General features: G+C 54.9%; 7 protein-coding genes and 1 long non-coding RNA gene across 14 annotated transcripts; 7 read left to right on the plus strand and 1 right to left on the minus strand.

Annotated features, from left to right (window-relative positions):
- Positions 1-11,711: 11,711 nt before the first annotated feature.
- Positions 11,712-17,323, plus strand: RNF215 (ring finger protein 215). 2 transcript variants are annotated; one of them, XM_027124318.1, is made up of 9 exons: positions 11,712-12,067; positions 12,324-12,467; positions 12,949-13,020; positions 13,101-13,186; positions 13,609-13,765; positions 15,722-15,841; positions 15,934-16,062; positions 16,305-16,407; positions 16,497-17,323. In XM_027124318.1, exons 1-9 carry the CDS (start codon positions 11,783-11,785, stop codon positions 16,517-16,519), a joined length of 1,119 nt encoding a protein of 372 aa, XP_026980119.1. In that variant the 5' UTR covers positions 11,712-11,782; the 3' UTR covers positions 16,520-17,323. The 2 variants fall into 2 exon arrangements, with proteins under 2 accessions (XP_026980119.1, XP_026980118.1); XM_027124317.1 differs by having other exon boundaries at positions 11,713-12,067; positions 15,919-16,062.
- A 1,997-nt stretch (positions 17,324-19,320) lies between these two features.
- CCDC157 (coiled-coil domain containing 157) lies at positions 19,321-33,257 on the minus strand. The gene is made up of 11 exons (XM_027124319.1): positions 32,994-33,257; positions 27,360-27,618; positions 25,044-25,215; positions 23,698-24,343; positions 22,929-23,006; positions 22,385-22,575; positions 21,882-22,058; positions 21,545-21,713; positions 20,310-20,449; positions 19,771-19,859; positions 19,321-19,681 (listed from the first exon to the last, which is right to left on the minus strand). Exons 1-11 carry the CDS (start codon positions 33,226-33,228, stop codon positions 19,432-19,434), a joined length of 2,406 nt encoding a protein of 801 aa, XP_026980120.1. The 5' UTR covers positions 33,229-33,257; the 3' UTR covers positions 19,321-19,431.
- Positions 33,214-53,218, plus strand: SF3A1 (splicing factor 3a subunit 1). The gene is made up of 16 exons (XM_027124320.1): positions 33,214-33,388; positions 36,121-36,242; positions 41,318-41,525; positions 42,697-42,954; positions 45,032-45,106; positions 45,824-45,974; positions 46,343-46,536; positions 47,518-47,635; positions 47,901-48,086; positions 48,810-48,931; positions 49,033-49,278; positions 49,837-50,044; positions 50,529-50,683; positions 51,693-51,794; positions 51,908-51,979; positions 52,719-53,218. The coding sequence occupies exons 1-16, from the start codon at positions 33,326-33,328 to the stop codon at positions 52,818-52,820; spliced, it is 2,382 nt and encodes a 793-aa protein (XP_026980121.1). The 5' UTR covers positions 33,214-33,325; the 3' UTR covers positions 52,821-53,218.
- Positions 53,219-53,842: 624 nt separating this feature from the next.
- Positions 53,843-55,736, plus strand: LOC113629691 (uncharacterized). Its single transcript, XR_003436659.1, has 2 exons — positions 53,843-54,530; positions 54,953-55,736. It is a non-coding gene; the product is annotated as an uncharacterized LOC113629691 (long non-coding RNA).
- A 4,606-nt stretch (positions 55,737-60,342) lies between these two features.
- TBC1D10A (TBC1 domain family member 10A) lies at positions 60,343-90,533 on the plus strand. 2 transcript variants are annotated; one of them, XM_027124322.1, is made up of 10 exons: positions 60,398-60,649; positions 79,539-79,638; positions 83,217-83,324; positions 86,740-86,846; positions 87,530-87,644; positions 87,727-87,792; positions 88,492-88,681; positions 88,800-88,954; positions 89,686-89,764; positions 89,879-90,527. In XM_027124322.1, exons 1-10 carry the CDS (start codon positions 60,441-60,443, stop codon positions 90,154-90,156), a joined length of 1,407 nt encoding a protein of 468 aa, XP_026980123.1. In that variant the 5' UTR covers positions 60,398-60,440; the 3' UTR covers positions 90,157-90,527. The 2 variants fall into 2 exon arrangements, with proteins under 2 accessions (XP_026980122.1, XP_026980123.1); XM_027124321.1 differs by having other exon boundaries at positions 60,343-60,649; positions 89,686-90,533.
- A 121-nt stretch (positions 90,534-90,654) lies between these two features.
- On the plus strand, positions 90,655-97,501 carry CASTOR1 (cytosolic arginine sensor for mTORC1 subunit 1). Of its 4 annotated transcripts, none has more exons than XM_027124323.1 (10): positions 90,655-93,164; positions 93,425-93,547; positions 93,759-93,829; positions 95,012-95,199; positions 95,285-95,417; positions 95,692-95,815; positions 96,274-96,387; positions 96,555-96,637; positions 96,733-96,827; positions 96,955-97,501. In XM_027124323.1, the coding sequence occupies exons 1-10, from the start codon at positions 93,052-93,054 to the stop codon at positions 97,021-97,023; spliced, it is 1,113 nt and encodes a 370-aa protein (XP_026980124.1). In that variant the 5' UTR covers positions 90,655-93,051; the 3' UTR covers positions 97,024-97,501. The 4 variants fall into 4 exon arrangements, with proteins under 4 accessions (XP_026980124.1, XP_026980125.1, XP_026980127.1 ...); XM_027124324.1 differs by having other exon boundaries at positions 93,434-93,547; XM_027124326.1 differs by lacking the exon at positions 93,425-93,547.
- Positions 97,502-109,760: 12,259 nt separating this feature from the next.
- Positions 109,761-114,694, plus strand: OSM (oncostatin M). Its single transcript, XM_027125255.1, has 3 exons — positions 109,761-110,732; positions 112,373-112,506; positions 113,119-114,694. The coding sequence occupies exons 1-3, from the start codon at positions 110,699-110,701 to the stop codon at positions 113,695-113,697; spliced, it is 747 nt and encodes a 248-aa protein (XP_026981056.1). The 5' UTR covers positions 109,761-110,698; the 3' UTR covers positions 113,698-114,694.
- A 4,474-nt stretch (positions 114,695-119,168) lies between these two features.
- On the plus strand, positions 119,169-135,153 carry LIF (LIF interleukin 6 family cytokine). 2 transcript variants are annotated; one of them, XM_027124329.1, is made up of 4 exons: positions 119,169-119,272; positions 129,527-129,647; positions 131,361-131,539; positions 132,254-135,153. In XM_027124329.1, exons 2-4 carry the CDS (start codon positions 129,629-129,631, stop codon positions 132,662-132,664), a joined length of 609 nt encoding a protein of 202 aa, XP_026980130.1. In that variant the 5' UTR covers positions 119,169-119,272; positions 129,527-129,628; the 3' UTR covers positions 132,665-135,153. The 2 variants fall into 2 exon arrangements, with proteins under 2 accessions (XP_026980130.1, XP_026980129.1); XM_027124328.1 differs by lacking the exon at positions 119,169-119,272 and having other exon boundaries at positions 129,427-129,647.
- Positions 135,154-135,859: the final 706 nt, after the last annotated feature.

Raw genomic sequence — 135,859 nt, forward strand, 5'->3', positions numbered from 1 at the left:
TAGAATACAAGGACGAGATAAATGTCCCAAAGAGAGCCGGCAAGTACCTGGGAGCTTAAGGGGGGAAAATTTGCTTTGGGTTGGAATAATCCTAGAAGGCTTCATGGAGGGAACAAAATTGGACTGGGCCCTAAACATCTGGGATGGGAAGGAAATGGAAAGGAGATTCATTCATTCCATGCTGGCACAAAGGCACGAGCAAAGTTCTGGTGGTAGGTAGGAAGCATGGCTACAACCAGAGAGGAGGGGAGAGAAGGATTGCGCCAGGAGGACCAGCAGGACCTTGATGTGGCCCTGCTTAGGAGCATCTGCCCGGCTAGACCATGAGGTCCTTGGGCACAGGACCCTGTTTACTCACCCCTGAATCCCCACAAGCCCCTCCCCCCACCACAGCATCCTGCACTCAGGGGCTGTTCAATAAATGAATGCCGAATGAATGAATGAATGTAAGAAACACTCCCATAGGCACAGAGCTAGGTCCTGGGGGAGCCCTGGGAAAGAGACTCAAACATAGATCATTCAGGGATCAAGCAGCTCACCTCACTTAACAGCCGTGGAAACAGGCCCAAAGAGGCCATGGCCTGCCTAAAGTTGTTAGTGGCGTGACAGATGTGGAGAGCTTCGTGGGGTGCCTGGCCCATGGAAGGTGCTGAGTCGCGCCCTCCTCTTACTGCCTGGAATTCATGCAGAGCGAGGCCTAGGAGCCTGTGAGCATCACACCTCCCGGAGCAAAACCCCTGCCACCTCTGTACTCTGCACTCCAGGAGAGTGGAAAGCAGACCGCCCCTGGCTCTCTGGGTTAGAAGGCAGAGGCAGGCTACAGCAGGCCCATTAAAGACACTTGGGAGGACTTCGCTCTGCACCTGGCGAGGCCTCCACCATGGAGGTCTGCAGCCAGGCACAGAGTGAGGGTCTTGGGTCCAGCCTGGTGTCTGAGAGGCCCCCGCTCCACCCCTGTGAAGCATTTTCAGGCAGTCCTAGCAGTCCTGCCCTGGTTACAGACTCATCAGCTTTGGCTCAGGGCAGGGCACAGCCAACTTCCTTGCATGCCTGGCTGAGATCTTTCTTTTAGACCCTTCCAGGGGCAAGATGTTCTTTTCAGTGAAGGACCTACTCAAAGGAAAATAGAACAACTGCTTAGGTTGGTTCAGCACTTTACAGTCTACAAGACACTTTCAGACCTAGCTTGTCATTTAAGACCACGGTGACCCCCTAAGGTAGGTAGGTCAGGTGACTTCTTGAGGAATCTGAGGGAGGGAGGCAGTCATGTGAGAGTGCCTGCAGTTGTGACTTGAACCCAAGTCTCGGGCTTCTAGGCCAAATGCTCCCAGGTGCCCACGGGCTGGGGTTTGGACTAGCCTGGGAACTGCCTAAAGAGGCTTCCCAGGAAAGCACAAGGAAAACATTCACCCAACAGGAAACAGTCCCCAGCCCCAAACAAGCCCCCTCTCCCAAGAAATCTGGATTTACCCACTATAAAGGCCTAAATGAAGTACCCTTCCTCCAGTCTGCCCTTCCCAGGCCCTGGGGCTGCCTGCTTCTCCTTTGGCCACTGAAACTTACCTATCTCCAGCCCACTATGGAGCGGCTAATCTGATCAAATAAATCCTAGAATCAAAATCTGGATTATATATTTATTTATTTATTATATATTTATTATCTATAATTAAACTCCTCCAGGCTGGTTACTAAGAGAACTCCCTCCTCCACATCCCCACCTTTTCTCTATCCCCCCAGTCCTGGTCTGGCAATTCTCCCTCCCTGTTAGGTATGTTGCTCCCCTACTCAAGAATCTGCAATGACTCCCTAGTTCCTTCAGGAGTCAGCCCAACCTTACTGACTTGCATTCAAGGCCCACCCCGAGCTCATCCCAGCATCCCTTGTGGCCTTGACTGCCACTTCTCCCCACTGCACACTTTAATTTCAGTCACAGAAGCTCCAAGCTGCTCCTCAGATGCACTTCTGCCCTCCTGCCTCTTCAGAGCTGCTTCCCTCTCCTGTTTCCTCCTGCCAGATCCTCCCTGGCCTTCAAAGCCTGATCCAGGGATGTTTCCAGGAACTTCTCCCTGATCCACCCAACCCAGCATGACCTCTGCCAACCAGTAGCCCCTCTGTCTTGGCCTTGACACTGACTGCTTTGTGTTGTAGTGGTGACTGTCAGGCAACGGCCTGACCCAGGAGAAAGAGCCCAGCCTCACAGATCAGGCAGGCCAGAGGCGAGATCCAGGCCCTGCCACTTGCCAGCTCTGTGATGGGTGTGCTGTTCTGAGTATACCCTGCCGGGCATGGCACGTGGACAGCTGAAAGAAGACTGCTGGAACCCAGAGATTTAGGAGGCATATTGGGTAACAGTTCTAGTCTTGGGAGGTAGTGCCCAGGGCTTGAGATTTCTCTGGGAGGCGGCTCTGAACACAGGCAGGAGTGCTGGACTGGGAGTCCAGAGCCTGGGCTTTAGACCACATTCTTTTTTTTTTTTTTTTAACTATTTATTCATTTGTTTGTTTATTTATTTTCTCTGCACCGGGTCCTAGTTGTGGAACACAGGATCTTCGTTGTGGCATGCAGGATCCTTTGTTGCAGCACGCATGTGGGATCTAGTTCCCCGACCAGGGATCGAACCGGGGCCCCCTGCATTAGGACTGCAGAGTCTTACCCACCAGACCACCAGGGAAGTCCCTAGACCATGTTCTTCAGTGAATGTGCTGCAGTGACTATTCAGCAGGGGGCCTCCTTGGGGCCATCTGCCCTTGACCTGGGCCTTGGATGACTCTTCTCTAAAACAAGGGCATTGACCAGGAGGTTGGAGGCCCCTGGGTGCCCTGCCTTCTGATTCTGTGGTGCCAACGGGGAAGGGGTGGTGCGGAGATTGGCACAGGGATTTGAGAGTCAGAGAGAACAGTCCTTTAAACCCTTCAACAAATATTTGTGGAACACTCTACTTCCAGGAGGCTGGGGTAGCTGGAACTCTCTGGAAAGCCCTTGTACTTGTGGGTGGCCATGCAGAAAGGCCCTGACTCTGAGCCTCCTCCCAGCCCTGCCCACGTGCTGCCTCAAGTCTTTTTCCAGCAAAGTGGGGAAGGAATAAAGAAATCTGCACCACCCAGGACTACACGGCCTGGACAGTGGAGGTGACAGCAGCAGAATGAGGAAGCAGTGGTGAGGGACCCACTCCTGTGCCTGCCCCTCCCCCCCACCCAGGCAACCCAGGCTTCGGCTCCTGAGTGGAGCTTGAAGCTAGAGCACCTTTCATGCCTTTGCTCCACCAGCACTTATGCAGCGGGCATGGGGCCAGGCATGGGGACACCTCAGAGGATGTGTCCTGCCCTCCAGGAGTTCCTGGTCCACAGGGGGACAGCCAAGGCCAAAGACCATTCGGTACAGAGTGGCCAGTGCCGCCATAGCGGGTGCAGAGGGGAGGGGACGGGATCATCCTTGGTTTCCCAGAGACCTGATAGCTGAGCAGGGTTCTGCCAGATTGGAGGAAGCAGGAGGCCTGGGGACCATTCATTCATTTATTCAAATGTTCATTCATTCATTCATACATTTGTTCATTCATTCGGCACTTATTTAACTGAGCGCTGTGCTAATCATGGAGTCAAAAACTATGCCTGGGGAAATTACAGTATTGATGGGGGGCATGCCCAGACTGAGATCAGGCTGTGGAGAAGTGAGGGGGCAGTGGGGGCCAGATAATGAGTCAGGGCGTGGGGGGATGTGGCTGTAGGAGGGCCGGGCGTCAGGAAGGACCTCTGAGTGGTGGGGAGGGCCTAGTCTGAGATGTTTGAGCAAGGTGGGTGGTCTTTCTTCTTCTCGTGACTGGGCATCCTTGATGTTGAACAAGAATAGAAAATCCACCAGGGTAAGTTCAGACTGTGGATGAGAGTGCCTTTGTAGGTTGAAGGGACACACGTGGATCTCTCTTGGGGAGAGGGTTATATCTAGGGGAGGGGGCAGGATAAGGAGCCTTCTTTGCAGGCCCCTCGGGTTCCAGCTGCAGCCCTGCCTAGTTGCCCAGAATACAGGATGGCAACCTGTCTATTACCTTACGGTTTTTTCTCCCTCCTGCTTCCCCCACTGACCCTCCACCCCCCACCCCCAAATAAGGAGGCCAGAAGTGTTCAGGCACTTCCGTCTAGGAGGTGGCAGCCTGAGTTCCCGATGACTTCTGCTGCAGCTTCTTGATCCCCTGCTCTTGCCTCTCCCCCTGCACTGATGTTGTGAAAGCAGAGGCAGCAGACCTGGACCTGGAGCCAGGAGACCTGCAGCCAAACCCTAGCTCCTCCGGTGGCAAAGTCACCTACCTGCCTTCTCTGGGTGCCTGTCACCTGGGGAGAAAAATAATCCTTGCCTCTCTCCCAGGGCTGCTGTGAGATTTCCAAGCGAAATAATGGCTGGAAAAGTGGTGGGTGCACAAATGGGAGGGATTATCAGTACTATAATCTATTATGTGTTATTTCTGAAGGCACAACAGAACATGAGAAACCAAGCCTGCCTGGCTCCTCCCCAGGAGCCCACTTCCTCCTCACTTCCGCAGTCTACCCTGGCTTTGCAAAGACACAAATCCTCTCCCTGCCCCACTTCCCACACCCGAACCCCCCTAATTAAGTCCTTTACCTTCCCGGGTATCATTGTCTAATCCCTAAGCCCTTTCTCACCAGTCTCCAGTTCTCTCCAGGAGTCAAATCCCTTTAGAGTGAGGTGGCCCACTTAGCTGTGAACCAAGAGGCTGGGGGCAGGGAGCAGGCATTTCAGGGCTCCTGGAGGGGAGGGGTGAGGAGGAGAAGGGAGGGGAGGGCAGGAGGGGTGCTGGAGACTCTGCCCTGGCTCTGCCACTAACTGGCACAAGCCTGGAGGCTTCCCCTGGGAGGAGTGGGTTGTCATTTCTACCCACACCCAAGACAGAATCCAGATTCTACAGCCAGACTTTTCATTCCCGGCCAGTGCCTTTGAGAAGCAGGACAGCTCAGGGTGAGCCCACTGACTCTGCAGCCAGACCACCTGCATTCAGGTCCAGGGTCCATCACTTACTGGGGTTACTTGACCTCCGTGCCTCAATTTCCCTTCCATCAGATGGCAATGACAATCTGACTACCTCATGTGGTGGTGATGGGATTAAATGAGCTAGTTCAAGCAATTCGCTTGAACAGTACCTGGAACATAGTACATGTATCAGCTGTTTTACTTGAACTTCCTGCTTCTTCCTCCAGATATTTTTGCCATTCAGGTCTTAAACCTCACTACACTGCTCTTGGACAGTCCTTCTTTCCCTGGCACTGAAGCTGAAGCAGCCCCCAGCCGTGGTCACTCTCTAATGCTATTTTTATCTCCTTCAGGTGGCACTTACCATGGTCTGAAATACATGGTTATGGTTGACCATCTATTCTCAAGGGCAGGAGCCATTGCTGGTCATAGTCATGGCTACATGCCCAGTGCCTAGAACCCCGCAGGTGGTCAACATCCATTTGTGGGCATGACCCAACACTCACTCTGTCCCCTTAGGACTGGATCCTGACCACCCTGACACACCTTCTACTCTGAAGCCCCTCCCCTTGCCACACCACATTTACATTCCTTACCTGCACCTGCCCTGTATGATCTCAGGTGGGTCAGCACCCCTCGCTGGGCGTCTGGGTGAGTAGAGGGAGGTGATGATGAAACCAGGCAACCAAGGGACAGTCTAAGATTTTTCTAAGATGATTTCTTATGTGTTCTGGGGCTTGTGCCTATAAGGTGAAGAGATCTCAGGGACCTCTGAGTTCTGAAAATACAGTCCTCCCACCAGCCTAGCCCTCTGTTGCTACAACTGGGCTTGAAGCCCCTGTCAACTGAAAAAAAAAAGCACAATCTACAAATTATGTTTTATTCGGTGGCCAAATCTGAGGACTTAAACCCGGGACACATCATCTCAGATAATTCTGAGAAACTGTTCCGAAGAGGAAGGTGGGGAAGCAAGGATACGTAGGAGTTTTTGCAACAAAGACCAGGTAGTCAGAACATCAAAAGATTCCCGTTAAGATAAGAAAATCAGATATCTTAAGTTAAGGAATGTGGCACTTTTCTGTGTACGGGAAGAGTCTGGGCTCACTGAAATCATTTCTTTGATATGCACCTCAGCTACATGGGGCCAGCATCCTTTGTTTTCTCATCCTGAGTTCCCTCAGGGCTCACTGGTGGAGTGGCTATAATGTGGTAGCTTGATGGCTGCGACATCCTTTGTTTACTGATATGGCAGGCAGCCTTTTTAGTTCACACCCCCATGGGTGGTACATTCCTGTGAGCAAGGCATTGCCTTCCTCAAGGCCCCTTTGTAAAAACAGCAGAGACCAACATTGGGCCCCAGTGTGGCCCCATTCCCTGGGGACTAGCCTGCCACCTGGTGGCAGCTCAATCACATCGGCGCTCCTCCATCACAGGGGCCGAGGTTCGTGCTCACTGGAGCAGACCTGTATTCTGAACATGGATTTGCCTTCCCTGCCCTTCATCCTTCTGCCAGCACCACCATCCACGGACTCATGGGATGCTTGACCATTTTATGCACAGCCTGGAATCACAATGAAGAATTAGTTTCACAGCAGAGGAAGAGCAGCCCTGGGCTCGTGCCAGCCTCACCACGTATCACGTTCCTGGTACCAAGTCTAAACCATTTCCCTGCCCCTGCCCCATTAGTGCTTGGGGTAAGGCACACCATGTCTCACACTTTCATTAACGGCTTCATTTCTTTCTCTGTCCCCTTGCAACTTTAGGGGGGATGAGGAAAGATGGGGGATGGGGGGCCTCCTCCACACAGTTCACAGCCCAGCCCAGAGCCAGGAAACCTTGTATTCCAAGACACAAGCCACTTGGGATCACAGCATGCCTGGTGAAAAGACCCACCCCCCAAACTTTTAGTCCAACTCCCAGTTGCGGACACAGGCCAAGAAAAGGGAAGCGGCTTGCCTGGAGGCACAGGCTGAGAAACTGATGGCTCTGTCCCTACCAGCTCCCTACCCTGCCCCAGAAGTGAAGCAAGCCAGGATTTGGGGGTTTGGCTCCTCTGGAGGGGTCTGCAGGGCTGAGCATCCTGTCCATCCATCCCTGAGAGTAGAGTGGCCTGAGGGTCAGCACCAGGCCCCGTGACCCACCTCCTCCCCCAGCTGGGATCCCTTCTGGGATCCCTTCCTTCCCTGTGGTCTCTTGTCTTTATTTTTTAATTTATTAATTTTTAATAAATTTATTTATCTATTTTTGGCTGCATTGGGTCTTTGTTGCTGCATGCAGGCTTTCTCTAGTTGCAGTGAGCAGGGGCTACTCTTCGTTGTGGTGCACGGGCTTCTCATTTAGGTGGCTTCTCTTGTTGAGGAGCACAGGCTCTAGGCACGTGGCCTTCAGTAGTTGTAGCATGCGGACTCAGTAGTTGTGGCTCGCACGCTCTAGAGTGCAGGGTCAGTAGTTGCGGCGCACAGGGAAAGCCCGCATGTGGCAACAAAGACCCAACGCAGCCAAAAATAAAAATAAAAAATAATAATAAATTTAAAAAAAAAAGAAATGGAAAAAAATTGTGATGATAACTCTTAGGATTTACTCTGAACAACTTTCATATATAATATTCAACAGTGTTAATTCTATTTATCATGTTGTACATTATATCCCTAGTACTTATTTATCTTATAACTGGAAGGGTTTTTTTGTTTATTTTTTTGCGGTACGCGGGCCTCTCACTTCTGTGGCCTCTCCCACTGCGGAGCACAGGCTCTGGACGCGCAGGCTCAGCAGCCATGGCTCACAGGCCCAGCCACTCTGCGGCATGTGGGACGCGGGATCCTCCTGGACCGGGGCATGAACCCCTGTCCCCTGCATCGGCAGGCGGATTCCCAACCACTGCACCACCAAGGAAGCCCTATAACTGGAAGTTTGTAGTATCTTTTGACTGCCTTTATCCAATTCCCTCTCCCCCAGGAGAGATTTCTTACTACATAAAAGCAGATTATAAAGGAAAATATTTTAAAAAATTCATCCACAATAAAAAATGAAAAACTCTGTTAACCCAAACATTGTAATAAAGCGGCAGGGAAAGCCACCAAATGAGAAAAGGTATTTGCAACCAAATGATTCATATGCAGAATATACAAATACATAGATATAGGCACAAGATACAAATAGGCATTTGCCAAAAGAGGAAACAAGAATGGTCAATAAATATGAAAAGATGCTCAACCTAATCATTAATCAGAGAGATACAAATTAAGGTCTTATGAGAGATCAACTGGCAAAAATTTGAAGTCTGACAATGCCAAGTGCTGGTAGGAATGTGGACCTATACACTGCTGATGGGCGTACAGCCTGGTTGTGCTGGTACAGGACAGCCACGCTGGTAATAATTGTACATCAAATAAAACTGAAGATGCATACTCTCAGGAATTCCACTCCTGGGTATACTGTGCACTCTAGAATAGTGGTTCTCAACACAGACTGAACATTAGAATCATTTAAGGATCTTCTAAAAACTACTGATGCCCAACCTCTACTCCAAATCAACTGAATTGTTACCTCTGGAGGTGGGGCCTTTGTTGTTGGAAATGCTAAAAAGCTTGCACACCAGGTGACACTGCTGGCTGAGAACCATTCCCTGGGCATGTGCAGAACATCCCTATTTGAATAGTAAAAGACTGAAAACAGCCCGACTCACAATCACTAAAGAGATAAATCGTGATATCTTCATGTGTAGCATACAATGCAATAGAGAAAAATGAATGGACTAGGTATGTGTATCACCATGGATAATTCTAACAGAATGCTTAGCTCAAAAAGCAAGTCTCCAAATAATACATGCTATTTAAGTTCAAAAAAATCGACTTTAGGTCAACATACAAAAATCAGTTGTGTTTCCATACACCAGCAATGAATAATCCTAAAAGGAAATTAAGACAACAATTCTATTTACAATAGTATTCAAAAGAATAAAAATATCTGGGAGAGACTTCCCTGGCAGTCCAGTGGTCAAGACGCTGGGCATGGGTTCTATCCCAGGTTGGGGAACTAAGATTCCTGCGTGCTGCGCAGCGCAGCCAAAACAAAAAGAATTACCATCTGATCCACTTCTGGGTATATCCAAAAGAATTGAAGGCAGGGACTCAAACAAGTGTTTGTACACCAGCATTCATAGCAGCATTATTCACAATAGCCAAAATATGAAAACAACTGTTACTGAACCAGGTTCGTTTTGCCCGTTGCACAAGCCGAAACGCTGGGACACTGAGGTTTGCAGCAAAGAAAGGGTTTATTCATAAGACAGCCAAGTGAGGAGATAGGAGTCTGCCTCCCTGAAGGCAAGGGGCTCCGGGGTATTTATGGGATGAAGATAAAGCAAGCAGGGCGGTCTGAGGCATGGGGAGTGTGGGGAGTGTAGGGAAAGGCGATTGGAAAAAAGGGGTGGTAATCTTCATTCTGCACAGGCGTAACTGAACTACAGGTCTCTGCACGTTCACAGCACAATCTGAGGGTGGAATTTTGGCCCTCTGACATCAAAAGGTCACCAAGCAGGCACTCGAGCATGCCCAGTTGGAGGGTCAGTGGTCCTATCCAGTCTTAACCAGCTCACCTCGAACTAGGCACAGCTGACTCTAAGTTTCTGGAAAACAACTCGGGCAAATCTTATTGTTTAGGCCACTGCTGCTTGGAGAACATGCATCTTAAAATGACCTTGATTAGTGAAGGCAGGTGAAATGGATTTGACTCATTACCCACAGTTTTGCAACCAAAATGTCCATCAGTGGATAAATGGGTAAACAAATTTTGATATGTCCATAAGCTGGAATATTATTTCGTCATAAATAGGAATGAGGTGCCGACATCCATGACAACATGGATGAATCTTGAAAACATTATGCTAAGTGAAAGTAGCCATACACAAAAGGCCATGTATTATTGTATGATGTGTCCAGAATAGGTAAATCCATAGAGATGGAAAGCAGATCGGTGGCTGAGGAGAAGGGGAAATAACAAATGACTGCTTCACAGGTACGGGGTTTCCTTCTGGGGTGACGAAAATGTTTGGGAACTGGATAGAGGTGCTGGTTGCCCAGCGTTGTGAATGTACTCAATACCACTGATTTTCTGACTTTAAAATGATTCATTTTATGTTGTGTGAAACTCATCTCAATAGCAAAAGAAACCGGAGGACTGTCTGTACTTTTAATGAATGCATTCACTTGTAACAAAACTCTAAAAATATCAGGCAAATGAGAAACACAAAGTTCAGTTCACCAGTGTGGGATGTAATTGGGGAGGGACACCCTCCCTAGCGGTCTCGGCAGATTCTTAACCACTATGCCACCAGGGAAGTCCTCCATTTCTTTAATTTTGTATCTATCTGAGACGATGGATGTTCACTAAACTTATGATAATTTCATAATGTACGTAAGTCAAATCATGATGCTGTAGCCCTTTAAACTTATACAGTGCTGTATGTCAATTATATCTCCATAAAGTTGTAAGAAAAAAAAATCTCTCTTGACCTTGAAGTAACCAAGATATTCTCCTATGTTTTTTTTCTAAAAATGTTTAGGGTATTACTTTTCATATTTAGGTCTTTAATCCACATGGAATTGATTGTGTATGATGTGCAGTAGGAGTCTAATACCATTTATTTTCCTTATGGTAACCCATTCCCTTAGCACAATTTATCAAACAGTCCATCCTACTGCCTCCTCCCCTCTCCTCAAATGCAACGCTTCTTCGTACACAGCCATGCTTTTGTGTGCGGGTCAGTTTCTGGCTTCTGCGTTTGATGCCCTATTTGTCTGACTTCAGGCTGGTATCAGACTGTCTTATTCTCTCCATCTTATTCTTCAGGAGCATCTTGATAGTTCAACGTTGGTGGTTATACAAGTGTTCCCTGTAAAATTCTTTCCATTTTTATGCATGCTTGAAATTTTTCATAATAAAATATTGGGGGAAAGAGTGTCATGGCTCCTCAGGCCTTTGCCCTTTTATCACGATACAACTTTTTTTTAAGTTTTCAGACTGAGCCAGCTCCCAGCAGCAGCAACCCCTGGGAGAGAAGGATGAATTTTAGGACCGTCCATGGAACTTTCACATTCCGGTGGGCATCAGACATGACTTGTTGGGGGTGAGGCAGTGCTGGTCTTCTATCATGCCCGTTTCAAGGCCTGAAGACCCAGCCTCTGGGCCCCACTGTGGAACTGTGTTAGCTGGGGGTCCCTGGCCCCTCTCTCTGCCCCTCCAGGACCCTTGCCTCAATCTCGCCCCTCCCCACCCCCGGAACACCTGTCAGGCCAGTCTCTGGAGTTCAGTCTGGTGGAGAAATGGAGAACCAGGCCAACCGTGTGACCATCAGGCGGCTCCAGAGCAAGGGCTAGCGTCCAGACCCCCAGAAGTTCCTCGTTGCTGCCCTTCTGGGGCCCCGATCGTGCCTCCGGCTCCCCAGGTCGCCAACTATCTTCCAACTATCTCCGTCGGTCTCCCTTCCTCTGGTCTCCGCCGTCTGACAACCAAAAGCTGGGAGCGCCTCCTCTGACTTCCCACCTCTGCTAGTTGACCTGGGCTCCGCCCGGCTGCAGCCCCGCTGACCGCCGGCGCCTGTGTTCTCCACGGCCACCAGGGGGCGCGCGCGGCCGGGTCTGGGCGCGGGAGCCGCCGCGAGCCCACCCCGCCTCCCGGCGCTCCTCCCCGTCCGGCCACGCCCCCGCCCCCGCCCCTCCCGGCGTCCCGCCCCGTCCGGCTGCGGCCTGGCTCCCTCCGCTTCCCCACGCTCCCAGGACCCCCGGCGCTCCTGTGTCCGGCCATGGGCCCCGCTGCTCGCCCCACGCCGAGGTCGCCGCCGCCGCCTCCTCCGCCGCCGCCGTCGCCACTGCTGCTGCTGTTGCCCCTGCTGCCATTCTGGCTGGGCCTGGCGGGGCCCGGGGCCGCGGCGGACGGCAGCGAGCCCACTGCTAGGGCGGGGCGGGGGGCGGCCCGCGCCGTGCGGGTGGACGTGAGGCTGCCGCGGGAGGACGCTCTGTTGCTGGAGGGCGTCAGGATTGGCCCCGAGGCCGACCCGGCGCTCCCTCTAGGTGGCCGTCTGCTGCTGGTGAGCGCCGCTGAGCCATATGGCCCCCGCCCCGCCGTAGACCCTGCACCCAGATCCAGCCTTCATCCTGGACCAAGCCCTGTCAGCCCAGCGCCCCTTCCCCAGGCTGCCCAGGTCCCCAGCATTCCGGCTTCCAGAACCTGAGATCAGATGCCCTCCCCTCCAGACTCATTCCCAAACCCTGGCCTTGCATCGCTTGTGTGACCGATCCCCCTTCCTCCCCCTCCTCCTTCTACCATGGCCCCTTGCCCCACAGATGGACATCGTGGATGCTGAGCAGGAGGTGCCCGTAGAAGGCTGGATTGCAGTGGCATACGTGGGCAAGGAGCAGGAGGCCCAGGTTCACCAGGAGAGTCAGGACAGCGGCCCACAGGCCTATCCTAAGGCTCTGGTTCAGCAGGTGCAGGGGGTGTATGTGGAAAGGGGGCTGGAGGAAGGGTTTTCAAGGCAACTGCTAGAGCCAGACTACCAGGTGGGCCCCTAAGGAGCTTCCAGAGAAGCCCTGGGCCTGGCTGGGGCAAGGGACCCCAGGGGTAGACTGGAGTCAGTGTGGTTGGCAGCAGAGAGGTGGGAGGAGGCTAGAGAGAGTCAGGAAGCTCAACCAGACTGAGAGTATACAGTGGGGAGTTCCTGCTGGGGGTCGGTGGGCAAGCCTACCCTGCTTGGACCAGGGAAAGCACAGTATTATTTGGGTCCCACAGAGCATCTGGGGGTAAGGTGAGAGGAATAAGGGTTTTTGCCCTTGATCTCAGGGAGCTTATAGCTGATCTGTCCAGAGGAAATGCTAACCGCAGAGCCAGGAGCTGAGAACAACTATGACCACAGGTGGTGAGACAGGTGTGTGGGCAGGGTGTGTGCTAGCCTCTGCCTCTGTCCTGCAGATGCGGAGGGCGCTCTTCCTGGGAGCCTCTGCCTTGCTTCTCCTCATCTTGAACCACAACGTGGTCCGAGAGGTAAACCGGATCAGGCTTTTGGGGCACATAGGCTGGGGAATGGGTGACCCGGCCTGGCTGACCTCCCTGTCCCCCTACAGCTGGACATATCCCAACTTCTGCTCAGGCCAGTGATTGTCCTCCATTATTCTTCCAATGTCACCAAGCTGTTGGAGGCACTGCTGCAGTGAGTTGGGGTTTGGGCTCAAAGGACTGGGCTTGGGTGCTAGGGTCCTTGGCTTTGTCGTGGGCTCAGGGGTCCTGGGACCACGGCCTTCCCTGTTAGTCTGAGACTGTAGCCTCCTAGTCTGAAAAACGGGTGAGAGGACTAGAAGGAGATGATTCTATGGGCTCTATAGGTGGAGGTGATTGGCTCCAGCAAGGAGGAAGCCAGATTCCTGATTGACTCTTCCCTGTGCTTGAGAGCCTCCTTGGCCGGCTGTTATGAGAACTAGAAAAACCACTGGCTGGGAAAGGCGTGGGGGCCAAAGCAGAAGGGCTGTGGGGTGATACTCAGGGGTATCCTTTTCCCACAAGGCTGGGGTGAGTGGGTCCGGGCCTCTCCTCGCAAGAGCCCTTCTGTCTGGCCCCTTTGGCCTCCCCTCTCAGGAGGACCCAGGCCACAGCTGAGATCACCAGCGGAGAGTCCCTGTCGGCCAACATCGAGTGGAAGCTGACCCTGTGGACCACCTGTGGCCTCTCCAAGGACAGCTACGGAGGATGGCAGGACTTGGTGTGCCTGGGAGGCAGTCGGGCCCAGGAGCAGGTGAGTGCCTGGAGAGAGGAGCGCTCCAGGCCAGCCACACCCTCGGCCCACCCAGAACTCACTGGCCGCTCCAAAGCACAGAGCTCCAGGTTCTGCCCCAGAGAGCTTACAGTGTAAAGGTCGTGCGAGTCCTGCCACATGTCAGCCTGGCTCAGCATGGCAGGGGGTATGAGGACAGGGCAGCTCCAGCCCTGGGCTCATGCGGCCCTATCAGGGGAGGAACTAGGCCAGAGACACTGTCACCTGTTGGGGTGATTACTGAGCTGGTGAGGGGCATGGCCCTCCAGGCATGGTGAAGGCGCCTGAGCTCAGCCTAGGGGCTTCGGGAGAGCTTCCTGAGCAGGTGTCACCATCCCTCCATGGACGAAAGGGGACGCGGACACAAGCCAGGGGGCGAGGGTGGGACAGAGTGTGAAGCTGGGGCTCACAGACCCCTCTTGGCAGTGGCCCCCAGAGTGCTTCCACCCTGAACCAAAGCAACATCTTATGACCCTAACAACACCCAACCTTGCCCATCAAATCATTTCTCAGCCCCTCTCCCACCACGTGTTGGCAGTTGAACTTCAGCATTGGCTGGGGAAGAACATGGTGGCAGAAAAGTTTTGTTTTTTTTTTTTTTTGCTGTACGCGGGCCTCTCACTGTTGTGGCCTCTCCCGTTGCGGAGCACAGGCTCCGGACGCGCAGGCCCAGCGGCCGTGGCTCACGGGCCCAGCCGCTCTGCGGCACGTGGGATCTTCCCGGACCGGGGCACGAACCCATGTCCCCTGCATCGGCAGGCGGACTCTCAACCACTGCGCCTCCAGGGAAGCCCAAGGCAGAAAACTTTTAAACGAATGCATTTATTAGTTGTGACACGTCCGCAGGCCCGTGTGCTGGTGGGTTAGCGGCTGGGTCTTGTTTCCTCCGCTGTGTCACCTCCTGAGCCAGCTCTTGAGTGGTCACAGCCTGTCTGCCGCACTGGATTTGGTGGCAGTTCAGTCTAGGTCAGTGTGTCCCCCTGGGGGCCTCTCAAAGGCGAAGTGAGGTACCTCAGACGTGGTTCCCTCCCACCAGCGGGAGCTGGAGGACCGCTGAGGGCAGAGTGGGTATGAGGAGGGTGGCAGAGGAGGTGAGGGGGGAACATTTGCCTGGCAGGGTTGGTCAGGGAGAGCTTCCAGAGCAAGAGGTGTCCAAAGCCATAAGCCAAGGGAGGGAGCGTGGAAGAGCATTAGTTCCCAAGACCTGGAACAGTGTGGAAAGGCACAGACGTGGGAGGGGCAAGGAGCATGGGATGGGGGAGGGGGGAGGGGTGGAGATCAAGGGCCTTGAGGGCCCCCTGGTAGAAGAGTTTGGGTTTCCTCCTGAGGATGGGGAATGCGGAGGAGGTGGGAGGGGAGCATCAGAGGGAAGGGTCAAGTAGGGGTGCTGTGTAATCGGGTTTGCAGGTGAGATCCCTGTGACTGTGGGTGGGACCTGGGCGGGTGAGGCCTGAGCAGGGCACCTGAAGAGCAGCAGAGTGGGGAGGAGAGGAGGGGCGTGCGGGGCCTCTAGGGAGTGAGGAGACAGGGCCTAGGGACTAGCGCCCTCTCAGGCTGTGAATGCTCAGCCTGGATGGGCGTGGGTGGGTGGGTGATGGCAGCCAGGAAAGCAGACCAGGAGGAGTGCTGGGTAGGGATGGGGGTCCTGGGCTGGGGAGTCTGTGAGGCTGCCAGTAAGTAGATGCTTCTGTGAGTGCACAAACACCAGGTTTGTTGCCCAGGATTGGCCTGGGCTGAGCACTGATGTAGGGTGAATCTGGGGCAGCCCCTGAGAGAGCACGGGGCAGGGGCGGGGAACAGCAGCTTCAGAAGAGGAAGCCTGGCGCCTCCGGGGTCATGGTGCCCATGGACCTCATCTGCCTGGTCCTTGGGGTGGATTTACTGGGTAAAGAGGGTGGGGTGGCTCCAGTGCCCCTGACACCCTGCTCTTCTCCCCAGAAGCCCCTGCAACAGCTGTGGAACACCATCCTGCTGGTGGCCATGCTCCTGTGCACAGGCCTCATGGTCCAAGCTCAGCGGCAGGCATCCCGGCAGAGCCAGCGGGAGCCCCGAGGCCAGGTGGGAGCCAGCCCTCGGGGGCCCTCGGGAGCCCTGGTGTCCCCAGCCCTCGGGAACTGTGTGCCCTTACCCCACAGGTGGACCTGCTCAAGCGCCAGGTGGTGCAGAGGCTGGCATCCCTCAAGACCCGGCGTTGCCGGCTGGGCCGGGCGGCACTGGACCCCCCGGAGCCTGGTGCTGAGACCTGCGCCGTGTGTCTGGACTATTTCTGCAACAAGCAAGTTAGTGCCCTGGGCAGAGGCCAGCCTTTGGCTGACACGTGATGCCCCCTACCCTGCTCCCAAGAGACCTGAGAAGTACCCCAACCAGGCCTTCACCCAGCCCCACCAGAGCTATGGAAAGCAGCATGGGGGTGGGGCAGGTCACAGGGGTTTCAGTTCCCCAGCTCAGGTGTGGGCGTGGGGCCTGCTACCCCCACTGGAGGCCTATGCCTGTGGCCTGAGCCATCTCCCCGACCCTGCAGTGGCTCCGGGTGCTGCCCTGTAAGCATGAGTTTCACCGAGACTGTGTGGACCCCTGGCTGATGATCCAGCAGACCTGCCCGCTGTGCAAATTCAACGTCCTGGGTGAGCACCAAGGGTGGGGGCCCTTGACCATCTCCACCTGGTTCCCACCTGACACCTCCCTCCCTGATATTTTTTCTCCTCTCCTGCAGGGAACCGCTACTCAGATGATTAGCTGCCCCAGCTGGATCTCTGCATGTGGGATCTCTGCATCCCTCCATCTGCATCCTGGCCCTGGGCCCTGGGTGCCTGAAACAAGACGGCAGGGGGAACAGGACAGAAAACCCTATGGGTGGAAGGAGGGATAGGGGCCTCCCCTGCTGAGGGGCAAGGTGCCCACCACATCCACACTGGGATGGAGGGACCACAGCCCCCAGGCTGAGGATGCAGGGCCCAGACCCAGCAGGAAGAGATGCTGCTTTGGGGCCTTTCTCTGCCATCCTGGGGTGTGCCTGCCTTCCACTCAGACAGCTCCCAGGACTCTGGCCAGGGACCTGGGGAAGAAGGTGTGGGCAGTGCTGCTGTTCCCAGGGCTCTGGGAGCTCTCTGACCTGCCTGTCAGGGCATCCCTGGGGCCTGAGGCTGCAGTGGCCAGGTTTTGTGCTTATTTATTGGGGGTGGGTTGGGAGAGGAGCTATCTGGCCTTGGGGGCACTCTAACCTGACCATGTTCCATGACACATCTTGAAGGCTATGATGTTAAACCTAGCGGCCCTTCCATTGCCTGCTAACCCTCGGTCCTTGGGTACCGGCAGCTGCAGGTCCCATGGCCTGTCCAGCTGGGCTCCCTTCTGGGGCCTGGCTGGGACCAGAGGCCTTAGAAACCATCTAGTCCTGTGCTTCTCCGTGGGGTTACAGGTTGCTGACCAGGATACTTGAAGCCACAGGATAAATGTGGTACATCTTACAGGGGCATCCGTTTTTTTAGATTTGGGGTACGGGAGATTTAATATTAAACATGGATATATTTTAACATAAGATGTAAAATTTGTGTGGATGTTTTAAGATAAACAAGTTGCCCTGGAGTCTACTGCCCATGGGAGGCAGATTCTAAAATGGCCCCCAACATTCCCCCAGCCCTCATGGACATGCCTTATGTGATCCTGGCACTATGACGCTGATGGATTTTACTCCCATGATTAGGTTGCTTTATGGCACAGTTGACCTTAATATGGGAAAGCATCCAAGTGGGCCTGACCTAACCACGTGAGCCCATTAAAAGTAGAGTTTTCTCCAGCTGGTGGAAGGAGAGGAATTCAGAAATTTGAACCATGGAGGGGATTCAATGCCTGAGAAATTCTCTGTTGCCGACTTGAAGATGGAGGGGCCATGTGGCAAGAAGCTGGATGGCCTCTCAGAGCCCAGAGTAGCCCCGACAGCGACCAGCAAGGAAATGGACATCAGTTCGACAGCTGCAAGAACCAGAATTCTGCCCACAATCAGAATGAGCCTGGATTCTGCCCCACACCCTTGCAAAAGAAAGGCAGATGCTTTTTTTATTTTATTTATTTTTTATTTTTGGCTGCGTTGGGTCTTTGTTGCTGTGCGTGGGCTTTCTGTAATTGCGGCGAGCGGGGGCTACTCTTGGTTGTGGTGCGCGGGCTCCTCACTGCGGTGGCTTCTCGTTGTGGAGCACGGGCTCTAGGTGTGCAGGCTTCAGTAGTTGTGGCATGCAGGATCAGTAGTTATGGCTCTTGGGCTCCAGAGCACAGGCTCAGTAGTTGTGGCACACGGGCTTAGTTGCTCCACGGCATGTGGGATCTTCCCGGACCAGGGCTCGAACCCGTGTCCTCTGCATTGGCAGGCGGATTCTTAACCACTGCGCCACCAGGGAAGCCCCTGGCAGATGCTTTGATTTCAGCCTTGTAAGGCCCTGAGCAGAGAAACCACCCACACAGGGCCCGGACGTCTGACCTACAGACCTGTGAGCTACTGAATGGATGCAGAGAGGAGCCAGGCTGTGACAGGTCCTCCCCCTGCACTTGGGCCTGGGCCCCCTGCCTCAGGGAGCACACCTGAGGGCTGGCTCTCACCTGGGAGGGGCCCAGTCCAGACAGCCCAGGCTCCCTCAGCGAGCCCCCGGGCTCCACAGAAGCAAGAGTTGGGCAGCCTGTGGCCATGCCAGTTCAGCTACGTACACAGCTCTTCTTGACTTTTCTCTGTAAACTGAGGTGCTCTACTTGTTGGCCTCCTGACCAGGGAAAACTGTCATAGAAAGCCGAGAGTATCCCCCATCCCACCCCCACACCCAGAACTCCTCAGCAAGGTCTTAGTGCCTGTCCTTCACAGGCGGGGTAGCTCAGGACAGGCTGGAGGCTTCGTGAGGAAAACTGGACTACTGCAGGCCTGGTGTGCCTGGCGGCATCAGTGCCCTGACCCCAAGGGACAGGCCTGGGAAAGCCAGGGCTGGCTTGGGGTGTCCCGCTCTCTGGCTGGGTGAAGCCTTGCCCTGCCTTCAGTGGCCTGGGGGTCCAGCCTCCTGGATTTAGAGAAACCCTTTCTGACTTGTGTTTCCTGAAGGTGAGGCGTTCCGCAGTGAAAGGGGGGCTGATTTTCTTGGATCCTTAATGTCCCCATGCCCAGGTTCACAGCTGGGTGGTCCCTGCCTGCCTTTGTGAGCTTGAGCCAGAACCCTGGCCTCTGACTCCTTCCTTGCCTCAGGTGTCCTCACTGGGCCCACCGTGGCGGCTGCTCTCCTTCCCCTGCGCACCCCCTACCCTGACCCTGCTCTTTATTGGTGGGGGTCACTGAGTCCATGTTACCCCTTAGTCTTTGCAGTGAGGATCAAAAGACTGCCTTTCACATCGCCCAGGTGCTAGAAGCTTCTTTCTGCCCTCAGTGTGTCCTCTTCCTCCACTGTCCCTGTCAGGAGGGAGGCAGGAAGCTCCCATTTACTGAGGGTGCACAGTGTGCCAGACCTCTGCTGGCCAATGACCCACATGGCTGGGGACTCAGGACAGGGAAGGAAGGACTCTTGCTCTGCTGAGCCAGTGTGGTGAGGCCAAGGTCGCTGTGAGCAGATGGCCTGGGCTTTATTACATGGGGTGGGTTGCCAGCTTCCCGCCCTCCAGCCCCACCCCACTGCAGGCTACGTGGGCCGCTCCTGGGGCTGGTATGCAGGGCTGGCCTGGCCCCGGCTTGGTGACAGTCTCCTTCTCAGCCTGGCCAAGGCCCGGATGGGGTTCTGGGCACAGGTGGTCGAGTGGGTCACATCCTCTAGGGAGGACTTGCTGGGTCGACTGCAGGGCTGCTGAGGCGGGGAGGCCTGGGGCTGGCCCGGTGGGGTCCTGCCCGCACTGGCCGTCCTGCTGCCAGGTGAGTGCTGCCTGCCCAGGGGCCTGAGGGAGGATCAGACGGCAAGATCCCCTGTGAGCGAGGGGGACCACCCCACCCCCACATGCCCCACCTCTGACAAAGCCTCACTCACCCTGGAGATGCTCTCTGGGCCTGGGCTGGGGGCGCTGCTCTGTGGATTCCCTTGCTGGGAGGGGCCCAGAGCTGGTCCTGTGGGATCAGCTGCAAAGAAAACCAAGCTCAGAAAGGCCCAGGATCCCCTCTGCAGCGAACAGAGAGGGTGTCATAGAGGAGGCGGGAGGGCCTGAACCTGTCGCCATGGCCCCTTCCTCTGAGGGGCAGAGTTTGGAAAGCCTTCCAGGACCTGTCCTTAGCCGTGGTAAGGGTGGGAAGGTTTGCTTTCTCATAAGGCTCCTGGTGCACTTGAAATAAAGGTTCAAAGGGCTAGAGGGGGGATTTGGAGCTAAAGGCACGGTAACATCCTCATGCCTTCCTGAATCGTGGCAGATGGTTCACAAAAGCACAGCTTAAAGCCACCTGAGAGCCCCATGTGCAATGAGCTGGGCTGATGGCAGAGTCCCTGGGGGAAGCTGAAGACCTCTCCTGGGTTGGGGGCCTCTTCCAAGTCCCCAAGGGCCGGCCCCTTTCAGGTGGGGGAGCCATGCTGCCCACCTTGAGGGCCCCCTGCTGGGCCACCTCCCGGATCTTAGACAGCATGGATCGCAGCCGCCTGTTCTCCTCCTGTAGGACCCGGATACGGATGTCGTTGGCCTGCACCTGCCTCTCCATGTCGTCCGTGACGTTGCCAGAGCCTGTGGAGACCCACTTTCTGGCACCCCACCCCATCAGGTCTGCCTCTTGTGCCCAACGAGACAGGACCTCAGAGGGCAGACACGCCAGCCGGTACATGCCTAGGGTCCCCGTGCCTAGGGTCCCCTGCCGGTGGCCCTGCAGGTTGGTGGGGTCAGCATACTGGACCTCCCACCTCATCTTTTTTCTCCTGAGGCCTTGTTCCCCCCCTCCCCCTGCACTCCCTACTCCCCTGCCTGCTGGGAGGTGACCAAAGCCTTGCAGAATTTGAGAGCTGAGGGGGACCTGGAGCTCACCAAAAATTTAGCACATAGGTAAGAAAGTGAAGCTCTTCCAAGGCCACCTGTTTCCGGAGGGCCTGGGAGACAGTGACTCGTTCAAAGCCACAGCCGGCTCTTGGATATGAGTCTCAGGAATTCAGCAAGGATGTTCTTTCCCACTGCTGGGGGGACAGATGCTCCCCCTGACTCTGAACCCAGGCAAGGTGCTGCCTGCTCTGGTTATCAGTTTCCTGGTTTCTCACAAGCGGCTGCTACCTGCCTCGCGGGGCGGTTGACAGGGTGACACAAGGGCCCAGCACTCACAAGTGATGACTTATCATGACAAGCTAGATTGCAGTGGATCATCCCAACAGCTCTGCACGGGGATTCACCCCAGAGCTTCAGGGGACTGGAGGGGTTGGGACGAGAACCCAGGCCGCCGGGCAGTCAGTCTTCCACTGAGATGGGTCCCTAGCACTCCCATGGATACTGGACAGTTGGGGCTGTTTCCCTGGAGCTGGCCCCATGGTGTAGTTTGGGGAGATGCCAGGACAGGGGACATGGAAGCTGAGCAAGGACTGGCCTGTGACGTGGTAAAGAGCACAGGCTACACAGGTAGCCAGACCTGGGTCTGGATTTGGCTGGGTGACCCTGAGCAGTCAGCTCCCCACTGGGCCTCTGTGTCCCCATCCACACAGAGGAGTGGGTAACACGCAGAGCACCTGTGTGTGTGGGGGCTCTGCCACCCTTGCTGTGGACCCATGTCCTGCCCTGATGAGCCCTCAGCTGCCCACCCCCAGCCCCAGCGTGCCCTCTGCACCAACCCCGGGCCCCTACTTTGGATCTGGGCTTCCACAGGCCTGTGCAGGTCCGGAAAGGCCACCAGCAGCCTCTCCCGCTCCCTCAACTCCACGAGCTCACGTTCTCGCTCCGAGATGGTCAGCTGCAGATCCGCTGTTGCCTGCTCCAGGCCTTGCTTCTCTCGCTGCAGGCTCTGCAGCAGCTCCTGGGGCAGGGGAGGCTCAGAGCTGAGGACCGGCTCCCAGCCTGCTGGGGACACCCCATCACCTCCACTCCCCAGGCACGGGGCAGGCCCGCAGGTGCTTAGCTGGCTGCAGGTTCCTCCAGAGAAAGGGAAGTACCGCCCCTGCCCCCTCGCCCTGCCTGCTCACACCTGCTGGGCCCGGAGCTGGCACTGCCCCTGCTCCCTCTCGCTCTGCACATGCTGCAGTTGCTTCTCCACGTGGACCCGCTGGGCCTCGGCCTCAGCCAAACTGCCCCTCAGCTCCTCACGCTCCTGGTCCAGGGTGTCCAGCTGCTGTAGCAGGGCTCGCTGTTTGGCCTGCAGGGACTGAGCCGGGATGGGCAGGAGGGAGGCCATGAGGCCCATGGGGCCAGGCCCAGACACGCAGGACAAAGGAGGCAGCTGTATCCAAGCCCACCCCGTTGTGCTACATCTGTCTGTGCACATGTGTGCAGTAGAAGGGGTGGACGGAAGAAGGGAGCAGACCCCAACCCTGGCAAGGCCAGGACCCCCAAGCTTGGAGACCTCGCCCCCACTTCTTTCCAGTCACAGTCGCCACTCAGGAATTCTCCTTAGGTCTCCAGTGTCTCCCCCCTGTCAGTGGGGAGCCCTTTCTCTCCCCTTCGTTGCAGGAGACCAGGCGCTGACCTCACCTCCTGGTGGCGGACCATGCTATCGACACGGACCTTCTCCTTGTCCAGCTCTGTGCTGGCCCAGCGGATCTGCTGGCTGGCTCCGTCCAGCCGCCCTGCCAGCAGCTGCACCTGCTCTTCCAGCTGCTGCACCTGCCTCTCAGCCTCCGCCCTGTGCTCAGCCTCCTCTTGCAGCTCCTGGGCCTTCGCCTCTGCAGGATTGAGCGGGCGGGGGAGGGGGTAGAGCGGGGGAGCCCTGGGGAGTTCTTGCACTGCCTCTGACCCAGGACAAGACCTGGGAAGGGGGGCAGTGGTCACAGCACATCTCTGGGCCTCAGTGTCCTCAGCCACAAAATGGGGCTCTGAACCCTGCCTGAGGTGGGTTCTGAAAACAGTAGGTACTCTCTGGGTGGGAGGTGGCATCACCCAACAGTGTGGCCTCTCAGACCCAGCTTCCTCTGTGGTTCCCTTTAGCTTTGCCCCCAAAGCTCAGGAGACAGAGAGTGCTGGTCCAGCCACCGAGCACATGGCACACAGTACAGGGCTCCATGGCAGGGCTCCTCACCCACGGCCCGCGTAGACTCCCGCTGCTGCTTCAGCTCCCCCTCCAGGGTGGACACCTTTGTCTTGAGGTCACTTGTTTCTATGGCAGCCGAGAGAGACGCCCTTCAGAGGCTCCCTTGGGCCTGGCTTGCAGCCTTAACGCCCGGTGCACCCCACAGCATGGTGGCAGCCCTAGCCAGGGTGGAGGAGTGCCTGGGCTTGTGGGAGGAGTTCTGGGGAGGTGCCAGGAGGCCTGGGTCCCTGTCCCCTCTGCTTCCTGTCGGCTGGCTGACTCTCTGGGCTTCAGTGTCCTCCATGGGGGTGACTTGCCCAACTCCCTCAGGCCTCACAACTTCAGCAGGAGCTGGCCCACTGTGAGTGCAATAGCTGCATCTCTGCCTGACGGCTTCTACTGAAGCCAAAGAGGGGCCTCAGCTGGCTGGAGCTACCTGGGGGATGAACTTCCCAGGAGTCCCCTTCGATGACCGACAGGAGTGAGTGTATGAATCCGCCGCTCCCTCACCCCTCTCGTGGGACGACTCGGACTTTTACACAGGCTCCTGCGTTCCCCAGTGGGATTAAGCTCCAGTTGCCCACAGTGTAACCGGCTTGATGAGCACACCCCTTTTCCCCTGCCTCCCCTTCCCTGCGTCTGCTGCCCACTCCCAGTCCAGGTTTCTTCCACACCAACTCCCAGCACCCACAGCCCTGTTGCGGGGTCTGCTCCCGGGGGAGCCCATGCTCAGGCTGTGGCAGAGCCTGGCACTGAGGGTCCGGCCTCAGGCACAGACCTGCAAGCAGCTGCCGCCTGTCGCGCTCCCACTGGGCCAGGCGCTGCTCGGCCTCGTCCGCCTGCCGCCGCTGTGCCCCCTGCTCCTGCTGCAGGGCCTGCTCCAGCTCACCCACTTGCTTCCTCAGTCTGTCCTTCTGCCCCTTAGCCTCCTCCAGCTGGGCCCTGAGGGGCCCCATGAGCTGAGTGAGGGCCCCCATGTGCTTGCTGAGGCGTGCCAGGTCTTTGCTCTGCTCGGCCGCCCAGTGGCCCATGGTGGTGGCCGGCAGCGGCCTGAGCCCCATGCTGTCCTGCACCAGATGCTGGAACTGGCCTAAGGATGAGGGCAAGTTCTGGCTCTGACACAGGCTGATGACCATCTTGCCCACCTCCTGCAGGCTGCCCTGGACGCTGGTGCATGCATCACAGGGCACCAGGGCTGTCTCCATGGTCTGGGAGTGGACACTCCTGGTGTTTTCGGCCGTTCTGGCTGGACACTGCAGGGAAACGCTGACAGGGAGTCTGTCCAGCTCTTGGCAGGTCTGGGGCAACCCTGGCATTGGTGAGGTGGGCTTGATGAGCTTGGCGGTCACAAATTCAGGGCTCCTGGCTGGCTCGCCCTTGGCTGTGGGCTTGGAGGTGGGGGTCTCCCCTTGGTTTGCCCTTTTCTGTAGTCAGGAAGAGAAAGGGAAAGCAGGTGAGGGAGATGGGCCCTGGAGGTGACCAGCTCTCTGGGGATTTCTCTGACAGCAGCCACTCCTGATGCTCAGACCTTCAGATGATATCTGATACCAAGGTGAGTGAGAGAGCATGCCTTCTCCTTTCTGCTGCCTCAGCTTACCAAGCCCAGGCTCCATGCTGTTACATGCATGGCACTGGGAGGGTAATACAGTGACAGACACAGCTGCCGGGTACTGGGCCCTTGCTTAGTGGACTTGTCTGCTCTTGTGTTGCTGAAGCCACTGTCAGTTTCAGTTTCCTTCCCATTATGGTGACAGTGGTCCTGCCCACCAGGTGGTTGTGAGGGTTACGGAATAACCCATAACAAATGGGGTCGATACAAACACCATTCCCCAACAATGCCCTGGGAGGTAGGGACTGTTATCACCCCCACTGCACAGATGAACAAACTGAGGTTCAGACTAGGTAGGATTTTTCCAAAGCCCCACAGTGTAAACTGCAGAACCAGATGGCCCACACATGACCCCCAAGGCCTGCATTGTGAACTGCCAGGCTGCATGGGCCTTGAGTGGGGGCTCCGGAGTGGAGCCAGCGACAGATGAGGTGCACATGTGGTGTGTGAGGAGCCTGGGGCAGGTGGACTGATGTGAGGGTGACTGCATTTGGGGAAGCGGGTGGCTGACCCACCTGGGGGGCCACCTGCCGAATGAGCATGACCAGCCTCAGCAGGCTGTTCCAGAAGCGCCGCACCGTGAGCCCCACAGACATGCAGGGCCTGGAAGCCCTGGCGGGGGGCACCGTCTGCTCCACGCTGAGGTTCTCCAAGTAGCTCGCACAGCTCTGAAGCAGCAGCAGGAGCCTGTGGGCAGAGATGGCAAGGTTGGCTGGGGCAGAGCCCAGCACCAGTGTGCCCTCACACCACACGACCGGCAGCCTCCTGCTCTGGGAACCGGCCCGGGCGTCAGGGACTCGGAGCGTCTCAGAATACGCTCTGCCTGACCCAAGAGCCACTTCTTCCAGGAAGCCCTCCCTGAAGGCTAAGCTTGGGGCCCCTTCGGGACCTCCTGGGTGGCAGCACTTCTGCCTGGCTGCTCCCCACTGGACTAGGAGGCTCTGGGAGGCTGGGCCTTGCCTTGGTTGTGTCCAGAGTCCTCAGAAAGTGCTGGGTAAGTGGCTGCCTTCCACCGTGTGGCTCAGAGCCTTCACCTTGCAGAGGACCCAGCTGAGACCCCCAAAGCGGAGGAGGCTGCACACGGCCTCAGGGTGAGTGTGCAGGGCAGTGTGCCCTGCGGTTTCCTGATTCTAGTTGGGGGTGGGGGTTCTCCTGTGGGATGAGCTGCTTCTGCCACAACGGAGACTAGAGTGAGAGAGCCAGGTCCCTATCCTACCCTGAGTCAGGGGCTAATTGTAAGGAAAAGGGGTGTTGGGAAGAGAAGTAGGTATTTGCATGGGAATCAGGCTGTTTTATTTGTTCTTTTTTTTTTTTTTCGGTACGCGGGCCTCTCACTGCTGTGGCCTCTCCCGCTGCGGAGCACAGGCTCCGGACGCGCAGGCTCAGCGGCCATGGCTCACGGGCCCAGCCGCTCCGCGGCATGTGGGATCTTCCCGGACCCGGGCATGAACCCGCATCCCCTGCATCGGCAGGCGGATTCTCAACCACTGCGCCACCAGGGAAGCCCTCAGGCTGTTTTAAAAGAAGAGATACTGTGTTTACAAAACATATGGGCAGATAAGTGACCTCAACTTGTTGCAGGTGCAGGAGGGTCATCCCAAACCAACTGTGCCCTTGGGCAGAGAGGGCCTGGGGGAGGGTTGCTGACCGCTCCAGGCCATACCCCTCTCTAGGCCAAGGTGTTCTCCTCTGTGAATGGGGACAATGAATGAGCAGCACTGGAGGGTGGAGAGTGACCTGGACAGACGGGCCAGGCGAGGGGTGGGAAGGCGGGTCAGCTCCAGCTTTCTAGAAGGCGGATTGTTGATCTGGGCCCTGACGGGCTCGGCCAGCACAGGGACGAGTAGGCGGGGCACTCCTAGCAGAGGGCACAGCAAGGAAGGAAGGTGTGTTCTGGGCTCACACATGTTCAGCCCCCTACAGGGTCCAGGTAGTGCTTTCACACCGTCGGCTCCTCCAGGACTCTGAGTGGTTACCCTGGCTTCTAATTGTCTCCAGGCAGGTCATCCCCAAACTGCTGGGGACCCTGCCTGTCTGGCCCCCGTGACTTCATTAGCATGCAGGGTTTGGAGCACATGGAGCCTGGGCTGTGGTCCCCAGGGAGTGGAGGCTGACAACCATGCTAATGTGAAAGACAGTGTAGAAGTGGTGGGGCTACAGGGGAATCCACTGGCCTCCTTCCCAGCAGGGCCAGGATTTGGAAAAGCACATCCCGTGTCTGGCCCTGTGACACATGGAAGGGACAGGAAAAACAGCCTGGGATGGAAAGTCTGAGCAGCATCTGTAGTGTCCTCGACACACAGAAACCCTAAGGAAGCAGCTGGCGGTGGCTGGAGAAGTAGCCGTCAGAGCTGTGCTGTCACAGAGACCAACAGGGTGGCCAGCAACTCCCTGAAGGTGGACTATAAGACACACGGCACAGGGGCTTCCCTGATGGCGCAGTGGTTGAGAGTCCGCCTGCCAATGCAGGGGACGCGGGTTCGTGCCCCGGTCCGGGAAGATCCCACATGCCGTGGAGCGGCTGGGCCCGTGAGCCGTGGCTGCTGAGCCTGTGCGTCCGGAGCCTCTGCTCCGCAGAGGGAGAGGCCGCAACAGTGAGAGGCCCGCATACTGCAAAAAAAAAAAAAAAAAAAAGAGACACACAGCACAGCGTGACACAGATGAGATCGCTATGAGGGCCCTGAACCAAGCTGGCCCCCGACAGTATTCAGTCAAAGGTGATTGTTGTCATCAATGTCATCACCCCGCCAGAAGCGGATCCTGTGGCTGCTACTGGTTTATGGGGTGGGTGCCAGCATCTTGAGATGACCAGGTTTGGTCCAGGTTCTCACCTGTCGATGACCAGCTCCAGCAGCACAGCGTGGGACAGCTGTGTGAACTCGGGGTCACCTGGCACGTGGTCGTAGTGCTCTAGCAGGGCCACCATGTCCAGGTCACAGGCCATGCGGTCAGGGAACTTCCAGGAGGGGAAGTGCACGGGCCCGGCACGCGAGAACACGTCCACGATGGTGCCCTGAAGGTCGGTGAGGTCCCTGCGCAGGCTGTCCATGCAGGCCTGGCTGCCCAGCAGGTGTGCCATCCTCGTGGCTCCTGGGGTGGACAGAGAGGATCCCCGTTAGCCAGAGCCACGTGGCTGCTGCTGGAGGAAGCTTCTGAAAACCCCAGAAAACCTGCTGAAATCCAACCTCGACCCTGGGGAGAAGTCGGTTCCCTGGCCCCTTTGGGACCTGTTTGTGGGTGACCTCACCAGCCTCCCTCTCATCCACCCTACCCCACGCCCACACTACTGATTTCCTCGGTCCACAAGTCCCTCTGAGGACCTGTGTGTGCCTGGCCCCTGCTGAGTGCTGGGTGGATACAGCTGTGTATGAGGTTGTACTTGCTGTCCTTCCCTCCCTGAGCAAAGCACTGGACCGGCTACTGACAACAAAAAGACAGTTGTAGCTACAGTATGACGGGGAGCACTGGACCACCCCTGGCCACTCTCGTCTCCTGCCTGGACTGCAGCAGCAGTTCCAGCTGGGCCACAGGCCTGCCCACTGGAATCTGATCCACTTCTGCTATGGAGACCTGGGCCAAGCCTATCTGACCACATCACACTGGCCAACAACCCCTCAGGACTCACTTTGGCCCTTGGGAGAAAGGCTACCTCCAGGCACACCCCTCCCCTTGTCCTCTCTCGTCACCTCCCCTCCCCTCCCCTCTCCTCCACTCCACATACCATCAGCTACAAGCAGCAGCTCCTGTGCAGGCACTCGTTTCTGAATCCATGCCCATCTGTCTCTTCCATCTGAGTCATGCTTCCCCCATCCAATTCCCATCACCTGCCTAACTCCTCTCATCCTTCAGGGTTCCCGGACATCACCTCCTCCAGGAAGCCTTCCCTGAGCACCCTCCAGGCTGGCTTAGATACTCCCTCTGGGCTTTCCCCATCTTGGCCCTGATTGCTCTCTGCAGGAACGGCCTCTGCTCTCTAGGACAGGTCCTCACCGCACCTCAGTCACTGTGGTATCCCCAGTATGGCAGCCTGGGGCCTGGCCTATTGCAGATGCTCACTGACAAATGAACGACTAGTAATTGAACGGAGAAAAGAAAAAGAATCCACAAAGAAAATTTAAAATACCTTGACTTTGGGAGGAAAACAAGTCCTGAAGTGTAAGAGAGGAACACCTGAAAATTTGTATGGATAGCTATCCTAATCATTCTAGTGACGGGGGTCCATTATATGTTGATACAGGGGTCCCAGTCCTGCCCCTTTCTGGCTGTGTGGTCATGGGCAAGTCACCACACCCCTCTGAGCTCCAGCTGTCTCACTTGTAAGATGGGGACACCATCCCCCATCAGGCCAGGTGGTATCTGCAAGTAACGTGCTTGGTCCAGGACTTCCCTGGTGGTGCAGTGGTTAAGAATCCACCTGCCAATGCAGGGGACACAGGTTGGTTCCCTGGTCTGGGAAGATCCCACATGCTGCGCAGCAACAAAGCCCGTGTGCCACAACTACTGAGCCTGCACTCTAGAGCCCGTGAGCCACAACTACTGAGCCCTCGTGCCACAACTACTGAAGCCCATGCGCCACAACAAGAGAAGCCACCACAATGAGAAGCCCGCGCACCACAACAAAGAGTAGCCCCTGCTCACCACAACTAGAGAAAGCCCGCAGGCAGCGATGAAGACCCAACACAGCAAAAAACAAAAAAAAATAAAAAAGTGCTCGGTCCAGGGCAAGGCACCAGTAAAAGTTCTGCAGCCATAGTAACTATTATTACTGTGATTACTATTACTAGCAGTAACAACAGCAAAGACCATCCTTGTCTGGAGCTGCTGTCTACCTTCCATATTTCCTTTTCTCCCCTGCGGCCCGCACAGATTGCTTCCCTTCCATCTTTGCCGTGTGTGGACATCTGAAGACAGTGATTTGGATGAACCATCCCTGGCCCTTGACTCAGAAGGTCTGGCCCCTCCCGTGGCTCTTCGCAGGCCTCTGACAGCAGGTGTCAGAGCCAGCAGCCCTGTGGATGCTGAGCCCTGGTCCCTCCCCACCCTGCAGTGGGGGCCCCTTGTCCTTTGTGGTTTTCTCAGCAGCAGAAAGTTCCTTGCACCAAAGCCCCACCCTGCAGTAGGGGCTGCTTGGGCAGGATTTAGGCCCCCAGGAAGTCCAGGCCTGGCAGGGAAACCTCTCTTCCTCCAACCTGTTTCCATCTCCCAACCTTCCTCATTGCAGAAAATGGCACCCTCACTGGAAGCACCTGGGCACTTCCTCGAATCCCTTTCCTTTATCCCCACATCCAGGCACCCAGTGCTGCTAGCTCCACATCCCACCCACTCTGAGAACCCGCCACCTCTGTCCATCAACACTGCTCCACACCCCCCACCTCCCCCAGACCACTGCCCGAGCCTTCCTGAGGGTCGCCCTCTCCCCTCCCCAGCACCCCCTCGCACCTCGGCGTCTCACCCCCGTAGAATATGCTTCCTCCCCATACTCTGTCTAAATAAGATGCCTCCCGCAGATCCCCGGGCTGGTGAGGTCCCCTGTTACACATTCTCAAAGCAGCCTGTGCTTTTCCCTCCCAGTACACACCACAGTGGCATGGAATCATTGAGTCATTATTTGCAGTTGGGAATCTGTCTCCCTGCGAGCACGTAGACCATTTTTTAGTTCACTGCGGTATGACCTGGCCACCTGGGCTGGGACCCGAGGGCCTGCCTGTGCCCACAGGTGCAGGGAAACCCAGAGGTCCCAGGGTGGTTCCTGAGGGCAAGCCAGCCTCTCCGGCCTCCCAGAGGACTGGGCCCTGTCCTCACCTCTGCACAGGTGCCTGTCCGTGGAGCTGGATGTCTGAGTGCCCCCAGCTCTTGGACTTGCCTGCGGGCTTTCGGGCTCAGGGTCAGAAGCTCAGCCAGGTGCCTGGCTTCCCGTGTCCAGCTCTGCAGTCCCTGGGACTGGATGTAGGGAGAGTGAGGGAGTGGGCACTCAGGGAGGGCTTCCTGGGAGTGGGGGGCAGGGAGGAGGCTGTCCCAGAAGAAGGGGGTTGTTTCAGGCTGGAGGATGGGGCGAGGGAAAGGGCAGGTGGGGTTGCCAGCCTTGAGCCTGAGCACCGCTGGCTCTGACTAGAGGACCTACTGTCGGCCACTTTCCAAATCCACCTTCTTTATTTATTTATTTTTATTTTTTGGCTGCACCACGCGGCACGTGGGATCTTAGTTCCCTGACCAGGGATTGAACTCGCACCCCCTGCATTGGAAGCGCAGAGTCCTAACCACTAGACCCCCAGGGAAGTCCCCAAGTCCACCTCCTTTAAACAGATGAGGAAACTGAGGCTTTGGGAAGTTAGGGGGCTAGCCTAAGATCACTCAGGGAGCTGAGACTCTTGAGTCCTACATCTTCAGGCCATACTACTTCAGGCCAGCACTGGACAAAAGAAATATAATGCAAGCCATGTATGGGTTTTAAAATTTTATACTTGCCACATTAAAAAAACTAAAAAGAAAGAGGTAAATTAATTTTAATAACGTATTACTTAACTTAATATACCCAAAATATCTCTTCAATGTTAAATCAATATAAAATATTAAGTCTATTTTTTTGCATTAAGTCTCAAAATCCAATGTCTATTTGACACTTATAGCACATCCCAATTTGGACCAGCCACCATTTTCATATACAGCACCACATGGGCTGGTGGCTATTATATTGGACAGTGCAGGGGTAGGGGGTCAGATCCTGTGTTCATTAAGCAGATGGTGACTGAGTATCTTCTACATGTTGGGCATTGTGTCAGGGATAGGGACAGAGCAGGGCACACAGAGCACTGTCCCCCAGGAAGCACCATCTATGTCTGAGGGTCTCTGCAGGGGGCAAGTCTTGGTGTGTCAGCTCTACAGTTCCACCCACAGGTGGGGTGATGAGTCCCCACAATACACACACACACACACACACACACACACACACACACAGGTCCACTTCCCACATACAAATGTTGCCTCAGTGATGGCCTCTCATAAGATATTGCCACCCATGAGGTGTTATGTCCCCAAAGAATGAGGCAGAAACAAACAGAAAAACCGACTGAAACATTCTGAAACACAACATTGAAAAACATCCGAGGTTACCCTACGTCGTTTCTTCTGAACAGTGGGGATTTGCAGATACAAGCCTGTTTTGAGAAACACGTGTGTGTGTGTGTCAAGTGAAGGAACATTTGACACAGGCTTTCTCTGTAATTCCTGGGTCCTGAGTAGAACCCTCTCCCTGAAGCTGCCAGCCCCGCACTGTTCCTGAAATCACACAAGTGCTGGCACTAATTGAGCCACCACTACCCTGGTGTGGGAGCAGCAGGTAACTCTGCCTCTCCTCAGGCCCCTCAGCCCAAGGTGGACTTTTAACTCGCAGAGAAGTGAAGGAGCCTTTCTTGCACTCCCGTTTAACATTCGAGTCCTTTCCCTCTCTTCTCCCGCTTCTCTCTCGAGACCGCTGGGACCCTACCCCTCAGGTAAAGATTATGCCTCCCTCCTGGCCAGTGCACCCATGGAAACACTTTAGAAACTCTAAAACCATCTAAATGGCAGTGTCAGTCTCTGACTCAGGAGTGCTAATTGCCTGGATCCTTGGGGACACTGAAGGAATCCAGTGAAGACAAAGGAGTAAGTAACTGCACTAATAGAGAAGAATGGGCTGGGTTTGGATTCTCACTCCACCATGTGAACTGAGGATGTGAACCTCTCTGTCCTCACCTGTAAGTAAGTTGCTATATGAAATAAATGATGGAATGCATGTAGTGTTTGGCACATGGTCTGGTTCATGGTACGTGTTCAATAAATCCTAACTATCATTATAATTCAACAATAATAATAAGAATGACATAAACCAGCTATGGTGTGTATGTGAGGAAGAGAGACGGGGAGGAGACTTGGGAGGGCATCTTTTCCTATCCCCCCTCCCCCACCCCCCATTTCACAGGTGAAGAAATTGAAGTCCAGGCCAGGGTTCAGGAGTTGGGAGAGAGGGGAAAGGGAGGAGAGGATCTCAGGAGGTGAAGCGAAAAGGGCGGGATTCGAGGTGTGCTGCGGTGCGGGAAAGTGGTCCGCAGGGACCAACCTGCGGGCGTGAGGGGTGGAGCCTAAAGAGGAAGCCTTGATTTGAGTTGGTCTACGGGGTTTGAGGGGGGGACTATGAAAGCCAGGGGTGGAACTGGAAAAGGCAGGCCCGTGGGAAAAGGGACCCGTGGGAATTAGGGATTGAGATTTGGGAAGGGGGTCTGAAAGAGGTGGGCCTGAAAGCAAAAGAGGGGGCTGGGGGAATAGGGAGGCGGGGCTTTGGCCAAAGTGGGAGGCCAATGGGAGAGAGCGGGGGCCTTGGAAGGCGGGGGTCGGAGAGAGAGAGGAATCTTCTGGTGGAGTAAAGGGTAGGGGGGCCGGGGCCGTGGGGTGCGTGCGAGGGCGTCGGCGGGAGATGTAAAACGTCTCACCAGTCTCCGGCGTCGCAGCCTCAGCCACTGTGTCTGGTCGGCTCATGAAACTGCCCCTAGGCGCGCCTGCCACTCCTGGGATCCCCGGCAAAACGCATCCCGGCTCCCCGACCGCTGCCACGGCAACGGCGTCTATCGAGAGGGAGGGGCGGGAATTTACGTCACGGAGAAGGGGCGGCCCCGGAAGTGCGTCAGCCTCGCCCCCCTCGACGACGACTCGCTCGGCCGCCGCCATCTTGCGAGCTTGTTGTACTGTTGGAGCGGGGAAGCCGCTTTGACGCCACACCGTTCACCTATACAGAGGCGGACTGGCAGCCCTGAGCATCGCAGTCATGCCGGCCGGACCCGTGCAGGCGGTGCCCCCGCCGCCGCCCGCGGCCACCGAGCCCAAACAGGTACCACGACCCCCGCACCTCGACCTGGGCCTTCCCCTCGGGCGCGGGCCCTCTTTACTGGTGCAGGAAGAAACGGCGATTTGCGAGGGCTTGGAGGGACTCCAGGTCCCAGGAGGCAGCGCGCTTCCCGCCTACCTTCTGGTAGCGAAGCAAGCTTGTTAGAACAGGAGTTCTCAAAGTGTGGTCCGCGGACCGGCTAGCATCACCTGGGAGTTTATTAGAAATTCTGAGTTTCCACCCTAGACCTTTTAAATCAGAATCTGCATTTTAACAGGCTCCCAAGGTGATTCATTAAAATTTGAGAAGCACTGATCCAGCGCATCCACCGGTCTTCTGTGTTAATTGGGCCCACCGGCCCCCAGTTTTTGCCCAGGAGTCCCTAATTTCCCAGCCTGCACGGTGCATCTTGGAACGTTAATTCTCAGCATCTGTGTAGTGCTTACTCTAAGCCAGACACTGTGCCAGGCTCTGACGGAATGAATGAAGCGCAGTTCCTGCTTTATTTAGGGAGCTCACACACTAGTGGGGAGACAGATATAAGTGAATACTCAATAAATGTTTATTGCCTCGGTTACCATAAATGATACAGTTTCAGCCAGCCCTTCAAAAGATCTCAGTCAGCTAAGGAGGAAAGACGTGGGTCAGTAATTGCAGTGTGATATAAGTATCAAGTACAAAGGAGACAGGAATTCTAATCAACATTGCTTTGGTGGGATATAGGGGAGATTAAGGTAGGTGAAGCCCACCGGCGTGAAAGGTAAATTGCGTTTAGAAGAATGAATCAGTAGTTCACCAGATAGGTGATTGGGAAGGGAAATACCATTCTTTATTCATTTAGAAAAACTTTATTGAGCACATCCTGTATGCTGACCACTGCAAATACCTATGTATCCCTGGCATTTTCCCAGTATCTTGGGGAAAAATAACCAAGGTAATACCAGATAAGTGCCAAGATACCAAGGTGGGAATCAGATGGTGCCTCTTGTCAAGAGTAAAGAAGGTTAAAGCATAGGGTTGGGAAAGTGGTGGTTAAGAGGTGTATTTCTGGGGATTTGAAGTTTTCGTAGCAGGCTATTGGGAGAAAAGGAAGGGATGTAAGCCGGATAGTGACATATTTGTGTTTCAGAAATTCAGGTAAACAGTGATGGGGAGAATTGCTAGGAGGACAGGTTAGTCATGTTATTCAAAAGATGTTGAGAGCCTGGCCTAGATTGTGGCTGGGGCATGGGACAGAGGGGATTGGCAAGCTCAGATCACAAAAGGGCTGTGGTGCAGGCTCTCCCTCCAAAGTGATGCATTCGAATCCTGGTTCTGCCATTGGGCCAGTTAAGGTCTCCATTCCTCAGTTTGTCCATCTGTAAAATGACAAGACAATAATATAATAATAAGAGTACTTAATCTCTTAGAGCTCTGTAAGGGTTATAGATCTAATGTGCTTAAAGTGCTTAGGAAAGTATATGGAACCTACTCTATGTTTGATAAATGTTCTTATCATTGAATGTGTAGGCTGAGGAAGGGAGAAGAGACTCACGTTTCTGCCCGGGATGACTGGAGGCATGGTTGGCCGTTCATGAGGAAAGCGGTTAGAGATGAAAGTGCCCAGAACTGCTGGATCTAAAGCTTTGTGGCACATAAGAGTGATGTGGGACGTTGACGGGGGTAGAATGGTTCAGCCTATAGGTGCTAGGGGAAGTGGAGGACGTTTTGTAAGTGCCTGACTGAGGACAGTGTGTATAGTGTGAAGAGAACCAAGAACAGAATTTTGGGGACCCCCTAACACTATAGGGCAGGAGGTGAAACAGGAGCCAGGAGAGAAACTTGGATGGAATGGTGAGCAAGAAGGAAATACAGGTGAGAACGGGACCTGGGAGTTGAGAGTTTTGTGAAGGAGCGGTCACTGGTCACACGGCCAGATAACTGATGTAGCTGGCTGTAGGCCGTCATTTTTGACTTTGGCATGAGCACTTGAAATGAAGGGGGATCAAATGGGAGCTGAGCAAGTGGGAACGGCAAGGCTGAGAGAACTCAGGCTGTTTAGCTACCAGAGGAAGGCGGGGAGAAGGCAGTAGCAGAAAGGAGCATGAGGACAGAGGAGAAACTTTGTTTCTCCAAAATGAGAGACTTGAACCTTTGTTTACTAAGGGGAAGAAGCTGGTGAGGAAAGAATATTGGAATTTATGGGGCAGTTAATGTTGAGTATTCCAGTGGAGTTTCACGAAACATTTGAACATTAAGTGACGGTTTAGACTACGGAATGGATGCAGAGGGAAAGGGCATTCAAGGCAGAAGAAGTGGCCAGCAAGGAGTTTCCCATTTCTTTACTCAGCAGACAATTCTTACATATCCCGTATCAGGCACATCCAAGGGTGGGGATACAGGCATGGCCTTCTGGATTCGGGAATGTGGTTTCTCAGAACGTGGTTAGATTTCCCCCCTCCATCTGAATCACATGGACACTTGGTAAAAATGCAGATTCCCAGTGTCACAGAGATGCTCTAGCTGGAAGGGAGCCAGAGAGGCTGCTCTTTTCATTGGTTCCCTGGGGAAGTCCCATGCAAGCACAGAGCAGTTGAGAGAGTGGCTCTTCTGGAGCAGAGGTTCCTGACTCAAGGAAAGTCTCGATGAATTGGGCGGGAGAGCCTGTATTCTCAATAATATCCTAGAGGAGTTTAATGGTGGGCATCTGGCACCAAGCCAGGAACTTTAAGACCTTCCTTTTCCTGTTTTCACAGCCCACAGAAGAGGAAGCATCTTCAAAGGAGGATTCTACCCCTTCCAAGCCAGTGGTGGGTATTATTTACCCTCCTCCAGAGGTCAGGAATATCGTTGACAAGACTGCCAGCTTCGTGGCCAGGTAACATAGCTACTCCTGCTTGTGTGGGTCACGGGTAGATTTTAGCATCAAGAGCTCCTGAATTTGCACAAGGGTAACACTTGGGTTTTTAGAGTGGTATTGTTGGCTTAGGCCTGTCAGTTTATCTAAAACCACAGCATGGTGTGAGGTAGGCAGTGGGCAGGACTGGCATCGCTAACATGGTATGGTGGTGGCAGAGTACAAGGCACACCCAGCTCCAGAGTCACCAAGAACCTGTGCTTCCAAACCGAGCCTGAGGAAATACGTGGAACGCTGCTTTGTCATGGATAATGTGTGTCTGTATCTGAGCTGCAGGCCTTAGGAAGACAAAAGGGAGTTGATGATTCTCATCGTGCAAGGACTGCATTTCCTTTGACCCATCTGCAAAACAGAATAAAATAACACCTAGAATTGTTGTGAGGCAGGGGTGAGGGGACTGAGTGCAGTTCGGGTACATCATGTAGCTGTTACCTCAGATGGCATGAAAATCCGCTTGATTTACTCTTGTTCCTCCCCATTACACTTCCTCAGATGGAATCTTCTTGATGGCCACTTGACTCCAAAGGTCAACCATCCCCTAGTTTAGGGCATTTCAAGTATTCCTTTGGCAGCCAGCAGGCCGCATCCAGCCTACAGATCTTTTTGTTCATTCTCAACAATATATAATTTTTTAACTTTTGAATTAGTTGTCACTGTTTAAAAATGAGATTGCACAGTAAATCTGGATTTCTGGCTTCTCTTGATGAATTGGACGGCTCCTTGCGTGGAAGCAGTAGCTGGCCTTGAGCAGACTGCTGCCCTCAGTCAGGGCATATGCTCTCCAGGGAGCCACACCTTGACCCTGAGGCAGCATCCCCATCACGATACATCATTTAACAGATGGGTCCTTCCTTTCTCAACCTCTTTTTAAAATGAAACATAGAAAGAGGTTACTCTGGTTGATGTCTTTCACTGTGTCAGACTACATGCGGGTGAACCTTTCACATTTCAACAGCTTTGACCAACCTGGATATTGGGTTAAAACAGCTCTGTGCTTGATTGAACATTATTAGGCCATGTCAGATTTAGGGCAGCAGGTGTTGTGTTTATAAGTTTAATATTTCATAGCAACGCTTATTCTTCCCCTTGTCCCCTGATTTTTTTTTTTTTAATTAATTTACTTTTGGCTGCATTGGGTCTTCGTTGCTGCGTGCAGGCTTTCTCTAGTTGCGGCGAGCAGGGGCTACTCTTTGTTGCGGTGCACGGGCTTCTCATTGTGGTGGCTTCTCTTGTGGCAGAGCACGGGCTCTAGGCATGTGGGCTTCAGCAGTTGTGGCACATGGGCTCAGTAGTTGTGGCTCGAGGACTCTAGAGCACAGGCTCAGTATTTGTGGTGTGTGGGCTTAGGTGCTCCGCAATATGTGGAATCTTCCCAGACTGGGGCTCAAACCTGTGTCCCCTGCATTGGCGGGCGGATTCTTAACCACTGCGCCACCAGGGAAGTCCACCTCCTGATATGTTTTCCTATTTAAAACAATAAATAGGAAAAGAGTGTAAGAGGAAGAATCACCACAGTCTCACGACCAGAATAGCTTCTACTAGCTGTTTTCACTTTTTCCTGTTTCCTTCTGGCCCTTGGCATCCTTTTTTAGATTCTTGTAATACTAGTAGAGATACTTTCATATCCTGCTTTTTCCATTTGCACTGTGTTGTGAGCATTTTCCTGTGTTGCTCCATGGTCTCCTGGTGCTGCGTGGTCCTCTCTGGAAAGGATGCACCATGTTAAGGTGATGGGCCTTCCTTGACTTGGCTGACTCCTCTGTATTTTCCTTTGAAGTTGTTTCCAACATTTCAGTTTGGCAAATGAAGCTATGGGGAAGTCTCTGAGCATTTTCTTTCCCTTTTAGATTGTTTTCCTAGAAGAAAATTCTGTGTGGCACATTACTGGCTAAAAGAGCATTTTTAAATATTTCTTATTTTGCCAAGTAGCTTTCCAATAATTTTGTGCCAGCCCCAAAAATAAGAATATCTCCAACTTCCCTTAATAATAAATCTATATGTCCACATCTCTAGATCTATTTTTGACTATGATGATTGCCTTATAGGCATTTCTGAAATCTGTGGACTTGCTTTTGTTTATGTTGCCGTGAAGGGACAGAGCAGCATCTCACTCTGGGTTAAAAGCAGACATGCAGGACCCTCTGCTTTACTTCTGTTGGGTTCACATGTATTGATTGATTGAGCATAGAGTAAAAAATCATCAACCCAGTGTGGTTTTCCAAAAGGAGTTTTTTCTCTCTAGGTTTGGTCTTCTCTTCCCTGTATTTTACTGTCAAGAAACTAAGGGAAATTACTCTTAAAAAGTCCCACCAGCTAGGTTGAGTCAGAATCATGTCTTTTTCTGCTGAAATCTATTCCTTGTGTTAGAGAATATAATTCTAAAATTAACATTAAGCTAATTTAAAGCAACAGAGTAGCTTGGAATGAACATGCCTGCGTTCTCGTATTATATTTCAGATTGTTCCCAGATGTGAGGTTATGGCTTAGGAGGCGGTGGTAGAGGAGACAACCAGAGCCCCCTTTTCTAGCAGCCCTTTGTATGGTGGCCTAGTTTAGCCATATTTAAATGCACATTTACCCTCGTCCTTGTGTGGCTTGCATTATTTAAGGGGGTGGAAGAATGCTTCTTCCTCAGGCATGGGGTTTCAGCTGGACTAATGCATTGTCACATCCAGACCTCATGGTGTTAGTCACGCTGCAGAGTGTGACCAGAACTTGTGGAGGAGCTAGCCAGGGTGCTGATGACCACTGCCATGGTGGCTAAACTGGGGCACAGCGTCACCTGCACCCTGTCTCCTGCCCTGTCTTCAACTGACAGGGCCAGGGTATGAAAGTGGAGTGACCCAGGTGCCACCAGCCTCTGGAGCTGTCCCTTGGTGTATTTGGGGCACCTCTGAGTGCAGGGCTCTGGTCAAAGGAGTGATGGAAGTCCCCCAGATCATCTCTCATCTTTATAGGACAGCCCCTTCTAGCCTTCATAGGAGTAACAGTCCGTGGCATTTGCAGGCCACTGTATGATTCAAAAAGACTTTGGCATCTCATTAACTAATTCGATTTTCTCTGAATTTCAAAGTAGAGAGAGAAGGTGGTTTTTGCCATATTTTACACATGGGAGATTGAGTCAAAGAGAAGTTTGGTAACTTGGTGAGTCAGTAGTGAACCCAAAACTTGAATGTGTCCACATCTTGTGTCTTTAAGGTTAGTGCATTTCCACAGATGTTGTGGGTGTGTGACACCTTGAAATATTACTGTTGGGATTCTTTAAAAAAAATAAGCGTTTCCTACACATCATGAGAGAGACATTTTTCATTCTGAGTGTTTAAAGGCATACAAATTGGGGGACTTCCCTGGTGGCGCAGTGGTTAAGAATCTGCCTGCCAATGCAGGGGACACGGGTTTGTGCCCTGGTCTGGGAAGATTCCACATGCCGCGGAGCAACTAAGCCCGTGCGCCACAACTACTGAGCCTGCGCTCTAGAGCCCGCAACCCACAGCTACTGAAGCCCGTGCTCCTAGAGCCCGTGCTCCGCAACATGAGAAGCCACTGCAATGAGAAACCCGCGAGCCACGATGAAGAGTAGCCCCCACTCGCCACAACTAGAGAAAGCCCGTGTGTAGCAACGAAGACCCAATGCAACCAAAAATAAAAAATAAATTAATTTTTTTAAAAATGCATACAAATTGGGGACATAGGGTGTATGTGGGAAACTATTCCAGATACAGAGAGAGATGGGGACCTCCCTGCCGTTCTCATCACTCCCCTGTCATCTGAATGCACCTTATGCAGCAGCACAGATGTGGTCCTTGGAGAACAGTGTTTCCTATATGAGCCTCACCCAGTAGTAAATGAGGTGATTTTAGCCAATATTTGGACAAGGCATTAAATCCCATTAAATTTTCATATTTTTTTTTTCTTGTTACCCAAAAGACAAAGTCTCAGTTTGGTGCTAGCATATCTTTTAATACCTCCCCAGCACTCAGTCATCCCATTTTTAACTAAGAGAACTGGCCTCAGTCTCAGCAAACTTCAGGTAAACTTTAACCATGTTACTTTGTTTTCATTGTATTGAATTTTATGACTGCCTTTTGTTAGTAAAGCCATAATGATTTTTTTTTTTTTTTTTGCGGTACGCGGGCCTCTCACTGCTGTGGCCTCTCCCATTGCAGAGCACAGGCTCCGGACGCGCAGGCTCAACAGCCATGGCTCACGGGCCCAGCCGCTCTGCGGCATGTGGGATCTTCCTGGACCAGGGCAAGAACCCCTGTCCCCTGCTTTGGCAGGCGGACTCTCAACCACTGCGCCACCAGGGAAGCCCAGCCATAATGATTTTTATCTGAAGTAGTAATACATGCCTTCCCACCCCACCTCAGCTGTGCCATGGCTTGTGGGATTTTAGTTCCCCAACCAGGGATTGAACCCAGGCCCTCAGCAGTGAGAGCACGGAGTCCTAACCACTGGACCCCAGGGAATTCCCGTGCCTTCTTAGGTACATTTTTTTTTTTTTTTTTTTTTTTTTGCGGTACGCGGGCCTCTCACTGCTGCGGCCTCTCCCATTGCGGAGCACAGGCTCCGGACGCGCAGGCTCAGTGGCCATGGCTCACGGTCCTAGCCGCTCCACAGCATGTGGGATCCTCCCGGACTGGGGCACGAACCCATGTCCCCTGCATTGGCGGGCGGACTCTCAACCACTGCGCCACCAGGGAAGCCCAGGTACATTTTTTTTTTAAGTAAATAAATTTTATTAAAAGAAAAAAGAAATAGTCCAGATGGTTTTGGAAATGGCAAGACTGGCAGAGGAGCTGCAGGAATGATGGAGGTCTGGAGACCCTGTGGTAGAGGAGGCCTGCGCAGGCCGAAGGAGGCAGGGGGCACTGGCCGCTGATGCCAGGAGTCTCGAAGAGGACCTCTGCTGTGTTGAGGGATGGGCTAGTTTGAGTGATGGGTGGTGGCAAGAATGGGGCTTGCATGGGCAGTGTTCTGGTCTGAGCAGCTGCAAGGGTTGTGGTATTAGTGCTTCTCTTTTTTCCTTTTTCTAGAAACGGACCTGAATTTGAAGCTAGGATACGACAGAACGAGATCAACAACCCCAAGTTCAACTTCCTGAATCCCAATGACCCTTACCATGCCTACTACCGCCACAAGGTCAGCGAGTTCAAGGAGGGGAAAGCCCAGGAGCCCTCGGCTGCCATCCCCAAGGTCATGCAGCAGCAGCAGCAAGCCACCCAGCAGCAGCTGCCCCAGAAGGTTGGAGCCAGCCCCTCCCTTCGCTTCCCCAGGGCTAAGGGAGGCTGGGACAGGGAGGGGAAGATAATGAACTCTGCTGTCCAGACCTCACTGCCACCCAGAGAGAAACTTGAGGTCTTTATCCCCATCTTACAGAGGCAGATGCTGAGACTCACACAGCAAAGTGTTGCTGACAGTTGGCATTTGCTGAATGCTGCCCTTCACGCTCTGTGCTCAGTGCTTTGGGAGCCTTGTCTCATTGGTGCCTCACAGTGGCTACATGAGGAGGCCAGTAAAGTGACCATTTTTCAGATGAGGAATCTGAGGCTTAGGGAAGCACAGTTTACCCAAGGCTGCAGAGTCAGGACCCTAAAGTCCATGCTCTCAGTTCCTACTCTTTTCCTTGACCGTGGCGTGAGGGCAGTGCTGCAGTGTGGCTTGTGGACCCCTTCTTGGGCATCCCTCTACTGTCTCACCTTCCCAGGGCCCCTCTTTCTGGCCTGCCCTAATACCCCCTTAGCACTAGGGACGATTAGGGCTGTCAGTGAGGACAGGAGGGGCCCACACATTTTGCCTCCTGTGTAGACTTGGACTAGTCCTTTCTCTTTGCTTCACTCCTGAGCCATGGTGGCAAAGGTTACCCCTTGTTTTACAGTGGGAAGTAAAGTTGGAATAGGTTCTGAGACCTTGTGTTGCAATTTACTACTCCTAGGGCCTCAGGTGACCTCAGTTTCCTCATCTATAAAAAGAATTCACAGTACTTGTTCTGTCCACCTCGTGGTTCCTGTAGTGGCCAGATGAGGTAACAAACGTGGAAGTCTTCTGGCCAGTGGGGTCTTCTGCACACATGTAGAGCTTACCACATCCTCTCTCTCCCTTGGGCGGGGTTTCATAAGCTATGTTCCTGTTAGATCTTCTGCCACCCAGTTTTGGTGCTCAGTTTCAGGGCAGCAGCAGCGATACAGAGGGACTCGGTTCTCATTCAGAAAGCCATTTAGCGAGTCGAGGCTACAGTTGGCCAAGAAATCGGTGCCCTTGTGAGTTAGGATTCTCTCACACCACGTGCCAATGGCGTGTTCGTGATCAGCAGAAGTATAGAGGTCTGTGCCGTCTGCCGGGGGTGCGTCCCCGCCACCCCTCTGGAGTCCCACCACCCCTGTGCCTCTTGCCTCACATTCCCTTTGCATCTTAGGTTCAAGCCCAAGTGATCCAAGAGACCATCGTGCCCAAAGAGCCCCCTCCCGAGTTCGAGTTCATTGCAGACCCCCCCTCTATCTCAGCCTTCGACCTGGACGTGGTGAAGCTGACGGCTCAGTTTGTGGCCAGGAATGGGCGCCAGTTTCTGACCCAGCTGATGCAGAAAGAGCAGCGCAACTACCAATTTGACTTCCTTCGCCCGCAACACAGCCTTTTCAACTACTTCACGAAGCTGGTGGAACAGTATACCAAGGTGCCTGGGCAGGGCGGGCTCCGGGGTGCTGGGCCCAGGGAAGGAAGGCATCTTACCATCAGCACTCTATCCACTCACTGTCTGCAAGGACCCCACTCCTGTGTGGGGCCCCCAAGCAGATGTTAAATATCCCAGTTCAGTATAAAATCTTGATTTCTATTCAGTTTTCCTAGTAAATGCAACGTAGACCGCTGTTTCTAAAGAGAAAGGAAACGCGTGATTGATAACTCATTAGGTGAGTGCCTGCTGCGTGATAAGGCCAAGTGATGCTAGTTGCTTTTATGTACATTTAAATTAAATTTCAGTTGCCTCAGTAGGGCTTGAGAAGAAGCAAGCTCTTAATAGTTGCCTCCTATTATTACCTAATTTTATCCTCACAAGAATCCATAAGGTAAGTGTTTTCCTTCCTATTTCAGAAAGCTCAGAGAGGTGAAGTACTTACTTGTGGTCTCTCAGCTAGTAAGTAGCTGCAGAGATTTAACCAACATTTGACTCTGAAACCTCTGTTGTTTTCCACCCTAAAAAGTACCTTGAATTAGAAGTATCATTTAAATAGGCATTGGGAATCAATTTAAAATAAATAAGTGTAGCCAGTATTGAGTATTTATATTATGTAGTATCTTCTCATTTAATCCCTAATAACCTATAAGGTAGCCACTGTTATTATATTTATTTTACAGAAGAGGAAACTGAGGTACAGAGAAGTTAACTTGACCAGGGTTGCACAGCTAGGGGGTTGCAGAGCAGAGACTTGAGTGCTGACATTTTTATTCCAGACCCTAAGATCTTAATTATCATGCTGCGTTGTTGCAATCAAGAATACAGACAAGTCAATACTGGTATTTAAAATAATCAGATCGCTAATTTATTAAAAAGTACACTGGTATAGATATGCCTGTGGAACATTTTTCTTGCTACACACATAATGGAGGTTGTCTTTCCTTTTTAGTGGCATGGTTTGCACATCTGTTTTTGATATCTAGAAACAATATGTTAAAGATCTGACTTGAAAGGTTATGTAATGACTTTCTCTAACTTCATTCACGTTAAGTATATAACTAGAAAGAATGACAAAAATGTTTGTGTTTAGGAAGTCCAGAAGCTAGGAGAGTAGCTGAAATAACAATCATTCAAGTCATAAGACCCAAGGGTTATTGTAACTACACAGTGTCAATTTTAAGTGAGCCCTGGGTTAATTTCTCTCAGTGGACTGCTTCCAGAGTTAAAGGTCCGCAGATTCCTTTTTATTCTGTTAACTTTCTTATTCCTTCTCCCTCAGAATTTGGGTATTGACATTCATTACTCTAATCTGAGGGCACCGGTGTGTCTCTAGGCCTGGGAACTCTAGGAGCAGATCAATTCCTGAGGAAGAAGGACAGAGAGGATGGAGAGGGGCTGAGCTGCTTTTCCAGTGAGAGTGGATACGCTTGGGGCAGTTGGAAAGACTGACTGTTTTAAACAAAGCCAGCATTTGTTCTCAGCAAATATGCTTTGAGTGTCAGACACTGTTCTAGGTGCTGGATAGGTAGCAGTGAGCCGAAGACAGGGAAACCCCTGTCTTTGTGGAGACTGGTCTAGTGAAGGGGCAATAAGCAAGTGCAACGTAAGTGTATGTCGGATGGTGATAAATACTATGGAGAAAATGGTAAACAGAAAGCAGGGGATAGAAGTCTAGGGAGGTGGAGCCTGTGGGCTGTAGTCTTCAATAAAGTCATCAGGGGGCCTGTTGGCATGTGCAGAAGGGTAAAGGGCAGATCCGCCCCCTGAGAGCAGTCATCACATGCTGACTGTATGCTCAGCCATCTGGTGGTGGTTTTGCATACTTTCCTGCTACCCTTGGCAACCTTTTAAGTTGATGATGCGAACTTTAAGTGGCAGTGTCACCATTTTGTAGAAGAAAACCAAGTTACAGAGGTTGAGTAACTTGCCCAAAGTTTCACAGGCAAGTGGAGCTGAGATTGGATCCCAGCATCCCATGCTTTCCTTTCTCCTGTGCCTTTCCACAGGCCCAGGAAGGCCACTTCTTTGTCCCGTGTTGTGCTGCACTGATAGTTGCTTTAAATCTTATGTGTTTCAGATCTTGATTCCACCCAAAGGCTTATTTACCAAACTCAAGAAAGAGGCAGAGAACCCCCGGGAAGTTTTGGACCAGGTAAACTAAATTTCTTATAACCAGTTACTGACGGCACTAACGTTACATTGTGTAGGTTCTGTTGTGTGTTTGGAAGTAGTCTCCGAACCAGTACCTTGTTATGGTCCAGGCACAGTCGTGGTGGGAGGAAAGGCCTTGAGTCTACAAAGACCAAGAAACCTGGATTCTCTGCTCTCCAACTTTCTGCTCTACTGTCTACTTCAGTCTCTTCTTTTTTTCTGTTGCTAGAAGCCAGCTTTTGAACGAGTTCTCTGGTGACAACTGCCTTTTGAAGTCCCAGGTTTTCAGAGTCGAAGAGAGAGGGCATATTGGTGCTGGCTGTTCTGGGTGACTTCTGTTTTGCAGGCTTTCAGACTGCTGCTGCTTTTGTGGGCACTTGGTTGTCATGCAAACTTCTGGGAGGGAGTTTGCTAGCCACTCGCCAACTCAAGCAGAAAACTTTGAGGTTATAACAAACAGCTACCCAGACAGAAGGTCTCTGTGGGCCCCAGACAGAAGGTCTCTGTGGTATTTCATATTTTCATCCTGTCCAAACTCTGGGCCTGGCTGAAACCAGATACAAATACCATAGTCTGCCCCAGGAAGTTCCCCTTTATGGGCAGATCAGCTTCCTGTACTGAAGGAGACGTTGGCTTTGGTGAAGGCCTTGGAGATGATAGCCTCCTCAGGAGCAGACCCTGATTCAGCTCAGCACCACGCTGTTTCCCATCCCTTCAGGTATGTTACCGAGTGGAGTGGGCCAAGTTTCAGGAGCGTGAGAGGAAGAAGGAAGAGGAGGAGAAGGAAAAGGAACGGGTGGCCTATGCTCAGATTGACTGGCATGATTTTGTGGTGGTGGAAACAGTGGACTTCCAACCCAATGAGCAAGGTAGGTCTATGAGGAAGGTAGGTCTGTGACTCCAGTTAGGGGAGCCAGGAGCTTGGAGCCATCCTGGGAGATCTCTTCCAGCTGTCCCCAGGGAGCAGCAGAATCCCTCAGAGGGTTCTATGGGTATCTGTTTCTTTTCTGCTTCTGGAAGACTTCACTTCTACCCCATTGCCCCAGTTAAACCCAATTGAACAAATATTATCGTGCCTGACAATAATGGCCCAACGGGTGGGCCTCTGGAGATAGGAGAGAAATCAGACAGTCCCAGCCCTCAGAGAGCTAACAGTGTAGAGAGAGCAGATAGATGGGCCTTTGATAAGGAGCGTCTGTGTGAACCCTGCCTTTGACTCTGGCTCACCCTTTGCCAGGGAACTTCCCTCCCCCCACCACCCCAGAGGAGCTGGGGGCCCGAATCCTCATTCAGGAGCGCTACGAGAAGTTTGGGGAGAGTGAGGAGGTTGAGATGGAGGTCGAGTCTGATGAGGAGGACGAGAAACAGGAGAAGGCGGAGGAGCCTCCGTCCCAGCTGGACCAGGACACCCAAGTGCAAGACATGGATGAGGTATGCTCCTGGAGCCCAGGGAGATGGGGGTGCTCTCCTCCAGAGAAGTCCAGCTCCCTTGTGAATCTTGAAAGGGAGTGTGGGTTCCTGAAGAAGGAGTCCTGGCTGAGTAGCTGCCCAAGCCCAGGCAGCACAGAGCCTCTTTCCAGCTCAGGCAACAAAGATTCATTCATAGGCAAGGATCTGAAAGCTGTGCTGGCCGTGTTCTGTGACCTTCCTCCTTTGCCCAGGGGCCTTGCTCACTGCCGACCCCAGGCTGGCTCTCAGTTAGGGAAACCTCTATACCATGTACTTTGACGCTTTTGCGCTGAGGCCCAAATGATCAGCAGTTTCCAGAGCTTTTCTTTTTTTCTGGGTTGGGGCGCACACCATGTGGCTCGTGGGATCCTAGTTCCCTGACCAGGGATTGAACCCATGCCCCCTGCAGTGGAAGCACGGAGTCCTAACCACTGGACCGCCAGGGAAGTCCTCCAGAGCTTTGCTTAAGTGGCTTTTGGCCTTGTCTACCCCCATCGAGGCAGGCCCTCCAAACAGGCATAGAGTCTGCAGAGCCAAACTGCTTTCCTCCTCTCGGAAAGAATTTGTGTGCAGCCTGAGAATAAAGATGCACGTGTCTGGGAATTGACTTTTTCTCTCCCTCCCAGCATTGCTTCTTGAGCAGCTACCATTGAACGCTGACTTGTTCCCCGCACCCCTCTCCAGCACGTTAAGTGCCCTTGGCCTCCTGTGACTGCCTGGTGCCAGCTGCTGGAAATGCCTGGGCAGAGTGTTAGCACCACAGCCCCCAGCACTCCCATTCATGCTGTGAGGAAGCAGCTTGGCCAGCTGCCGGCTGGCCTCGGCTGCCCTGGGAGGCTTAGCACATGGATGCTGACTGGCAGGGGCCTAGGCTCTTTGCCACCCTGAGAGCCACCAGGGCTCAGCTGCAGGGAGGTGTCTTCTCAGCCCCTCTCTGAGTCCTGCCACTACTTTGCTTTTCAGGGTTCAGATGATGAAGAAGAAGGGCAGAAAGTGCCCCCACCTCCAGAGACACCCATGCCACCGCCTCTGCCCCCAACTCCAGACCAGGTCATTGTCCGGAAGGACTATGACCCAAAAGGTTGGTTCTGCTCTTCTGCCCTCATGTTCCTCAGACATGTCCATTTTTAGGAGGGCTCGAGGTGGCTTGTCATAAAGGCATTGATAGCTTCTCTGTCATAGGCCTCACAATGGGGAATGGGACTTCGTCATCTCTGGTGCTCTGGTGCAATGCATAGTGCCAGGTGCAGCGTGGCACTGAATGGATATTGCACGAATGAAATAGCACCCTTTTAACCTGGGCTGCCACCCAGTATTCTCACTCAAGGATCTCTTTTGCTTTTTAGCTTCCAAGCCCCTGCCTCCAGCCCCTGCTCCAGATGAATATCTCGTGTCCCCCATAACTGGGGAGAAGATCCCTGCCAGCAAAATGCAGGAACACATGCGCATTGGGCTTCTTGACCCCCGTTGGCTGGAGCAGCGAGATCGCTCCCTTCGTGAGAAGCAGAGTGATGATGAGGTGTACGCACCAGGTGAGGTTGGGGGGCATCCCCCACTCTGTCCACACCCCTTCTTTGACTCAGCCCCATCTCACTTTGGCCCATGGGGAATCTCTGATCAACTTTATGCTTTAATCAAACATAGAAGGTAACAACTGAGGTCAATAAAAGCTTTTGAGGATAGATGTAGCTTATGACACTACAAAATAACTTCCTGTTTTCTAGAAGAACTCTTCATAGGGATTCTTCCAAAGGCAGGCACCTGATGTGGATAGCATGTGTCCATTGACATCCTAGTGCAAGATCTCACTACAGCTGGGAGAGGTGCTCACTCTCAGGGCTGTCTTAGAATGAAGGCTCTGATGGCTGGAGTACACTGAGCACCTTGAAATGAGACACGGTGCCTTGACTGTGTGTGAGAAGCAGCATGATACGGAGGGAGGAAACTGTCCCGGAGGCAGGAGACCAGGCTTTTATTCCTGACTCTGCTACTTGCCATGCCACTCACGTGACCCTGTCTTCTCAGTTGCCTTTTGTAAGTCAAGGAGTTGGACAAGCCCTGGTTTACAGGCTTAGTGCTCATTGGGCAGCCTTCCCTAGGCTCAGAGGACAGGCGTGCTGCATTGGGACCCACAGATAGCCTTGTCCCATGAGAACAGCCTTCACCCTGCACCAGTAGAGCTGCTGTGTTGTCAGAAGGGCATCTGGTTTAGTTTCCCTTTCTGTCCCCTGCCTCCGTTCTGTGACTATATCCAGGTCTGGATATTGAGAGCAGCTTGAAACAGCTGGCTGAGCGGCGTACCGACATCTTTGGTGTAGAGGAAACGGCCATTGGTAAGAAGATTGGCGAGGAGGAGATCCAGAAGCCAGAGGAAAAGGTGCAGCTCGGATGACTCTTAGTGCCTTCCCCGCCGTCAGACTCACACTTGGGCTCAGTTCCAGGAGCCCTGACAAGCTGTGGCTTTGCTTTCCCATGCAGGTGACCTGGGATGGCCATTCCGGCAGCATGGCCCGGACCCAGCAGGCTGCCCAGGCCAATATCACCCTCCAGGAGCAGATCGAGGCCATCCACAAGGCTAAGGGCTTGGTGCCAGAAGATGATACCAAAGAGAAGATTGGCCCCAGCAAGCCCAATGAAATCCCCCAGCAGCCACCACCTCCGTCTTCAGCCACCAACATCCCCAGCTCAGCCCCACCCATTACCTCGGTGCCCCGGCCACCTGCGGTTAGCCAGCAGCCACCCTGTGACTGGTCTTTCAGAGCTGGGTTCTTGGGGTTAGACATTGCAGGCTGAGAAGGGCAGCTATCTCACAGTGGGCCCAAGCGCTGAGTGGGTCAAGTCGAGAGAAAAAGAACCCTTTAGTTAGGAGTGGGAACCTCCAGCCTGATCTTCTATCTGTGTGGGAGGCTTGGAACAGGGAGGGAGGCGAGTGGCAAATGTGAGAAGTAGGCTTGGGTCAGGGATGGGCTGGAGGGCTTAATGGGTCTTGGAGGACTGCTGGCCTGACTCCAGGGGGCTAAATGGAGGTCAGTGTCTTCAGTGGCTCTCTCAGTGTTTGCCAAGAGCAGCTGGTTGAGTCCCAAGTGGAAAGAGGGTTGCCCTGGGCCTCTCTCAGCATAGTTCCTGTCAGGGCCCAGTGTGAGGCTGCACTCACAGCCCCAGGGGGCTGAGTCGAAGCTATCCAGCCCCATCCTCAAAGCTGCAGGTGGGGAGTTGCCAGCTGTGTGTGCCCTTAGAGTGCAGCCTTGGCATCCTGTGACCTGTGGGTCTTCACCCCCACAGATGCCACCTCCCGTCCGTACCACAGTTGTGTCTGCAGTACCCGTCATGCCCCGGCCCCCGATGGCATCAGTGGTCCGACTGCCTCCCGGTTCAGTGATCGCCCCCATGCCACCGATCATCCATGCGCCCAGGATCAACGTGGTGCCCATGCCTCCCTCGGCCCCTCCTATCATGGCACCCCGCCCACCACCCATGATTGTGCCGACAGGTCAGTGGGTCAGGACTACAGGCCAAGCCCTGAGCAGAGCAGTGGCTGATGGTATTGCCAGCTGTTCCAGCTGGTGGTCTAGCCCAAAGGAGAGCCCTGAGTTCACCATGTGAGAGATCCCTGAGCTGGGAGCCAGGAACTTACGGCTCCTGGGGGAGATAGGCTGATATGGCAGAGCTGGGGTCTGTGCACCCAGAGGGGTCAGCCTGGACAGGCACAGAGGCCTGATGATGCTTGCTGTTGGCTGCCACCTGTTCCATCCATCGGTCCTGCCCTTCCTTCAGTTTCCTGCTACCCAATCTGGGCAGTCTCCCAGGTCCCCCTGCCAGGTAACTTACTGGCTGCCAGATTCAGTAAGGAGTGGTCCTTCACACCTCTGACTGGGAGAAATGGGAAACCTTTGCAATCCCCTTTTCACTCTCACCAGCCCTGAGTCCTGGGCCCTTCCTCCCACTCACGTGGCTGCTTATTCCTGTTCTTGCAGCTTTCGTGCCAGCACCACCTGTGGCACCCGTCCCAGCTCCAGCCCCTATGCCGCCTGTCCACCCACCACCTCCCATGGAAGATGAGCCTGCCTCCAAGAAACTGAAGACTGAGGACAGCCTCATGCCAGAAGAGGAGTTTCTACGCAGAAACAAGGTATGCATCTCAGAGTGCTGCCCACAGCCTGGAGTGTCTAGATGGGGCGAGGGGGTTGTCCAGTCCTGCTCCAGTCACACGCTCCCTGGCCCACCCTATTCTTCCATGGTTTTGGCTTCTGGGACCTGGGCCAGCCATTGGAGGCCCGTGAAACTTCTGAGCACACACTAGATGGGGGGGTCAGCAGCCAGAACAGACAGCTGTCAGTAGTCCCCCTGGTGTGAGCTGTCGCAGAGGCCAGCAGGGAGACCCAGCTGCACAGGCAGTAGGACTCAGGTGTGAAAGGGGTTCTGGACACTGGAGGGAATCCTGGGTGCGATTCTTAATTTCTTTGTGGCCTTTGCCTCCAGGTCCAGCCCTTAGAAGGTGGTGTGTTGTGGGGATCCTGTGGGGGTACTAGAAATAAGAGCTGGGAATCTTGGCACTGCTGGTGCCTGGGGAAGCTCCAGTGAGGAGGCAGAAACGTTCTGCCCCGCCCAGTGCATTTGACCAAAGCTTTTTTCTTTTTTCCTTTTTGATGGTAGTTTCCATTTCTTGAGTACCTACTCAAGTGTTGGGGCAGAGCCACACATTTTACAGGTACTTGGTCTGTTGAATGCTCACAACATCACCATCCAGCAGTTGTGATCAACTGCTTTACAGACATGGCGTTGAGGCTCAGAGAGACCTAGTTAGCAGGGAAGCTGAGTTGGGAACCCAGGTCTTCTGACCTCGCAATTCATATTCTTTTCTCCTGTGGTACTTCTTGAGGCTTGCAGAGCACTTTCATGTCTCTTCTTCAGCTCCAGCCTTACCAGTAGGCAGGGATTTTTCTAAAGAAGGGAAACCAATTCTTGAAAAGGGGGAGTGATTTGTTCTGTGTCACAAGTGGTGTCAGTAGTGAAACAGGCCAGAGTCCAGGAGCCCTGATGGACAGGTGACATTGTCTCGACTGGCCCAGGAATAGGAGAGCGTAGTTGCTGATTGACTCAGGCCTCCCCAGGCATAATGGCCACCTCCTGTTTTGCAGGGTCCAGTGTCCATCAAAGTCCAGGTGCCCAACATGCAGGATAAGACGGAATGGAAGCTGAACGGACAGGTGCTGGTCTTCACCCTCCCACTCACAGACCAGGTATGAGTTGCTCTCCCTAAGTGGTATCAGGTACAGGGGAACCAAAGAGTCAGGGGGAAGCTTCCTGCAGCTGACCTTAGCAAGAGGTGACTGACCTCTCCTCGGTCCCGTAGGTCTCTGTCATCAAGGTGAAGATTCACGAAGCCACGGGCATGCCGGCAGGGAAACAGAAGCTGCAGTATGAGGTGAGTTGGGTGTCTGTAGTCCTTGCCCCCTCTGTTGTCCGAGAAGCTAATAAATCCCTTGTGGAATCAGAGGAGTGGGGAGACACCTGGGTGTGGTCATTTGAGTCCATCCTGGAAGTGATGATGCTGGTGGGGGGTGCTGGGACAGGTTAGTCTGACAGGGTGAGGCTCTGGCGGGGTCACAGCACAGTCTTGTATGGGGTTTGAATGCCTCATTGACATCTGGGAACCAGACTTTAGAGTGCTCTGGTAGGTTTCTGTCCCAGTGGTAGAGCCATCCCAGTCAGTGTGGTCTCAGGTAGCCTGGCTTTGTGCTTGGACACAAAGGTGATAGTCCAGCTCACCTTGGTGCCTGCCAGGTCACAGAGGACTGCTGTGTTCTCCCTTTTTGGACTTAGACAAATCCCCATTCTGGGCCTCAGTTTCCTCCTCTGTAAAGTGAGGCTGTTGAACTAGTTGATCTCTAAAGGTCTTATGATTTGAGAGTCAAAATTCCATGGGGTTGGTCAGGGCCAGATTTTTGGGGTCTTGACAGCATGGCTTGGTCGGAAGGAAGGAAAAGCAAAGCATTCTGGGAGGAAGCAGAGACCTTCGTTCCTGCCCTGTGCCACTCCCTTTCCCACCCCACCTTCCTTCAAGCCCTTGTATTTGCTAAGTTCAGAGTGTTGGGACTTGTGAGGCTGCTCTCTGAGTTCAAGGCCAGATTGCCCTGGGCTGAGGCACTACATCTGTTTTCTAGGGCATTTTCATCAAGGATTCCAACTCGCTGGCTTACTATAACATGGCTAACGGTGCCATCATCCACCTGGCGCTCAAGGAGAGAGGCGGGAGGAAGAAGTAGAAGAGAGAAACCTGCTCTCAGGTCCCAACTACTGCCGTTTTGCCTCTCCTGTTCCCTACCCCTGTCCCAGACCCAGGAGACCCTGCCTTGCACATTTGTTTCCCTCTTACTAAGTTTGGAAATCCAAATTGTCCTGCAGAGTTTCCCTCCCCACATTGATCAGAGAGGGCTTTCTCAGGCATTCTCCTCCCCAGTGGCCCCTGGAATCCCTTTGTGTTTGGGTCTTGATTTGAGGGGTCATTTCTTCAGGTAGCCCATTAGGGAAAGTGAAACCAGGGATGTCCTATAGGATGTTATCATAATGCCAAGTGACACTTGGCTGATAGAATATGGTTGTTATCATTAATCATTTTGTATCTTGCCATGGGCTAATAAACCTCTCCGACCCTTCTCGTGAAGTTAATGTCATGAGACTTGTCTCCTGGCCACCTGTGCCCTGCCCAGACCTAGGAGCATGGCACAGTGCCTTGTGGCTCCTCTTCTGCTCTGAGGAATGCTGGGCTTTTAACTACATTCTTGCTGCCATCAAGTCTTCTATGACTCTTTCTTCGATATATTTTTATTGCCTTTTTGAAACACATGGATCCCCCAAAGGCATAGCCCTGTACCTATAACAGACTAATACATATAACATGCCTTCCACATGCCAGGACCACAAAAGAACACAGACAGATGGGATGTAGTTCCTAGGTCAGTGGGCAGCATGCAGATGAGACTAGAGGGTGGCAGTTTCCTGCAGGCCAGGGATCACTCATCATCATCTGATAAGTGACCTTGGGCAGGTTGCTTATCCTGAGTGAGCACAAGTATATGATGAGGTTTTTTGTTTGTTTGTTTCTTTTTTTTTGCTCTACACGGGCCTCTCACTGTTGTGGCCTCTCCCGCTGTGGAGCACAGGCTCCAGACGCGCAGGCTCAGCGGCCATGGCTCACGGGCCCAGCCGCTCCGCGGCATGTGGGATCTTCCCAGACTGGGGCATGAACCCGTGTCCCCTGTGTCGGCAGGCAGACTCTCAACCACTGCGCCACCAGGGAAGCCCTGTGATGAGGGTTTTTTTAAAAAATGTGTTTATTTTAAAAATACTTCATTGTGCCAAGGCCATGAACTATTTTAAGAACTTTATAAAATTTAGCCAACTACTCCTTATTGTTTTAAGCACTTTATCAATTTTAACTCATGTAAATTTTTAAAATTTTTTTTGGTTGCACTATGTGGCTTACAGGAGCTCAGTTCCCTGACCAGGGATTAAACCCAGGCCATGGCAGTGAAAGCCTGAAATCCTAACCACTAGGCCACCAGGGAACTCCCTAACTCATGTAATCCTGAGGTGGGTGTTCCTGTTTTACACTTGAGTAAACTGAGGCACAGAGATTCTGAATCACATGCCCACTGTCACACAGTAAGAAGATAAAAGGAGAATGTGTGCAAAACACTTGTCAGTCCTTGCCCCCTAGTAAGGGCCAGACACAGGCTGTTATTTTTGGAGTTGTGCTGTCACAGGGAGTAGGTGCTGCTGTGGGTGGGTGTTCACAGGGAGGAAGGTGAGAGCCTGTTGATAACCATTTCCTGGTTTTAAACTTAAAGTTGATTTCATTCTGAAGATCTCATGTGTTTATCCCCTGAGACTTCCTAGTGCCTTTTCTTTGCAGTCCTTCCATTTCATCCTGTGCAGTCATCTCCCAGGCTCAGAGGGGTGAAGCCATTCCCAAGGTAACAGTATTCTAGTCACCATCCCCTCCACCCCCTCACCAAGCTCAAAGCTTCCAACTCTAGACCTAGGGCTCAAGTGGCCCTTCTGCAGTGCCAGTTATGTGGCTCCTTTACAAACTGCTCACATTTTAAACTTGGTCAGTGGGATGTTATTCCTCACTCTGACATTTGCTTCCCGCCTGGTAGCTAGAAGTTTCCCCTAGGGGCCAGGGCTGAAATTTGGCTTCCTGAAGCTCCAAGGTTTGGGTGCCTGAAGTGAGCCCACTGCTGGTTGCTTTTCCCCAGCTAACACCAGAAATCCCCTGAACACCCCCTGGGTCTTGTTCCAAGAGGGAAAGGGGTCAGTAGAGCTGGGGGAGTCCCGTACTCCAAGCTCTTCTTTCTTCCTAGGATTGGCTCTGGGGCCAATCTCTCCTTCACAGGTTGGCAGATCTCACCGGCCTTCCATGACTGAGGCTGCGACTGGAGGCCAGGAATGCTGCTGGGTGGAATGTGAGTGAATGGGTCCTTGAAGCTGCTCTCTGGGGCCCAATCTCAGCTTCCTGGAGTTCCTGAATGAACATCTGTCCTGGCTCACTCAGTTGCAGAAGACCCATTGACCAAACCAGCTTTGCAATCGTCAGTGGCTGCAGGCCCAGCGTGCAGCCCAGTGCTCTGCACTTCTTGTTTAGAACCCGCAGCGTGTAGGCATCGCCTTGCTTGCACAGTTTTTCTGATTCTCATTGCATTCCTCTGAGGATTATCTGGCCCATTTTTTTAGATAAGGTGGATACCCAAGTCCAGTGAGGGCTCTGGAAGGCCAGAGCAGCTCTTCTATTCCTGGTGACCACACTGTCCTCACCACTTTGCCAGACCAGACTGTGAAATGGGGAGAAATGCTCCTGTTGTGAGATTGCTGGGAAAACCGGGCATGTCTTGGTGCTTTCAGGCTCACTGTAATTTTAAAGACTTGCATGAAGAGGGCTCTAGGAGGAGTAGACATTAAGAAATTTCACTTTCAGTTCCACCAGCTGCTTGAAATGAGCACTTATTACCATGTAGCCCAGAGGAGGCTACTAATGATTAGACCCATTTCACGTTTTAAAATTACATATTGTATTAAGAGAATGTGTACAAAAGTTATATTAGGATACTTGAAATATGTGATATACTGTAATTATAGCAATCTTTACAGATAATATTTCATTTATCCTTATAATGCAAAAATCAAAAAGGTAAAAAAGTACAATATAGCTCATGTTTAAAAATGTATGAGGGGCTTCCCTAGTGGCGCAGTGGTTAAAGAATCCGCCTGCCAGTGCAGGGGACACGGGTTTGAGCCCTGGTCTGCGAAGATCCCACGTGCCGCGGAACAGCTAAGCCCGTGCACCACAACTAGTGAGCCTGCGTTCTAGAGCGCATGAGCCACAACTACTGAGCCCACGTGCCACAACTACTGAAGCCCGTACGCCTAGAGCCTGTACTCCGCAATGAGAAGCTCACTCACCACAACGAAGAGTAGCCCCCGCTCACTGCAACTAGAGAAAGCCCGTGTTCAGCAATGAAGACCTGATGCAGCCAAAAATAAATAAATTTATTTAAAAATAATAAAAAGTACATGAGTTAGTATTTAAGATTCTTAAAAGTTACTTTTTAGAAATAAAAGTGAAATGTAAGTTCTTAAAGTTCAGATTTTTAACTGATTTGGGGATTTGATCTTAACTATATGTAATTGTTTTATTTTAAAAATACATGTAAGTAATTCTAGGTACCCTGAGTCATACAATCTCGAAGTAGGACAAGTTACACTCCTGTTCTTTATCATATTACAAGAAGGTACTACTGTTGCCTTAAGCTAAGTTCAGTTAAGCAAGTCTGTGTTCCCTAGCCCTGAGCTGTGGGGATGATTAGATTAGGGATAGGCATGTGTCCTCGTATGGAGTGAAGGAATGCAGCCTCCCCACCATGGAGCAGAAGCTACCAGAAGAGTCATCCATTGTATGTATGTATGGAGGAAGCATGTGAACCTGGAGCTGCTGCCATGAGGGGCTGTAGCTTGAGGATAAAGCAACCACAGGAAAAGAAAAAGGGAAAACAAGGCTAATATCCTTGGTGACAGTCTCTGGATCAAACTGCTCCTGAAGCTTATGCACCTGTGAATGTTTTTAAGCTCTGGGACCCACTAAGTGCAGTTTTAGGTTAAACCCATTTGAGTTGTGTTCTCTGCCACTTACCAAAAGATTCTTAACTGTTATCTTCAGTGTAGGGATAAAGAAGCTTTATAGTTTGCCTACTTTTCATAGGTTCCTGGGCACCAGCTACGTACCTTCTGAACCTCAGCTCTGCTCTCATTATGGCTAAAGGCTGATATCTGGACATCTGTCTGCTCCTGGCACTGCACACTGACAGATTTCCTAAGCACATTCCAGGATCCAGGAGAGGGGACTGTGCAGGGACTCGTGTTAGGGCCTGAGGCAAAACTTCGAGGAAAGACCCCAGTAGGATGAGACTCGAGTTTGTTTGTTTTTTTTTTTTGCGGTTCGCGGGCCTCTCACTGTTGTGGCCCCTCCCATTGCAGAGCACAGGCTCTGGATGCGCAGGCTCAGCGGCCATGGCTCACGGGCCCAGCTGCTCCGCGGCATGTGGGATCTCCCCAGACCGGGGCACGAACCCGTGTCCCCTACATCGGCAGGCGGACTCTCAACCACTGCGCCACTAGGGAAGCCCCGAGCCTCGAGTTTTTCAACACGTTGCTGTAGCCCTGGCCAAGCATCTCATCCTCAAAAGAACATTTACAACAGCCAGTCTACCAGGACGTTTCACAGCATTGCCAAAGGCCTCTTATTTTATACTCCAGTGAACCATGTGATTCTGTAGGGCATTCCTTTGGACCATTCATTCATTCATTCATTTCTGCTTTCTTTCTCCAGTCTAACTACACCATCTTCTGAGCCTGCTTCCCTTTCAAGGGCTTTGCACTTGCTGCCCTGCTTCTCATACATCCTTCTCCCAGATCCCTGCACAGAGGCTTCCTCATTTCCTTCTGCCCCCACCTCTGCCCACCCCTTCCCCCAGGGGTTACTAGGGTAACATCAAATAAGTTAAAGAGCTCTGGATTTTGAAGTGTAAAGAGCTAACATTTATTACGTATCTACTGTGTGCTGGAAGCTTGACTCTTCAAGTAATTACTGACATTCCTGTTTTTCAGAAGAGGAAAGGGTCTGAGAAGCTAAACAATTTTGCATAAGAACATCCAGTTATTGAGGGGCAGAGCCATGAAGCGAAGTCTCCCAAGCAATGTGCCGTTAGTTAAATTTGGAAAATTCCCCTGCTGCAGCCACAGGCTGTGGTGGGAGACACTCAAGACAATAACGAATTTGCTAGTGCTTGGCAAACTACAAATGCCACGACCTCTGGCTACCATTTACTGGGAATCTCCATGTGCCAGATGTTTACCATGTACCATCACACTAAAAGTCTCAGAACAACAACTCCAAGGAGATATTTTTTCATCATTTCCATTTTGCAAATAAGGAAATGGGCTCAGAAGTGATTTGCTCAAGGTCACACAGTGACAGCAGAGATTTGAATCCTGGGTGGTGGGGGTTTTTTTGGCCACACCCCCCGTGTGGCTTGCAGAATCCTAAAGTGCTGAGTTGTAACCACTGGACCACCAGGGAATTCCCCTGGGTGGTCTTATGTAAGAAAATCAGAAGCTGGAGCATCAAGGCCTTAACTTGAGGTCAATATCTAGCCAGTCTCCCTGGATGCTTCTGGCCTGCTCCTCCAACCCCACCCCAGATACCCCTGGAGTGAACATCACTGTACATGTGCCTCACAGAGCTGAACGTGTTTGGGATATGAGCCTAGAACCAGAATTATAGTCAAAGGGTTGTGGGTACTTTGTCAGGCTTGGTGCTTCACATCTGATCCATGTGCGTCTGACTCCTCTTTCTCCCTTCCCTGGGATAGGCCCACACCCTGTTGCGAGGCCTACTCTGTCCTTCCTGGGAGCTGGGACTAAGAGCCCACCACTCTGGAACTACTAGAGAGGTGGAACACGTCCTCCCAGACTGAGAGTTTAAGACCAAAATAGCATGTGTCTGCTGTTGCCCTGTTTATGGAAAACAGAAGCCTATGGAATGTCAAGACTGCACAGTGAAGTCTTTAAGAATGTCTGGGCCACATGGCATTAAGGAAACGGCTGGTGAGATCACTCAGGGCTTAAGACCTCCCCTCTTAGGGCTGCTTTGGGCCCCTTAGCAACCTGTCCCAGGCTCTGCAGCTCAGGCCTGGCTCTTCTAGTCCCTTCCCCTCTCTGGGCCTGTCTCCTGATAGGTCTACAGGGGAGTGTCAGATGACAACATGGTTGTGACTTAAGAGCCAAAAAGTGCTGGACCTAAGTGAGGAGCTATCATCATGACTCCATGAGTTGATAATCCATGGGGTCAGAAGTAGGCTGCTGGGAGCTAAGTCTAGATACAATTGGCCTATGCTTCCCAGTAGAAAATGTTGGTAAGAGCTAGGTTCAAATCCTGGCTCTGCCACAAACTAGTTCTGGGACTTCAGGCAGCTGACATCACTTCCCTGCACCTCAGTTTAATTGTAAAGTGGGACTAAAAGTAGTATCTACCTCCTTGCTAAAAGATTATAAGAGTTGGTGTGACCAATTTGGAAAACAGCTTGCCAGTTCCTGAAAAGGTTAAAGACCCAGCAATTCCCACTCCTAGCTATTTACCTAAGAGAAATGAAAATAAATGTCCACACGAAAGCTTCTACCCAAATGTTTATAGCAGCACTATTTACAATCACCACAAGGTGGAAACAGCCCAAATGTCCATCTACAGATTAATAGATGAACTGTGATATGTCCATACAATGGAATGGTTTTTGGCCCCAAAAAGGAATGGAGGTACTGATACATGCTACAACATGGATGAACTTTGAAAACATGCGAGGTGAAAGAAGCCAGACACAAAGGCCAAATACTGTATGACTCCATTAATATGAAATGTCCAGAAAAAGCAAAACTATGGAGACAGAAATTTTAGTGGTTGCCAGGGACTGGGGGAGGAAGGATGGCGAGTGACTGGTAAAGATAGGAATTTCTTTTTGGGGTGATGAAGATGTTCTAAAACTAGATAATGGGGATGGTTGCACAACTATAAATATGCTTAAAACAATTATACACTTTAAACGGGCGATTTTTATGTTATGTTAATTATATCTCAATAAAGCTGTTGGAAAAATAAAAATTAGAAGAGAAAGTAGGTAGAACTCGGGGCAGCGAGTAGCTCAATAGTCGTTGGTCATTATCTTACTAATTAGGCCTCTCTAAAGCCCCAGAAACAGTGAGCAGGGGGAAGGAAGGGGCTGCTGAACTTATAGCTCAGCCTAGGTCTTTAAGCCGCCGAGTGTCCCTGGGCGTGTCCCCGGACCCATCCCGCGTCTCCTCAGAGCTCCTCATAAATGAATGGGAGGACAATCCCCACCCACGTCCCTAGGGTCTCGCGAGGAGTGTGGGGGTTCAGGAGGCAGAGGCGGAATTCCCAGAGGGAGCCCTCGGTCTCGGCCTGGGCGGTGCGGCAGGTGTCGGACCAGGCCCGGGCTAACCCGGAAAGGCCCGAGAAGCTTTTTCAGGTGTTCTAGTGATTGGCAGCCCAGGGGGGAGGGCTTCGGGTGACGGCTGCCCCGCCCCCTCACGTCGGGCCTGTTGGCGCCAGCCTGGGGGAGGTGGGCGGGTCCCGGGGTCTGCGGCGCCCATTGGGCATGGGGGGGAGGAGGTGCCAGGGAAGGCCTAGGGCCCCGCCCCCGGCTTTGTGGCGACCAATGGGCGCGGCTCATGGGCAGGGCGTCGGTGGCGTCGGCGGAGGTCGGGCGGCTGAGGTGGCTGAGGTGGCCGCTGAGGCTGAGGCGGCGGGCGCGGCCGGGATGGCGAAGAGCCACGGAGAGAACGGGCCGCGCGCGCCTGCAGCCGGGGGGAGCCTGTCGGGGACCCGGGAGAGCTTGGCCCCGGGCCCCGACGCCGCAGCCGCCGACGAACTCAGCTCTTTGGGCTCCGATTCAGAGGCCAACGGCTTTGCCGAGCGCCGCATCGACAAGTTCGGCTTCATCGTGGGCTCGCAGGGCGCCGAGGGCGCGTGAGTATCTCCGGGGCTCGGAGCCGGGGGGCCGGCGGCCGGGGGCGGGACCCGCGGGGGGTCCTCGACGCGGACAGAACCGCTCTCAGAAAGGACAGACACGTCTCCCTTCCAACCAGGAACAACCGACCCCTTGTCTCCCTTGCCCCACCCCCACCTTCCCCCCAGCCGGACTGACCCACCCCTAGGAAGGGCCGACAGGGCTCTCCTCACCAGTGCGGGCTGGTCGACAGATACCTGTCCCAACCCCAGCACTGCCACCCTCGCCTTAGGGCTGGCTGAGTCAGCCAGCCCCTGACAGGCTCACAAGTGGCCGCCCCTCCCCCAGCAGGCTGCTATTCTCCATACCCAGCCTCCCACAAGACCCACAGACGCCCTTGTCTCAGCACCCCACTACCCCCACTTCAGGGGGACACCTTAGGCAGACTTCAGAGGGACGGGCTGCTCTGCCCCCACCGCACTCCGGGACAGACTGACCCTCACCTCAAGACACACGGACCTCTGGATGAATTGACATTGGTCAGCTTGGGACAGACAGTCCCTTCCCCTCATGGAAGGGTCAGAGAGTGCCCCCCTCTCCCCCCTCAGAGGCAGGTTTCTCCCTGTCACCAGCAGCAGGTGGGCAGGCACTGCCCCTTCCCAGTACCCACAGGATGATGGTACCTCACCTCTAGGACAGACTGTCAGCTGTCTCTGTGTATGCTGTGGAAACATGCACCTCCTCTCCAAATGCAGACTGTGGGGCAGGCAAGGAGACAGCAGGGTCCCTGCTCATAGCACACCCAGATCTCCCACACCCAGGCACCCAGCTGGCAGGCAGAGCAATGTGAGGCAGTGGAGCAGCACCTTCCCTCCAAGCGGAGTAAGCTGAGCAGCCACGTTCTGCCCCCACAGAACTCCCTGAGTCCAGTCCTCACAGAGATCGTATGTATGGGCTGGTGATGCCCTTAGGAAAGATGGACTCTAGACCCCATTCCCATCCCAGCTGTCCTATCAGGCTCTCTTATGACTTATGGAAGAGCCTTAACCATCTGTAAGATCCCCACCCCACACCCCATAAAGGTCCCTTCTGGGATTTTCCGCAGTCCCAAAGCCTCACATTCACCAGGCCTCCTTCTCCTTTGGAGAGTTGGAGAGAAATGCAGGCCCCTCCCCTAAGGAGAGTTCTCTTTTACCCACTGGATCTCTCTCCTCCAGCCTCTTCCCACTTGCTCACAGCAAACTAAGGCTAGTCCAGTCCAGGACTCAGAGAGCACCCCTTATTCTGATCCTTCACCCTGACTTGCAGCTTTGTCACAGTTCCCCAGGGATTAGCTTGTGAGAACCCAAAGGGTACTTAGGGTATATTTTTGAATTGAAGAGCAGACACCAGGGATCAGGGTCCTGGGAGGCATGAGGTCTAGAAAAGTGGGAAAGGAATTCCCAGTTGCATTTGTGGGTGCTTGGAAGGAAGAGCTCAGATTTGCTGGTGAATTCTGGGAGATAAGAATTCCTACTCCATGCTTATCAGGCAGTTAACCAGGTATCAGGGTACAGAGCAGTGTGATATAGTGGAAAAAGGCCAGATTTAGGAAGAAATCTTGCTGGCTTTGTGACCTTGGGCAAGTTCCTGAATCTCTGAGCCTGCTTCGTCACTGTAAAGGGAAACAGTAATACCTACTTCCAAGATACTATGGGGATTAAATAAGATGAAGTATTCGAAGGTGCCTAGCATAATGCCTGGCTCAAGTAGTGGCCCAGGAAAATGTTGTTTCCTTTCTTTTCCTTCTAAGGGTCTGAAAATTGATGAGAAAATGAGGGCGTACCTCTGGTATTTGTGGACAGAGAGGCCCCAGTGGAAGCACCTCCCTTTGGCTGTAGTCCCCAGCCAAGCAGCCAGACATCTGTCTTTCCCACCCTCCAACCGCAAACCAATGACACCGTCTGCATAATTGGTGTCTGTAGCGCTGGGACTGAGGTGGGATTCCACATCCCTTCCTCTCTGCCTGCCTCACTTTCTTGACCCTGTTGGTCAACCTAAAATCTCTGGTGTCTGAAAGCTTGGATGTTCCCTGTATAGTTTATATTGTTGTTCAAAAAAAGCCAAAAGTAAGTCCCTGCTCAAGGCCGTAAAAGAGGAAGTTATGGGAAGTTTCAGGGTGACTGCCCTGAACCCAGTCTCGTGGTTGAGGGCTAGGAGACCATGTGCTATCCCAGAGAAGTGAAACATTAGCACTGATGGCTGCAGTGGAGATGGCAGGGACTCTGGCTCCAGATTAAAGGTCTGTTTCAGCCATCCTGGGCCAAAGGTTGTCTCAAGACTATCAGTTTTGGCAGTTGCCAGGGGTTAGGGGGATGGGGGAAGAAAGCAGATCAGAAGCTACCCCACTCAGGTGATTGCTAGGTACCTGGCATGAGTAGATCATAAAATCATAGACTGTTAACGCTGGAAGGGATCTTACAAGTTTGACCAGCTTAACCCTAACTTATTATACAGATGAGGAAACTGAGGTCCAGAGAAGAGAATAACTTGCTTAAGATCACATAGCACAGGGCTTCCCCGGTGGTGCAAGTGGTTAAGAATTCGCCTGCCAATGCAGAGGACACAGGTTTGCGCCCTGGTCCAGGAAGATCCCACATGCCGCAGAGCAACTAAGCCCATGCGCCACAACTACTGAACCTGTGCTCTAGGCCCGCGAGTCACAACTACTGAGCCCACGTGCCACAACTACTGAAGCTTGTGCACCTAGAGCCCGTGCTCCGCACGCAACAAGAGAAGCCACCACAACGAGAAGCCTGCGCACCAAAATGAAGAGTAGCCCCCGCTCGCCACAACTAGAGAAAGCCCACGCACGGCAACGAGGACCCAACGCAGCCAAAAATGAATAAATTAAAAAAAGAAACATCACACAGCACATTAGTATCAGAACCAGGACTTGAACCCAGGGTTTCTGACTCCCCAGTCAGGACCGTTTCCACTGCCTTTACCACCCATTAATATGGCATATGGCCCCAGCAGTAAATCGAGTGCTGGACAGGTAGAATAGAAGGTTCCTAGAAGAACCTGTCTGCCCTCACCTTCCCTGGCTCAGGTCAGCACTTTTGACTCCCTCAGCAGTGTGGGAGGCTAACAGGGATGGCCCAGCAAGGATAAGGCTGTGTTGTCATTACCACTTCATTAGACTGATGAGCTTCAGGACTGGAACCAGGCTTTTTTTTTTTTTTGCGGGGGAGCTGCGGCTTGTTGGATCTTAGTTTCCTGACCAGGGATTGAACCCAGGCCCTCAGCAGTGAAAGTGTGGAGTCCTAACTACTGGACCGCCAGGGAATTCCCTGGGACCAGGCTTATTCACTTTTTCCTCAGGCCTGCAGAGAAGTAAATGCTCAATTAATATTTATTTATTGAGTGACATTTACCGGCACACATTTCAAATCAGGAAGCTGAAAGTGAGCTTAGAGATGGCCATTCTCATATGGATAGGTAAACTGAGGCCTAAGAGAAGTGATTAACCTCACCTCTTCAGTCAATTAGGAGCAAAACCAGGAATTAAACCCAGAACTCTTGATTTCCAGCCCAAGGCCTTTTCTACTTCACCTTGTCCATCTTTTTTTTTCTTTTTTCTTTTTTTGGCTGTGTTTGGTCTTCGTTGCTGCTGCCTGTGGGCTCTCTCTAGTTATGGTGAGCCGGGTGGGGCTACTCTTTGTTGTGATGCGCGGGCTTCTCATTGCAGTAGCTTCTCTTGTGGAGCATGGGCTCTAGGGCATGCAGTCTTCAGTAGTTGCAGCATGCAGGCTCAGTAGTTGTGGCTCGCGGGCTCTAGAGTGCAGGCTCAGTAATTGTGGCTCGCGGGCTTAGTTGCTCTGCGGCATGTGGGATCTTCCTGGACCAGGGCTCGAACCCGTGTCCCCTGCATTGGCAGGCGGATTCTTAACCACTGCACTACCAGGGAAGTCCCACCTTGTCTGTCTGTTGAGGCTACTCTACAGGGAACCTTTGCTGGGCCCACGATGGTCCCTGCCTGCCCTTGAGCAGTAGCCAGTGAGTGGGGAGAGGCAAGAAAGCAGCCAGCCAGTGAAGGACCCTGTGGTGGCATGGGCACAGACAGGAATGCTGGCAGCATTAGTTCTTTTGGCTTGGCTGGCAACTGAGCTGGTTGTTGAAGCCCAGGAAGGACCAGAGGAGGAGAAAGAAGTATCCTCAGCAGGGAAGGGTGGGAGGAGTGATGTTACCATTCCTATCACTTCGGGGTAGGAAGAGCAGACCTGTTTGTGGGGGGGTGGGGGGTCCCTTTTGCAGCAAAGAGGACTTGGTCAGGAGGGGAAAGAAGGATATCAGTTGGATACCAGGTCTCTGGCCTGAGCAAGATGGCCTGAGAAGGGTGGATCCCTGACCTCCCTTTCCTTTTCCTATGTGATTGCCAGGACTGGCCTCCTGAAGCTGGAGTTTCCCACCCAGCTTCAGTCTGCTCAGTGCTTCAGGCCAGATAAGGTGAGGAGCTATGCTCTCTGGGGTCTCGTGGGTGTTGGCTTCCTGTTAGGGGATAGAGGGATCTGAACTGGGCCCAGGGAGAAACATCTGGAACAGCAATATTGTCTTTTGCTGATTTAGTTCCCCTGTCCGCTGGGCCCTCCACTACTCATAGCCAACTATGGCAGCCCTATGACTTTGGAAATCTTAGAACTGGCTTAATTGACATCCTGATAGTTTGGTCTGTGCCAGTTATTGTTGGGCCAGGGCCCTCCTGACAGGCCAGGGCCTGCCTCCCCGCTTTTCCACCACCTTCTCCAGTTTGTAAGTTCAGAACATCCTCTTTTCTTGAGCTATTACAGTTTCCAGGAGAGCGTGGAGCTGGCAGTGGAGTGGTCCCTGGGTAGCCCATCTGGAAAGAGACAGCTGCACATGTGGAGCCCCGGTCTATGACTCTGGGCCACAGATCCTTCATTTTCTCTCCTCCTTCTCTTCCTCCAGTTTCAAAGGAAAATCCGGTTTGGTAGCCCTGTGGGTGTTCTAGGCCCTCAGACAAGACTTGACTTGGTGAAGGAGGGGGCCAGCACACTAGCTGCTGCCCTGGGAAGGTGCCTGGGTGTCCGCCTGCTAGGAAATCCTAAGCTGTGGGAAAGAGATAAAGCGGTGGGACTTGCTTGATGTTTTGTCCTCCCAGCATCTGGGTCTGAAACAGGACCTTCAGGGGGCCAGTGAGGCCTGGCTCTGGTTCAGCCTTGCAATCTGTTTACACCGCGGTGGGAAAAAAAGGTGCTCTGTGCTCCCTCCTCACCTAAGCTCTGAAGTCTGGCTGTTTGTGTGACCTTGGACATATTGCTTCACTTTTATGAGCCTCAGTTTCTCACTGTGAAATGGTTATGATAATACTGACTTTGCAGGGTTGTTGTAAGGTTTAAATGAACTGATGTTTGAAAAGAGCCTGACAACACCATAGGTGTTGTCAATGAATGCTCAATGAATGTTCTACCTCCTCATAGAGACTGGAGTAGCTAGCGGTCCTGTCTTTTCATTTCCTACTTTCCATCTCTGGCTGTGATGATGAGCGTCAGTGAGGTCCATCCACTGTGGGCAGGAGTGAACCCTAACCCATGGTGAACCCTTACGTTCCCCTGAGAGGGGTGGTTATCCCATTTTGTAGATGAGTACACTGAAGTTCTAAGAAGAAAGCGCCCAAGGCTTGCCAGCTGGTAAATGGAAGAACTGGGGCTAGAACCTGTTTCTCGACACTGAATCCAGTGACAACCTTGCTAAGGTGGAAGCCGGCGGGGCGCCAGGTGCTCACCAGTCCCTGAGGCCCCCACACCCAGAGCAGCAGTTAGCAGGAACCTGGCTACCTCCCCATCCCAGTGTGGAAGGCAAGGCAGGTCTCTCAGTACAGTCGAAGTCCATGGCCAGCCAGGCCAGAGAAAGACCCAGTGAAGATCCTTGGGGAGGCCCTGGAAGCCTGGCCAGATCAGGCCTGTTCTAGCCCTCCCATAGGCCAGAGTCTACACTGCTCTTGACCCCAAAATACTGCGTAATGACCATCTGACTTTGATATCTAGTGTGTGCCTTTTGGAAGAAGTGTTTCTTTGTAGGTAAGGCAGGGATTATGCACCCCGTACAGGTAAGAAATCTGAGGCTTGGAGAAGCCTTGCAGTTAGTTAACAGTGGAGCCAGATTTGGGAGGGATCCCAGATCTTCTGACTCTCAGCCCACTGCTACCACAGCTACGTGGACCTGCCCATTCTCTCCCTCACTCCAAGCCAGTTGAACCTCAGGCCAGGATGCATTGCCCACCAGAGCAGAACCCAGTCGTCATCCACCCATTGTCAGTGTCCTAGCTGATCACTCTCTTTATCCTGCTGGCAGCACACCTGACGGGGAAGAGGCCTCCTTTAGCTGCTTTGTCTGCCCCTGGCAAATCTGCTGCCATCCTGGGCCCAGGGAAGGAGACCCTGGCAGGGAGAAAACTGGCTGCTCTACTGGCAAACCAACTCTCCTGATGCTTGACCTGCTTAGAAGCCCCCTTTCCAGGATTTTAGGGAAGCTGCCAACTTAGGCTTTCCTTTTCTAATCGTTCTCTTTCCCTTCTCTATCCCACCCCACCCTACTCTATTCCATGCTCTGTCCAGTTCCTCAGAGGCTGGCACAGCTTACCTCTTCTCTGCTCTTCATGTAGGGAAGTAGGCAGCAGACTCAGGAGCCTGGGAGAGAAAGCCAAGGCTTTACTTTCACCAGTTTATCCATCTTAGCAGTGAGTTTATTTATCAAACATTTATTGAGCCCCTACTCTACCAGCCTCTGTGACAGGGACTAAGGATACAGAGTTGATCAAGACATCTGTGTCTTGTTGTCCTCAAAGCATTCACAGACTGGTTGGAAAATAGAAGCACAACCAAATCATTACAATGTTGAGCAATAAAGCCTGTAATGGAGGCATGTGGTTGCTCTGGGAATATATAGGAAGAAGAAGCAGCAAGATCCATCCATAGGAGCCCAGAGAAAAGAAGTGGCATTTGATCCAGGCCTGAGAAGGAGCAAGGAAGGCCATTCTGTTGTATGGGAGGGGGACCCGTGTGCAGAGTTCCCCCAGAAGCCAGCTGTTTGAGAAATGTGGTGTGCCAAGAGGTGACAAGAAGAATGGGAGGCGGGAGGATGACGTGAAGCAAGGGGAGGGTAGCAAAGTAGGTTGGGCAGACTGTGACTAGCCTTGAATGTCAGACTGAGGCCTCCTGTGTTTCATCAAGGTCAGTCTGGTGCTGGCATGGAAGATGGCATAAAGAGGAGCTGGGCCACAGGCAGTGAGAGCAGTTGGGAGAGGTTGGGACAGCCTGAAAGGGCTGTAGAGAGGCCTGGAAGAGTCTTGGAGCTATAAGGATGAAGAAGTCAGCAAGTAGGGCTTGGTGCCTGATTGGCTGTGTAGCCTGAGGGGAACTGGGAAGGCTTTGGCCAAGCTGAAGTGGCCCTAGCCATTCCGGGGCCTCCTGACCACAGGGAAGGAAGGCCATCTGTGGCCTTCTTTTGAAGCGGACAGTGGACTGCTGCTGACTGCTTTGTCACAGCCCTGGGCTCCCCAAGGTGCCTGGCATGGCTGGCACGCTCAGGGCACATCAAGGGTTTCTTTGTCTCTCTCCAGTAAGAGTGGGTTTGGCCTGGTTGGGAGGGGGTGGGGTGAGTGGAACTGAGCTTTGAGGTCTGCCCAGTAAACATATTGGATGGCAAGGAAGGCTGCAAGAAGGGCTAGACTCCTCTCCAAGGAGAGAGGAGTAAGGCCTGAGGGCATGGAAAGCCTACCTTAGGGCGGTATGTAGCTGGGGAGGGTAGGTTTGGGGCTTTTAGGCACAGCCTAAGCTGATCAAGGGGAGGTAGATGGCAGCTGAGGGCTACTTCATCTCACCTTTATTCTGTTCCTGGAGCTGGTGCCTCAGCTGGGAGGTGGAAGCAAGTCCAGTGCCTATGAGAAAGTGAACCCCTCAGCCCTTCGGGGCACCACCAGCCATTTCTCAGAGATGATTCTGGCTGGATATGTGGATTTAGGCTAATATGGGAAAGGGTTCTGAACCCAGGGGTCAAGGTGCCAGTGCCGGCTCCACCACTGCCCCTGGTGGTGTGTGACTTAAGCACGTCCTCTCACCTGACCATGGGGCTAATGCTCCCTGCTTTTCATCCAGCACATACTACGTGTGCAGCCATGTGCTAGGCTCTGGGGACTTGGTCCTGCCGTCCCAAGACCTAGAGCCTAGCAGGGAAGTCAGACATTCAACAGTAGATAAAGGTGTGGTCTGTGTACAAAAGGATTGTGAGGATCAAATGAGATAACTGGATTAGGAGCATGTGTAAACAAACACTGCTGAACAGGGATCAGGAGACCTGAGTCCTGGGCTTCCCTGGGCCCCTAACTAGCTCTTTGACCTTGAGAAAGTTGCTTAATCTTTCTAAACCTCAGTTTCCCCTGCATGTAAACTAAGATAGTTTTAATGGGTGATGTTGAAGAGGTCTTCTGCTTCTAACATTCTGAGACTGACCTTGGAGTATATGAAAGGGGCTTTGAGAAGTTTTTTATCAGGTACCACACAAGTGCAAGGGGTCGTCAGGGCACAGCCCAAAAGGCCAATGCTTCCAGCATACTCTGTTCCTCTTATGAGAGGACCTCCCTTTGTCAGACCAGTGGCCCTCATGTCTTTGGGAGTGCAGTCAAATCAAAGAATGCTTTGATTTGTCTACCTCTTTGTTCTGCGAAGTGCTTTCTTTCTCATTGCCTTGCAGTAATCCTTACAGGAGCAATGGGAAGTCAGTAGGGTAAGTTTTATTTTGCCCTGTTTACAGACAAGGAAACCTAAGCTGAACAAGTAATGGAATTGTGCCTAGAAGCCAGGGTTCCTTCTTCCCAATTTTCCATCTTACCAAAGCTTGTTGCCACTGTGTGGCCTGTCCTCCCTCTTCCTGTCCCAGCCTTAGGACTTTCAGTCCAGCCCCAAGTGTCTACACTTTTCCTAGTAGGCTTCTCGAGTTGTTTTTGTTGTTGAGTTGTTATAATGGATGGCACACTTCCTGTCCCAGGTCTCCACACACAGCCCCTCACATATACCCCAAGATAAGGCAGGAGCAGCTGGGTAGTAAGGGGCCCAGGAACATAGTATGGAAAACTCTTGTTCCTCCTCTTCTGTGTGTCCAGAAGCCATCTTTCTTAGCCAGCCTCTTTTGGAGGATGCTGTATATTTCCCTTTCCTCTCTGTCTTGGTTTTACAAAAAAGGAGAAACTAAATTTGGACCTGGGAGATCCTGGGTTCAAGACACCAGCAGACCTGACTTCAAGCCCTGGCTCTGTCACTTTCTAGCCATGTGACCTCTCTGAGTCTGTAAATGGGCCAGGTGGTGGCATTGGGAGAGGGAACTGGCCCCATGCCAGTTATGGTTATGAGTATTAAGGAAGGAAATGTTGGTAAAGCACCCAGCACAGTGTATGCCACAAAGTAAGAGTTCAGTGGTACATGGTGGCTCTTATAATTCGAGTGTGAATTATCCTCTAAGGTTTACTTCAGGCCTTTGGCATAATGGTGAGAGAACAAGGCAGTGTGGGTGTGAAGATCCAGACTTCCTCATGTGCTCTGCCTACCCACCCTTGGACCTTGGGGGTAAAACGGGAGCCAATCCCACTCTGCTTGTGGTCTGGAGCTTTCTGTCCTGCCAGGGCAGGTTGGGAATCCCCCAATCAGTTCCTCATTGAGTCATTTGGAACAGAGCCCTCAGGTGACTCTGAAGACTCTGATGCGAGGGCCTGATCTTCTCCTTGGTCTGTGAAGATAAAGCAGAAGTGAGAACAAAATTGGGTCTCCTGAAAGATTCAATTCAAAGCATGCAAGTGTAGGGCTGCCTGGGGCCTCTGCCCTCTTGGGTAGTGGCAGTCACTTGGGGAAGGAGTAAGAGTTTGCTTCATAATTACCACCACCCTCCTGTGTTCCTTGTAGACTTTCATCCTTGGCTTCCTGTCCTGCCTCTGAGTGACCCCTTCCAACCTCGCAGCATAATCACATGGTAATGCCATTTCACAGAAGAGCCTGCATGGTGGACCATGCTTTCACCAATACCACCTCATTTAACTCTGTGAGATATAGTTATTATCATCATAATCTCCATTTTACAGAGGTAGACACCAAATCCTAGAGTGGTAAAGTGACTTGCCAAGCATCACACAGTATATGGCTCTGAGGTCACTAAGTTCCAAGCTCCCTGGGAGCAAAGCTTGTGCTCACCCAGCCTAGTGGATAGCAGTCAGTGCCAGAGTTGAGTGACAGAGCAGAAGAGCAGGGCCCAGGTATACCTCCCAGAGCTGTCCTCTGCTCACCCTGGACATTGGATAGTTACTGGCTTGCTGAAAACCTGAGTTTCTTCATCTGCAGAAGCCAGAGGAGGTGATAATTAGAGGATCTATTTCATGTGCTTGTTGTCAGGATTAAATGAAATAATTTAAGTGTTGAGCACCATGTCTGGTCCATAGCAAGTACCTGGTAAGTGTTATAACAAACATTCAATTATGTTAATTGAATATAGAATTATAATGTTGTAAAAGGCCATCATCAAGCACATCTGAACTCAGCCCTGTGCTGGGCTTCAAAGAAGATCCAGAGCTGGTATCAGGCCAGAGAGGGAGTGCCCTTTATGAAGCACTTTCTGTGCTTGTGCTTTTCCCATCTGATCTCAAGGTAGAGGATAGTATTCCCATCTCAGTGGGGAGAAAACTGAAACTCAGAGTGCCTGAGGTCACAAAGCAAATGAATCTGTCAACACACATTTATTGAGCACCAGCTTGGGTACTAGGCTCTGTTCTAGGGCCAGGACACACTGTGGAGAGTGTGATTGGCAGAGCCTCTGTCCCCCAGGAGTGCACCTTCTCATGGAATGCTGCCTCAGTGGAGTGGACAGTCGAGCAGAGAAGCCAGACTCGCTCCACTGGACTGCTCACATTCCCCAAACAAGCCAGGCCCTTTTCCATTCACTTGTGCTTTCCCATACTGGGTCTTTTGCCTGATGTGCTCTTTCCCCTTTCTTACCCTGGCCACTTCCTGTCATCCTTCAAGGACCATCTCAAAAGTCAGCTCCCCTTTAAAGCTTTCCCTAACTCCCCCCACCCCCACCCTGAGGGCTTCTTGCAGTCTCCTAGAACCTTCTACCCTTCTAGTTTTTCTGTGATAGCACCTCTGTGTGTGCTAGTTATTTACTCACCCGTCTGTCTCCTCTGCCAGATGGACCTCCCTAAAGGCAGGGACTACATTTTATTCAACTTTGTAGATTCAGGGCCTGGAACACAGGCTCTAGAGAGATGTGTATGGAATGTAATGAGGTGCTGATTGTGTTCTGCTCCTGGAGTGGTTAGGAAAGGCTTTGTAGAGATGAGACGGTATTCTGAAGGAGGCCTCAGAAGATGAGTGGGACTGAATTAGAGTTGGGGGAGGGGGAGGGAGGGCAGCTCAGAGAGACGGCCATCTAGAAATAGGGCTGGGAAAAAAGAAGGATGTGTAGAGGGAATAGGAAGGCCTAGGAGCCAGGGCCTGAGGTTTCTGTTGAACAAGGAGGGCAGTAGGGAGCCTTGAAGGAGTCTTGGCAGAGATAAGCAGTGAATCAAGACTGATTTGATAAGCTCTATCAATAAAATTTAGCAGTTTTGTAAGGATGGGTGAGGGGGGCTGTAATTGAGTCATGGGGGCCCCCAGGTGCCCACAGTGAGATTGTGACCTGAGGACCCAGTTGCCGGTGGGGAATTTCAAGTGGTACTCTGCCCCATAGGGGTGGGGGGTTGGGGAACGGATGTCTTCTGTTGAGAATAGTCTCCATACCTCTCTGCATTTGTCAGGGAGAGCTCCCCTGGGAGTTTTTGCTAAGGTCTGTGCCTTTCCCTAGCTGAGTGGGGGTTGGGGAGGGGGATTCCTTGCTTTTTGGAGCCAGCAAGGCTGGTGCTTAAAGGAACCATTTCTTGCCTCTGACATGGGGTGGGGGGAGGGTGGGGCTGTGCAGAGTGGAGAGTTGGGCAGAGGCCCATGGCACTGAGGCCAGAGAAGGGTGGAGAGAAACTGTTTACCATTGTGCACTGACCCAGGGCTGGAAGGAGCAAAGCCAGGGAATTCCTTATGGGAAAGGGAGGCAGGCCCGGAACTAGCTTGTACCAGGAGTGGGGGAGAGTGAAGCAAACCAGACTCTCTGTCTCACCCAGACAGGCAGCCTGGACACTGCCCTACCTCCAGGTCAGGGGTTGCCAGGCCGCAGGAGGGAGCACCAGGCTGCTGCAGACCATCTTCCTTTTCTACCCTGACTCACAGCGTCGCCTTGGGCAGATCACTTACCCTTTGGTCTCCAGGCTTCCCTGGCTGTTTGGGGAGTGGGTGGACTCCTTAGGTAACCTCACAGGCCTCCCAGCCCTGACCATCAGCCATTTGCACACCACCAACCCACCCTCTCTTGATTCCAGTTTCCTGCCATTGGTTATTATGGAGCTGGCATAAAAGCTATTTATACTTTAGTCATTACCACCTCTTAGGTTAATGAACTCCAGAGGTTGTTACTGAGTGTGCAAAGTAGGTCAGCCTCTTGTTTATTCTCACTTCTTTTTCCAGCTCTGGGTGGGAGAGGGGAGCTCCCCCATCTTTGTTGTCCCTGGATCTGTGATTGCACATCCATTTCCCAATTTTCTGCACTTTCATCTTGCTCATTCTTGCCGTCTTAGCACAGTGGGTAGTGGTTCTCTACTTTACTGGGTGATAAAGGAAAAAGAAGGGAATGTAACAGGTATTGAGGCCCTGTTACATGTGGGTCACTTTATATTTATTGGATAGTTTAGTACTCAGTTGGCAGCCTCTACTTCCAGGCTGTGTAACCTTGGACAGATTATTCAGCTGTGCTAAGCTTTAGTTTTCTTGTCTATTAAGTAGAGATAATAAAAACTACTTCCTTGGGGACTTGTGTGCCTATGTAGTGCTTGGCAGAGCTAGTACAGAGCGAGTGCTGGAAATGTATCAGCTCTTACTGTCTCATGTGGTCTTTACTGCTGCCCTCTGAAGGGGTGGTATTGCCCCCATGTTACAGGTGGGGAACCAGAAGCTCAGAGAGTGGAGTAGTCACAAAGTGGCAGAGCTGGGTCAGAAGCCAAGAGTTACAGTCTATGTGTCATTGAGTAAATGACTTAATCGCTTGGGACCTCAATTGCTTCATGGGTAAAATGGGGATAATTGTGCCCTGCTGCGTGTGTGTATGGACCAGTCAGATGAGAAAAGGGATGTGAAAGTGCTAGGTAAGCTGCAAATACCAGTCACCTAAAGCTACCATTAGCTGACCACCCACGAGGCTTGGTCCTTATACACATCTATTCTTCATTTAGGCCTTATAAAGTATGAGGTATGTGTATGGTCCCACTTGAAGATGAAGTTGAGACTTAGAGGTCTGTCTCCCAGTTGGAGGATCTGGAATGGAAACCTAGGTTGGTTGGCTTCAAGGTCCCCACTTTTTTTACTCTCTCCCACACTCCGCCTGGCCTTCCCGATGGTTGAGATGAGGAGGATCAATCCTGAGGTCTGTGACCTTGGGCCTTCTGCTTGGGCTGGTTTAGAGAGTGAGGCTTGGAGGAGGCGGTTACACTGGTTCCTTGGGACCAAAGTTTATCTGACACCTTTCGATAAAGGGGTCATGGGCACAGGCACCACACCTGGCTGAGTCTGCCAACCGGAGGGGCTGAGGTGTGCTTGGGTGGAAAGTATTGATACATGGCTGGAAGGACAAGGCGGAGAGAGCCCAGGTCTTGAGTAGCCTTGGGAACTGGTCTTCTCCCTCTGAGCTCTTGGAAGTCTTTAGCTTCTGGGTCTGGGGAGAAGGCTAGGGAGCCTGCAGAGCCTGGTGTCGATGGAGTGTCACTGCTGCCTTGGGCCATGGCATGGCACAGCACGGCTAAGCCTAGCTCAGCCTGAGAGCCCGACAGAATCTGGGCTTAATCACTCTCTGGCTGCCCACTTCTCTCTCCTCTGTGCCTCTCTCCCTTAGGAGGTGGTGGCCGAGGGTGTGCTTGCGAGCTTTGCTCATCCAGCATATTGGCCTCACTGAGCATTGCTACGTAGGGGCAAGCCGCTCACTGAGACAGTCAGAACACTAGAGGAGGGTTTAGACTGTCTCCAGGGGTTTCGGGGCCAGAGATAGAGCTCCACAGTGGCACCTGGAGAACGGCCTGATTTCCTCACAGCCTTCCCAGGGGAGTGAGAAGCAACACATGAGTCACTATGGCAAAGGAAAGCCCTGGTTTTGCCACTTAATAGCTTTGGACTTTGCCCAAGTCATACAGTCTCTCTGACTGGGTCAAGTTTCTCATGGGTCTAATGGAAATAGTAATTAATCTATGAGGATCTCACTGGGCTATTAGGGGCACAAATAAAATTGCTGTAGGCAACAGTGGCTTGTAGCCCTGAAGGCAATACAGATGAAAATAATATCATGGAGAAAACCAGGCAGGCATCTGTTGAACACCTGTGAGGTACATGGTGGGAGTTACAGAAGTTCAAGACCCAGTCCAGTTAGGGAGGGACAGTGCTGAGCAATATGACCAAGTTGTAATGAAATGCTCATTTCAGACCATGTCTTGATTCATTAGTGATTTAGTGCTGAAATCGGTTTTAGGGATTGTGACCAGCACTAAAAGAAGAAGAAGAAAAAAGAAATAGAATAGGATATAGGGCTTCACTGGTGGTGCTGTGGTTAAGAATCCATCTGCCAATGCGAGGGACACGGGTTCAAGCCCTGGTCCGGGAAGATCCCACATGCCGCGGAGCAACTGAGCCCGTGTACCACAACTACTGAGCCTGCGCTCTAGAGCCCATGAGCCACAACTACTGAGCCCATGTGCCACAACTACTGAAGCCCGTGTGCCTAGAGCCCGTGCTCCACAACAAGAGAAGCCACAGCAATGAGAAACCCGCGCACCGCAGCGAAGAGTAGCCCCCGCTTGCTGCAACTAGAGAAAGGCCGCGTGTAGCAACGAAGACCCAACGCAGCCAAAAATAAAATAAATTTAAAAAAATAAATTAATTAAAAAAAATAATAGAATAATATAAAAATTGAACTGAAAATATCTGGTACATTAGTACATATAATAGTAAATTGTTTCATAAAATGTATTTTGGTTATATGTGTGTGTGTGTGTGTGTGTGTGTAGTCTCAGTCTAAAATGTATTTCTTACTGGGAGTTTCAGTTTAAAACCTTTGAGAAATGGTGTTCTAGGTCAGGATGAAGGTCTTCAGGTTGGAGGACAGCCAGTAAGATCTGGGCAGGCATGGAGGCTGCGTGGAGGCTAAGGGCTTGATCTTTGCAGGCAGAGGAGTATAGTACACAGGAGCATGGGCTGTAGAGTGAGGCAGGCCTGCGTTTGAATGCAGCTACATGGCCTTGAGCAAGGCACTGAACTTTACTAAGTCTTGGATTCTACTTCTGGAAAATGGATATATATAAGTGTTTTGGAAGATGTTGGTAAGTAGTAAATGATGTACAGGTGGTAGCTACTATTGCTGCTGTTATTGTTGAAGTTGTCATTTTTATTATTATATTGGGCCCTGAAAGTGTTGCTGTGACTTGGAGAGGGGAGAGGAAAGGGCATTCCAGGTAGGGATGGGTGGGTGACAAGGGATAAGTACATGTGTGCCTGGTGTGGGGCTGATCTGGCTGAGAATTGTGCAGCCTTAGAAGGGGGTATTGAGATTCTAGATAGAAGATACCAGGAAAATTTGGGGGAATTAAGTTTTAACAGTAAAAACTTCAACAGTAAGGGTGGCTTTACCTAGAGATAATGAGGCCCCATCCCTGGAGGAGTTCCAGCAGAGGCTGGGCCACTAGAGACTGTTCTCATTAGGCTCTTTTGGTTGCAGAGACTCCGTCAGGTCACCTTAAGGTCAGAGGGGTTTTCTGAAAGGGTGAGTGAAACTCTCAGACCTGAAGCATCCCCCATGGGCCATTTGGTTCCTTAAACTGCCATTTGGTCAGCTTCCTTGTCACTGGATACTGGCTCATGCTCTCCCCCCACTGTTAGGAGGAAGCCACCTCAGGGCCTCTACACCTTTATGCCATTTGCAGGGATACCCAGACCCCAACTCCATCTCACGGCTCCTTTCTGGGCATCTTTTGAGGGTCAATTCACGATGCAGGCCATCCAATCGTATAGGGAAATAGCCTCAGAGAGGGCAAGGGACTATTGTAGAAGGGATTCCTATATCAGACAGCAGTCTGATCAGATGCCTTCTGAGATCCTGACTGACCAGACTGAAGGGTATGTGAACCTTCTGATTTTTTAAAAAATGGGTAGCCTGCAGCTTTTCAGGCACACATCCTGTATGTAAAGAGAAGTTTACCTGTAGTTAGAGAGCATGTAAAGTGCTGAGTGCTCCGTTCAACCAGACCTCCAGACCTCTAGTGTCTTCCTTCCCACCCTCTCCAGGTGGGTTAAACTCCTCTGCTGTTGGAGAAGGCACTCAAATGACCATATTTCCTCAGATTTTTCCCAATTTAAGATTTTAAAAATCAAAATGGATCTTTCAGTTGACATGTACATTTAAAGCAGTGGTGGGTTTTTTGTTTGTTTCTGAGCAGATCTTACCAAATCAGTGGTGTAGTTTAAAATCAATAGTGTCTTAGAATCCAGGAAATATGGTTGGTTGTTTTGTACCCATTTGAAATTCCGGTTTGAGGTTTGATGTTGGGGCTTTGAAACTGCCAAAGCTGTTATCTGGAATCATTTAAAAGAACACCGAACTTGAACGTGTTCTCCTGTGTATTTGTAGTTGGGAGAATGGGTATCTCTAGGGCCCTGCTGTCAGATCTTATCAATAAAGACAGACTGGAGGGTTGAGGTATCAAATGGGTGTATATTTAATCAGATGGGAATTCTCTGGAAACTGGTAATCTCAGGCAAAAGCCTTGCCCTCTTATGAGCCTCCATTTTCTCATCTGCTCTAGGGAGGGATTGGATCAGATATTATCCACATCCATAACTGCCAGCACTTCCTGTTAACTCAGTGTGGGTACCGCTTTTGTTTAGTCAGCTAGAAGGCTCATCCCCTGACTTGTATAAGTGAGTACTTTGTAGGTGATGGGAGGGGACCTTGCCTGTGATGCTGGGCCTTTGGTTTCCGCTCCCTGGGTGTTTTGGGGGCTGCCTGGAGATATGAATAATTTACATTCCTTTGTAATTTACCTGATCTAAAGGTATGGTCTCAGGTTTTCTCCTATGGGGAGGGATAGGAAGGAGAGTATCCTTGTGCCCTGGTTCTGTCTGTAGGTGGTGAGAGAGTCAGCAGTTCCAGAGGGTGGTAGCCTGTGTCCCTGTGTAGAAGGGGCCAAGTTTGCCCAAGGCTCTTGTCTCTCGTTGGCTGTTCAGCTCCAAGGCTGCTCTCAGGGCTGTGCAGTTCTCCAGATAAAGAACACTTAAGAAGAGGACCTGCCCTTTTGTGTCTGGGGACCTTTGCTCTGCCAGGGCCCCTCCCTCTGCTCTTCCAACCAGTAAAAGTTAGAGCAGTGCATTTCCTTCCGGGAGAAATAGAATCAGAGAATCAAGGCCTGGGCCAAACTCTAGCCCCACCATGTCCTGTTCCTGCGAGCCTCCTCCCAGCTGCCTGAGTGCCTCAACTCCTTCCTGGGAGGTCAGGCAGCTCCTTCCTGGGAGGTCAGGCAGCACTGAGTGCAGGCACTTGACTAGGATCTGACTTTGATTTGAGTCTGGGTTCTTCCACTGATTTGCTGTTTGACTCTAAGCAATATACCCTCCCTTGGTATCTTGCCTCTCAATAATGTCAGTACTTTTTTAACTGAAAAAAAAAAAGGCACAAAAAAGTAATTTAAAAGATCCATAATCCACTACTTTAAAAATAATTTTAAGAGAGTGTGTATGTGTGTGTAGAGAAGTGCACATATATATATTTTTTCGGTGTTGTTTTCTTACCAATATTGCTCTGTAGGCTAAATAAGGAAGCAGCCTACAAACACTAGTCTCCTTCTTCTCTTTGCCCCTTAGTTACGTGAACTCAGGAATTTCCAGGGTCTCACTCCTTGGAAGAAGCTCACTCACTTGAAGCGCCCTCTAAGCCAGGGATTTCGCCTCAGCCTACCTCAGCTGCTTTGGTGCTGCCTGGCGTGGGTCTTCATGCTGAGCTGTTTTCCCCACCAGCTCTAGCGGGCATTCAGAGGCCAGTAGGAGGGCTGGGAGTTTGTTTTTGTCACAGGAGTTCTTCTAGGAGTGCTTCTAGGGTCAGGTACCCTGGCCCTAGAACAATGCCTGTGTAGCTGTGACAACTGCACAGTTAGTAGATGTACAAACACAAGTGGCATTTGGTGGGGCTTTGAAGTATATTTAGGATTTTGATAGGTAGAGACAACTCAGAGAGCATTCCAGCAAAGGGACTGGCATGAGCAAAGGTTTAGAGGTGGGAAAGGGCCAGGGCATAATTGGGGAAACTATGAGTAACTAGTTTTGTAGAGTGCAGAGGTGAGCATGTTATTTCTGTACTTGTTTGACTAGTTTTTTCATCCAGCTCTGAACCTTGCATGCTGGCCCTGCAAAGAGGCTTATTTATCGGGACAGACCCAGCATGGGAATGCTTTGCTGTGGTGCACAGGTGCAGGCATTCAGGCCTCTGCCCCAGAGAGGCACAGTGACTCCTGGCCCCTTGATGCATTGGGGGACTGAGCACTTGAACCTAGTATCTCTCCAGCCTATGCCTTCCAGGGAGGGGGCTGCATTCCCTCGCATCTGTGTTAGGGTGTCCATGAGTTAGCAGCTCCAAAAGGAACTGCAGGGATGGAGGGCAGGGGGAGGAATGGAGACCGACCAGGCTGGTGGCTGGGGCCTTAGCCAGGGCCTTTGCTTCTCTTGGCACCTCTGACAGGCCCTGCCCTCTGCTCCACAGGCTAGAGGAAGTCCCCCTGGAGGTGCTGAGGCAGAGGGAGTCCAAATGGCTGGACATGCTCAACAACTGGGACAAGTGGATGGCCAAGAAGCACAAAAAGGTGAGGGTCCTGGCCTTGGGCCTCAGGCTGGGAGTCACAGCTCGGGGAGGAAGTAAAGAGGGAAGAGTTGCATCAATTTGGAGGAGCAGGAGCTTCTCCAACCGCCAGCTGCCTTAGGTGTCCCCACCTGCCAGCTTGGAAATGGGGACAGAAGCTGGCTGGAGGGCAGGTCCCAGGTTTCACTTGGTCCTCCTAGATGACTTCAGACACTCATAGAACTTTGTCCTGGAGTCAAACTTCAAAGCCGCTCTTAGCCAAAAGCCCTTCAGGCAGCTTTCTTCAGCTCTCCTGGGGGAAGTCCTTACTGCTGCTCACCACTTATCAGGGAGGACTTTATAACACTAATAATAGCCAATGTATGTTATACACTTGCAGTGTTCTGGGCACTTGACTTGGATAATCCTTACAACACCCCAGTGAGATTGGTGGTGGTAGTATCCGCACTTTATGGATGGTTACAGAATCAAGGTTTGAACCCGGGCAGTCTAACTTTAGTGCCTGCACTCTTCACCACCACAATAAGGGGCCTTCTTTACCCTCTAGATTAATTTGATGAGTTCCCTCTTAACCCCTTGGACAAAGCAAAAAGAAAGAAAAGTAACCTCACAGTTTAATGGTCTTATAAAAATGAAAATAACCTGTGGTCCTTTTCTAGTGGGCTATATTTAGGCACTAGCTCTATCACCCAGTAGGAACATCCTTGCCCACCACATGTACGTGTTGATACTCTTGTCTACCTCAACAGGGTCTACTTACTCCCTGGCCTAGCGGAGGCCTGTCCACAGTCCCACAGCTGGGTCTCTCTGCACAAGTACCCAGTGCACAGTGACCCCGCTGGCCTGCTGTTGTCTGCTGACATGCTGGTCTCCAGGCTGGCACAGCTGGCTGTAGGGCTTCACAGAAAGCCCAGGACCGAAGGTCACATAACGGCTTGGGCCCAGCCCGACAGCCTCCCTCTCTTCGTGCCTGTGGCTAGCTGTGTGACTTTGGGTGAGTCACTTCACCCTCTCAGCCTCAGTTTCCCTGGTCAAGTGGGAATAACAATCCTGTTGCAAGGCTTCTACTGTAAAGCCCTGAGCCCATGGGAGGAAAGGTGCACCCAGGCCAGGGCTCTTTCTTGCTGTTCTATGTGGGCTTTGGGGCATTCATTTTTTGCTAATATAGAAAAACTTTCACTTTAAAAAAAAATTTTTTTTAGAGCAGCTGTTCTTCAGCTGCTTCCTGCCTGACTCTGGGGTCAGTTTTCCTGCTTCCTCAGTTCTCGGGCTTTTATGCTGAGCTTCAGCTCCCTCTCCACTGTCTGCTGTGGTGACTACTGGCTGGCAGGGAGATGGCTGTGGAATTCTCACCCCAGCCTCCCTCGCAGATGGGGATTCCAGAGGGGAGCCTTGGGGAGCTCCTCTCAGCAGAGCAGCCAGCATCACTTCCTCTTCCCCTTTGCTTCCCTGGCACTGTGGTTAGAGGCCAAGGCTACTCCTGCCCAGCAGGGGCCACTGCAGGAGGCTGCACCCTCCCCTCCCCAGAGGCCCTAGCCCTCTGCTTCTCTCCTGCAGTGCTGGCCCTGGGAGCTTTTACTGCCTTGCTGCGCAGGCTTAGGCTTTCCCCATGGTCAGGAAGTTGTGGCACAGGAAGGACAACACCTGCAACAGGAAGTGGATCCAGACCCACTGCACTTATCCTGAGTCCCCAGGACTGGGACCAGGCCCTGCAGGGAGGCAGGCTCTAGCTGGAATTCTGTCTTCCCCTGTAGGGCTCTGCTCAAAGTTTGGCCCTGCCCTCCTGGAGTTCAGCAGGCTGGGTGTGGCTTCACATCTCTCCTTTCCTAAGGCCTTACCTCAGATAATGATAATCCCTTGTGCTTTCTGTTTGCTGAGCACTGTCTCTAGCTTTATCATTGCTGATCCCCACCTTTGCCTCCTCCCTAAGGAGGAGATTATGATCGCCAACACCCCTGTGCTGAGGAGGATTCCAGAGGCCAGAGTGGGAAAGGCTGGCTGTATTCCTGGCTCTCCATCCCCACCTCCCCAGCCTTGGGCCTGGGTGAGGGTGCGGCCTCTTTGAGAACTTAGTGGACTGAAGGTATTCCTGGGCTCCCCTGGGGCAGGCCAAGTATGATAGGGCTGTGATATGTGGGGGCTGGCTCCAGCTGAGCTTGGCCCTAGGGGAGCCTAAAGGGCCTGTGGCTCTGGGCCTCCCTTTGCCAAAGCCTGCCCAGACCAAGCGGCTTCCTTCAGGAGACCCTTGTCCCACAGCAGCAGGAAACTGTTCGTGGAGTCTGGGGCAGTTTCCTTCTGCTCCCTTCCTCTCCCCACTTGGCAGGCAGTCCCAGAAGCTCAACTTGGCTCCTATGACCAGCCACTCTGCTCTTCCCCTACTGCCCTCAGCCTGTCTGCCTGTCTCCTTCCTGGTTCTTGACTCTCTCTGACCCTTGGAAAGTTTTGCCTTGTTTGTGCTGGTCATCAGGAAGCCCGGGCCTTCTGTGCTCCCTCCTCTGAGAGCTTCCATTGGGACTCTTTGAGGGGGTTTCCAGGTGAGGGGAAGTTAGTTAGGTGAGAGCCTGAGGCCCAGGGCTTCTGTGTCAGGCATCCTTCTGGGATTGGAGGGGTGGAGATGAAGCCATCATTTATTGAATTCAGACTGTGTCAGGCTAGGCATGTCCCCCCTGCCACCACCCCACTTCTAATAGAATCCTAGTTGTTATCATTTTGATCTTACTGTTGATGAGAAGTGATTGGCTAAGTAAGGTCAGCGCTGTGAGTAGTGGGGAAAGCCTGTGCCATTTTATTTAGCAAGGGTTGGAATCAGGACTTGTACCCAGGCCAGCTGCCTCGGCCGTGCTCTGGTAATCCTGGGAGCTTAGGGTCAGGGAGAGCAGAAGAGAGGGGATTCTTGACCAAACAAAGAGGGAGCCATTTTGATCAGCTCCCATCTTCCTTCTGAATTCTGCTGAGGTCTTTTCTCTAGGCCGGATGTGTCCTGCCACATAGCTGCTTAAACAAACACTCCCATGAAAGTGCCCAGGCCATGTGTCTGGGCACATTCTGGGTCATCTCGTGAGCTACTCACCCTGTGGCTGAGCTGTGTTCCACATTGTGCAGATCCCTTCCTGGTGACATCCCATGGGGATCCTCTAACTTGTATGGTTCCATTTTGATTCAGTAAATAGTGATGGGGATTCATAATCCTGTGGTAGACTTCAAGAATACCTGTGTTGAGGACTTCCCTGGCGGTCCAGTGGTTAGAACTCCGTACTGTCACTGCTGAGGGCCCGGGTTCAATCCCTGGTAGTCGGGAAACTAAGATCCCACAAGCCGCACAGCGTGGTCAAAAAATAAAAAGAATACCTGTGTTATCACTGGACCAGGGAACACGGGGACTCTGCCATCACCTGGTGGCAGCATATCTGATTGCAATATTGTAGCAACAGGGGAGAAGTCCTCTTTTCTCCCCTTTTCGGCTCTTGCTGACATGCTCACTGAAGGCCTGACAAGCACCAGCAGAAGGGGTGGGCTAGCACACAGCCTCTGGGGGAGCAGCCCAGTGGGATGCATAGGCACAGCCCTCGTTTTGACTTTCAGATCCGTCTGCGGTGCCAGAAGGGCATCCCACCTTCTTTGCGGGGCCGTGCTTGGCAATACCTGTCTGGAGGCAAGGTGAAGCTGCAGCAGAACCCTGGAAAGTTTGACGTGAGTTGCCCTTCCTTCACCCTGTCCTCCCTTCCTCGTCTCTTGACTTCCTTTGCGTGGCAGTGATCCTCTGTGTGCTCACCTGGACCTCAGCAGTATGAGTGATTGATGAGATCACTTGTCAAGAGCCTGACTGCCAGGCCTGGTCAGTCTCTGACTCCTGGGGGTACTGCTCATCTGAGGTTTCAGCCCTTAGAAGGCCTCAGTGGGATGGACAGATTTGAAGCTCCCCACTTCCAGCTCTTCCTCTTGACAACGGCCCAGGTTTGCTCTCTTGGACTCAGTGGGCCACCTCCCAGACTGCCTTGGGCCCTGTGCTCTGGGCCTTTGGGGGCCTGCCCAGCAGGGCCACAGAACCCTAACACCTCTTGGCCTCCCGTCCTCTACTCTTTCTGCTGCCTTGTCCAAGCCAGCTAGACATGGTTCACCTGTGTTGCTTATGGGCTTGTCTGCACTAGGGATGGCAGAGCCAAACCAGTATCCTTATAGTTTAGAAGCCAGTCAGGGTCAGAGAGGTTACCCTCTGAAGCCATGCCTTCCCCTCCTGCTGCCCCCTGGCTCCATGATTGCCAGTGTGAAGAATACCACCGCCATTCATGGGGCTTCTTGGGGCCCACATGGGCTGGGCAGCTCCTCTAGCCTGCTCCTCTAGGGAACTAGGGGAGTCAGTTGGCTTCCCCGGGGTTGCCCTGGCTCACCTGCCAGACTTGGCCCCAGGCATCAGGGTATCTCCCAGGCTCTTGGAGCTGGTAACAGGCAATGAGACAGAGCTGCCAGCCACCAGCTCTTTGTTGACATGCTTCATGCTTCAGTGAACACTCCTGTGCCGCCAAACCTGTTCCTTGAGAAGAGTAGGCAGGGCAGCCTAGAGTTTCTGCCGTTGACCTGGAGGAGCTGAAAGCTGTTTGCTGGCAGCACTTGGCCCTGGGGGATCAGGGGTTGGTGGAGTGTCTGGCCGGGGTCAGACCTGAATCAGGGCGATTGGACTGTCCCACAGAGCACCAATATTGTGCCCCACTCAGGTGGCCTCTGGATTCCAGAGTCTTCCATCTCTTCCATTTCAGGGGGCTGCATTCTGGGCAGAGTGGGAGGTTCAGGGGTGGGAGTCTCACCCCAAGCCCATAGCTTACCTTTGGCTGCCAGAGCACAGGCATGAGAGCCAAGACTTGGGTGGCCCAGTCAGCCTCCTGGTTCCACAGTTAGCAGACATGAACGCATCCTGTGTGAGCAGCGGAGCACGCAGTTCTCTGTGCTTTACATGTCTGGGGAGTGGTACGTCCAGAGAGGAATTGACCACCTCTGTGGGGTCTTGAAGGTTGCTTGTGGGAGGAGGTATATTTGCCAAGAAAGGCCTTCAAGATGCTCTGAAGCTGAGTGGTGGGTCCCCAAAGCAGTCCTGGGGGCCAGAACAGTGGTTTGTGAACACACCTGGAAGGACTTTGCCTGTGGGTGAGGTAGAGGAAGTGGACGGGGATGAGAAGCTCCCTCTGGCTGCTGTGGGCACAAGAGCCCAGAGGCAAGGGTGCAGTGATGGGGCTGGTGGTGGCATCATATCCTGCTCCTGTGCTCCCCCACAGACCCAGGCAGCTGACCCCAACCTCAGCTGTCAGGGAAGGTTCCTCAGCCCCTGGTGGCTCCTTCTTCTCAGCATTTGCTACTTCTTCCTCCTTCCTTAGGCAGAGCAGGACCTTCCAGCCTTTTTCTTACTTGGTTTTCTTCTCTGGCTTCACTTCACAATGGTGCCAGCGCCTGCAGGCTCCCTGGGGGCTGCGGTACCTGCATCATCCCCAGTGGCCCACACCTGCCTTTGATTCCCCGTACCCTTTCTCCCTGCAGGCCCTTCAGCTACACCTTTTCCTTTCTCACCCACCCCTGTGTGGCCGAGTGCCTTGGTCTGGTAAGGTAGCCGGTGAGCATATCCTAGCAACTGACCTTTTGGGTTCCCAGGTCCCCACCTCACTGGAACCTTCAGGAGAACTTGTGGGACCCTCCTCTCCCTCCGACAAAAGCAAACCTGCATTGTACTCAGACAGTATCCAGCCCTGGGCCTGACCTGCAGGGTGCATAGGACACACACAGGCCCCCATCTTGAGGGTGTGCGGGGCTCTACAGGTTGCACGTCCACCTCTTCAGCCATGTGCCTGCTCCAGGGCCCTCCGTGGAAGCGCCTGGCCCCTCCCTCCACCCTCCAGCCTCCAGCACTGCGTCAGCTTTTTCTCTCAGTACTTATTCTCTCATGTCAAGTTACCTGGCACCCGAGGGTCCATATTTCAGTGCTGGGACACCCCCACTGAGGGGGCACAAAAGGCAAAAGGGACTTATATGAAGTCACCTGCTGGGCAGGTACCCATCCATGTGTTTGCTGAGGACCCAGCCTTCCTCCTGGGGGCCTCTCCTGACACTTCCCAGCATGGCAGGCTATGAGTACTTTGTCTGCTTCTCTGCTCAGCCCTCTAGGTTTCCTTCCTGTTGATTTTTTTCTTTCTTTGGTTAAAGTTGAGGTATGAACTTACGTAAAGTAAAATGCACAGATCTTGACCATGCAGTTCAGAGTTTGGACAAATAATAAATACCCATGTAACCAACAAGCAAGTCAAGATATAGAACATTTCAAATGACCAAGTAGTGACTGTTTTGTGTGTAGTAGCTTTGTTTTTATAAATGGAACTCATGCTAAAATGCTCACGGAAGTTCAAAGAAAAGAGTAAAAGTTTGTTGAAACCCCAGCACCCAGAGATAGCTCCAAGGCTAATGGTTTGACAGGTGTCATTACAGTGTTCAGTGCAGCAGGGCACACACACACACACCTTCCTGAATATGTGGCACCACTTGTACAGGGAGATGGGCAGCAGAGGAGTTGGGATTGACAGCTCTGAGTCAACCTGGCTTCCAGGCCCAGCAACACCGTTTTTCTAACCACGAGGCATTGGGCAAGTAGCTTTTCTTTGATCCTCAGTTTCCTCATCTGTGAACAGTGTAATGATAGGACCTGCCTTTTGGGGGTTGAGGAGGACAGTCAGTGAGGCCCACGGGTGCCGTCTTAAACTGTGCTCAGAGTGGTGCTTCCAGGTGGTAGCCATTGCTTTGATAGTCGCCTTCCATCTTAAGGGTGTAACATAAGGTGTCTGAGTCCTGAAGGAAGTGCCTAGAGGTTATTTCAAGCCACAGCTATGATGGACACTCTTACCCACACTGGTCTTCCTGGAGCCTGGATCACCTGTCAGGGTTTCCAGGACTCTGCTCTGCTTGTCTCTGCCCCTGCCCAAGCTTTCTGACCTGTCCTTGGGAAGACCCAGTCTCTGATGGGATCGGGTGGACATTTTCCCTGGTGGTGGGTGCTCCTCCAAAACCTGGGACAGTTGTATCCTCCTAGCCATCCCTAACTCCTAAGAGATGCTCTTGACCTTGCTTCCAGGAGCTGGACATGTCCCCCGGGGACCCCAAGTGGCTGGATGTGATTGAGCGTGACCTGCACCGGCAGTTCCCTTTCCACGAGATGTTTGTGTCCCGGGGGGGCCATGGGTGAGCAGGCTGGGCCTTGTGGGCTGGAGGTGGCTCTTCGCCCTTTCCCTCAGGGGGAGAGAGGAGGTAAAATGAGTTTGAGGGTATCTTGGGGTCCCAGGAGTTGGGGGCCCCAAACTACACTGTTAGTTTCCCCTCTTTGGTTTGAGTCTGATGGGTCCTCTTAGTTTCTCCTCTTACGTCTGGGGCAACTTCATCATTTACTCCCCAGAGTGCTAGGGCTTGCCTGGCCTTGCCTTCTTCTGGAAACAGGTTTTGGTGGGGAGAAAGAAGGATAGAGAGAGTTGGGTGGGCAGAGGGTATGTAGGAGAGGAGAGATATGGCAAGCCAGGCCCTGGGACCAAGACAGACATCTGGAACAAAGCTGGTCTGACTCAGAGGCCACAGCTGCTGAGTGAGGGGCCCACACTTCCAACCCAGACACATCCTTACCCTGTATCTGGCATCTTGCCCTGGCCCTGACCCCTGCTTTCTTTTTGAGCCGCTGCCTTCACCTGTCAAATGGGGGAGGTGAGAGTCGATGTGCTACAGTGGGAGACTGACCCCTTGGTGACCACAATCAGGTCACATCCCTCTCCAGGGAAGTGCAATTCTGAGACAGGTCCGATCTGGTGGGGCACAGGTGAGGGTAGTGGGTGGCAGAGTCACACCTGTCATTCCTGCCCCGCTTGGCCTCTCCACAGCCAGCAGGACCTATTCCGTGTGCTGAAGGCCTACACACTGTACCGACCTGAGGAGGGCTACTGCCAGGCCCAGGCGCCCATCGCCGCCGTCCTGCTCATGCACATGCCTGCTGAGGTACCACCAGGCCTCGGGCGGGCAAGCGGCTGGCGGGCAGGGAACAGCCAGCAGCAAGGCCTCACGTCTCTTTTGCCCACAGCAAGCCTTCTGGTGCCTGGTGCAGATCTGTGAGAAGTACCTGCCCGGCTACTACAGTGAGAAACTGGTGAGTACTTGCTGGGCCTGGGCCCTGGCCTCAGACCCGCCCCAGCCTGGATGCCCTTTGTCTAGGCCTTAACTCTCTAAGCCATTCCTGTCCCCGCTTAAGTCCTTCCCAGCCTTCTGTTGCTTTCAGGCTGAAGTCCCAAGGCCTGCCAGGGTCAGGGCTCCCAGGCTCCAGCCTCATCAGTCCCACACTCCCTCCGTTGCTGCCTCCAGCCGCAAGGCTGTTGGGCAGGATTGCTGTTCCTCCAGTGCACCGAGTTCCTCCCTGCCTCGGCCTTGTCATAGGCTTAAACCTCTGCCCCTTTCCTTCCACTTCTAACTCTACTTTTCCCTCAGCTTTCAGCCCTCCGGAGCTGTCCTTGACTCTGACAGGTGGCACCTCCGGCACACGCTCCCCCAGTGTTCCTGTTCCTGCCATGTTCTGGTCACTCAGCCCCCTCCCTCTTCCCTCCCTCTGGTCTCATTGCTTCTGTAATTCATGTCTGTCTGGCCCTCTGCACGACATGCCCCATGAGGGGGACTTAGCTGTGTCTGGTTGGCTCATTGTTGTATCCCAGCACCCAGCATGAGCTTGACACCCTGCAACATTAGCCGCCTGAGGAACGAATGGATGCCTGCCTGGAGCTGGGGCCGGGCGTAGTTCCCGCCCTGGCTGCTGTGGGCCCATGGTTATGGCCCTGTGGCTTCACTGTCCCCCCAGGAGGCCATCCAGCTGGATGGGGAGATCCTCTTCTCGCTGCTACAGAAGGTGTCTCCCGTGGCCCACAAGCACCTCAGCCAGCAGAAGATCGACCCGCTGCTCTACATGACAGAGTGGTTCATGTGTGCCTTCTCGCGCACCTTGCCCTGGAGCTCCGTGCTGCGTGTCTGGGACATGTTTTTCTGCGAAGGTACTGGGCTGGGCTCAGGGGAGCACCCTTGCCCCCAGCCCAGCCCACAGGAGGCCTCTGTTTCCAGAGAAACTCTCTAAAGGACCCCTTGCACTCATTGCCCGCTTCCCCCATGCAGGAGTCAAGATCATCTTCCGGGTGGGGTTGGTGCTGCTGAAGCACGCACTGGGCTCCCCTGAGAAGCTCAAAGCCTGCCAAGGCCAGTATGAGACCATCGAGCGGTTGCGGAGCCTCAGCCCCAAGATCATGCAGGAGGCCTTCCTGGTCCAGGAGGTACAGCCCACACCTTCCCCTTGCCACCGGGAGGGAGGGGGAGACTTGAGGGCCCTTTGGCGGGGGGCCTGGTAGCCCTCTACCCCTGAGGCCTTGTGCTCAGCAGCCCAGAGCAGTGTGGACAGGCCCCATTCTTCTGTCTGAACAAGAAGAGGGGGAACAGGCCTAGGTTCTAGGGAATAAAAGTAGGTGCAACCCACCACCCGCATCCTCCCTGGCCCTACAACCACGGCCTTGGCTTTCTTTTCTTATTTTTGTGGACCATTTTTAAAGTCTTTATTGAATTTGTTACAATATTGCTTCTGTTTTATATTTTGGTTTTTTGGCCCCGAGGCATGTGGGATCTAGCTTCCCGAGCAGGGAAGCGGTCCCGACCAGGGACCCCCTGCACTGGAAGGCAAAGTTTTAACCACTGACCACCACCAAAGTCCCAGCCTTTTTTTCTTTCTTTTGTGGATTTTTGTCTCTCTGGGGCTGTAATGAGGTGACACATATTTAGGCAAGTGGACTCATGAGCTTTCTCCTCTAAGGCAATGGGTCTCAAGTGCCTGGCTCACCTGGCACTCACTTCTGGGACTTGTGACCACCACAGGGTCCAGACCCGCCACCCTTCCCGTGGTCAGCCTTTAGTGACCAGGGCTTGGGGAGCTGAGGGAGAGCAGGGGCCCAGGCTGGGACGCAGAAAGGGAAGGTTCTTCCTGGTGCCCACCCGCCTGTCATTGCCCCCACAGGTGGTAGAGTTGCCAGTGACAGAGCGTCAGATAGAGCGTGAGCACCTCATCCAGCTGCGGCGCTGGCAGGATACCCGGGGTGAGTTGCAGTGCCACTCTCCACCCAGGCTGCACGGTGCCAAGGCCATCCTGGAGGCAGAGCCAGGCCCGTGGCCCACCCTGCAACCTTCACCGTCCATCCGCCTGCCCCCAGATGCCCCCCTCCCTGGTTCCAAAGGCAAGTACAAGCCGCCCAAGCAGGTCCAGAAGGAGCAACGGAAGCAGGCGAAGGCGAGTGGGCAGTGGGACAAGCCCCCGACCCCAAGTCAAGCCAAGGTGGCAGCTGCTGCGGGAGACGCATGTCCCCCACGGGATGTGCACCCAAAGGACCCGGTCTACCAGGACCCCCAAGACTCAGCTCCCCAGGACTCAGCCTACCACTGCTCCCAGGAGAGCCTGACGTCCCAGGAGAGTGAGGACACCTACTTGTAACCCTGGCAGCTCAGGCCCCTGGGCTGGGGTCTCCACACACCTACACGGTTCACGGACTGACACTCCAGGGCTTGCCCACTCTCTGAGGGCCTGGCTGCCTGGCCCCTGGGCGGCAGAGAGTCTAGCTGGCCCAGCACAGATTCTGCCTGAGCCTCCTTATTTATTTTCTCCAGAGTGGAGCTCGGGCCGGCCCAGCTGGGGCAGGCAGAAGTGAGGGCCGATGGGTGGGGCCTCACTCAGCACCCGCCTCCTGAGGGGATGCTCCCCAGGGCTAGGGCACTGACGTGAGGGGAAAGGGAGGGGAAAAGGGTGGGGTGCTCTTTGTGTAAAATAGAAACATGGTTTTGTACAGAAATAAAACAACGCTTGTATAGAGAGCTGCTGTGCAGCTAGGGACTGGGAAGGGGGTGCCAACCCTGGTGCTCAGCATCTCTTCTGCACACCCTCCAGAGCCCCCCATCCTGGTCACAGCCCAGCACTAGAACCTCTCTGAGAAGTACCTTTGCCAGAGGAGATGCCAGGTCTAGGGCCAGCCCTTATTCCTGGCCCCTGTATCCCCTTACTCCATCCCCTCTGCCCCATGGCCACCATCTGCCATGGATGAGGGAGGGTCACCAGTGCTGGGGCAAAGCAGGGCCTGCTCCCAGGCTTTGATGCCTACCCATCACAGAAGGGGAGGGGCTCCTTAAGGAGGTCCTTTCAGGGTCTTCCTCCTCCAAGGGCTGGCCTGGATGCCACTTCGGGCCCCAGTAAGGTACTGAGTGCTCATTCTGGTCAGGTGCTGGTGCCAAGGGTGGGTGATCATGAATGCCCTCACATGCTCAGCCCAGGCCTCCATCAAAGTTAGAGGGGTGCGGGGCGAAATCTGGATCTGTGATAAAAGGTCGCCTGCCATTTACTGAGCACTTATAATATGCCTGGCTGCACTGGTTGTGTCACGTGTTTGATCAGGTAGGCTTTATTATTATCCCCATTTTACAGATGAGGAAACAGAGGAGCTGAGTGGGAAAGATGAAGCTGATCCAGATTTGTACCCAGAGCCCCTCACTACCTCTCCTGACTAGGGTGACCGGACTCTGCCATCGAGGACCCATGCAGGCACTGTGGTCACAACTGATGACCAGAAGGGCGAGGACAGGGTGTCCCTGGGAGAGGCCCCCCTTCTGCTGAGGAAGCAGCTTTTCCAGTCAAACAATAGTGGCTGTTCCTGGCAGGCCACCAAGCTGGGCCAGGCCATGGGGGAGGGGGGAGAGAGAGGAGTAGAGCCTCCCTGGGAGCTTTTAGGCATTGCAGGGCCTCAGCCTGGAACATCTTGTTCTGGTACAGCTGGGGATACTGAGGCCTGAGGACGTCAAGGGTCGCATGAACCTGTCAGAGCAAGCGATCCACATCCTACCTCCTACCCCTCACCCCTGTGGCTCCCTACCCCATCTGCACCTGCCATCAACGAGATGAGGGGTTCAGAGGACACTCCCCTCCCCCTGGCCCTCCAGGGGACTGGCCAGGATGTGGTGGCTTCAGTGTTCCACTGGGATCCACCATGCCGGAGAGTCCAGCGGGAAAGGTGCTGCCCCACTTTCATTCGCCTACAGTAGAGGCCCCCGAGCAGGCAGGAGGCCTGCTCAGGCCTGCTGGATCCCAATCAGACCTGAGGCCTGCTTTAACCTGTTTGGTTCAAAGCCTCGCATCTGAGGCCTGCAGACGCTCAGGCCAGACAAGGGCCCCTGGAGCGTGTTCCATCCTGCTAGGAGCCAGCCTAGGTGTGCTGGTGCCTGCTCAGCACTGGGGTTTTCGTAGACCTGAGGAGGCCAGCCCTAATGTTGAAATGAGCCCAAGTTGGCACTATCAAGCCTCAGATCTGGGGTGTCTGCCAGTGCTGGGGGGGCCTGCTTGGGCATGAAGCAAGTTTAGATGTGCTCAGGCCACGTAAGTTCTGCTAATGACTGCAGGCTTAAGTCTCTGCTGAGAGCTGAGTACCCAGTGAGCCCCAGATGCATAGCCCTGTTCCCCCAAAGTTTGAGTTTTGGGCAAGTGTTAGGCCTGGCCACCCTCAGCTCCCTACCCCACAGCATGCTGCTCAGAGGTGGCTGGAGCCCTCCCTTTTCTGAAAGTTGGGTGAGAGGAACAGATGTGGGGGCCACCAAGTCCAGGTTAGGTTTCACCTTGTCAGTCCACTGACAGGGTTCACAAAGCACGGAGGGGTACGTATCAACACCAGTCCTGGACAGCCCTTGCTGGGGGTCTTTTGTCTCCGCCACCCCAGCCAGCTCTGGTGGCCCTGCACCATGCTGAGCCATGAGAGGAAGGAGGGGGAAAGACGCCAGGACACTGTTGGCTGAGAACCACAGGGTCGCCTGGGCTGCACAGTGGACCCCACCCCTCCGTGTTCCACGGATTTGGGGGCAGCGTTCTGTCCCAGCCCAGCCCCGGTTCGTCTTGTGGCCCTCCAAGGCTCAGTGAAATTAATCATAAGATGCGGGCCCAAGGACAGAAATTACCCCAAGCATCCGCTGGCTCCGGACCCCACCGCAGCGGGCGTCCAACGGAAAGGGCGGAGCCCGGAGAGGGGGCGAGGCACGGGCTGGGCCTAGAGGACTCGACGCGGGTGGGGTCAGAGGGTGATTCCCGAGCCACTGACGAGGGGGAGGAGGCAGCAGGGGCGGAGTTCGGCGGGCTGGAAGGAGAGGAGTGTGGCTCCGGCGTTAGAAGGAGGCGTGGCCACCCTGGATTGGCCGCCCGTCCCGCACGGCGTGGCCGTCAGGGAGCTGGCGTAGGTGGCGGCGTGGACTCGGCCGCCCACCGGCTCCTTTAAGCCCCCCGGTACCGCCCCCACCGACCCGCCCCCAGCACGGCCTGGGCCAGGTTGGCAGCGGGGTCGGCTCCGTGCGGGCAGCGATGGAGCTGCACATCCTAGAGCACCGGGTGCGGGTGCTGAGCCTCGCCCGCCCCGGTCTCTGGCTCTACACCCACCCGCTCATCAAGCTGCTCTTCCTGCCCCGCCGAAGCCGGTGCGAGCCCGGGTTCGGGGCACATATGGGGGTGGGCTCCACTGTCGCTTTGGGAAGGGGTCGGGAGATTAGGACCGCCGCGGGGCCAGCGACAGCAGGCGGGGAGAGCCCTCTCTGCCACCCTCCCTCCCCCCGCCCCCGGCCGCCATCCGGCCTGGGCCTACGCTCCCTGGGACCGCCGCCTATCCGGCCCCGTGAGGCCCCCTCCCAGGGCCGGTTAAGGCGCAAACAGCCTGGGATGGTCAATGCTTAACTCCTAGTGGTGTCAGGTGGGGGCATTCCTTCCTGGCGACCGCGGGGAGCTTTTTACAGATGCCTCCCATCGGGTCAGAGGGGCTGGTCTTGGGGGCCCAAGGTCCGACGCTCCGGGACTGTCGCCGCGGGTGAGCCTCTCCTCCTTCCCGGAATGGAGGGGCAGGGGGCTCCTGCAGAGGTCGGGGAGGCGGAAAGGAGTCCGCAGTTCCGGAGATGGGGCACACACCCCACCGTCCTGGGGAGAAAACTGAGGCTTGAGGGGGCAGGGAGGTGCCCGGCGGGGGTCTACCCGCCCCCTCCGCCCCACCCAGGCTGAAGATGCCCCCGCCCCCCAACCAGGTGCAAGTTCTTCAGCCTGACGGAGACCCCCGAGGATTACACGCTCATGGTGGACGAGGAGGGCTTCAAAGGTGGGGGCTGGGCTGGGGAGGGGGAGTAGGGGAAGGAAACTGCGTTCTTTGCCAGATTCTCACCGAATGTTAGGATCCAAGGTCGCAAGAGCTGGGGCCTTGAAGGAGGATGGATCTGGGTTCGAATCCATTTCCACTATTCACTGGCTGTGTGCCCTTGAGCAAGTCACTTCCCCTCTCTGAGCTGTTTGTTTCCGCTTATGTAAAGTGGGTATAGTTACGGTTCTGATCTTATAGGGTCCCACGAGGGCTTTATAATGGGGCTGTGTGTGGAGGACACTTAGCAGCCGCAGGCCAGCAACAGGGCCTCAGTTACAGTTCTGGAGCAAGAATCGGGTTTCTGTGGCTGTTTCACCACCACCCCCATCTGCCTTTGGACTATTTCTCCTTGGACTTCTCTCCCTGGTGTGGGTCACCCCCTCCTGGACTGGTCTGGCGACTCCAGGAGTCTGAGGGTTGGGGAAGGAATGCAGGCAGCCAGCCCAGGGCAGGATCCTGGCCGGCCTCCTAGCTGTGCTTGGGCGATTAGCAGCCCGCCTGGTTGTGGCGCCTGCTCTGGACTGGACGCCAGCCTGGTCCCTCCCTGGTCCCTGGAGCTGACATCTGCCTTTTACTCCTGCCAGCTTGACCCAGCCTGACAGGCCTGGAGCCTCAGGCCAGCCAACTGGGGCTTGGTCCATCCCGCATAGCACCACTTCAGGCCTTAGTTTCCCTATTTGTGCAGCAGAAAAGTCTGGGTCTGCTCAGAGGGAAGGGCGTCCCCCAGCCAACGTGGTCTGCTGGCTCCCCCTGGTGGTGCCATGTGGTATAAGGCATCTGTGATCCCACAGGACACTGTCATCCCATTCTACAGAGGAGGAAACTAAGGCTCAGAGAAGTTAAATCATTTGCCCCAGGTCAGCAAAAAGTAAATGGTGAGGCTGGGATTGGAACCCAGCTCTGTCTGGATTTGGAGCTCCGATCTTAACTGGGAAGTTACAATCCCTGACAGGCCAACACCTGAAGCACCTCTCAGTCCTTGCAGACATGCAGGTCTCAGGAGCAGAACTTGGGGGAGGAAGACAGCTCCAGTCTCCAGACCTGACCTGACCTTGGTAGAACTCTCCAAGGCTCAGACAGGGAAACTGAGGGCAGGGTCCAGCCCTGTAGGCCCTGACTGGGCATGTGCCCCCTGCCCCACAGAGCTGCCCCCATCTGAGTTCCTGCAAGTGGCTGAGGCCACGTGGCTGGTGCTGAACGTGTCATCCCACAGTGGCGCAGCAGTGCAGGCTGCTGGGGTCACCAAGATCGCCCGCTCAGTAATTGCACCGCTGGCCGAGCACCACGTGTCGGTGCTGATGCTGTCCACCTACCAGACAGACTTCATCCTGGTGAGTTTCCTGCAGGTGCTGGTGCGGGGCAGGGTGGGCATGGGTGCCTGGGGACCCATGTGTTGTGCCATCTCCTGTGGCCCAGGTGCGAGAGCAGGACCTGTCCGTGGTGATCCACACGCTGGCCCAGGAGTTCGACATTTATCGAGAGGTGGGCGGGGAGCCTGTGCCCGTTGCCAGGGATGATTCCAGCAACGGCTTTCCCCGTGCCCAGCATGGTGAGGGCCGCCCTCTGACACCCAGGCCTGGGCAGGGGCTCCTCTTCCCACTGGGCCCCTTCCCTTGTGCAGGTGGGTCTGTGGGCTTAGGGAGACCAGCTGACACTGACCCCCTCATAAGATAGGGAGATGGGGCCAGGAAAACTCAGGCAGGTACCTGCATGTAGACCGTGACCCGGCGCCCAGCCCAGGCCTCCTCTCTGGCTGGCCACCAGGGGGCGTCGCAGCCCACAGTCGCCCTTTCACCTGCCACCACCTTGTCCCTCCGGAGCAGGGCCCAGCCCCACGGTCCATCCCATCCAGAGCCCAGAGAACCGTTTCTGTGTCCTCACGCTGGACCCTGAGACGCTGCCAGCCATCGCCACCACCCTCATTGATGTCCTCTTCTATTCACACAGGTGGGCCTTGTTTGCGTTTGTCTCTTTGTCCTCATATCTTGTTCCCCGTGCTCTTTCCCACCACCTTCCACCCATCCCTTGGTTCTGCGGATTCTGTGCCCTGTTCTGTATCTGGGGTTCCTGGCAGCCTGCGATGCACATGTGTCGTGCACTGAGGTTCAGGCAAGGTCCTGATGCCGCAGCTGGAGCCCTCCCCTCTGGTGTGGGCAGAGCCACCCCTGAGCTGTGCCCTGGCAGGCCCTCCGGCCCTGGGTTCTGTGTCTTTGGCACAAGCAGGGTTCATCATCTTCCCCCATCCCCACCTACACCAGCAGGAGGTCAGGGTGCTTGGAAGGGGAGAAAGTGGCCCAGGGACAGGAGGGTCTGCCCAGGGCCAGTTGTGCCAGTCCCTTCCCAGGTGTGGAGGCCAACAGGGAGGTGGAGTGGACAGAGCACCTGAGCCTACTCTCCCTCCCCAGTCCCCCTAAGGAGGCAGCCTCCGGTGGTCCTGGATCCAGCTCCATCACCTTCTTTGCTTTCTCCCTCATTGAGGGCTACATCTCCATTGTCATGGATGCTGAAACGCAGAAAAAGTATGTGACCCCTGACCCTAGGTGGGACATAGGCCCTAAGTCAGCCCCAGGGAGGGAGGGGGTAGAGCGGCAGACTCCGAGGTCACCAGGCTGACCTGCCCAGGGAGCTCATAGTGGGGCAAGGAGGGGACAGGGGTGCCCTGCCCACTGCCCACCTGCCTCCCCAGGTTCCCCAGTGACCTGCTGCTGACCAGCTCCTCAGGGGAGCTGTGGAGGATGGTGCGCATCGGCGGACAGCCCCTGGGCTTTGGTGAGGGCTGCACCTCATGTGTCGGGGGCTTGGGAAGGGCTGGGGGTGGGGGTGGGGATCAGGGCGATCCACATGGACCTCTCCTCAACCCTCAGATGAGTGTGGGATTGTGGCCCAGATCGCAGGTCCCCTGGCTGCGGCCGACATCTCCGCCTACTACATCAGTACCTTCAACTTCGACCATGCCCTGGTGAGCGCTGCTGGCTGGGGCCAGGGCCCCTGGAGGGACGTTGAGGGGGTGGGGTGGCAGGAGGTGGCCCCAGCCGGCCCAGGAAGTTGGGCAGCCCTGACCCCTCCCTCTGTCCACCTGCCTGCAGGTTCCTGAGGATGGCATTGGCAGTGTCATCAAGGTCCTCCAGCATCGGCAGGAGGGTCTGGGCTCCTGAGGCCCTGAGGGGAACAGCAGCCTCCAGGCTCTCCCCTTGTCCTCAAGCTTCCAGAGACTTCTCAAAGCTTTTTATTCAAGCTCTGGGATGTTCCTGTCGGGGGACTCCTCCTTCCGCTCTGTGTATGTAAGCTGCGTGCAGACACTGGCTCTCACGTGGACACGCGTGTCTGCCCATTGCAGGGGAACACGGTGCTCAGGGCTTCCTCCAGGAAGCCCCTCAACCCATCACTCCCTGCGGGGCCTCGGCATTTGCACATTCCCTGCCTGAGGCCAGAGCCTTCCCCCTCTTAGCGTCCTGGGTGGGCCGGCTGCTCCCCAGAAGGCCTGATCTCCCTTCTGCCTCTGGCTCTGTTGCCTTTCCTGGCCAAGTGAATTCTGACAGTGCCTTCCCTTCCTGGGGCCTCCAAAAAAAGTATTTTTACATCTCTATCTCTCTTCTTTTTTAATCAACTTGTTAATAAAGAGCTTGTAGTGAGTAGGCCAGGCTGTGGTCCTTGGGGTTGTCCAGGCCTTGGCCATGCCTGCCCCACAGCTCCCCAGGGCCCCTCTGCCTGAGGTCCTGGACTCTCCCCGCTCTGCCGGCTCCGGGCCTCACCTCCCTCAGTTCTCACCTCAAGAGCGTAGATGAGCTATTGCTGTTCTCCAGACAAAGGACCTATGCGCTGGGAGGTGGAGTGACTTAGCCAGGGTCACGTGATTCCTGTCCAGGGCTGCCTGGCTCTGAGGTCCAGGCTTTCTCTTCATTACTTGCTGCTTCTGAACAGCCCAGAAGGTTCAGAACAGGGAAGAGACTCCCAGACCCTCCTGCCTGGGGGTCCCCCAGCCTCCCTGGACCTTGGGTGTGGCTGGCCTGTTGCAGAATCCCCTCAAGGAGGGGAGCCCTAAAGCACCTCTCCTTCAGGCTCCTGCCTGCTTTCTTTTGGACCACGCCTGAGTTCTTTCTGTCCCTCACGGGAGCAGTCAGTTCTTGCAACCAGGGCTCTCCTGGAGCAGGGGTGGGAGGGGGCCAGTCAGAGTGTGCACCTGGGAGTCTGTACACTGGGCTTCCCCTGGCTGGGGGGACAGGACAGGGGCCTGGAGGCCACCTGGAGCCCCCTCTCCCCTCAATGGCTGCACGCTGGGGCCAGAGGCTCTGCACATCTGGGCCGGGGTTTCCTGTCACAGAGGGGCCACCTCCCTGCTCTGTGAGTTGGGATTCCGATGGGGCCCCACAGATGTGCTGGGGAGGTTATCGGGTACCCTCAGCCCAGACCCGCCCGCGCTCAGGAAGGGAAGAAGGGTGTGACTTCAGCGTACTCAGAGGTCGTGGTGGCTCCCCAGAAAAGCCAGAACGGGTCCAGACCTCTGGCAGTGCGCCCACCCTGCCCCTGGGAACCTGGGGGCTGAAGATCAGAGGAGCAGGGAGCGCAGCCCAGCCCGGTGAGTGGCGGTCGGGCGCCCTGGGCCAGCCCCTTCCCCTTGGCCTCCGTTTCCCCGAGTGCATTGAGACCTAGGAGGCAACTCCCTCAGGATCCTATACCCTTGGACCCTGGGAAGGGGGTGTTTGTTTGTAGTTTGTCTTTGGGTTGGGGAGGGTCCTGCTTCTCTCCCTGGAGGGGCCGCCCTGGGTCTTGGCTCGAGGGATGTCCTGGGCTGAGATGGGGATTTTAGAACCAGAATTCTTGGGGCTGCCTGACCTGTAGCTAGAGCGCTCCTGGCCGCACGTCCAGCTCTGGGGGTCTGTCCATCTGTCTGTCAGTTTGTGAGTCACTGCCTGATTTGGGTGTTTCTGTCATCCCAGTTTTCCAAGTGTGTGAGGTCTCACCTGGTCCCCCACACTGGGTCCTAACCTGGCAATGGTTAGATCTTGCGGCTGCCCGTGGGATTGGGCTGGGTGCGAGGCCACAGGCCTGCCCCGGTGGGCTGGTACAACTCAGGCCCAGGCCTAGAGGCCAGCATGTCCACCTGCGTCTCCACCACACGCATGCAATTGTGTGTGGAATTGTTAGCTCCCAGGGCATTAGGGTCCTTGGGGGTCACTGGGCCGGCTCTCGGCCTTCTTGGCAGGTTACAGATGGGGAGACCTGCTCAGGGAGTGCAGGAGACTGAGACCTCCCTGGGGTTGGGGCACAGGGCTTGGGGCACAGGGCTTGGGAAGTGCCTGGAGAACACAGCTTCTCTGGGAAGGGGATATGACCCTGGCCTTCTCGCACAGCTGATGCGCTGGGTGCTGTCTGACAGGTAGGTCTTGAGCTGTCCTGGGCCAGGGGAGGGGGACTCGCAGAACCACTTCCTTGTCCACCCAGGCTCCAGAGAATTCTAGGGAAAAGGAAGTCGGTCTGGTCAGCCCAGGCCTCGGGTTGGGTCATTTATAACTGAGGTTGGGGGCGCTTGCTGGCTCACCTGGAGCCCCAGTCCACCTGTCTGCCTCAGCGCGGCCACTCCTGAGCATGAGGCCGAGGACCACGGAGCCTAAGCGCTTGTTCTCAGAAAGATGCAGCCCATGCCCGGGGAGGGCCCTGCCCGCAGCCCCTCAGCCCCACGTCCGGCATCTGCAGGGTGGGGGGCTGTTGGGTGGGTGGGGACGGGAGATGAGCAAACCTCAGGCGTGAAGAGTCCCAGGCTCATTTCTGCCCTTTCTGATCTCCATGCTCATACAGAAGAAGTGACCTCTTCAGCCCTCCTTGAAGGCATTTGAGCAGAAATTCAGGGTTTAAGGTTTTCACCCCCACCCCAGCTGGGTAGGGCCGTGAGGTCCCACGCTCACCAAGTTGCTCCAGAGCGGGGTTATTTTCCTGCGTAGAGGGGAGAATAAGGCCACGCCCTCTCCATGTTCTACCTGGTCCCACCGGGTGGGACTGGTCCAAGCAGGAGGAAGGAGGGGCAGCTGTCTGCAGCTGACTGACTGTGAGCCCAGGGAAGCTGCTTCCCCATCCGTATGTGGGAGAGGGGAGCGGTGTGTTCCATTAATTCATGTATTCAACACACGCTCTCATTATCCCCCTTTTACAGAGGGGAAACGAAGCACTTCACAGAGGGGTGAAGTGACTTAACCAAGGTCGCACAGCTGGGCATGGCAGAACCATTATTCACAAAGAAGGTCAATAGTGCCCCTAGGGGCCTGGGGAGGTTCCCTGGGGGAAGGGATATTTTAGCTGAACCCTGAGGGACCGGGAGGATTTTGCAAGATCCCTCTCAATCCCAGCTGTCTGCGTTGGTGACTGAGTGTCTACCGCTGGTGGCAATGGGTGCGTGGCAATGGGTGTGTCGGCGGGCACGTGAGGCATAGCCCTGCCTCCTCCCTGACCCTGGGCTGGGCTGGGTGAGCCCGTTGGGCAGCAGGCGGGGTTTGTGTCTCACTTTCCCAGGCAGGCCCAGGTGCTGGGGTTCCCGAGCCAGGGGTATCTTAAATGGGGGTGCCCAGAGCTCCCTTCCCAGGGGGTTGGTCACGGTGCCACATGGATGGGTGTGCTGCACTGGTGTGTGCATTCACAGTGTGCAGGCCTTCATGGGCATCTACAGGCAAGTCTGTTTTGGCCAGAAAGTGTGTGTATGTGTGTCTGTCTACACGTGTGTCTCAGTGTCCGTGTGTCTCAGTGTCCATGTGTCCTTGTACTTATGGCTCCATGTCGGAGGTCTGGATGTCTGTGGTTGTGCATGCATCTAATTTCTTATAAACATCAGCTGTGTGCCTGGCTCCGTGTCTGCATGTGTCCTGTGTATGTGTGGCTGGTGTGTGCATCTATGCCTGTGTGTGAGCATTTGTGGCATGTATTTCTGTGTGTCTGTTTTTGTCTGTGGCTGGGGCAGTTTTTCTATGTCCACGTGTGCGTGCACACGTCTGCATCTTTTGTTTTCACATTCACACCTGTGCCCGTGTACACCCTCTTGTCCACTTTCCTTCTGGGGACCCACTTCCCTCAGGGCCCCCTGCTCTCCCTCTCCCTGATAGCAGAAGGCCCAGCTCCCTGCCGTCCCCTGGGGAGTGGTGGGCTGTGCTGCCCAGCCCCCCAAGCCCTACCTCTTCACCACTGCCCTCCGCCCCTGGCCGCCTTCCCCCCAGCCTCTCCCGTCTCCCTCTTCCCTCTCTGCCCACTTCTCTGTTCCTCTTCTGTCTACAGCCCAAAGGGAGCCTAGCCCTGCTTTCTGTCCCCCTGTGCATATGCCCCTCAGCCTGAGCTCTCTGCAGTGACCCAGCCCCAGTGCCCTCTGCAGCCCAGCACCCCCCATTTCCCAGGGTCCTGAGTCAGCCCACGGTTGTCCTTGCCTGTGTGGCCACCCCAGACCTCCCGCTGGTCTCCCTGCTTGGGTCTCCCTCTCCTCTGGCTGCAGAAGCATATTTTCCCCAGCACTAGTGTGCTCCCTCCCTCCCCTGTCTCCAGCCTTCCGCAGCCCCCCTGCTCTGTCTTTGAGACCAGCACCCCCACCCCCACCCCACCCCTGGCCCCCCTCCCCCTCCAGTGTCTCACCTATGCTTGCTCTCTCCTCACACCAGGAGCCTCCACTCCAGGCAGCTTCCAGGCCCTGTCCTGAGCTGGCATACCCTGGCCTTTTAAATTTAGGTGTGCCTTTTCTAAGTTGACAAGAGCCCATGCACAGGGACTTCCCTGGTGGCGCAGTGGTTAAGAATCCTCCTGCCAGTGCAGGGGACACACGTTCGAGCCCTGGTCCGGGAAGATCCCACATGCTGTGGAGCAACTAAGCCCGTGTACCACAACTACTGAGCCTGTGCTCTAGAGCCCGTGAGCCATAACTACTGAGCCCGTGTGCCGCAACTACTGAAGCCCGTGTGCCTAGAGCCCATGCTCTGCAACAAGAGAAGCCACTGCAACGAGAAGCCCACGCACCACAACGAAGAGTAGCCCCCCCGGCTGCAACTAGAGAGAGCCCGTGTGCAGCAACGAAGACCCAACCAAAAATAAATGAATAAATACATTTATTTAAAAAAAAAAAAAAAGCCCATGCACAGGTGCTCACTGGGCAATAACACAGGAGGGGCTGTGGGAGACCCTCTGACTCTCCAGCCCCTTTGGAGTCGACTTCCTGCTTCCCAGCCTCTTGGTTTTCCTGGAGTCGTGTTCTTAACTCTGCCTTAAATTTTTATTTAATTGAAGTGAAATTCACATAATATAAAGTTGACCATTTAAAAGTGAATAGTGGGACTTCCCTGGCAGTCCAGTGGTTAAAACTCTGCGCTCCCACTGCAGGGAGCACAGGGTTCGATTCCTGGTTGGGGCATGATTGTGCAGCACGGCCAAAAAAAAAAAAAGTGAATAGCTACCTCAGTGGCATTTAGTACATTCACAGTGTTATGCAACCATCACCTCTTTCTAGTTCCCAACACATTTTCATCACCCCAAGAGGAAACCTTATACCCCTTAGCTGTCACTTCCCACTCCCCTCCCCCAACCCCTGGCAGTCACCAATCTGTCTTTATGGATTTCAGTATTCTGGACATTTCCTGTAAATGGAATCATCTAATATGTGACTTTTGGTGTCCAGCCTTCTCACTCAGCATGATGTTTTTTGAAGTGCATCTGGGTGGGAGTGTGTGTCAGTACTTCATTCTTTTTATGGCTGAATCATATCCCATTGTATGGACATAACCACTTTTTTTATCCATTATCTGTTGATGGACATTTGGGTTCCCACATTTTGCCTGTTAAACTCTGCCTTCTTGACTGTGGGGATGCCCCGCAGTTGTGTTTAATGCCACACACTGTCTCCCTTCTCTTCCTTACACACTTGTCTGTGGACAGGGTGACCTGGCGCCAGCTGGTCACACCCCATCACCCATTGAATGGCCACCAGCTGGCCCTTGGACAGAGCAAGCTTTGATGGCCTTTTCTCCCCTTGGAGCTGCAGGAGGTTTGTTTTTTCATATCAAGATAAATGCTCAGAGTTTCCTTAGCGTGTCCCCAAGAACAAGAAGAGGAAGAAAGCAAGTCTTCACAACACCTGTCCCAGGTCATTTCCTCCAGACCAGTAATCGGCATCCCTGCAAGTGAGTCCTGCCTCTGTGTCCCAATTTGTAGACAGCCCCATGAGGACCCTGGCTTGTTCCCCCAACTTCTTCCAGCTGCATTCTCTGTTGATCAAAGCTTCTGAGCTTTGTCTGCAGCTGGCACCCAGAGCAGGCGCAGCCCATCCTACTTCCTCCCTCCGTGCCCTCCACCCCTCCTGCCCCCAACCTCATGCTTGTGAGGACTAAGGACTCCCCATGGCAAGTGCCGGGAAACCGGCTCAACTAGCAGAAACGGGACTCTCATCACGTCCTGTGTAGTTGGGACCTGCCATGTGGTTGGCCCTGGCTTTCTGCAGGGACCAGGGACTCAGGGAAATCCCTTGGCCTTCCTGGCTGCACCAGCCACCCTCTTGCCCACTCGGCAGGACCCCACCACCGCCTCGTGACGTCCCAGCGCAGGAACCCCAGCCACGTGAGGGAGGCGTGTCTCCTGGGTCTGCCGTTATTCCTGGGAAGGATTCTGATTGGACCTGCTCAGGACGCAGGTGCATTGCTAAACCCCGGGGTACCACGAAGACCAGGCTGGGTTGGACCCCTCCTGGGGCAAGAAAGGGGCAGCCTGGCAAATGGGTCTTCCAAGCCCCTCCATGTGCTGGATATCGGCCTGTGTGTTTATTCATCCTTCACGGTAACTTCACCCTCCTGTAGGTTAGCCTCGTCTTGCTGATTTATCCCTGGCACCTGGCCTGGTGCCCCCCCCGCACTGTTACTTATTAAATACAGGTTGAATGAGGGACTGTAGGATTGTCTCCTCCAGTGAAGACCGGCCCCTTTCTACGAGACTGTCAGGTGCCGCTTATGTAGAATTTGTTCTGAAATGAATTCTTTAAAGGAAGCAGGAGAAATGCCTTGGCTTTTTCTTTTTCAGTTTGTTTCTCCAGGAAAGTGTTGAAATCTGCAGTGGCTAAAGAATAGGTTTTGAATTCGCTTTAGAAAAATCATCATAAAAGAAAAAGTGAGTGTCTTTAAAGTCGAGGCTTCCTGAAAAAAGAGATCACATGCTTTGGTGTATTGTGAGTGATATGATTCTGATGTCCTTGGGGAGAGGGCATGAGAAAGGCTCCAAGAGGGCCTGTTCCCACCTGGCAGCGAGGTGGGCTTGCAATTTCAGAGGCCTGGCTGCAGGTGTACTGGATATGGGATGGGGCTGCACTGGGGCCCTGAAGCCTGGGACTTCTGCAGATGGCCATGCATCCATCCGTTCACTAATGATTTATTGGGCAACTACTACGTTCTGGGGCCTGTGCTGTGCTCTGGAGACAGGCACCCTCTTGGAATTTACAGTCTGGCTGGGGAGACAACTCCACAGTTGTAAGAGTTTACAATTCTGAAAAATGCTACGGAGACGGGTACGTGGTACTCTGGGGTGGGGTCAGGGAGCAGGAACCAGACTGGGGTAAAGGAAGGTCACTGGAAGAGGTGAAGCTTGGACTGAAACTTGTTGTCTGATGGCAGTTCAGTAGGTGGAGTGTTCAGGCAGTGGGTACAGCATGTGCAAAGGCCCTGGGGTGAGAGCTCAGCTCCTCTGTGGGGCTGAGGAAGGTCAGAGAAAGTGGTGGGCTAGAGAGCTGTTGGGTGAGGCTGGGGAGGTGGGCAGGGCCTGGGGGACTGAGGTGATGACTTTGGCCTTATCCGAATGGCAACAGGAAGCCAGGCAGTGTTTTGAGCAAGAGGATGGGACCAAGCTGTGTTGTACAAGCCCCTCCGGAGGGGCTGCAATGGCAGCAAAGTGGTTTTGTGGTGGCTTGGTTTTCCCCTCCCTCCTTGCCTTCCTCCCTCCCTGTTCGACTTCCAGCCACACCAGCTGTTCTCTAAACTGGTCCAGTGAGGTCCTATTTGCCCATCAGCTCATGCAGTTCTCTCAACGTGGAATTTGTAGCATTTCTTTTCTGCCTTTCCGCCAATGAAACCAACGTTGTCTTTGCAAACCTGCAGAAATACTGACCTCCGTCGCCAAGTCCTCCCCAGGCAGCCACCCCCATGAGAGCCAACCTCCCCTCTCCCGGCTCTGGGAGCCGCTGGTTTTTGTTTCTGTTGAGCCTTTGCTCCCTCCCAGCTGTGTGACCTTCCGCCAAGTTCCCCACCTCTCAGGCCTCAGTTTCCCCACGTACTGGGCGGAGACCATGATTTCTGCCTCATTAGGAGGTTTTGAGGATTCAGAGATCTGGCCCACGTGAAAGGGCCAGAACTGGGCCCGGCACCCGGAAGAGCTGCAGAAATGGTCTCGAATGTCACCACTGGGCAGACAGCACGTCCCTGTGACATCAAGACATTTTTGGCAAGAATGTGATGTTTCGGGACTTCCGTGGTGGTGCAGCGGTTAAGAATCTGCCTGCCAATGCAGGGGACATGGGTTTGATCCCTGGCCCGGGGAAGATCCCACGTGCCGTAGAGCAACTAAGCCCATGCCACAACTACTGAGCCTGAGATCTAGAGCCTGCGAGCCACAACTACTGAACCTACGTGCCACAACTACTGAAGCCCTCACGCCTAGATCCTGTGCTCTGCAACAAGAGAAGCCACCGCAATGAGAAGCCTGTGCACCGCAACGAAGAGTAGCCCCCGCTCGCTGCAACTAGAGAAAGCCCGTGCACAGCAACAAAGACCCAACACAGCCAAAAATAAATTTATTTAAAAACGAAAAAGAATATGTTTCAAAATAGGCGTCATATGTTGTCATCGTGAGAAAAGTCAGAACTCCATTGGACTTCCTGATCCAGTTTAATGATTAGGTTTTCTTTTCTTTACAGAGCCATCTCAGTGTTTAGAGCTGCCATGGGACCCCTGGGGCGTTATAGGGTTGTGGGTTCTTTGTGGTCATCTCGCCTGTCCCCAAATCTTACAGAGGGGCCCCTGGGCTCAGAGAGGGTGGCCTGGGGGTGGGGGCCGTCTGCACCCTCAGCTCCTGGTTATCCCACCTCAGAGTAGACGAATCAGCCCCCACCTGCCTTCCTCTCGGCCTAGGGGTTCGCCATGGCAGGGCCTGGTCTGGGGGCCGATGGCTGGCGTGAGGCTCCTGCACAGTAGCCAGTTCCCCCCCACCTCTGCCCTTCCCTGAATAGGTGTTCAGGCCCCTGGAAGGAGGACCAGTCAGTTACCCAACTGGGCGGAGCCACTGGGTGCAGGGGAGGGCATGGAGTCTCATCCCCATGGACATACCAGGTCCCAGAAGAACTGTGGCAGGTCTTGAGTCAAATGACCCCCCAGCTGACAGTGACCTCAGTGACCTCGTGGGGGCCCTGGAAGATCCTTGCTCACCCGGTGTTTATGTAACACGTGTTTCCCAACCGCCCTCAAAGTCACCCTGTGACATAAGCAAATGCGCACCTTCATCTGCCCCAGTGGCAGGAGGGATAAGTGGTCATCGGATACTTGCTATGGGCCGGGCACTGGCGTGCACTCTTCACTGAATTACACTGACCATCCAGTAAGGCAGCATTTGCTCCTGCATTTTCAAAATTGAGATACAATTCACATACCATCAAATGCATTAAAGTGTATAATTCAGTGGTTTTCAGTATATTTACAAGACTGTGCAGTCATCTAGTTCAAAAACATTTTCATCCCCCCAAAAGAAACCCCGTACGCATAAGCTACTACCCCTGTTCCCCAGATCCCCCACTCCCTGGCAACCACTAATCTACTCTCTGTCTCTATGGAGTCACCTATTCCGGACATTGCCTATAAACAGAATGTTATGTGGCCTTTCGTCAATTTTTTTTTTGGCCGCGCCGTGTGGCATATGGGATCTTAGTTCACTGACCAGGGATCAAACCCACACCCCTTGCAGTAGAAGCGTGGAGTCTTAACCACTGGACTGCCAGGGAGTCTCTATGTGGCCTTTTGTGACTAACTTCTTTCACTGAGCATGATGATTTTGAAGTTCATCCACATTATAGCATGCATCAGTACCTCATTCCTTTCTGTGGCTGAATAATATTCTATTGTATGGATAGACCACATTTTAAAATCCATTTTCTGTTGATGGGAAGTTGGGTTGCTTCTACATTCAGGCTTTTGTGAATAAATGCCGCTGTGAACAATTGTGCACAAGTTCTTGTGTGATCATATGATTTCAGTTCTCTTGGGTGTATACTCAGGAGTGGAATTGTTTGTTGTATGACATTTCTATGTTCACCATTTGAGGAAGAGACATATTTTTTCCAAAGTGGCTGCACCCTTTTCCATTCTCACCAGCAGTGCACAAGGGATCCGACTCCTCCACGTTCTCTCCAACACTTCTTATTGTCTGTCTCTGATTATAGCTGCCCTGGTGGGGGTGAAGTAGCATCTCATAGTTTTGATGTGCATTTTCCGGATTCCTAATGATATTGATCATCTTTTCAGGTACTTCTTGGCCATTTGTGTCTGGTTTGGAGAAATGTCTGTTCAAATCACTTGCCCATTTAAAACCTGGGTTGTTTTGTCTCTTTAGTACTAAGTTGTGGCACTTCAGTCTACAGAGGGGAAACTGAGCCTCAGAAAGGGGGTGTGACTGGACCAGGAACACTGGGCCCACAAGCAGATGGAGACCAGAACTGGGTTGATCTCTGCCCCCCACCCCGCCGGCCTCTGCATCCAGCCCAGTGACCCCCTGCTCCAGTGTTGGCCTGCCCCTCAGGCCATGCCGAATCCTGTCCTTGCGTTTAAAGATGGAGGGCTCCCCAGCCGGAGGGTGAGCCGGAAAGGCAAGGAAGCAGCAGCTCTGAGGAACCAAGCCGGGCCTCTCTTCCCCTCCGAATCACGCGGACCTGCCTGACGTGGCCCGGGAAGAGGGGACAGCCCGGACCCTGTGGTCGGGGAGCCTATTTATACCGGCAGGGCCGTGTTGCAAGCCCTTCCTGCTGGCGAGAGGGACGTCACCGGGCGCTGACCTCACCAGAAACGCTGACGCATCTTCCCCTCACGCTTTGCTCGGATGGGGAGCGGGGCCTCCTCACCTTGGGGGCACTCCCCGCCCTCCTGCACATCACGGCTCCGGGTTCCCCCTGCCAGTGTCCCACCCAGCTCCGGGTTCCCCCTGCCAGTGTCCCCGCTCCCTGCTGCCCTCCAACCATGCCCTCTTCTTGCAAGCTTTTAGGGGCTGAATTGTGTCCCTCAAATTCGTGTGTTGAGGTCACAACCCCCAGCACCACAGAATGTGACTGTCTTTGGAGATAGAGCCTTGAAAGAGGTAATCGAGGTCAAATGAGGCTATTGGGTGGGCCCCACTCCAACATGACTGGTGTCATTATAAGGAGAGATCAGGACAGACATACACAGAGGGGTGACCATGGGAAGAGACCATGAAAAGGCGGCTGTCTACAAGCCAAGGAGAGAGGCCTTAGGATGAAACCAACCCCGCCGGCACCTTGATCTCAGACTTCTAGCTCCAGGACTGTGAGAAAATACCTTTCTGTCATTTAAGCCCCCCAGTCTGTGGCATTTGGTTATGGCAGCCCAAGCAAACTAATATATAAGTTTAAAGCCTCGTGCTCAGAGCGAGGTCTTTCAGATGTGACAGTCCTAGTTTGAATGCCCCCCTCCTCTTAAAGATTTCTACAAAGGGCAACTGAAGGAGGGGCGACCTCAACGTCTCTGGGTCTTGGAGGCCTCTTTAAACCGAGGAGATCTTATGGCTTCTGGACCGAGGGGTGAAAGCACCGGGCTGTCCCACGACTGTGGAGGTCGGTCAGCAAGGAGCCCCTGAGAGGGGCACGAAGCTCTCCAGCCAGACCTGGCTCTCCTGCCTGGAGCCCGGCCCTGAGCTTCTCCGAGCTTCCGTTTCCTCGTTAAAGAGAGCTGAGGCATCCCTGCCGGCCGCTCTCCCTCCCAGGGCTGTAGCAAGATGAGATCAGGGATGTGAAATGAAGCAGGATCCCGGACTGGCCGGGGCCCCAGGAAGCCGCCTCTTGGAGGTGGGCACCGAGATGAGAAATCGAGCGGAAGTGACGTTCTTGGGAGGAGAATCCGGAACTGGGGTGGCGGATTCCACCCTCAGGGGTGGCAGAATCCGCCCTCAGGGGTGGCAACGGTGTGATGAGGACCATGCTGGGCACCAGGGAGTGGGTGGGGGTGAGGAGAAGCCTCCTGGCGGTGGGGTGCCTCTGGTTTTGCCCACTGCTAGATCCTCAACACCTGGCAAAGCGCGCGGCCAAGTGAAAGTTTGTTGACTGCATAAATGAGCGATGTGGGTGTGTCTGCAGAGGGGAGGGCTGGTGGGAACGGCCTTGGTGGTGATGATGGGTGCCGGGGTGGTGATGGGTGGGAGCGTGCCTGGCCCTCCTCCTTCTGGCCACCTTGGCTTTCCTAGTCCAGGCTCCACAGGGCCTGAGCAGCTCAGGCCTCCCTGGCAGCCCCCAGGGGCCCCACCCTGGCTCCTCAGCCTTTGACATCCTCCTCCCCACCGAGCTCCTCAGGGTGCAGGCCAAGGACCCTCGTCCAGGTCTGCTGGATGTGCTGGGGCTGCCGGGCATGGCATGCAGGCCGGGGCCAGCCCCTCCACCCCCTCATCTGCCCTCTCCTAGGCCTCAGTTTATCCTGCGCTGAAGCAGCAGGTTGGCTCGGGAGGTGCTGTCTCTGGCCCCTTCATTCATCTGTGAGAAGCAGAGGACTGACTCAAGATCACTATCTTTCAGAGAAAGTGAAACCTGGTCCCCAACGGTCGCCGCAGCAACTCCCCATCTCCTCCGGCCCCCCACCCCACCTCCCGACAGCTAGTACTTAGAATCAGACTTTCATCTTTCCTTTTGCCTTCAAAGGGCGTTTGCCTTGTATGTCCATGACTGCAGCAGCCCTGTGAGGTGGCTGGGAAATACTTTTCGAATCCTCATTTTACGGTGGGTGGGTGGGGCTCTGAGGCCCAGAGAGGTTAAGCGACTTGCCTTGGATCACACAGCATGTCAGTGGGCTTGAACCCTAATCTCCTGTTTCTCTTGCCTCAAGTGCCTGGTTCTCCCTAGAGGGCCCTGTCTATAGAAAAAGAGCCTGGCTGTGGGCAATGGGCCTGGGATGGGGAAGGCTGGTTATGTGAGGGGTGCCTGGTGGGGGAAAGGAGATGGCTGAGAGCCCCACTGGAGGATGCAGGTCCTGGGGCCAGAACCACAATCTCGGGGCTGCCAGCCTGGGTCTGGCTCTGTGCCCAGAGCCCGGTGGTTTCCGCTCACAGATGTCCCAACAGCCCTGGCAGGAGGGCGGGAAGGGCACTCAAGAAGGAAGATGTCTCGCTCCCTTCAGCCCCAAACCACAGAGGCCTGTGAGGCCGATGGCTCCTGGGCTGGGACTGGGCTGTGCGCCCTCCAGGAGCCCAGCTGGTGGACTCTCCCCTCCACCCCGGGCACAGCCCCCTGCAGCGAGCATGGACCCCCTTGCTCCCTGCTCACCCCAGGAAGGCTGAGGCTGCGGTTTGCATCATCCTTGGGCGTGGGGCTGACCTCGAAGAACGAATTCGAAGAAAACAGGAGGAGGAGCAGGCATGCCACCGCACCCAGCGCCCATTGGCCGCCTGTGGAAACTTTGGTTTTTGGGGTCATGTTCCCAGAAGGCCTGCCCTCCCCCCTCCCCCTCCCCACCCACCTCACGAGGTGTTGGCCAATCCTCCCGGCGGGCATAAAGTGGCTGCCAGCCCGCAGGGCTCCAAGCCTGGAGGTGTCACCCCCGGCAGGCGCAGGCCAGAGCTCGGTCACCCAGCATGCGGGCACAGTGTATGCGGAGGACACTGCTCAGTAAGTACTTCCTTCCTCCCCACCAGCACCTGCTTGCTGTGCTCATGGGTGCCAGCGGGGAGCAGGGGCACCCTCTGTCCTTCAGGAATAGGGGAGGCCAGGCGCCGGGCAGAGGATGCTGAGAAGGGGAGAGAGCCAGGGGGTCAGGCAAAGAGAGGGATCCACTGAGAACAGAGCATCTTCACAGGGTAGAGAAGGATATTACCAGAGGGCTTCCACGGGGAGGGTGATGTAGAGTCAACTCTGGGAGCAAGGGAGTGAAGGAAGGGGATCACTGCGGGAGAAGCCAGGGAAGCAGGTGGGAGGTAGGAGATGTGCTGGGGCAAAGGAGGAAGCCGCAGAAGCTGAGCAGCATCATGGTGTGATGTCTGGAAGGGCTGTGGAGCCTCCTTCTTGCCCCGATTTGGAGGCTCTGGGATGAATGGACACTGTCAGCCGGGCCTGGGGGCCCTGGAGCCCACACAATCACACAGCGCACATAGCCACACCCACAGGATGACATGCACACAGAGTCACGTGACGTCATCTGGAACCCTCAATCTCACCAATCTGGGAACCCCCACATGCAGCCCGGGGCCCCTGCCCTGGATGGGACACAACGGTTGTGTGTGGCCAGCTGTTTCCTCGAGCCTCGCACAGATCTAGACGCACACCCATGCAGGCACCCTAGTCCCACGTGCGCTGTGCCCACACCAGCCCCCCTGCCCGAGCCCAGCAGCAGGTACCTGGGGGCCGGCGAGGGCTGCCTGGTAGTCATTGTGCCTAGGCGCCTGGCCCCTTGGCCTCCCCAGCAGCATCTTCCCCAAGGGGCCACAGTTCTTAGGAAGGGAAGGTGGTGTCACTGCCTTCCGGGCCATTGCGCCACAGGCCCTTCCGACCACGTGGCTGCCAGGGCCTTGTGGGTGGGTGGGGGGAGGCAGGGGAGTGGTAATTATATCCGCCCCCCAGAATGTTCTGGCTCACAGCATCTCTGGTGGGCCTGACAAAAGTGGCCACTTACGGAGAGAGGAGGGAGGCCTGAGAGATGGGGTCACGGGCTGGCCTTGGGTGACCTGAGCAAGCCCTTCTCCTTTGGAGCCTTGGTTTTCCTGTCAGTCAAATGGGGGCATGGACGAGATGGTCTCACGTATCCTTTCCAGATGGAAACTTTGGGTGGAAAGGCAGCCTCTCCTGGTTCTGCAGACATAGATCAAGGTGTCTAGCTGCTCCTGGGCTGCAAAATCCTCCAGAGCGCACCTGCGTGGGGGTGTGGGGTCTGTTACAGCAGGTTCAGGGCCTGCAGCAGTGGTCACCCCTTAGCCCAGAGGACTTGCAGGGAGCAGCCCCACCTGGGCCACCCCAGGTCAGCTCCTGAGTTTGGCAGGCTTGACTCTAGCCAGGCCCCACCACCTCTTCTCAAAGTCTTACTTGGTGAATTGCAACCACTGTTTTGGGTGTTGGGCAGTGACTCGCTGGGAAGGTGGTGGAGGTCCCAGCAGGTAGCCCCGTGCATGCACCGTGCCCAGCCCCGCCCCCAATGGCAAAAAGCTGGGGATGATGGGCTGTGCCCTCTGAGGCCCGCTTGAGTGACCTCCTCTCTGAAAGGCACCCACCTGTGGCTTCCTCACTAAGGCAGGTGACATGTCCCCTCTCTGCCCCAGGTGTGATCCTCGGACTCCTGTTCCTGAGCATGACGGCCACAAGCAAGTGCTTGGGCAAGTACCATGAACTCCTCCTGCAGCTCCGGCGTCAGGCAGACCTTATGCAGGACACCAGCACGCTCCTGGACCCCTATGTGAGTGACCGGCCCCTGGGGGCATCTCAGAGAACTGTGGGGTTAGGGCAGCAGTGAGTCCCAGAGAGGACAGGCCCAAGCCTTACTCAATCTGAGGCTGGGGGGAAAACGAGTCTCCGTGTTATTCCTGGGCCACGGTGAACATCCCAGGCCTAACCCTGAGATGCCAAGTAGGCAGTGCAGCTCCCCCAGCTTAGTGGGCCTGGAGTGTGAACCCCAACTCCATTGCCTCATTCGTCCATTTGCCCCATGTGCTCACTGCACACCTACCACGGGCCTTGTTCTAGGCACCGGGATGTAGCAGTGAACAGTCCCACCCTCCTGAGCTCATGTCACCTCCCGTCACCTCCCCAATGACACACCTCATGCCACAATCACCACCTGTGTGGTCACCCCTCCAGCTCCCTGGCATACCTCTAACCTCACCTGCAGTGATCCAGGAGTCCTCGCCCCTCTTCGGCCTCAGTTTCTGGATCTGTACAATGGGAGGATTGGAAGGGGGGGTACATGAGGTCCAGCAGTTCAAGGCTGAGCAGAGCAGGTTCATGTGTGTGTGTGTGTGTGTGTGGTGGGGGCTCCAGCTCTCACCCCTGCATTGTCTTTTCCCCACAGATCCGCATCCAAGGCCTGGACACGCCAGGACTGAAGGAGCACTGCAGGGAGCGCCCCGGGGCTTTCCCCAGCGAGGACGCCCTGCGGGGGCTCAGCAGACAGGGCTTCCTGCAGACCCTCAATGCCACGCTGGGCCTCGTCCTGCACAGACTGACTGCTTTGTATCAGGACCTCCCTGAAGCCCAGCAGTTGGTGGGACTGAACATCCGCGGGTTCAGGAGTAACATCCATTGCATGTCCCAGCTGCTGCGCAGCTCCTCAGAGGCAGAGACACCTGAGCCCACTCAGCCAGGCCCCGGGCCCACGCCGCCGCCCACACCGCCCTCAGACGCCTTCCAGCACAAGTTGAAGAGCTGCAGGTTCCTGCACGGCTACCACCGCTTCATGCACTCTGTGGGGCAGGTCCTCCAGGAGTGGGGGGGGAGCCGGAGCCGGAGCCGGAGCCGGAGCCGGAGACACAGCCCCTGCCGGGCCCCTGGAGACACAGCCCTCGCCAGGCCCTGCAGAGCGGGGGCCCGCAGGACGTGGCCCTTCCGGAGGTCCAGGAGACTCATGCCGAGGGGACAGCTTCCCCGGTAGCCTTAGGGTGAAAGGTCAGCAGGTACTCTGCAGGATGGCGCAGCCCCAGGGCCTGCCATCCTGCTCCCCTCTGTTCCCCACCTCTCAGAAGTGCACTTTAAGGGGTGGGAGCTGTGCAGCCCCTCTACCTCCTCTGGGCTGGGCTAGGGACATAGGGTCAGGCTGTTGAGCCCCCCAGCCCTGAGTTCCTCAGTCTGGTGGGGTGGCCAGGTCAGGTCCACACGGGGCCAACTTTCCATTGATTCAGGGGTCTGATGACACAGGATGACTCATGGCCAGACTGGCTGCCACCCCCTGCTCTGCTGCCCGGAGGCCTGCCGGACTGTCCCTCTCATGACTTGCAGGGCCGTTGCCCCCATACTTCCTCCTTTCCCTAGTGGCCTGGTTCCAAGGCGGGGAGGTCAGGGCCTGAGCTGGCCTCCTATGCCTCATCACGTCTCGGGCCAGACCCCTGGATGTCTGGATGACCTCACTTTAGGCAGCTGTGATGGGGCAGAGTGCACTAGAAAGAGCACTGATTTGGGGAGGTCCAAGGTTGGTCCCTAACTTGCTGTGTGGCCTCAGCAAGGCCACTTTACCTCTCTGTACCTCAGTTTTCTCTTTGTGATTCGAAGGGCTTGGGGGCCATGTACAGCCCTCTCTGCCTGTCAGTTGCTGGGACTCTGTGACATAGGGTGGATATCAAATTCTCTCCATACATGGGGATACGCAGTACAGATGGCCACTGGGCACAGACTGAGTTCTCTGGAAGAGACCTCCTAGCTAGCACCTGGAAGCGCCTGGTCTTGGGTCTTCGGTGCTAGCTGCTCCCCCTGGTGGTACATCGTGGTATTTTCTTATGCTGAAACCATTGCCCTCCTGGAGGGGGTCCCAGAAGCTGCTGGGCCAATTCCTTGGAGGGACATGACTAATTTATAGATTTTTTAAATCAGTTTTTATCTGTTTCCTATTTATAAGGCTTATTTATAATGTGTATTTAATGTTAATATTGTGCCAACATATATTTAAAACTTGCCTGGTTTCTAAAGCCCCTGTGTCTCTCTGCTGCCTTGTGGGACAGGATTTGGGGGAGCCTCTTGGCGGGGGGTCCCTATGTGGTAAGGCCACAAGCATCCACCACCTGGGGCCTGGGCTGGGGGGTCCTTGCTCTATCCAGGAAGGGAAGTCGCACACCCCAGTCAGCTGGGGGCTCTGACTGCGGGGCATCTCAAACGCAGACAAGGTGTTTGTTGTTTCTGAATGGGTCTCTCTTGAGAAGCTGGGGACCAGGGGTGTTGGGGTTTGGGAGCCAGAGGGGAGGGAGGAAGGATGGAGTGTCTGGGTTGCTCTGGGCCCTTGTGGGTGTCTGGCTGGGGGTATGTGTGCTGATGTGTGTTGTGTGAAACAGACAAGATAATAATAGATCCTGCCTCACATGTGGCCTGTAACCTGGTAGGTGCTTGAAACTGCTTCCTGAAGGGCCCCGGGGTGGATAGGGATTCCACCTGGCTCTCTCCGGATGCTCAGGGCCCCGCCTCGGAAGGGTCATCTATAGGCTGATGACATGCTGAGGCAGCGGCTACAAAGGAAGGGCTCACAGAAGCCGATGAACGTGACCTGGATCAGTCCCATTTCTGGTGGGAACAGGACTTAACATGGGGTGGAAGAGAGCCCTGTGTGGGACTCCCCGCAATAGATATAACCCACTTTGCAGATGAGAAGACCGAGGCTCAGAGAGTTTGAGTCCTCAGAGCAAATTTACTGGGGGCGGGCACATTTTAAATTCAGGCCCGTTAGATGCCAGGGCAGGAGCATCCTCCTGTCACCTTTCAGCCTCTGTAACTCTGCTGACAATTTCACGAGTGCCCGGGGGCACGGAGCTCCCAAGTGTGGGGGCAGACAGACAACAGACAAGCAAAAGAACCAACAGGAGCATCTGAGGTTGCAGTGTGAGCTTGAGCTTGGCAAAAACAAAGCGGTGATGTAATAGAGAGTGAGAGTCAGGTGACGTGGGTTGTCAGTGTGGTGCCTGGAAGAGGTGATGTCTACTCTGAGGACTGAATGACGCACAGGAGAAGGGGTGGAGCCTGTAGGTGGCAGGAAGAGCTAGGGCAAAGGCTCCGAGCATTCAAGGATGAGGATATAGTGAGTGAGAGCATTGCTGATTTATCAAAAAGGCCCAGAGAGGGGAAGCATCTTGCTCAATGTCACGGAGCGAGTTAGTGCAGTGCTGGGGCTAGAACTCCAGGTCTCTTACTCCCAACCAACAAGCGCCCAATATATTCCAGGCTGTTTACCAAGCACTTAGTAAGGGTCTCTACTGCCCCCCAATGGGCTCTCTCTTGCTCTCGGGCTCCTGCCACACCAGCCACTTTGGGGATCCCAATATGCCCAGGGTACCCTCCCACCACAAGGTCTCTGCCTGTGCTCTTCTCTCTGTCTGCAATGCTGTGCTCTGGTTTTTGGTTAGTGCATCCTCGGCTATTCTTACCCCCATCCGTGTTCTGGGTCTAACAACTTGGTTATTTTTTTCCTCAAAACTGTCGCGTGGGGGGCCTCTCTTGGTTTGCTTTGCCGTCTGCCTCCCCCGCTAGCCTGGAGTCTCCAAGGATGGAGACCAACCACATCTGCCTTGCTCTGCTCTCAGCACAGTACCTGGCACCCAGCAGGAGCTCAGTGAGAAGCAGGGCAGGGAGCCTGGCCTAGACAGGCGCTACCCACGTGTGGCCAAGGGCAGGGGCTGGCCTCTGCTCTTTTCTGCTGCACCCCCAGCATGGGGGTGGGGGACTTTCCTCGGGCTGGGCTGCTGGGAATCTCTGGGTGGGAGGTGGCAGACACCGAAAGCCAGGCACCCTCAGGTTCCCGGAGCAGAAGGGGAGTTGGCACTAAGGCAGCATGTGGTTGCCCACGGAGAGGATAGAAGTTGGTCTGTGGAGGAAGAGCTGGGAAGCCCAGGGTAGTTGTTCTTCACCCCTGCCTGGGCCCCCTGCCAGCCTCTAGAGAGGTGGCTAAGCCCCGGGAGAGGTGTCTGGGGCTGCTTTGAACTGGAGCTGCACCCCCCCAGCAGGAAGCAGATCAGGGAGCCCCAGACTCTGGGGTGGGGTTCTTGGGGGTCCTATCAGTGAGGACTTGTCAATTCCACGCTGTCTTCTGATGAGACCACAGCTGCAGGTGCCATCTCCAGCCTGGGCCCAGATCCACAGACCCAGCTGCCAGAGCATCTGCTGGGTGCCCTGTGGGTGCCTCAAGGCTGAACTCAGGCCCAAGCCCACACCTTTCTGCTTCCTAATCGCCCCCACTGAAGTTCCAGAACCCCAGCGCACCTCCCTCAACCTCCCTTAGCCTCAACCTCTTCTCTCCCCATTGATCCTGTGATTTCTCCAACACCCTATCCCTGGCACGTGCCTCCTTCTCTTCCCACCGCCAACCAGGTCCTGACTCCCTGGACACATCTCACTGTCATGTCTTCTGCTCACAAAACTTCGATGACTCCCTCCCATCCTGCTGCCCGAGGCATCGATTCCAAACTCCTCAGCACAGCCAGCCAGGGCCCTGCTCTCAGGCCCACCCAACCTTGCCAGCTCATCTCTGCATTTGCTACATGCTCAGCTGGCCCCCAACACATCCAGGCATCCTGACCTCCCAGTGCCTGCATTTCCCCCTCCCCCTCCTCCCGCCCTCCCAGGCCCCTCCTCCTTAACTCCCCATTGAGTGGCTGGCGGGGCTTCCCTGGGGCTTTGGGCAGGGCAGCTTGCAGGGGTTGTTTCTGGTGTCTGCACCTGGAGTCAGAACGAGCCCTCTTGGATCGTCACCCCCCCCCACCTACTACAGCGACAACTGCTGTGAGATCAGGGCTCCCATGACCATCCGGCATGAGGGGTAGCGGGGGAGGGGTTCTAATAATGCTTTTGTGCCACAGTGTGAAGCTGGTCCCCCATAAGGCATGCTTTTCCCAGAGTGGCGATGCCCTGTGAGCCTGCAAATAGCATATGCTCCCCCAGTGGCTCATGTGAAGGGACAAAGCAGCTGCAGGCCATGGGCGAGCTGGTACAGGGTCAGGGAGATAAGGAGTCCTCGGGCAACCCTGCTGCTGGAATCGACCACAAGCTGGGTTTTCTTTTCTTTCTCAAGTTTTTCAGGGTGACAGTCACAGCCCCTCAGTCAACCCTGAACATGACACACACGGATGGAAAGTTTCCTGGGACGGGGGGGGCCCTCCAGGGAAACTGCAGGAAAAAAGGCAAGGATGGGGTGCCAGCACTTATAGTCTGTCTAAAGAACAAACTCCCGGCTTGCAAACGGCAGATCTGGGTCTCTGGCCTCCATAGCCTCAGCGCCTTCGCTGCCCGCCAGTTCTGATGTGATTTGAACGTTCTCTCTCTCAAGGGACAGGAAAGTACTTGGGAGTTCAGCAAAATGACTTCAAACCCCAGCCCCGTGGCCCGTGTAACCTCCGGGCTGAGCCTCGGCTTCCCTGTCTGCACAACAGACTCAGGTAATTGGATACCTCCCAGGCCAGAGCAGAGATTTTCTGGGAAACAATGCAACGCAGGGTCTGTTGGCGCTGCCGTCATAAGCTGTCACAGAACAGGTGCCCGAGCCACGTCCTCTTTATTTTCTCTCCCTCATTTTCCCTTTTCCTTGTTGGTTTCTTTCTTCACAGCTCTTCTGTCTTTGTTCCTGTCCCCCCTCTCACCGCCACCACCCACGCCAGGCCTGGGACCCGGAGTGCCCACAGAACCCCTTTTCCATGCTGAGGAAAGGGTCACAGTCCACGGTCAGAGTGGGGAGGCCCTGGGCTCAGCCAACCCCGCTCCCTGCTTCCTGGGGCGTCCCCGAGGGCTGGGCTCCACTGACTCGGGGAGGGGCGAAGGTCTCTGAGGGAGGGGGTTGGGCAGGTGGGGCCCCAGAGCCCGTGGAGGAGGGCGGACCAGATGGGCCAGGTGGCTCCCGGGTTCTGAGGTGGGTGCCAGGGCAAGGAGTGGTGGCTTGAGGGGCACTGTGTCCGGGGGGTTGGCTGCAGCCCTGTGACTCTTCCAGGGATGGGGACAAGGGGACATGGCCCTGGTGCACACGGCCTGTGGCAGGTCTGAGTCAAAACACCTAAGGCCGACCCCGGCCGGTCATGTGGAGGGCTGCCCAGTCATCGCCTTATGCCGGCCTGGATCACCCTGGCGGGCTGGGCGCGGCCAAGTCAGCCGTGAGTCAGGCCCCGGCGGCCTCGCCACGCAGCACAGGGCAGGGGCCGCCGGGCCCAAGGACGACCCCTCCCCACCCCTGGCCCTGCTTCTCCCCTCAACCAGCCTGAAGACCCTGCCCCACCTGTGTCAGGTGCAGTCTGGCCAGGGACCTGGGCTTCCCAGCCCCTGTTGCCCCCAACCCTTCAGCCAGGGGGTGGGGTGGAAGTGGGGGGAGCCTCGGGGCTACCCGGCCCTGGACGGGAAGTCAAGTCAGGGGCGGGGTGAGGAGCTGTCTCCAGAGAAGATTCAGCAGGAGAGAGAAGCAGAGGAGCCTGGCCCAACGTCGATGGTGCCCCACTGAAGACCCAGCAAGCACCCCGCCAGACGCTGGAGGGTCCGGTGCGGCACAGACCACGGTAGGCTTCCCTGAATTTATCCTCAGCACAGGCAAACATCACCTTTTCCCTCATGTGTCGGGGGCACCTGATGGCCCACCCGGCTCTCCAGGCCTCAGTCTCCCCGACCGCATAATGGGCATGGTAAGGTGTGCCCTGCACATCTCTCTGAGCCTGTGGAGGTAGAGTTCAGACCAGATGTGAAAGTGTCATGTGGATACCTGAGGGGTTAAAGATCATGGCAGGTTTAGAGGGCAGAGGAGAGAGTACTGGATGGGGAGGCCAGAGTCCTGGCTTTGTCATCCCGAAGGGGTCACCCCTGGGGGTCTTGATTCCTGGATTCCCAAGGGGCCCTCAAGTTCCCTTTTCCCCAGAGCAGTGGAGGGTTCTGAGTTTGTGGCAGCCTAGCTTTCCCTGGGATGGAGACCTGGCAGGTAGAGGGTCCCTGTCCCCCCAGAAGGGGCTGTGGTGGGTCACAGGGTGGCCCCTGCCTGCCTCTGCTTTCGGGAAAAGAGAGTGAGTCTTTGCTAAAGTGAAGTCTCTCAAGGGAGGCTCTGGGGTGTGTGGTCGGTCAAGGTCATGACCCCTACGCTTTTGACCTTGACCCAGAGAGGACTCGACCTCTCTGTGCTTTGCTTACTCTGTAAGATGGGCTTAACTGTGGGGGCACCAGCTCATGGGACCATGCAGGGAGAAAGGAGAAATGTAAGTAAAGTCTTCACAGAGTTTGGCACCGGGGGGCAGAGGGGCGGGTGGCACCTTGGCATAAATAACCTGAGAAGGGGCTGGACCCCAATCTGACTTGGCTCAGCAGTTCCCCAGGACTGGAGAGAGGCTCCCGGGAGGGCAGGGACATTGTCCCCAGAACCTGTCCTGGGTGGGGATTAGGTGGTCCTGGGGCTTGAGGTGGGTGGGAAGGGACAGAAGTCCCCCTCCTCCCCCTCCTCTCCCTCCTATCCCCCCCACCCCCGCCCCTCCTCCCAGAGCTCCCACTGGATGGAGGCACACAGCCCCCACCCCAGGCCCGCTGCATGAGGTCTCTGGCTCCCCCTTGTGGCCAGTCCTCAATGCACACCCCCCCACCCCCACCCCCACCCCGCCGCCAGGTGCTCAGCAGGGCAGAGGCCCCTCCAGGACCCCTCTGCTGGCCTCCTTCCCTGCCCTGGCTGACGGCCTCGGCCTACCCTCCATTCCGAGCCCCAGGCATCTACCCCAACTTCCTCAATCCCCAAATCCTGCCCTGCCCAGCCCTAGGGGAGGCACTGACCCAGTCAGGTGGACCCACGGCTGGAGGTGCCCCTGCCACGGTGCCTGCTGCCCACTGGTCAGTGGGGGGCGCTGCAGCCCGCGGCTTGGGGCTAAGCTCAGTGGCTGAGTGCTGGCGAGCGCTGAGCCGCGCGCGAGCCCCGGACCTGGCCCTCACCCCCGCTGCATCCAGCGCTCCAGGGTGCCTGGGAGGCTTTCTCTATCCTCTACAACCCCATCCCGTAGTTTACACCTCAAAGAGCCTTTCTGGATCCTTGGAGACGGATGGCCTTCTCTAGGCTGGTTTTACAGACGGGAAAACCGAGACTCCTAAAAGGTTCTTTCTGGAATCCCCACTGCTAATCAGGACTAAAACCTGGGATTCCTGACTCCTTGTCTGGGAACCTGAGGGAGGCACGCAGCCCACATGTTGTTGGGGATGTGCCACTAATCTGTGGCCTTGGAAAAGTCACTTCCCCTCTCTGGGCCCCACCTGTGAAGTTTTAACAGCTAAGATAATAATACTATCAGTCACTCAGGCATGTCTTCTGTGCTGCAGGGTTTCCCAGAGGGTGATGCTAACCTCTCAGGTTGACAACATTGTGTCGCATTTTATACTCTTGGAACTGGGGTCTGAGCAATGAGGTCACATGTCTGAGGCCGTGAGTGGCAGAGCTAGGACTGCCCTTGAGGCCTGGCTGATTGAAGAGACCACCAGCCCCAACCCCCTGACACCCCCCTCATTATTTCTGACCTTTTCCCTTTGCAAGTGGGGACATGGAGGTGGCAGAGGCCAGGGTGGTCTTTAAGTTTCCCAGGCTAACACCACTTTAGGAGGTAGGTGGGCTCTTGGAGGGGAGCCTAAGGGTCAGGAACTACAGGCCACTGTCCTCCCTCTATGTGAGGGTCTCCTGCTGCCAGCCTGCTGACCAGAGTGGACTCTGGGGAGACCACAGCCACTGAGGGGCTTGCGGGACTCCAGCTCTCTAGACAGTCCACTGTGATCCTGGGGCGGGCGTGGTCCCACCCAGAAAGGGAGGAAGCGGAAACGGGGTCCAGGGGTGGGGCAGGGGTGGAGGAGGCCAGGCTGGGCAGGAGATCAGAGCGGGATTGTGTCATGGAGTCCTGCAGCTGATAAGCAGCTGAGCGGCCGGCCCAGGCAGAAGGAGGGGATCCTGGGGTTGACTCATCCTGGGGACCCCCCTGGCCCCCTGCTGCCAGTGAGCCCTGGACCACACTTGGCCTCCTGGCTCCAGTTTGAGGGAGGCTGTGGGGTCGTGGGCTGGAGAGCTCGCTCCATCGCACCCTGTGTGACCTTAGGCAAATCGTTCAACTTTCTGAGCCTCAGTTTCCATGTCTGTAAAACCAGGATTAAAGTGTCTCCCGTGGGGATGGGTGTTAGGACCGGAGATAACAGGGGACTCTCGTGAGTGCTTTGCTTGCTTTGGGGGATGCAGGCAGGAGAGAAGCTCATAAGGCCTTTGGGGTCAGTGATGGGCCAGCTACGTGCCACAGAAAGCATGGGAAGCAGGGCTGGAGTGGCTCAAGGGTGCAGGGTAGTGGGGACGGGTGTCAAACCCAGGTTACCTGGAGGACAGAGGGGGCAGCCTGGCCCTCTCCTCTCGGCTCCCCCCAGCTCCTCCCCTACCTGGTCCTGTCCCTCCCTGACTTCAGGGAGCTCATCTTTTCTTCTCTTCCCAGGAGGAGGACGGTCCAACCTCAGCCGGGCCTCAACCCCTCTATCCTCCCTGCCCATTGGGACTGGGCTACTCTACTCTTTCCATCTTATCATCAGGCCTGAGGCTCACATCACCTCCCACCCACCATCCTCAGAATGGTTTCCTCAGTCCGTGCTGGCGCTGAAGGACGGTTTGGGGAGAGGACCTGGCTGCTTCCCTGACATCAGCTCTGGGGTCGGGTCAGGGTGGCCCCAGTGAGCTTGTCTGGGGGAGGGGACGCCAGTCCCCACCTCAGGGCCAGCCGGTTTCAGGCTGAGTGGGTCCGCGGGGCTGCTTCCTGTTCTGTTTATTGCCTCTGAGTTCAGGAAATCACTGAGTGAAACATCCTCCCCCCTCCCCCCACCAACCCCGAGATTATTTAATAGGAGCCGGGCTGTGGTCTCTCTCTTTTGGAAAATCCAGTGGGAGAAGGAAGCTGTCAGCTCAGCTCTGACATCAGCTTAGTCCCTGAGCCAAGAGTCAGGGTGGCCAGGGCAGGGGGGCGGCGCTGGGGCGGGGTGGGGAGGAAACCAGCTGCTGGTGGCCCCCGTGACGTGAGGCTGCCACAGAGTTCCCAGGGGCGGGGGCTGGAGGGTGAGGAGCAGGGATTGTTGGAGACACACTCGGGGGCGCGCGCGCGCACGCGCGCACACACACACACAGGGTCACGCCTCCCCACACGTGTCCAGAGACCCCTGGCACACACAGACTCACATCCACTGGTACAGGATCCAGGCACACGGTCACACACACACTCACACAATCACACAGGGGGCTCACAAAGTCAGCCAGAGGTGTGTCCACCCCGACTCCCTCCCAGCCACACACACACATGCACACATACACGCACACACGGCCAGACACAGCCCAACACAGACACACAGCCACACAAACGGCCTCACCACACACGCACACACATGCAAATGCCCACTCGGCGGAGAGACAGACCCAAGGGGAGCCCGGCGGGCACTCCCAGAAATGGGCTGGGCCTCTGGGCCACGGGCTACCCTGGAGCGGGGACTGCAGCCGCGTCCCCCTCCCGCTGCCCGAGTGAGGATGAAGAGCTCGGTGGCAGAGTGAGGAAGGCCTGTGACTATTCCGGGCCCCACCCGGGCAGGGCCGGGCGGGGTGGGGAGCCCGGGGATCTGAGGCTGCGGAAGGGAGTGGATGGTGAGAGGCCAGGCCGTGGGAGGGCCTTTGTCCTGGCATCGGGTGATGCCAGGCCTCCACCCCCGACCGTGAGCACCTGCCCAGCCCCACCCTGCCCGCAGCACCTCCTGCCACTCCTGGGCTGCAAGGGATGGCAGCCGAGGAGCAGTCAGGAGCCCCACGCTGCCAGCTGCCGAGTGACCTCGGGCAAGTCACTCCTCAGCCCCTCAGGGCCTGGTTTTCATCACTGATACCAGTGGCTTACAAACGTTTCTGACTGAGACCCACAGTTAGAAACACATTGCACCTTGCAACCAGAGGGTGATGCACACGCTGACACATCCAGACGACGGAAACAAAATTCCGCCGAGCGGCGCTTGCCCTCGCTCTGGGCAATGCTGGGTGATTTTGCGATTCTATTTTCTTTTAAAAGTGCTGGCGGCAACCCTCTAAATTTAATCCATGATCCACTAAGAGGCAGAGACTTACAGTGTGAAAATATCGCTCTTTACCTCGGCCTGCGATGGTCTCAAGCTAGTTCAAGACTCAGAGAGAGCCTGGGGGAGGTCAAAGTGCTTGCAGAGGCTAAAATGCCAGATCCATTAAGGGCTGATGCCTGAACCATCAGGGAGGAGAGACACCCATTCTAAAGATGGAGACGTTGAGGACAGAGCCTGCAGTGGAATCAGGCCCCATGCAACTTGGCATGGACCTCGGAGGCAGGCCTCTGACCCCACTGATGATCGGAGCCCTGTAGGCTGCTGCTTCCCTTGCAATTTCTATCAGAATTGAAGAAAAAATATGCAGTCACTCTGATTCACCTCCAGGGGTGTGATTCCTGACGCAGAACCAGTCAGGAAATGTCGGGGTGATGCCGGGGACAGTTGGCAGGAGGCCAGACTGGCTTCTGGCTCCCACTTGGCCCTGAGGGTGTGTAGCTGGTCCCTGCCAGAGATTTGATGGGGTGAGGGTGAGAAGGGCAGACTATAAGCCCAAAGCTGGACCTCAAGAGCCTCAAAGACAGCTGAAAGGGAAGTGTTGCTTATTCCCAAGGTGGGAAGAATTGCTTATTCCCCTGCAGAGGCTCTGAGAGGTTGCCTGTTCCCCCAGGACCCACGCCACACTCTGTCTACTGAGAGGACCCAGGAACCCTCCTTGTCCTAACTCTCAGATCACGGGTGGAGCATGGACCCCTGGACCCAGGCCCAACCCAAGCCCCTGATTCAGGCTGGGGTTTGAGCCCCTCCTGTGGCCACCCCAACCTCTGGTTAGAATGGCTGCCACGTGGCAGGCACTGTGTGTTTCCCACTTAACATCTTCATGACAGCCCCATGAGCCCGGCGCTACCGCATCCCCACTCTCAGTGGGCTCAGAGAGAGGAAGCCAGTTGCCCCAGGTCACAGGTGTGGGCAGGAATCAAACCCATGTTTGCCTGGCTGTAAGACACACCCTTACTCATGGGTACTACCACCCTAGCCCCAAAGGGACCAAAGGTGACTTGCAAAGCCGAGCCAGCGGTCACAGGAAAGTACATGAGAGCATATAGATGGTGGAGGTGGGCAGCCCTGCAGGTGTAGTTACATCCTCCTTTCTCAAGTGCTGAATAATGAGGTGTTTTTGCCTTTTTGGACAGGATACCCAACTGCCAGGGCTGTGCCAGGAATTCCTGAGCTTCTCCTGTCTCCTCTGGCTGTCCCTCACCAACTCTGGTCCTGGGCCACTCCCTCTGGCCCCGAACTTCCTCCCCTGGGCCCATCTGACTCCGCTGTGCTCATTTCCCAGGTGGGAGCGTCAAGGCGAGGAGCGGGGCCTGAGCTGATGTCTGAGAGCAGCTGCTGGTTGAGTTTTCAGAGAACTGAGATCTTAGATGGGGACAGGGAAGAGGGATGGGGAGGGAGGAGGGGGGCCGGCCTGGGCAATGGGGGTTGCCCAGAGCACTCAGTTTCTGGGTCACTAGCCTTGGGGAATTCCCCGATGCCCAGAGAGCTGCTTACCTGGTGAGTAACTGCTCCTGGCTGCCCACACAGGATGCCTGGCTGTGAGGGTACCTCCCTGCCACCCCCTACCAATGGCCACTGCCATGTTACCCTCTCCCCTGAGTGCCCCGGGGTCCAGGAAAGAGACAGACAGGCAGGCAGGGGCTGTCCCCCACCTCCACAACTCCCCCCAGGGCTCTGCAGGGGGCGGCTGGTGATTCAAGCCCCTCTGAGCTGAACTATGTCTCCTTCCTTCTCAGATGGGCCTTGGGGGTGAATCAGCTCCTGGGGGCGGTGAGGCTGGGTCAGCCACTGTCTTCAGCTCAAGCCTGGGGTGCGGTTGGTCACGGGCCAGGATAGGACATAGGGAGAGAGAGCCCACCGCCGTGCCAACCCCCCCAGCAACCCATCTGATCTTCCTGGGGCACCCCAGAAGCTGGAGGCTCGAGGGTGTTTTGTTTCCATTATCCATCAGGAGAGAATGAACAGGCCCCTCTCCTGCCCAGCTTTCCCCCTTTAGCCCTGGATTATGCCCAACTTTCCTCATCTGTAAAATGGGGACAAGAACCCCTACTCCTCCACGGTGAGGAGGATCAATGCTGACGAGCAGAGGGTTGGCTGGGCTCCCAGAACTGCGCTGAGCCTGAGCCCTCACAGCAAACCCACAGCACAGGCGTCATTATTCCCATTTTATAGATGAGAAAACTGAGGCCAGGATGTGGTCACTTCCTCAAAGTCACCCAGCTCATAACTGGCAGACCCAGACCTCTAACCCGGCTCTGACTGAGGCTGAAGTCCATGCTTCCAACCAGCAGACTCTACTCCTCTCGCCATGAGAGACTTGGCACAGACAGCTTTTGGAAACTAAAATGCTTTTAGAAAATACTTAGCATCTACTCTGATGTAACCCTGAGCCAGGTGCTGTCAAGAGTACAAATGAGGATCAGACCCCAACCAAGCCCTCAAAGAGGGAGGAATGAGACTTGTTCCCACTTGAAAGGAGAGTGGGCAGGACTGGGCAGACTCAGCTAACCTGGGCTGTGGGAGGAAGGGGAGGCTTCCCGGAAGAAGCGGCCTGAATGCAGCTCACCACCCCTTGCTCCCATCGCAGCATGAGGTGCTGCTGGCATTAGCTGTGGCCTTCAAGCCAGAGGCCAGGGCTCCAGGCCTCATTCTCTTGTTAACTCTCTGTGCTGCCCTGGGCAAGTGTCTTCACCTCTCTGAGCCTCAGCTTCCCCACCTGACATTCTAAGAGAGACTTGTGGATGGTGAGTGAGAATCAGAAGGAAAGGAGGGGCTGAATGGCCACATGTGCCAAAGTGAGTGGGAGAGAAAGAGCCCTCAGGGGCCCTGGGGAGGCCCCAGGCCGGCCCTGGACTCGCTTCCTGGAGATGAGCAGGTGGATGGTACAGCCGCCTGGAGGAGCACCCCCAGCCCCGGCCTGGCCGCCCCCCCCCACAGACTGAGGGTGCCCTATGTGGGCCCCAGCTGTCCCCCTCACCCTGAGGCCGGTCAAATCCCCAGCAGGCCCAGTGTGCAGAAGCAGGACAGGCTGGGGATGAAGTCACAGCTGGAAGGGGCCGGGCTGGGGCTGCCACTCCAGGGTGGGGCCTGGGGTCACGACCCTGGGAGCAGGCAGCCAAGAAGGGAGGATGCCTTCCGTGAGGAAGCTGGGGAAAACACACACACACACATAGCAGCGTAGAGAGGGAAGGAAGAAAACAAACTCCAGGAGACCAAAGCTGGCCTGGAGCGCCGCCTGGGCAGCCGATTCCCGGGGACCGAGGCCACGTTGCAGGCGGCTCACGGGTCCGCAGCTCCGAGACCCTGCCCGGCCTGCCCCCGAGAGGCCCGGTGCAGGTGGTGGCTGGACATGGACAGGAGAGGGAGGCTGGGCCTGGGGTGCCGAGGGGCCCAGAACACTTGGGGAGCACAGACCAAGTCAGGTACCGTGAGAGGGGAAACTGAGGCAGGGGAGGGGGCCAGTCAGGGCGAGGGTGAAGTATCTTCTAGACTCCGCCCCACTTCCTGTTTCCTGTGGGGTGGGGCTGAGATTACATGGCGTTTGGGGGCGTTTTATAGGGCTGAGGAGGGGTCTGGGCAGCCAGAAGACAGTGCAAGGCCCGGCAAGTCCACTGGGAGTGATGCAGGGGAGGAACCGTGGCAGGAGGGCAGTGGGACGAGGAGGCGGCCTCCAGGAGAATCAGGGCACCCAGTGAGACACTTGGGCGGGGGAACAGGGGATCCATAGATGGGGCCTCTGTGGGGCCCTGGTCAAATGGATTTGGGGTCCACATCAGAAGAGTCAGGATGAGTCAGATGACAGGGGTCCGGGAGATGTGGGGGTGGGGTCTGGAGGCTGATCCAGAGTTCATGCTCCCCAAGTGCTCAGGCCCTCCTGCAGGAGAGATTGGGCCTGGGGGATTATGAGAGGGAGGTGAGCTGGGATGTCCTGAGGTGTGGGGCTGCCTGAGACAGGCTGGGGTGGCTGGACCTCCTAGGGGCATACACAGACCCCAGAGCAGGTGCATGAGAGGGGCGAGTGCCAGCTGGGGCCTTCCATGGCCCCCAAGGAAGACACAAGGTGTGGAGCGGCCGGGAGGAGGAAGGAAAGCCAGTGTGGGCTCTACCAGCCTCCTCCCTGCTGGGAAGCGCCCGCTGGGATGGGCAGTTTTATTGCCCCACAGCCGAGGCCAAGCTGGGAGAGCCGGGAGGAAGCAGCCTGGAGAGGGCAGGGCATGCGTGGGGGGGAGGGGGCACGGCGGCAGCAGGAGGGCTCGTCCTGGCACAGAGGAATGAACGAATGCTGGGCAGGTCCTCCGGGATGTGGCAAGAGGCGGGAGCTGGGGGCATGGAGGAGGGCTGAGGGGGTGGGCAGAGGGAATCAGGGGCCAGGGAAAGGCTGTAGGGCTCCCTGGCCTTGGAGAAGCAACTCTCCTGCCTCGTTCTCTGGTCGGGGTCAGGTGGGAGGGCTGCAGCGGGGGTGCCCTTGGCAACTTGTGGGACCACATAGCCCCAGATGTGTCTGACCAGCACTCCCCCACCTCATTTGTTTTGTTTTGAATGCTTTTTGCCAGGGAGGAGTTGCTGTGCTCATTTTGCCCTAGTCCTCACCATTCCTTCCTGCCCCTCCTTACTCATTTATGAATCTACCTGGCCACGATAGACACCAGATTTTGTGACCCTGCCTAAGAGACTCCAGAAGCACCTTTTGGGGGCCATAATCATTCTCTGATGCTGAGCCCCAAGGGCCCTCCAAGACATTTTCTGTTCTCCTCAGCCATCCCTCTGAGTCCTGAGGAGCAAACCTGGCTCCAACTGGCTCAGCCTCCTTAAGTCTCTGCTCCAAATGTCCTTTCAAAATGGAAATGCTGGACCACTCTCCCCTGAAGGGTGCAAAGAGTTTTAGGTAAACGCCAGAAACATCACATCTTCCCAGAATCTCCTCCCCAGGCTCTCCCCAAAGAAGGGAGTCACAGCAACCCCTCACCTCCCATCTTCCCAGCACCCTCCTCAGCCCCACAGGTACCTGTGGTCATCAATGCAGGCTTGTTGATGGCAGTCAGGAGGCCTGACCTTGTGGGACCCTGGACAACCTGTCCCCGCGGGAGCCCCACTTTGCATAGTGGCAGCGGGCAGGTTGGAGGAGGCCACCTCTGCGGTGGCTTCCAGCGCCCACGTTCAGTTTCGCTTTTTTACCGTCTAAAGTCCACACCAGGGCCCCAGCCCCTCTTCCTGGAGCCTCCTTGTCAGCCAAGCCCCAGCCTGCCTCCTCCCCACTGACCCCCAAACCCCCTGACCAGGGGGCCACAGGTGGCAGCCTCCGTCTGCTTGCCTAGTTTCAAGCCACCTCCCCAAACCCAGGTGAGTCAGGGCTGTCTGGGGTACCCACTGCCCAGGGACGCCGATGACTCGGGGACCCTCCTCCCCCTCCCCATCTTCAAACAACTCCCAGGGCAAGCCACGCAGGAAAACCGCAGGGTGTTTTGTTGAAGAGTTCATTATAATTTTATCAATCAAATTCTTAGAAGAGGGAAAAAGTCTGCTCTCGCCACCCTCCCCCCTCACTGCCCCCCCTTCACTCTCACTTTCTTCCATTCATAATTTCCTATGATGCACCTCAAACAACTTCCTGGACGGGGATCCCTGCTAAATATAGCTGTTTCTCTCTCTGTCTTACAACACAGGCTCCAGTATATAAATCGGGCAAATTCCCCATTTGAGCATGAACCTCTGAAAACTGCAGGCATCTAAGGTCTCCTCCAAGGCCCTCTGGAGTCCAGCCCATAATGAAGGTCTTGGCGGCAGGTAAATCCACCCGCCCCGCGCCGGCTTCCGCGCCCCGCCACGGGCGCAGCGGCAACTTGGGGCACTTGGCGATCGTGAGCGGGACACCCACTCGCCGCAGACACACGGACACTTGGGGCGCCCGCGCAGCCCGCCGGGCCGCCGGAGGCGCTGGGTGGCGGCCGGGAGCGAGAGCAGGCACATGGTCCCGGCACCGCGCGCCCAGCCCGCCCTGGGGCCCGCAGGTTGGCGGGCAAGGGAGGGTGCGCCGCAGCCTTCCTCCTCCTCCTCCTCCTCCTCCTCCTCCTCCTCCTCCTCCTCCTCGCTCCGCCGGCTCTCCTGCTGCTCTTCCAGCTCAGCTTTCTCCGGGACTCACCCTCCCTCTTTCTTTTTCTTTCTTTCTTTCTGTCTTTCCGCTTTCTCTTTTCCAACCGCGTCCCGGGCTGCTCCCTGGGAGGGGCGCCGGCCTCTGAGCAGCTTGCAAACTCCGGCCCGGGACGGGAGCAGGTGCCGCCTCCATCTGCTAGTGTCTGGAAAGCTGTGGTCTGTGCTAGGTGAGCCTGGGGTGTGGGGGCCCCCCAGCCATCGGGGGCCTCAGCACTGCCGGGGGATGCTGGGAGGCACAGGGGACCCAGAAGTGAACTTGAGGCTGCCACTGTCCCAGGAGGGGAACCGGCTCCTGCGCGCCACCCTTTCCCCCAACCTCATCGGTTCTCCAGCCTCACAGGTCCACCGACCCCAGCCCTTGATGCTTGGGTCACCTGGAAAGCAAGGGGGGTGGGGGGAGGCGGAAAGTAGGCGCCCTGGGCGGGGAGGGGCGATCCTGGACAGGCCCGGACAGCTCTCAGCTCTCCTGTCACCTTTCACTTTCCTTCCTCCCCCGCCCACCTGGCTGCGTGCGACATTTTCCCTTTTTTCTTTCCTGGTTGCACCATTCCTTTGCCCTCCCGAAGGCTCTGGGGGACTGAGGGACCCCAGGATTCTCCTTGTCCTAACCCACAACCTGGAGCAAGGACCAGTAGACAGGAGTGGGAGGGCATGGAGGCCAGGAGGAGTACAGAGTGGGATAGGAAGTTTTGAAGAATGACTTGGGAATGGAGTGGGGGGCGGGCAGAACTGCAGAATTGGGGTGGAGTTGAGGGTCCTAGATAGGGTAGTGGCCACATTTGGAGAAGGATAACCACAGAATTAGGGGACAAAGGGCCCAGTGAGCCAAAATCATGTGACAGGTTTGGGAGATGAGGGTCAGCAGAACCCCCCCCCCTCCCCGTGGTCCCCTAAGAAGCCCACTCTGGGAGATTGAAGTGTGAAATAACACTTAGGAATCTGGACCATCCTGGGAGGTGGGGAGGTAGGGGCTGCTCTTTTCCTTGAGACCTGCTGGGGCTGGGGCGTGGTACCCTCCAGCCAGAGGCCAGGATGGTGTCACCCTGGACCCAGTTTCCAACTGGTAGAAACAGCTCACGTCCTGCGCCTTGTTCCTGTCAGGAGACAGCAGGGAGTGATCGATGGGAGTGAAGCAGACAGAGGGTTAGAGCTCTGGAGGGAGGGGGACAGAGAAGCAGATTTGGTGACATCGTGAAAGTAAGAAACAGCCATGCTGGGTGAAGAGAGAGCTGGAGGCTGAGAGGGGACACTGGTGTCCCTGAGGGAGACGAGGCGCATCCTCTACAATGAGACCCCTTGCCCACCCCCCCACCTCCCTGCTCATGGCTCCCTCCTGCCTGTTCCCAGGAGTTGTGCCCCTGCTGCTCGTTCTGCACTGGAAACACGGAGCGGGGAGCCCCCTTCCCATCACCCCTGTCAACGCCACCTGTGCCACACGCCACCCATGTCACAGCAACCTCATGAACCAGATCAAGAACCAGCTGGCGCAGCTCAACAGCAGTGCCAAAGCCCTCTTTATTCTCTATGTAAGTCTCCCCCCAGGGTACCAAGGAAGGAGGGAGGGAGGGGCTGGGCTTTGCTGCAGGGACCTGGGCTGGCGGGGCTGGTCAGGGAAGGGAAGGGAGGGGGACTGGTCCCACCACACCCAGACTCCCTCAGCTTCCTCCCCACCCCCTGGCCCAAGCTCCGCCACTTGCCTAGGGTGCCCAGTTAGATAGGGGCAGAGCTGCCTGGAGAAGGGGGTGCCTGGCACTTCTAGCCTTGAGATTCTTCCACCTTGTGGAGGGAGAGGCCGATGAGAGACAGAGAAGGAGGCGGTGAGGTGGACGGCAGGGTGCTGTTGGGAGAGACGGCGGGTTGTGGTTGACGGGGGTGCAGAGCCGCCCAGGAAGAGGGTGAGTGCAGTGGGTGAAAGGGCAAGTGTGTGTGGTGCACACGTTGGAGGTGAGACTCGGGGTTTTCCTTTCTGTCCCCATGTGGTCCTGATGATTGTGATGAGGAGGATAATTCCTTGCATGGTATAGGCCTGGATGCTTTACCAAGGGAATCCACACCCACAATTACTTCAGGCTCTCAGGACAGTCCCGAGATGCCTACAGGGCAAGTGATTGGGTCCTCATGCCACTGTGTTTGGGGTGTGGGGACTGAAGCCCAAGAGCTGACCCAGAGGCTTGGTGGCAGGGCTGGAACACCCATCCCTGACTCCCATGTCACCTCCCCTCCGCCCCTCTGCTCCTCAGTACACGGCCCAGGGGGAGCCATTCCCCAACAACCTGGACAAGCTGTGCAGCCCCAATGTGACCGACTTCCCGCCTTTCCACGCCAATGGCACGGAGAGGGCCCGGCTGGTGGAGCTGTACCGCATCATCGCGTACCTGGGCGCCTCCCTGGGCAACATCACGCGGGACCAGAAGGTCCTCAATCCCAGCGCCCACAGCCTGCACAGCAAGCTGAACGCCACGGCGGATGTCATGCGGGGCCTCCTCAGCAACGTGCTCTGCCGCCTGTGCAGCAAGTACCACGTGGCCCACGTGGACGTGGCCTACGGCCCAGACACCTCAGGCAAGGACGTCTTCCAGAAGAAGAAGCTCGGCTGTCAGCTCCTGGGGAAGTATAAGCAGGTCATCGCTGTGGTGGCCCAGGCCTTCTAGACGGGAGGTCTCATAGCGCACAGTGACCTGAGATCTTAGACTTAGGTGGCTCTCAAACTGTGGCCGGGGCCCAGAGCAGTGCCCAAGCCAAGTGGGGGCTGCTCGCAGACCCCGAGGGGTTCCTGGCCAGTCTGTTCCCCTCCAGGGTGGGCTGTGATGAAGCCAAGCAGAGCCAAAACTCCCAGAGGGAGAACCTATACATGGCGCCAACTAGAAGAAGGTGCCCCTTCTTCTGGGATACTGCAGCCAGGCACCCGGTGTCAGGCTGGATTTCGGCCCCTTCTCGTCCCCTCAGCCAGGGTCTTCGTGAGCAAACCACACAAGTTGCCTCCAGTGACCCTGACCATGGGGCAAGACAGCAGGGGTCGGGGGCACTGCCTGGCCCCCAGCAGAATGACAACTATCAGTGCCTTCGCTGCCCCTTCGGTAGACCTTGAAAGGTCTGGTTGGAACTCAGGCAGCCCAGAGGGGCTGGGATCCTGAAGGATCCTTGGCCCCTACAAGTATGGTGAGTGGAAGGCTAGAAAGGGAACTCTGGTTTGAGATGCTGCCTTGTCTTGGGTGTGATTGGAGAGCTCAGGCCTAGGACTGTCAGGTGGAAGGTTCCAGAAGGAGGTCGCTGGCCTTCATCCTCCTGGGGAGGCAGAGAGGCCACCTTCAGGCCTGGGAAGGAAGAGAGGCCCTTGAAAGTCTCGATGGGCTCTTCTTCCTTGAGCCCGCAGTCTGTCCTGCTGTCCCGGTGGCTGGGGTCTGGTGGCTGGACCTGGAGGCGGGGTGTGGGGAGGTGGACGGGTTGTAAAGTCAGGTGAGGGGGTTCTGAGGGGACCCAGAGTCTTGTGGGCAAGGGTCTGTAAGGGAGGGGTGGATGCAGTAGTTCAGAGTGGCAGCTCACATTTGAGGCCCACGGAGGCCCCGTGAGGTCACACAAAGGTACTTGAGGGGCACCAGAGGCCATCGCTGGACCCCGGAGCAAGGGGACAGCAGAAGTTGAGGTCAGGGTCTCAGGAAGCCTGAGATCCAAGGGTGCTGTGTGTCTGACCCAGCATGATTGTCTATTTATTTTGATGCCCTATTTATATTAACTTATTGGTGCTTTAAATAGCAAAGTTAATTCCCCTTTCCCTGCTCCCTCTCCAGCAGAAATAATATGATGGCTCCTTCTGCAGGGGCCGGGGCCAGGCCTTAGCAGGGCCTGGTCTGGAAGTCGAAGATGTTACAAGTGGGATAAGCCTTATGGGTGAGGCTCATAGAAGGGTCAGGAGCTGAGAGAACTGGTCAGTCTGGGAGGGGACGGGGGACCCGGCTCCAACCCCTACCCTAACGGTAACTGGCTCTGGGGCTATCGGGACCCTGGCTGCAAGGCAGGCTGGGCCAGTTTGTGGAGTGGCCAAGGGGCCTTTTCCCAGGGCCACCATGTTGCTTGGCTCCAAGGGGCCCATTCAACACTGTGTTGTCCGGCGCCCCCTGGAATTGTGCTGTTGGAGGCAACATTCACCATAGAGATGGCACCCCTGGAGCAGTGGGCAAGGCAGCCCTGGTGGCCCACCTGCTGCTGTTTCCTTGTCCTCAAGCTGCCTCTAGACTAGCAGTCTGGGGGCCCTGGAACAGTCCTGACCAGCACCCAGCGGGGAAGTGCCTTCTCGGGTGGCCTGAACACCCACAGAGGGCGAGAGGACCTGGCTGGACCTCAGGAAGCTGGACGGCCCAGGGAGGAGGCCCCTGCTCTGGAGAGGAGGACGAGGAGGCCCTGGGATGCAGACCAGGAAGCTGTGGTCCCTCCTGCCCCACCTCCCCCCACACCCCCACCCATGTCTGGGCTCCCAGGCAGGGAACCTGATCCTTTCCTTTGTGCTGGGGCCAGGCTAGTGGAGAAACGCCCTCCAGTCTGGGAGCAGGGGAGGAGGGCCCAGAGCTGGGGCAGCTGCTAAGAGCAGGGTTCTGGCGTCTTCTCAAACCCTGAGCGGGCAGTGAGCCTAGCCGTTCAGCCAGCACGATTTTGGTGCTTTGCACTCACTTTGCACCCCTCTGCCTCCTCCGAGCACTTTACCCGTGTCCATCGGAGGGCAGGTGGGCAAGGCAGCAGGCAGGCCCTGAGGCCTGGGGTCGGGGGCTGGAGGTGGGAGTTGTCCGTCCCGTTGGCAAGACTGTTTTGTGGCGGGTGGTGGAGGAGACCACAATGGTTACATGTTTTCCAACACTGTCTTAACTGAGGGTTAAGACACTGAGGGTCACGCTCAGCCTTGTCCAGGATCTCAGCCTGCTGTCCCCCGTCGCTCTGCTCCTTCAGTGAACGTGGCTTGGAAGGCTTGGAGCCGGCTGGTCCCCCTTCGTCTCATCATCCCGTGGACGCAGACTCCCCGTGCCAGGCCCACCTGGGCAGCCTCTGAGGCTCGGGGACCAAGCGATTCTCCTCCCCCAGGCGTAGCCCCGGCTCTGCCCCTCACCCTCGTCCTCAGTGCTCTTTGTAGAACCTGTCTGGCAGACGGGCACCCACTTTGCACAGCATCTCTGAATTTTGGAGCCTTTGTGTGGAAAAAAGCTTTGCAGGGCAGGAAGCTGTCCACTTCCTCCTTTATCTGGTTTTGACCCACACCTGCATCCTGGGTCACGGCCCCAGCCCGAGGAGGAGGGAGAGGCCGGCAGGAGAGGAGGGGTTAGGACAGTCCTTTTGCAGTTTATCGAAAGAGGGGTATTGGGGACCTTATTTATTTAAAAAAGTTTTAAATGAGAAAGCACCACTATTTATTTGTCTCTCCTCCCCCTCATCCTTCTCCCCCTCTCCTTGTCCCCTCCTTGGGGATGTCTCCCTGATAGAAGCAGTCCAGCTCTGCCTCGCTGGCTCTCCAGGAAAGACATAGCGTGTGGGGCTGGAGGCCACAGCCAAGTGAGAGGTTAATTTCCCTTCAGATGGTACAGATGTTCTTACTTCCGGATTGCCACCCCCCTCCACACCCCCGCCTGTCCCTTACCCACACCCAGTACCTGGGCGTCACTCCCATCCACATTGCTAGCTCTGTGCATCCTTCCGTGTTTCCCTCCTTCCTTTCTACTGGAAAGGACTTGGCCTTGGGGGACAAATTCCTATTGATGAATGTACCCTGTGGGAATGTTTCATACTGACAGATTATTTTTATTTATTCAATGTCATATTTAAAATATTTATTTTTTATACTGAAGGAATACTTTTTTAAAAAG

Source organism: Aethalodelphis obliquidens, unplaced genomic scaffold, assembly GCF_003676395.1.
Source record: "Aethalodelphis obliquidens isolate GAN/ISIS:26980383/991018 unplaced genomic scaffold, ASM367639v1 scaffold28, whole genome shotgun sequence".
Classification (NCBI taxonomy): Eukaryota; Metazoa; Chordata; class Mammalia; order Artiodactyla; family Delphinidae; genus Aethalodelphis; species Aethalodelphis obliquidens.

What these genes read in the sequence shown, in the direction of transcription:
- RNF215 (XM_027124317.1), top strand. Translation starts at nt 11,783, where the DNA reads ATGGGCCCCGCTGCTCGCCCCACGCCGAGGTCGCCGCCGCCGCCTCCT. An exon ending in TAGGTGGCCGTCTGCTGCTG is followed by an intron (nt 12,068 to 12,323) that starts GTGAGCGCCGCT and finishes CTTGCCCCACAG; the next exon opens with ATGGACATCGTGGATGCTGA. An exon ending in GTGCAAATTCAACGTCCTGG is followed by an intron (nt 16,408 to 16,496) that starts GTGAGCACCAAG and finishes CCTCTCCTGCAG; the next exon opens with GGAACCGCTACTCAGATGAT.
- CCDC157 (XM_027124319.1), bottom strand. Translation starts at nt 33,228, where the DNA reads ATGGCGGCGGCCGAGCGAGTCGTCGTCGAGGGGGGCGAGGCTGACGCA. An exon ending in CAGGCGGCAGCTGCTTGCAG is followed by an intron (nt 23,007 to 23,697) that starts GTCTGTGCCTGA and finishes CGGCTGCCATAG; the next exon opens with AAACAAGTGACCTCAAGACA. An exon ending in GCCCAGAGAGCATCTCCAGG is followed by an intron (nt 19,682 to 19,770) that starts GTGAGTGAGGCT and finishes ATCCTCCCTCAG; the next exon opens with GCCCCTGGGCAGGCAGCACT.
- SF3A1 (XM_027124320.1), top strand. Translation starts at nt 33,326, where the DNA reads ATGCCGGCCGGACCCGTGCAGGCGGTGCCCCCGCCGCCGCCCGCGGCC. An exon ending in CTTCCAACCCAATGAGCAAG is followed by an intron (nt 45,975 to 46,342) that starts GTAGGTCTATGA and finishes ACCCTTTGCCAG; the next exon opens with GGAACTTCCCTCCCCCCACC. An exon ending in TCCAGAAGCCAGAGGAAAAG is followed by an intron (nt 48,932 to 49,032) that starts GTGCAGCTCGGA and finishes TTTCCCATGCAG; the next exon opens with GTGACCTGGGATGGCCATTC.
- TBC1D10A (XM_027124321.1), top strand. Translation starts at nt 60,441, where the DNA reads ATGGCGAAGAGCCACGGAGAGAACGGGCCGCGCGCGCCTGCAGCCGGG. An exon ending in TCGCAGGGCGCCGAGGGCGC is followed by an intron (nt 60,650 to 79,538) that starts GTGAGTATCTCC and finishes TCTGCTCCACAG; the next exon opens with GCTAGAGGAAGTCCCCCTGG. An exon ending in GTGTCCCGGGGGGGCCATGG is followed by an intron (nt 86,847 to 87,529) that starts GTGAGCAGGCTG and finishes GCCTCTCCACAG; the next exon opens with CCAGCAGGACCTATTCCGTG.
- CASTOR1 (XM_027124323.1), top strand. Translation starts at nt 93,052, where the DNA reads ATGGAGCTGCACATCCTAGAGCACCGGGTGCGGGTGCTGAGCCTCGCC. An exon ending in GTCCTCTTCTATTCACACAG is followed by an intron (nt 95,816 to 96,273) that starts GTGGGCCTTGTT and finishes CTCCCTCCCCAG; the next exon opens with TCCCCCTAAGGAGGCAGCCT. An exon ending in CGGACAGCCCCTGGGCTTTG is followed by an intron (nt 96,638 to 96,732) that starts GTGAGGGCTGCA and finishes CTCAACCCTCAG; the next exon opens with ATGAGTGTGGGATTGTGGCC.
- OSM (XM_027125255.1), top strand. Translation starts at nt 110,699, where the DNA reads ATGCGGGCACAGTGTATGCGGAGGACACTGCTCA. An exon ending in TATGCGGAGGACACTGCTCA is followed by an intron (nt 110,733 to 112,372) that starts GTAAGTACTTCC and finishes TCTCTGCCCCAG; the next exon opens with GTGTGATCCTCGGACTCCTG. An exon ending in GCACGCTCCTGGACCCCTAT is followed by an intron (nt 112,507 to 113,118) that starts GTGAGTGACCGG and finishes TTTTCCCCACAG; the next exon opens with ATCCGCATCCAAGGCCTGGA.
- LIF (XM_027124329.1), top strand. An exon ending in AAGCCCTCTTTATTCTCTAT is followed by an intron (nt 131,540 to 132,253) that starts GTAAGTCTCCCC and finishes TCTGCTCCTCAG; the next exon opens with TACACGGCCCAGGGGGAGCC.